Source organism: Paramisgurnus dabryanus, chromosome 24 (genome assembly GCF_030506205.2).
Source record: "Paramisgurnus dabryanus chromosome 24, PD_genome_1.1, whole genome shotgun sequence".
Taxonomy (NCBI): Eukaryota; Metazoa; Chordata; class Actinopteri; order Cypriniformes; family Cobitidae; genus Paramisgurnus; species Paramisgurnus dabryanus.
The window spans coordinates 13,960,870-14,063,643 of NC_133360.1; the positions used below are offsets into that span (position 1 = coordinate 13,960,870).

General features: G+C 38.3%; 3 protein-coding genes and 1 long non-coding RNA gene across 4 annotated transcripts; 3 read left to right on the top strand and 1 right to left on the bottom strand.

Annotated features, from left to right (window-relative positions):
- Positions 1–32,677: 32,677 nt before the first annotated feature.
- On the top strand, positions 32,678–52,660 carry LOC135721181 (duodenase-1-like). Its single transcript, XM_065243367.1, has 5 exons — positions 32,678–32,916; positions 49,598–49,805; positions 50,211–50,361; positions 50,486–50,734; positions 52,274–52,660. The coding sequence occupies exons 1-5, from the start codon at positions 32,856–32,858 to the stop codon at positions 52,433–52,435; spliced, it is 831 nt and encodes a 276-aa protein (XP_065099439.1). The 5' UTR covers positions 32,678–32,855; the 3' UTR covers positions 52,436–52,660.
- On the top strand, positions 33,675–34,683 carry LOC135728328 (thrombin-like enzyme asperase). The gene is made up of 3 exons (XM_065246503.2): positions 33,675–33,831; positions 33,957–34,208; positions 34,307–34,683. The coding sequence occupies exons 1-3, from the start codon at positions 33,808–33,810 to the stop codon at positions 34,466–34,468; spliced, it is 438 nt and encodes a 145-aa protein (XP_065102575.1). The 5' UTR covers positions 33,675–33,807; the 3' UTR covers positions 34,469–34,683.
- A 4,896-nt stretch (positions 52,661–57,556) lies between the features above and the next one.
- LOC135728281 (granzyme F-like) lies at positions 57,557–87,130 on the top strand. Its single transcript, XM_065246466.2, has 6 exons — positions 57,557–57,692; positions 82,953–83,031; positions 83,220–83,370; positions 86,179–86,329; positions 86,450–86,698; positions 86,793–87,130. Exons 2-6 carry the CDS (start codon positions 82,971–82,973, stop codon positions 86,946–86,948), a joined length of 768 nt encoding a protein of 255 aa, XP_065102538.1. The 5' UTR covers positions 57,557–57,692; positions 82,953–82,970; the 3' UTR covers positions 86,949–87,130.
- On the bottom strand, positions 83,245–99,616 carry LOC135728379 (uncharacterized). The gene is made up of 3 exons (XR_012335917.1): positions 99,468–99,616; positions 86,499–86,691; positions 83,245–83,358 (listed from the first exon to the last, which is right to left on the bottom strand). It is a non-coding gene; the product is annotated as an uncharacterized lncRNA (long non-coding RNA).
- Between the last annotated feature and the right edge of the window lie 3,158 nt (positions 99,617–102,774).

Consider the following 102,774-nt stretch of genomic DNA (forward strand, 5'->3'; position numbering starts at 1 on the left):
GCTCAGATAGGAAATCTGCTATCTCATTAAGGAAATCTGCATGGTGGCCCGGTGGTCTATAGATTGTCGCTAAAGCAAAAGAAAGCTGTTTGTGGTTACGATCAGTTATTTCCATATTTAACAACATTACTTCAAATGATTTAAATTTTAGCTCAGATTTTTGGTTTACTTTAAAAATTGTGTTGTATATTGTAGCTACACCACCCCCTCTCCCCTTTAATCGAGGTTCGTGTTTATAATAATAGTCTTGTGGGGTGGATTCATTTAAACTAATGTAGTCGTCTGCTTTAAGCCAGGTTTCTGTTAAACAGAGTACATCTAAGTTTTGGTCTGTAATTATTTCATTGACAATAGGTTCTTTATTGGTAAGCGATCTAATGTTAAGAAGGCCGAATTTTAACATTCGAGATTCATCTGTTAATGTATTGTTTTCTAATTTTATTTTAATCAGATTTGTACCAGATGTAACAAGCGGTGCCCTGTATTTATTTGTTCGGGGAACAGATACAGTTGAAATGTGCTGGTATTTCGATAAGATTGACTCGAAGTGCTGGGATATAAGTGGTCTTGATATATCACGGCAGCTAACAGACGGACGGTTAAGCCGATCCGTCTGTTTCCTGACCTGGGCCCTGGATAGTCAGACTATATCAGAATTAAGACTATTGATCAGATTTCTAGTAAGTATAGCACTTCCTTCCGATGACGGATGAAGGCCATCTCGGGTTAGGAGGAATGGTCTTCCCCAGAAATGCTTCCAATTGTCTATAAACCCTACGTTATGCTGAGGGCACCACTTTGACATCCATCCATTGAGAGACACTAATCTACTATGTGTTTCATCTCCCCGGTAGGCGGGGAGGGGACCAGAGCATATTACATTGTCTGACATTGTTTTTGCAATTTCACACATCTCCTTAATATTATCTTTGGTGATTTCCGACTGGCGGAGCCTGGTGTCATTCGTGCCTGTGAATAACAATCTTAGAAAACTTCCGCTTAGCATTAGCCAGCACTTTAAGTTTGGATCTAATGTCAGACGTTCTGGCTCCTGGTATACAGTCGACTATGGTGTTTGGTTCAATGTTAGTGTTCCTGAGTATAGAATCTCCAATGACCAGGGCACTTTTAAAAGGTGTTTCAGCTGGTATACTCCTTAGGGGATCGAATCTGTTAGAAATTACCGTAACGTTATGGGTCTTAGAAGGACGCCGTTTATGACTATGCCGCCTGACAGTCACCCAGTTAGACCGCCGACTTGACTCTGATGACGGAACCGAGCCATGTGTATTTTGATAAACACTATGCGCGCTCGATACAGTATTTGTAATATTTACATAAGCATCTGATGTCGGAACCGAGCCATTAGTCTTTTCGCTCGATAGATTATTTGCGACAGTAACATTAGCGGTTTTGCTATCCTCAACTAGCGTTCGGATGCGCGATTCTAGTTCAGCAACCTTCTCAGTTAACCTTAAAACTTCAATACACTTAGTGCATGTAAACCCCTCTATGCTAACAGCAGAAGCTAAACTATACATGTGGCAAGTAGTACATGTTACAATAACAAGCGGAGTCTTACCGCTTTCATGCTGGGCGATGGCGTCTTCGTTTACCCGAACGCGGTCCCCGGAGCTGCATCGCGTGGGGTGTTCGGTTGTGACACGCCTCGGTCGCCTGCGAACGTCTGGGGCCAGGGTGATGTTTGGCTTGCTGAATCTGCGAAGGCCGGGCAGCGGTTCCTCCACAGCTTCCCGATCGCTTTCATGTCGTTCACGGTCCGTGAAGCTGCATCGCGTGGAATGCTCGTTTGTTGCGCGCCTCGATCGCTTGTGGACGTCGGAAGGCAGGGTGAAGTGGGCGCTGTACCTCGCCTTGGATCTGCTAAAACCGGGAAACAACTCCTCCACAGCTTCCCACTCAGGTGAGGACAGGTCAGAAAAGCATATATCAGATGAATCCGCCATTAGATCGGAAAATGCTAGCTTCAGCCTCCACCGTGTGGATGCTAGCAGGCTATATGTTAACACTGGGTGTTTATTAGTGATAAATAGTTTCACGTGGTAGTACTGCTCAATAATCGTCACGGTAAAGTATTCCTATGTAAAACTAATAAGTTATATTATATAAATAGGAATAAGATGGTAAAAAAAAAAAGCTTTTAGATGATGAACTCGACGGAGCTACGATGCACGATCTGTTCAGCCTGACTGTTCAGCGTGACGTCACAATTATATGTTTGAGGCGGGTCTAAAAGAAGGTCAAGATTCTATTGGCGTGTTTGTTTAGGTGATTTCAAATGTCAACATTAGGTGTGTTTGGTTTACAGTGTGGTGAGATCAACATCCAGGTTTAATATTCAGTTTTACAAGTTTGTCTCACTGACAATAAAGTGGGACTGCTGATATGCGTGTTTGGCGTGCTGTCCCGGGGCGAGGTTTCTGAGCTTGGGAAATACCCCCTGAGTTCGTCCCTTGACCGAGGAAGGAGCCCTGGGCCTGGGGCATACCCTGACCCGGGTTATCCCCAAAGAGAGCAGGTGTTGCAGGACAGCTGCCTGAACAACAAATCTCCAAAGAAGGCTGGCTTGAGAAGGCAAGGTGCTGGCCCTGTCCAGGGAAAATGCTGAAGCAAATGGGTAGACATTTAAAAAGGCATCTCTGGAGAGTGTGCACTGGTTCAAAGTGCTGTGAAGAGACAGGTTGGAAAGGACAGTATGAGGTGGGGCAGAGGTCTGGAAACAAAGCTGTAGTTTGAAGAATCTCTGAGGGAGCAACTGCTGCTGCTGCCAATATGTATAGGAATAGGAGAAAATTGAGCTCTGAAGGAGAGTGGGGAATCTCTAAGGTAGTAGGTGAGGTAGTGCTGTAAGGAGCAAGGTAGGACTCCAGGGGAGCGAATGAAGCAGTTTGTGCCCTGTGACAGGGCTGTGCTCTAGATGAGCAAAATATGAGGTATTTGGGAAAGAAGAAACTCCAGCGGGAGCAGTACTGTTAAGGCAGCGATAGATGCATGAATTCTGCTGCACAGAAATGTAAGGGAAGCACTGGCCCCAGCGGGGGCGGTCGCTGCTGCCATACTGGCCTGAGTTGGGAAGAGAAGGTTTTATTGGCAGAGCATGTGTAAGAAGCACGAGCCCCTGCGGGGGCGGTCTCTGCTTCGATACTGGCTTCGGAAAGTCGACTGCTGCGGGCAGAGCGAGAAAGAAGCATGGCCCCTGCGAGGGCAGTCGCTGCTGCAATACTGGCTTTGATTAGTGATTGTGAAGGAGTCTGTTACGATAGGGCTCGATGAGATTTGGGGGTGTCGGCTTTGAAAAGTTGCTGGAGCTGGCTTCTGCGGAGACAGGAAAGTGGATTTTGGGTGATGATGGGTTTATGTGGTGCATTGTGATCTTGTGTATCTGTTTGTGTTTGGTGAGCTTCTTTGATGAAAGCAAGGTCCGCCCTGATGTAATTTTTAAAGCTTCCAAAGACCAGCGGCCCTAGGGTTTGAATTTTGGAATCTGAGAGTCCATTTTGGGCGGCTGTCGTGGCTGCTCCAATTTTGAAGGAATGACTTGAAAAATTATGGGGGAGAAGCCGCATATTAGCAAAACTTGTTTTAGGTGCTTCTGAAACCAAGAAACGGGTTACTGGACGGTTGAATTATCCTCCAAAAAGTAGGAAGAGGATTTGATCTGGGGGCAACGGTAGAAGGTGTAGGCTTTGAGAACTTTGTAAGGTTGGGTGGGAGTTTGAATGTTCAAAATATATACAGTATATGGTGTCCTTTCCTAATTTGATCTGTCTTGATGTGTTTGGTAAAAAATGATATGGTCTTGTTGTCTATTATAGCTAGATCGGAGACTATTGGGTGTCGGTTTGGGTCAAAGGTGGCTGAAGTGGTGAATTCTGAACAATGGAGGAAACCAAAGAAGGCTAACACGAACATGGCGTCTAGGGTTCGGGCAGTATGTGCTGAGGAGTAGCCTTTGCGGAGTGTAGCTAGACATTTTGACTGTTATGTGTTAGGTAACAAGCTAAATAATAATATAAATAATATAAGGTTGGATTTGGTTACTTACACACCCAAATCGAGAAAAACTTAATATGAAGAAATTTACTTCCATGCCTCCAAAACACGCTTTGTTCAATATCTTAACCAAAACACATCAAAACTTTCACAGGAGATCATCTGACAGTAAGAGAAAAAAAACAAAAGCACAGATTGCTTGGCCCTGTATGAATATGTAAAGTAACCATGTTACAATTAACCCAGCAATCGTTTGTGCCCGCTCACACCTAAAATGACATACAGTATCTTACCCAAGGTTCCAGGCAGTCTGTGTCCACAATGCAATGCCAGGTGTTCCTTCCTCTCTAAGGCTAAGGTCTACATCAGGGACACCCCAAGGGGTACACGAGCTGCCACCACGGGGTGCACGAATGTAATGGCGGTCTGGTTCTTTAAGTGGGATTTTTCCATACAATAAATGAATAAAAAACATGAACAGTAAACATTTCCTTTGTAATATATATATATATATATATATATATATATATATATATATATATATATATATATATATATATATATATATATATATATATATATATATATATATATGCAGTGCATATAATTTGCAAGTGCAAATAAAAAATTATTTGATTAATTAATTTGTGATCGCTTCAGTCCCCTATAAAAACTCTTTAGAAAAGGCGGCATGCTGCTTCAAGTTTCGGTTCCTCCCCTGATCTGAGTCAGCATGGATTTAGCGCGTTTTTCAAGCCGCAGGGGGGCCGAGCTGGTGGCTTTTCTGACCCGCCGTGCAGTCAGCTCAGGTTGACATGTGAAATAATATGATATGAATGACGGACCTCTTAAATCTACGAGTCAGTCAATCGCGGTGCGAAAATGCCACCACATGACCTAACGGCGGCAACCCACTGCAGGGTGGCCTGACTGCCAGGGGCGCTGCTAAGGATTTTGGGCCCCATGAAAAGAATCTTGACAGGGCCCCCAACACAGCTGAGACTTTTTTCATATTAATTTACATAAAATCATGCGCTTTTATGGTATTTTGACTACCAATGGGGTGATAAAAATTTTACTTGTTTTAAGTGTTTAAGAAAATAAGAAATATTATTTCACAAATTTTTTCACCCCATTGGCAGATCATTTTGCTTGTTTTGAGGACAATTTCACTTAAATTGTATATTAATTTGTCTTAAAACTAGACTCATTTACTTAGGTCATTTTGCTCATCAAGAAAAAGCATCTTAATTTAAGAATTTTTAGATATTTCTACTGAAAACAAGACAAAAATACTAAGTAAGAAAGTAAATTTTTGCAGTGTTGAACGTTTAACTAAAACTGTGTATTGTTATTTTTTCCAGCGTTTTCTTGACCTAACATGGGGAGAAAATTGAGTTCCCTTATCATGCACTTTTAACACTAGAACGGCCACCGGCAGTCATTTTAACCGTAACATTTAAACTTATTGCAAAAAAATTTTTTCCAAAAAATTATTAGTATTTTTTTCCTGTTTCAGTAAAATATGAAACAATTCTTAAATTAAGATGTTTTTTCTTGAGCAAAACGACCCAAGAAAATAAGTCTAGTTTTTAGACCAAAAATATTACATTTAAGGGATTTTGTGCATATGTAAGATGCCACCCATCGGCCCAACGAAGGTATCCAATGGCGTGGTGAAGGGATCACGTGTACTTTCCTTCCGTAGCGCTTCTAGAAGAATAATTCCATTTATTTAATTTGTTTCTTTGACCTCTTTGGTTAAATTATAATCTGACTCCAATTTATTAGTTACCAATATTATTCTGATGCTGATCATAATTTATATAATTATTATTAGTATATTTATTTAGAATTAATTATATTCACATAGGGAATAAGGTGTAATTCTGAAGGTGCTAAGGCAGTTTCATACAGCTGGGCATAGAGGCATTCTCCTTCTAACTCAAGTTAAAGTTAGAGGTTTCTCCAAAACACATTGAAAATAAGAGGATCCATCTATGTTTAGGTTGAGGCAATTCTCCATCCAACCTTAAACGGGGAGGTAATTACTCCAGTAATATTTCAATAGAGGCAATTCTCCTAATCTATGTCCCCTCCAGTATATTTATCTTAAACCCTGAAAATATAATAAAAGACTTGACAAGTTTTGAAATGAATAGATGTTAACAATTTATTTTGCCAGGCAGGTTACACTTAAATCAATAATTTGGTTATTCAAATCCAAAAATATATCAAAACTTTCACTAAAAGATCAGCATAGAAGAATGAACAGTAAACATAATACAAAGCATACCTGGCAATTAAAGACACACAAAGTGGTCTAGGAAGATTCTTGTTAAATATTTCTTCCATGATGTTTTAATACACACACAAAGTGTGTGAGCTCCTGGTTACAGGATGCCTCCATAAGGTTTGAATACACACAGAGTGTGGGAGCTTCTGGGTACAGAATGGCTCCCAGAATGTTTTACCAGGCCACCTTTTATACACAGCTTGAGAAAACTACCAAAATCTAGTTTGACCTGTGCCAAGTGATACTAAAGAACACCTGGTCAAACTAGCCAGGAGTATCTTGGCAACTGGTCAAACTAGCCAGAAATATCAAGGCAAAACCCCACCTCTACAAGAAATGCATCTTCTATCCAAAGTTCTAAAACCTTAATCTATCTTATCTTAGACTTATAGAAATGAGACCTTTTCACTCATCGCACCATGACCTTTAAAATAATACTAAACATTAATATAAAATTACAACCTTAGAACCACATAATATGTATACATTACATCATATATTTCAGCAGATACTCAATGATATGAGCCTAAAGGCTAACAGTGCCAAAGCCTTTGTGATGAAGAGATTAGGAGAACAGAGAGTTGCATATCTGTAAACAGTTTCACCTAAGAGTCAAATTTGGGTTAGCAACACCACCTTTTTTTGATTGTTTTATAGTGTCTCTTCATAAATAAACTTAAAGTTGATTATTTAACATCCAGTATTACACATAAAACAAGCAAAAAAAATCTGCTAATGGGGTAAGCAAATGTTCAAGATTTTTTTGCTTACCCCATTGGCAGATTTTCTTGCTTGTTTTATGCACAAAATCACTTAAATTTTATATTTTTGGTCTAAAAAATAGATTAATTTTCTTGGGTCGTTTTGCTTATCATGAAAAAGCATCTTTATTCAAAAAAAGTTAGATATTTTTACTGAAAACAAGACAAAACTACTAAGAATTTTTTTCTTGAAAATCATTTTTTGTAGTGTGGTAATTATCTTTAACACTAGAACAAACAAGGCGTCATTTTGACCGTTTTGAAATTTGCATAGTCAATAACTTTGTCTAAATAAATCATAAAGCCTTGCTGCTCCCTGACTTTTTGGCTTTATCTAACAAATATGCAGCGCAAAGGAGAAGCAGAGAGAGACAGACGCAGCGAGATGCTGCAAAATCACAGAAATATTCGCCAAGAAGGGAGCAGCAGGTCAGTCAAGTTACCATTAAAAGCACACATCTATATTCAATTCAATTCAATTTCATTTATATAGCGCTTTTCACAAAAGTCAATTGTTTCAAAGCAGCTTTACATAAATAGAAGCAGTGAAAAGCACAGAAAAACGACAGATAGCACAACAAAATACATGATAGCATAAGCAGTTAAATTTGCTGGGGCTATCACTCAATATTATAAACGAACGTATTACTAAAGTAACGTCTAGAAGAGGAAGCTAAGTAAAGCCCAAAAAGGCTGCCTCCCCGGGGTGAAAAACCCCCTAGGAGAAAAAAAACCCTGTGCTTTTATCCGAGGAAAAATAAGTCCTAGGAGGGAAAAACCCTTGGGAGAACGGATAAGGAGATTTAGCGGAGATTAAGCGGGTTCTGCCGGTGATCGTGTACAGTTGTTGTTCTGAACGCATTAGGCAGATAATTTCATGCAGCGAAACACCGGGTGATTGTGAAGGTTATTCTTTTATAAAACTTGGTTTTTGTGGAAAAACTGGATCAAAAGTGCAAATCAAGCTTTTTATGGCCATTTCACCTTATATTTGCAGTTCTTTATAATAACTTTTTTTTATCTAATAATATAAGTAAAGTATAGATTATTAAATATGTTTGTTTCATTTAAAATATTAATATTTCAACATTTGAACTCCTTCCTTTTAAAAAGTGTATGCCACCTGTGTATTTGTCTGTGTTATGGTAGTATACATTGTATATTCCTAGTAAGTTTTTGAGGGTTCACCTACAGTATAGACATAGGGGCTGTTTCCCAGACAGGGCTTAGGTCTAGTTCAAGACTAAAATGCCTGTTTGAGTTTTAGTTCTTAACTAAACGTAGCTTGCACTAACATAAAATCCATTAGTCACATTGTTTTGTCTCAAGATGCACACCTGTAATATTTTTGCAAGGTACACTTGTAAAAACTACATAAGAATCCTAATATAACTAAGGCCTAGTCCTGGATTAATCTGAACCCTGTCCTGAAAACCAAATCATACTGCAACTTGACAACTCAGTATTAAGGTAGATCACTTGTTGGTCAGTCCCCTTTTCTATATTTTAGATCTGTATAAATTTGTTCCCAGATTAACACAGTGGCTATATCAATTAATAATATTAACCTATAAGATAAATGACAATAAAACAGTAAAAACAGTAAAATAATGTGTTTGTACTGGAAACGTGTGTGGTGTATTTGCCATGTGAATAATGAATCAGGAAGTCTTCATTGTAAAAAAAATCTCCATTCCCAACTGAAAATTTTCTAGTCCCATACATGAAACAAAGGGAAAACATTGGAATAGTGGATTGCAATAAGGTTAGTAGCAGTGATGGGCAGTAACGCGTTAGAAGTAACGCATTACTGTAATCCGATTACTTTTTTCAAGTAACGAGTAAAGTAAGGGATTACAATTGCAAAAACAGTAATTAGATTACTGTTACTTCCCCGTAAGCAGGCTGCGTTACTGTGTTACATAACCTTGATTTTGTTTCGTGAGACTTGTGTCATGACGTGAGTCGAGTGACAATGACGTATGAGCGCCGCGCCGTCAGTCAGTGTAGTGATGATGAACGAGAAGAGACAACATGGAGCGCGGAAGAGATCAAGACCATGCAGCATTTAATGCTTGGAAATACCGACATTACTTTGAGTTTGACTCGTTAAAAGGCGACAAAAACATCAGCGTCCGCTGTACACTCTGCGTTGGAGTAAAACTTTTATCCACAGCGAAAATATCCACCTCAAATCTGAGCAAACACCTAGCAAGCCGGCACAGGAATGTGAAACTTACTGAAAACAACACTGAACCCCCCCGCTGAAATGACTGCTGCGGCTACATCCAGTTCCACCGGGCGACCCTCTGTCGGGGCATCTCCTGCTAAACAGGTGAAAATAGACTTAAAAGCGAGTTTGACAGCACTTAGTGCCAGTGAACTGAATAAGCTCGTCGCTGGCTATATTGTTGAGGACATGCTTCCAATTTCCACTGTTGACTCTGAATCGTTCCGACGCATTGTAGAAAAAATACCGACCAAACACGGTGTCAAGCTGCCACAGAGAAAGTCATTTGCAGGATACCTTGAGAGGGAATATGACATAATGGACGCTAATTTGAAGGCTGCACTTGGAGATGTAGACTTTGTTTCAACCACGGCAGACATCTGGATGGTAAATAACAAACGTTTTATGGGTCTAACAGTTCACTGGATTAATTCCACTTTACAGCGCAACAAGGCTGCCCTTGCATGTAAGAGAATTAGAGGCAGGCACACCTATGATGTAATTGGAGCAGAGATTGAAGAAATCCATTCATCATATGGACTGCATGGCAAAGTTGTTGCCACTGTAACTGATAATGCATCTAATTTTGACAAAGCATTCAAAGTGTGTCAGCTCTGTAATTTGGAGTCTGAATCTGAAAATGAAGAAGGTGATGATGAGGAACCAACTTTTACAGATGTCATAGAAGCTCTTTCAACCGCATCTGGTGATGGACAGTTTAGCATCCCTCCACACTACAGGTGTGCATCACACACAATTAACTTAATTTCAACAAGCGATGTTGACAAATATCTAAATTCCTGTACAGAAACCAACAGTCTGTTCAGCGTCTGAACAGGTGGAGGAAGTCAGCCGCAGGAAACTAATGGTACCCACATCCACAAGGTGGAATTCCCTGTATGAGGCCATTTCCAGAATCATCACAATTCCGATGAATGAGCTGAATCCCCTGTGTGTAAAACTGGGAATCAAGTGCCTTAATGAAAGGGAGTACCTATTCTTACAAGAGTACTGCACTGTAATGAAGCCCCTGACTGTAGCACATATCTTACAAGGGGATGAGTGCACCTATGGGGCTTTACTACCAACACTTACAAGCCTGATGTCAAAGACACTTGCCCTGAAAGATGACCTCTCTAGCCTTCCAGATGTTATTGTAAAGGTAAGATTATTATTTGATAATTGATTTGGGTGGATTTCTTACACTTTATTTTTTTAAGCAGTTATTAAAATGATAGAATATAATAAAAGATCAATTATAGATATATTTTCCCCTGTTCAATATCAGGGATATTGATCATCAATTATCATGAATATTAATCTTAACATCAATATAAGATTGAAATAAAGATGTAATAAATAACACAGTCTCACCCCATGGCGTCAATATTTGACGACACTTGACCATGCGTCAATATGTTGACGCGGAGGGTATACCTTTCGCGTCATTTTTTGACGAACTGGGGACTTCAATACTATTACGTCCGTTGCATTCTCTTTCCTATTTTCTTACCATTTTCGCGTCGGTTTAGGGTTAGATTATGCAAAATTAAACAGTGTACACGAAATTAAACAGTTGTCACCTGGCGTTGGGGTTAGAGTTAGGTACGCGAAATTAAACAGTTGTCACCTGGCGTTGGGGTTAGAGTTAGGTTTGGGTAGGGATGTCATTATGTAAATCTAACCCTAAACCGACGCGAAAATGGTAAGAAAATAGGAAAGAGAATGCAACGGACTTAATAGTATTGAAGTCTCCAGTTCGTCCAAAAATGATGCGAAAGGTATATATTGACGCCATGGGGTGAGACTGGGTTGTAATAAACCTGCCTTGACTAAAATGAAATCTCATACAGTATTGATAGCACATGAGATGGTTTAGGTCAGTAGAGCCCACAAAATAGGTAAAACAGGCAATTTATATAGTCAAATAAATATATTCTTTGTTATATCATATTGTATTTTACAGGCCAACAAGATTCGTTTTGATGCTGTACTGGATAGCCAGGAAGGACTTCTTGCAGCGGCCACGTGTCCCAAGTTCAAACTTCGATGGCTGAAAGATGAGTGTAGGAGAGAGCATTTGAAGGTGCTTCTGACAACAGAGTGTCGTAAAACTGCTCCTGCAGCTGACAATGCTAATGTATCAAAAATGGCAGCCTGCCCAGCTGAAATTGACTTTTTTGATTTTGAGAATCAGCCTAAAGAAAGCGTTTTGGCAGAAAATGTAACTGACTATTTAAGGTCAGGGTATGAGCTTGAAATTCTTAATCAGTTCCCAAACATCAAAAAGATGTACATGAAATACAACGCTCCAACTCCATCCAGTGCAACGGCTGTTCAGTTTAGGTGGATTGGTGCTTTCCCCGAAAAGGAACCGACTGTGTGATAGGAGGTTTGAGAAGGTTCTGCTGATGCGTTATAACCACTGTTTCACTCCGAAAGAAAACAAAAAAACATAGGGCCTTGTCAGGGTAGCCATGAAATGATACTGGACTAACAGCCTAAATGTGGCATGCAATAGCATTTTCTGTTTTGGTAAACTTATTACTCCTCTCTGCAGTGCAGAGTCTGCACTTTATTGTTGACGTAGATGTAAATAATTTGAGTTTGAAATACAGTCACTTTAAATACGTTTAAATGTTTAACATTTTTCTGAATATTTGCTGTAGCATTTGCACTGTTGCATGTAATTTAAATTTTGCTTGATGCAATGTTCATAAAGATAAAAACTTGAAACTAATAAAGCAAGTTTTAAGAAAAGCACCCCCTAGTCCAAATCATGAAAAGACCTACTTTCACAAAGTGTTGTTTTTACTAAATCATTTATAGTATACACATAATGGTATCATTAGAAAGAAGACACTTTGAGGTTAAATTTTACAGGTTTATTTTAATTATTTAATTAAGATAAAAATTTAAAACGTTCATTGGAATACAACATTTTTGCATAACATATTTTTGAAACATACTTAATGATAAATATGTGTGTGAAACCTTATTATTTATCCTTATGTTAGCATATAAAATGCAGTTTCCAAACCAGGAAATAAAACGTCACACAAAGATCGTTGTTTTTCGTTATCTAATTGGCTACACGTTCTGTCTATCAGTATTTTTCATAAAGTCATTGGAGGAACGAGTGAGTCAAATGACGTCACTATTTTTGACAGCGCTGTTTGGATATCATGTATTATAATGCCGCCTGCTTTAAGAAACAAAGTTTGACTCCGGGTTTATGTGTTTAGCGGAACCTGTGTAATCTCAAAGTGTTACGATGTAAATAGTCCTCAGATTGTATATTATATTCTATTACCAGACGTTCATGCGAAATCTGATGTAAACAACAGACTACATATATCTATATTTCATGGATTATACGCATTTGTGGACAAAAATTGTCATGACAAATTTAATTAGACTGTTTTCATGGGTTATTCACACATCTGAAACAGACTGGATTCGACTCGCGCTCGTTATATCTTACCAAGGTAAGAAGTCCCGTTTATATTTTGCATGTTGTCATCTGGACTACTGTAACAACAAAATACTACATTTATGATGCTAGAGCTTATGTATCTCAAAACAGAGATCATAAAGTGATGCTAAACCCGTAGACCTTTTAAACGATGTATATTAATGTTGATATTAATATTTTTTATGTTTGTAGACAGTTGGCTATATAGATATTGTTAGCAGCGTTAAAAAAAACGACGTAATCACGCCCACGAATTAGTGCGCGTCGAGAGGTCAAAACAGAGAGTGTTTCATTTTATTCAATTTTAGATGATGGAATATGCAGAAAGAATAGAATTAGGCTGAAAAGTCTTGCTTTATATTGCTATATTCAGGTCGTGCATCATGTTTTTGAAAAGTAACTTAGTAAAGTAACTAGTAAAGTAACTAATTACTTTCGAAAATAAGTAATCAGTAAATTAACGGGATTACTTTCTTGGAGAAGTAATCAGTAATCAGTAACTAATTACTTTTTCAAAGTAACTTGACCAACACTGGTTAGTAGTATAAAACCCTACCCTAATAGTCAAATAATATTTTTTTAATCATACCCTTACGGGGGGCTGAGCCCCTCTAAAATGAAAATCCTAGAATTGCCCCTGTATATATATATATATATATATATATATATATATATATATATATATATATATATATATATATATATATATATATATAATATGCTTAACTGACTGAAATCAGGGAAACTGTCAAGTGGGACGTCTTATGATAAAGTTGTTAATCACGATGGAGGTGAGGGACCAAGAGAGAGTGAGGATTTGGAGGCAACAGAGACGGAGATAATAGAGAAAGAAAATGAGCGGGAGTCAGAAGATGCGCCGGAGAACACGAAAAAAAGGGAAGGAGATGACAAAAAAGAGGTGATGAGAGTGAACACCAGACGTCAGTGGCGGTTCTACATGGAGGCCAAATGTGGCCTGTGCCTCTGTAGACATGTCCCAGGCCAACCCTGTGGCCACCCCATGCTGACCATATAAAAAAGTATAAATTTATTTTGATTTTACACGCGAGCGCCAAAAGCGGAACTAATGCGACGCAACGTTCTACACGAGCAAATTAGAGCAGCGCACCCCACCACTCAATATTTCTATATTTCTATATTTCTCAATATGCGTTCTTCAGTGATCTTGCTTTCTCGTGTCCTTGCTCTATGTCATCATTAACAGTCGAAGTTCATTCCAATTCTCAAGAACGCAAGTACAGAGGATGCATGAAAATACCTGGATGTGTTCTTGATATCGAGGATGCATCGAATGCAGACTTGCGCGCTGAAATCGCTTCACGCCCCAGAAGTCAATGCGGCAAAACAATAGGTGTGTTCGACTTCATGCGGCGCTGCGCAGACCGATCGGCGGCTGACTTGAAGCAGTGCATTCCGGTTAGTAATTTTGTCCGACTTAAGCTGGCGCTGCAGGCACGTGACTGTGTCATATGGTTTTTAAGTACCGCGAGAGCGATTCGAGAGTAGCCGGCTAGCTCAGCCGGTGCAGCTTCTCCAGAGCGGCTGCACGGAGTTGTGATGACGACATAGCTTTACGTGATTGGTCGCCTCACTGATGACAACGATCACGTGTGTTTCAAGTTTAATCCAACCTTTAGTTCCACTAATAAACATAAATATATGTTTTAAAACAGGAAAAACACTTAAATATGCTTAAATATGTTATATTGTGTTGTGTAATAAAATAAAAATGAAAATAAGAAACTCTATTGGTATTTTAATAATATAGGCTTGTTTCCAGTTATTTTCGGGTATACGGTATAAGCAGCAATTCAAATATTCGATATAAAATGTTTCTGGTTGCAACTTTTTATTAAAAGGTTTGTTTTTATCAAATTCAGCATCTAATTCACTTCATTTGCGTTTAAAAGCAAGGAAACACGGCGCACACGTCACTACGGCAAGCAACAGGTGTCCGGCTTGACGGCTCCGTCTTCAGTTCCTCCCTCGATTGCAAGAGGCAAACCTCGCCGATCGGTCTGCGCAGCGCCGGATGATCTCGAACACACCTAATGGCGGAGGTCAGGTGACCAACAGGAAGATTGCACACATCTCAATTCTCATAAGTGTGTTCTTTGTTCTCGCGACCTTCTGAGTTCGTTCTTCCGAGGTCGCCTGGCAAGTTCGATCTCCACGAGGACGCAAGTCCGTTCTTTGCGTTCTTGGAATTAAGAAACAGCCGGTGTCATGAGCAATTCGGTCCCCCCGGGCAATTCGGTCTCCCCTAGGACCCCGATTGGTACCTACCACTAATGCCTGCTCAAAAATAGTGAAAGTGTAGTAATCATGGCTTATAAATTATTAATAATTTAAATGTGTGATTCAACTATGTAGTAATTATGTTTTGTATAAGTAATTAATGAGTAAGTAATTGTATAAGTAGACAGTAAAAAGTGGAAATGGTACAGAATATAATATTTAAATAATATGACACAAGCAATGTGTAGATCTCCCACCTATAGCCTCATTTATATACGAAACATCATTTAAAAGACATCAATTGTAATTTTAACTCTTTCACCGCCAGCATTTTTTTAAAAAGTTGCCAGCCAGCGCCAGCGTTTTTCATGATTTTCACAAAAGTTTAATGTCTTCCAGAAAATGTTCTTCAAATATATAAACATACAATATACCAAATGAAAGAACAGACCCTCTGCTTTCAAACAAAAAATAAACCGTTTCATCCTACCTTCCACTGAAGGTTCTTTTGTAATCAGCTTTTGAATATGGGTAGGTTTCTGCAAACACACATTTTGAGCAAAAAGCAGAGATAATTAAATTTTTGTGACGGACTTTTCATAGAGTTCCCATTCAGAGCGATCTTTAAAACAGACACGTACATGCAGCAGCTTGTCATAGGGCAATACTTCCGGGTTTAAAAAGTTGCGGAAGGGCACCACCTAGTGCATAATAGCGGTATTGCGGAAAGACGGAAAAACTAGTCATTGGCGGGGAAGTGTTTTCTCTTGATTGACGAGATATCTTGTCAATGGCGGGGAAAGAGTTAACAACGTTCTAACTCGCCAAATCAGATTTTGTAGGAATTGTAATAAGGCGCTAAGAAAACTACCCATGAGGAGTTTTTCCAGCCAATGGAATCACGCGGGGGTCCTAGGGGAGACCGAATTGCTCGGGGGGACCGAATTGCTCATGACACCGGCTAACTTAGGTGCCAAGGCTACATAAAACAACAAACTCCTTAGACCTGTTTAAGTTGCAATGGAATATAAATAAGAACAGTAAAAATTGATCTACTTATTTTAATATAATCAACAAATAATTGAGTAACACTACAATAAGGTTAATTTGTTAACATAAGTTTACTACATTAGTTAACATGAACTAATGAATTGTACTTCTAAAGCATTTTTTTTACTGTTCATTTAAATATTTACTAATACATTCAAATATTGTTAACATTAGTTAATGCACTGCGAACTAACATGAACAAACTATGATCAGCTGTATTTTTAACTGATGTTAACAAAAATTAACAAATACAGTAACAAATGTCCTGGGCTGCGTTCTCCGATAACGTCGTCTCTTAGCGCGCTACGAAGACTCTTAAGGTAAACCTTAACTACAGGTATACCTTTCCTACGTGTGTTCTCCGAACTATACCTTAGGATGTTGCTTAAGGTAAACCTTCTTAAGTTCGACCTTAGCGGGTGCTGTCCATGGTGGAGGTGCTGAATAGGTTGATATCAATTGCTCGACAATCAATTGTTCACTTTATGTAATAGGTTTCGCTGCGTTATGAGATAGCGGTTTTCTTTATTTATTTAAGAAACATTTTAGAAATAGTTCAAGTTAAATTTATTAGGAATATCTGGTAAAAAATATTTCAAATTGCAAACAACTAAATTCAGCCTTCTATATTTTATATCAAACCCGTGCAAAACCCGCAACTTTATTTCCAAACGTATCATGTTTAAACTGCTCCAATTCATCCGCGATGCCTTGAAAGAATCATTTATATTAGGGGTTCCCAATAAGTGCGTTGCACAGGGAAATAAGGTGGGTCGTGCAAGTACTTGGCTGTGCATTACACTTAAAATATATAAAAACAAACTGCTGTTGTTCATTAGTTCACGCGTTTATTGTGCTTGGACACTGGATGCGCAAGCAACGTGGTTACAATGCGGATAAAGCTTAACGGACGCATTTCTGGAGCCTGTCTGTCTAAATATAACATATAAAATATTATATAATAGCCTATATAAATATATAGTATGATTGCTGTAGATTTTAGCTTTGATTAGTTTTAATGTGGGAATTTTGTTGACCTTAGGAGACTATACAAGCAGTAATCAAGTGCGCAGTTTATTTTGAATGTTTATAAATAATATGGCATGCAGTTGCCTCAAAGTTATAAAACATTAAAAAACTTTGATGCAAAGTCGAATTAACATTAATAATCATAATTAGTTTTTTTTTGTAATTTTTCCCAATTTATTTATGCAGCTAAAATACTAGCCGGTAGACTAAGATTTAACGGATATGAAATGCACAAATGAAATAGTAGGATTTGCTGTATAGCTGCCAGTATCACCAACTCCATCACCCAAAATATATATTTTAAATAGTTTCTTAATCCTGCAGCATTTAATAGTTCGCAGCTGATGACGTCCCTTTGGAAAACATCTAACAACCATCAATGTAATGATGTCTAATTATGTAAATGTTTTATTCTTTAAATATAAAAATATTTGCCTAATTAAACACGGAGTGTATTGCAACTTTTTTTTTTTTTTTACAAATATTTAGTTATATAGATCGCAATGTAAGCTTTTATGAAAGTAATGGCCCCTAGTGGATTCATGTGGGATAAGGTATAGCTAAGAGTGCTCCAGACCAACCTTACGAACGTATGACTTACAGAAGGTATACGTAACTAAGAACGTTTCGGCAAACACGTATTAGCGATAAGGTACAGCTTAAGGTACAACTTAAGAACGACGTAGCATTAAGGTAGTTTCGGAGAACGCAGCCCTGATCATGGTTAGTTCATGTTATTTAATACCATATTGGTATACAAGTAAAGTCATGTTCTTTGGCTAAATGTTATATTCGTCACAGGTCGGAGTGGACCACAGATGTTGTAAGCCACGCCCCTTCCTAGTTTCCACCTCGAGGAGGTCCCAAAGCCACCCCAATGACCAGACACACAGAGCGTAAGTATAATTAAAAATGAAACTTTATTTAAATTAATTTAAATACAAATCACTGTTGGGAAGGGGAAGGGGAAAGTTAAAATGATGCTTCTTCTGTCCTCCAGCTGGCTTTTACAGAGGGGAAGAGAGCGGGCCAGGGGCCCAGGCACTACTGAGAGGGGGGAAGACAGGGGGACGAGGCTCCTTTTCTTGTCTCTTGAACCCGTGGCGCCCTCCTCTTCTCCTGGAGGCAGAGTTAAAAGAGAGAGATACGATCACTGTTGGATTCGGTGAGAGTGGCTACCTGTCACTTTATTTGGTAGAACTGTCTGATCATAGACTTGATCCTCTGATGTCTTCCTGCAGGGCGCCTTAGACTCTTCCTGGACGTCGTATGCTTCGGTCTAACAACCCGTAACCGTGCACAAGGGTAAGTAATTCACATGTAACGGGATCTTCTCTTTTCTCCTACTGAAGGTTCGTAGCTGTGAACACAGAATAATACTTTACAGGTAACTGGGTCTTTACTGGGCACTCTGTTGGCTCATAGCAGTGGACAAGGTAAGTACTTCACAGGTAACTGAGCTCGTACTTTCTCCTTCTGAAGGCTCGTAGCTGTGAACACAGAATGATACTTTACAGGTAACTGGGTCTTTACTGGGCACTCTGGTGGCTCGTAGCAATGGACAGAGGTAAGTATTTCACAGGTAACTGGGGCTCTATGGTCGCTCTTGTAGCTCGTAGCAATTTTAACCATCAACAAACACTTCAACATCAAATACTGCTTGTGGGCGGTGGACTTACGGTCACTGCACTGCAACCAATAGGTAGATGTACTCACAGACCTTGTGTAGTAAGACGTCTTGGCACGGGCCTTCCCAGAGGCCTCCTGTACGTCGGGGGAGATTAATACTGTAACGCCGAGCCGAACGCTGCCCTCTCCTCTCTTCCAACTCACAGTTCCACAGATCTAGACAGGGGCACACCTTTGAAGAGGCTCCGCAACAGGCAAGATTAATCCACACAACTCTTTTGCAGCAGTGCAACTTCCTCCTTGCATATAGAAACACTTTTGATTTCTACTCACAAGAGTCTGGTTCACCTGTATAGTTCACCACCGCCTCCAAGGAGCCAAGGCAAATCCAAAGGTCTATAAAGGACGTTATACCTGGGTCTTCATGCAAGCGTTGCGAAACAGCATATATTAGAAAAGGACTTCACCAGCCTCAACAGTCTCCTGTTCCCCATGACTAGTTCAGTCTAGAGCAGGGGTGTCAAACTCAATTTCATCCCGGGCCACATCAGTATTACGGTTAATCTCAAAGGGCCGGTTGTATTTGAACGACTGTATGAATGTATCAACTCTTTTATTACTATACATTGCATAATTTTCCCTGCATTTGCTTACTATTGGTTTTGTTAATAACTCAATTAATACCTAGCTTTGAAAGTAGAAGCCCAGGCAAATAATGACAAAGTGTATAGAGTACAACTATTCTACAGATTATTTAAAAAATAATTGTGGTGACAAAAACACATGTTGTATGTGAGTACAGTACACACAAAATATTCTGTTATCCTTCATTGTGCAGGTCAGAAAATGAGAGGCATTTTAGATACTAATAAAGAGTTTTACAATCTCCACCACAAAATTATGCATTTATTAAACACATCTACCCTCGCTTGTCATTTCTTGCCCTCTTTACAAAAAAGCTATGATTTTTTTACCTGGCTTTGAGTGTCTGACTGATTGACTGACGTCTCATGAGTTCAGTGTTGTAGGCTACAGATCAATAGTTTCAATCGTTTATTAAAAGTAATCAGTTCAGGTGAGTCATTAGTTCGCGTATTTAGCGGGAATAGACGCGTAAAAAACTAATCCCAGCTGGACATCGCGAAACATTTCTGTACACGAGACGGAAAACATTTTCTCGCTGGATCCGCGTGAGCGGGCGCGAGAGAGGGAGAGAAAGAACGAGCAGATACTGTCCGTTTCCATATGCGGAGGTCGCATAAGCAGCGTCATCAAGCCTGGTTTATTTAAGTTAACTGACCATTACATTCGCAAGTCATACGCATATTACAACTATTTACTATAAACAAAGAATAATATTTAACTTTATAATTGTTAATATTCTGAGTCTTGATGACGAATGCAGCCTGGAAATGCGATCTCCGAAGGCTGCAGCGTTCGCATTCAGACACGCCCACTCTAGTAGTGCGCGCGTGCGGGGCACTGCTCGTTCTTTCTCATGCAATCATCAACATTACCACTATAATTACATTACAAAAAGACTTTGGCGGGACAAAAATTAGTTTTGGTGGCTGCTAAAAAAATCTATATAGGAAAAAACCTGCAAAAATAAAATGTATAATAACAATAAAATAATCTGTAAACTCTCGCGGGCCACATAATTAACATAATTTGTAAACTCTCGCGGGCCAGATGAAATGAGGGGGCGGGCCGGATTTGGCCCGCGAGCCTTGAGTTTGACACCCCTGGTCTAGAGTGGCTAATGACGACAAACACACACTGTTAGATGTCGCTGTAGATTTAGCAGTACTTTACTGTAAAAATCCACAGTACTATACTGTATGTGTACATTACAGTACAGTACTGCAGTTCATAATGCATTCTGGGTAAATTTGTTTGAGCGGGAAAATTTTACAGTATATTTTGGTCTTGATGTAACCTTGCTGTAGCCATTGCTGTAATGTGCCAGGTGTACTTGCAATAATCATAGAAAGTGCGCCAGAGTCAAATCACACAGACAGCACAACTCCTGGCTGCAGCTGAAGGAGGACGATTGATTTCTGGCAGTTCGGTAAGTTTGAAATATTTCTGTTTCATGAAAACTTAATTTTTAGTTTAAGAATGTTGTCAATAGTTTGTCACAATATTGTTTTAAACGTGCAATGAGAGAGAAAAACGGTCGCCAACAAAGTTTCAATCTCCCCCAGAAAGTAAGCTTACACACAGATGTCTACCGCTGCTTTAACTCGCTTTACACCTTTTTTTTAATGAATATAGGGTTGTTTTAACTAAATTATGAGGGTTTTGGTGAGTTTATATTGTGTTGAAAGTGTGGTGACAATGAAACTATTTTTAACGAAATGGACAAAGACAACCCGCCAGCGCGGTCTTGCGGTCCCAGCATAACGGTCGTTTATCTCTGCATTTCATCCGTTCAGTTAGCGTCAGAGAAAAGTATTAAGTTTGACTGTTTGGCAAGGCTGACTCGTGGTTGTAAACAGACAGGACTTGACACGCCGTACACAGCATACTGTAGTACCGAACTCCTCCACAGAAGTGAAAACAAGAAACCTCATATTTAACTGGATACATGCATCGATTTCATCGCAGCTTTAACTTCGACCAAATATCATTCAGACCTGGGCTCATCTTATTATCAGATGAACGAAAGGGATTGCCGCGCTTATTGTTGTTGTTATTATATTACGGTATATCAGCAAAAGCAGAGAATATCTTCTCTTAAGCGTTTTACACTCCCAGTAAGTTGTCCAATACATTTTTATGGCATGTTGTTTCCACCACTTCAGATGCATTACATGCAGTATATATAAGTTTCCAAAACACATCAAATCAATGCACGAAAAGAGAATGGGCTCCGCATTTACGTACCTTTGTCTTCTCGTCTCTGTCATCTGATCCTTCATCTCTGGATGTAAAATAGTCCATAATAACATCGTTTAGGAAACTGGCATCACCAGGATTGCTCAGATTTAGGCGATCATGTTTATCTTTAAAGTGAGCAGCTAGCTACTAACGTTAACTTGTTAAAAAACTTTGCGTGAAATAGTGTTACACCGCAGCCGGTCCGGGTTAAACATTAAAGGGACAGTCTTTTTACCTTGTCACTATAAATCGCTATTTTCTGCACTAAACGAGACATTTTCAGAGATTTTCTGTAGACAAGATGTTATAATTAAAAAAAGACTTATTTAGATATTTATATATAATATATAATATAACAACTAATATATAATATATATATATATATATATATATATATATATATATATATATATATATATATATATATATATATATATATATATATATTTGTTTTACAACTGACTTAACACTTACAGTAATGTTTTATTTGTTAGCATAGCATGATATTAGATTTAAACACTTAATACATTTTTAAATCAATCACTTTGTCTCTGTTTACATTAGTTAATGCACAATGAACATTATCAAATATTATTAATGTTGTAAAATATATTGTTCATTGTTAGTTCATATTAGCTAAGGCATTACCAAATTTTAAGGAATAAACTCTTATAGTAAAGTGTTACTAAATTTTCTTTTACCATTTCCTTCACAATGTCTATTTATTTCTATGGCTAACAGATTTTGTAACATTTGTCTTTTTTACAGTCTTACCATTGCTTGTAAGCTGGATTGGGTAAGATGGATCATCTTTAAAGGCACCAGGCAAGTACATGATGTACAGTTACAAGTCATGTATTTTTTCGACTGCAATATTAAATGCTTTCACGTCACATGCAAAATTACACAGGAATGTGGCTGACTTTTTATTTGTAGTTTACCTGAGTGTCATTGCACTTTTCAGGAGTTAAGGCAGATGTGGAGGCACAAGGGGTGATACCAGACACACACCAAGCACATTATGTTCGGTAAGTTTGCACTTTACCACTACAGTTTCTTTAAATACCCATGTATACACTCATTCACAATTCCCACACACAACACTGTAACACAACCATACACAACATGTACACAATTGTCTTAGTTTGCCATGTAGAAATATACAAACAGAAATATTCAGACTTTGGTTATAAGAAATTTAATTTAATAATTGTATTTATTTAGCAGAGGTGTCCCTGGACTTTATTGACAAACGATTTTGTTTTCAGAATAAAAAGTTGTGTCCAAATCAGTAACAATTGTACTTTCTGTTCAGGACATTCAATCATGACAGGATCCAGGTGGATGCTGTCCATTGATGAAAGAGTTTGTTCAGAGGTAAGTGAATCTTCTGTATTTTAGTGGAATTAGGTGTGGAACAGTAGAATAAGAGTAAAAGGTTTCAGAATAGGAGTAAATTCAAGGCTGAGTTTAATTTTTTAAGAATCTTTTTCTATCTTATATTTGTTGACTTAATGTTTATGATATTTCTAACAGGTTTCTGGATAGAATTAATTCCAAAGATGGGAAAAAGTGCACATCCAGACAAGGAGCAAGCAAAAAGACAAGGAACTTGGTGCAGAGAAAAGCTGTGGCCATTAACCCCCATGTGAACAGCTTCATGCAGTCCCTGATTGAGTTCGAATGGACGACTTCAAAGTAAAGGCCACTGTGGTCTGTCTGCCACAGTTTAATGCATTTATTTTTAGTGTTAACTGAAATTCAAGTAGAATATTTAAAACTATGGGCCAGTGTTGTTTTTACCACAGTGAAATGTTACCTTTTAGTCGATGATGGACTTTAAACTGAAAACTTCAAACTATGGACCAGTGTTCTATTTGCCAGAGTTAAATATGTTACAGCAGGGGTCTCCAAACTTGTTTATACTTGTTGATTTTATTTTATGTTACTTGATTATATGTTTATTATTGTTTAAAATCTTGTTTTAAATATGTTTGTTTCAATTAAATGTTTTTTTAAATAAAATTTTGATACAAACATTGCTTGGATTGCCTTTTAATTCATTATGTTTTAATTTAGCATTTTTACCATATTAATAACTATAGATTTAAACCTAAATCTCTAGCTATTTTATATAATATTATTGTATTAATTGTAATAAGTAATAAATAGTATTTATGGGTCAATATAGACATTACAGTAAATTACTGTAAAAATAGACTACTGTAATAAAATATTGTAAAATTACAGTACAGTACTGCTTTGTAACTATACAGTACTAGTTTGTGTACTGTAAATGGTATTACAGTACAGTACTGTAAACCAAAATACAGTAACTTACTGGCAACCGTGCTGCCAGTACCGTACTGTAAAAATACAGGGAAATCGTTAACAGTGCAGCATCTTACTGCAATATTTCAAGTGTACACACTCACAGCAAAGACAGGGACTCACCCACTGCATTCCACAGACTCTACGTGAAATTAAGGTCAAAGCCACGGTTTCCTAGAACTTGTCCTGGGATTTGTTGGGCGTTGTAAGAAGTGAAGGACCAAAAGACTCTGCTCCGTGATAGGGCCGCTGAGCTGTTTACTAAGCGCTCACAACACACGTTGAATAGTGCACTTTCCACAATAACATTCAGTACGATGTCCCATGTACTCACAATCAATGATGACACTCTTTCATTGTTTCTTCTCCTTATAGTTGACTAAATCCTCTTCACATCGTACGTGATCCACTGCTGGAGGTCGCCCCAGACAATACTTCCGGTGAGTAGTTCCTCAAACTGCCACTCAAACACATCAATGATGCATGTATGTCATCTCATTCAGAATCATCAAGGAAAATGAATATACTCAGCCCAGTGATTTATTTCCTTTTCTCCTTCACCCAGCGAATATCAACCTCGGCCGCTACCAGATGTGACTTCACCCAGACCTCCACTCTGCACACTGAATCGGTTTTTAGCACTCAACTGTTTCCGTGGTGCTCCTTTAATAAAACAGCAACAACGTCTTTCTTTCACCTCCTTCGGCCCTGCACTCTTTCCGCTCGCTTCCCAGCGATCGCCGGATCAACGGAGCCTTCAGGTCTTTTCAAAAGGTGTTGGTGTTGGTGTTTTGGTCCGCCCTTGGCGGAAAGGAGCTCGCCCCGAAATCAACCGCCTCCTCTTGTGTTTCTACAAATCTATTTATATGTCTCATCTTCGACACATCCTCCAATCACAAGGATGCCACATTAACTCTTCACACCTGTTGCTCGTAAAGCCCCGATTGTGTTGCCCCAGAAAACCAGGAAGTAAAAGGTGTTTATAAAATTTGGTCCGGGCGGAAACCATCTTCGGGCGGAACCAATCTTCGCCGCTTTTAGTTCCGCCCTATAAAGTCACCCTGTGACATATTCTTTTCCTTATTTCTTTTATTCTCCTGGGGGGAGTGGCTGGGTGTGTGAAAGGGGTTTTCAAGATACCTCCCTGAAATGACTTTTTGCAGGTTGGGATGTCTGCATCATACACAGCTCACCACCACAAACAGCATCAATGTATAAAAGCATGTCAGCACGGTGAAGAGGTTCAGTTTCACAAGACTAAGGGGTGGTTTCCCGAACAGGGATTAGACTAGTCCTAGTTTAAAATAAATGTTAGAGCTGTCCAAACTGAAAACAACTTGCAGTGACATATCTTAAAATACATCAGTGCCCTTTGTTTTGCCTCAAAATGCACACAAGTAATGTTTTCAGTAAGACATGTTTGATAAAACTAGTTATATTTCCTTATTAAACTAGGGCCTAGTCCTGGCTTAAGCTAATCCCTGTCCGTGAAACCACCCCTAAAAGTTCACTGTGAACATCAACACCTGATCTCAATTAAACAGAGCTCTATTAGGATACACTCTTAGAAAGGATTTACCCATCTTTGTGCATTAACTTCTTCCACCCTGAAGCTATTTTGGGGATTTTCGCCTGGATTTGGCCTACCCAATTTCAAAAGCTTCCCATACCCACATGCAGAGGTTTACATACAAAAGTTTGGTATCATTTTACAAGAAACCCTTTGAAATTACATAAAACACTGTTGAAAGTGCTAAACATGGTTGTAGGTGATATCAGTCCTCTAATAAACACAAAAATAAATAGGCGCTTTTTGATGTTTTTTTTCTAAAGTTTTTATTTGAAAGTGTATAACTCTGGCCAAGGGCGTAGGTTTGATTCTGGCATTGGTGGGGACATAAATAAAATGGTTGCATTGCAAAAACTGTTTATCACCGTTAACTTGACACAAACAACAGACAACTCAGTATGCACTTTACTCAGTAACATCTGACTCGCCACCCCCGGCCATCCCAAATTTATAATAAACAATTCGTTATGTCCTAGAGCCTAATAAACAGTAGCTGTTTAAGTCTTTGTCAAAAAAAAAAAAGAAAATCACATTGTAAGATATAACCATATTTACTTTATAACATTGAAGAATATGCAATTAATATTTAATTCTTAAATTTGCCAAAAAAGTCCCAGTGTTGAAGATGGTATGTATATCATGCTGTTTCCTGAACAACGTTTATTAACGTTTCTGTAGTTCACATTAAATCTTCTTTTCATTAACAGACAGTTAATCAGTGTGAAAAAAAATAATTTTAAGTTAAAAATGCAACCTTACATTATGTCTACATCTGTGCAAGTAATGACCACAGTGCAGTAATGTAAAGTATTCAGCAATCATGACATGAATTCATGTTTTTACCATGTTGGGGATGTTTCAGGGATTATGGACCCCCTAAATAACCTTGCTACCCCATTTATAAAAGGTTGACAAAAGTTTGCAACTCCTCAGGTTAACATGGGATTGTCGTGTATTGGTGAAAATACTTTCCTTGAATCATTATGTGACACAACTTGTTCCGTATTTTGTGAATGAAACAGTAACAGTGGGTATAATAATACTTTCTTCCTCACTTACCTGTAGCCCGAATAATCACGCGCGTCTTGAGTGAACTTTGGCGCGTTGTACAAAGTGAAACCATCCTATCAAACGTAGCGAGTAAAGACAAGCCCATAAAGTGATGTGAATTAGAGAGGCGGGACTCAAGAAATGCTAATCCAATCATATTAGCAATAAGATTAGAGAGGCGGGACTCAAGAAATGCAAAGCCAATCATATTAGCGATGTGAGTTACGGAGGCGGGCATTGCAGAGAACGAAAGTTGTTAACTGTTTGTGTACCACATAGAGCGTTATTTTTACAGAACGGGATTGCAAAAGATTTCTAGTCTCATTTAAATGATTCCTGAAAAAAAATATAATAAGTAAAAAATAGAAAACACAAGAATAAGAAGGACATTAGTGGTTATATATAAATACAGATTAATTGTTTGGTCGAAATTATTGCTAGGGACAATTCAGTCTTCCCTGAATATTGCTAGGGACATGTCCCTAGCGTCCCACCCTAAATCTACGCCCATGACTCTGGCCCTGGGTATCTCAGGTCCCTGCAGACAGTTTTGTTTGATTCCAGCAATTGTCAGCTTACAGAGGAAAAAGGAATTTTTTCTCTATCATAATCTATGCAAAAGTTATTTTACTCCAACTGAAGGGAGGAATAATACCCTTTTTGTATACAATTTCTGCCTAAAAACATTTGAAGTGTCTCCATAACCACATACAGTGGAATAAATGCAATATCTTTATATCATTTTGCAGAAAACCCTTTGAAGTTTCATAAAAAGCTGCTGTTTGTGACCAATTTTGTTATTTATGTTGTTTTTCATATGATGAAACACCAAATTTTATTTTTTATGTTGTAAACACTGTCTTTGATAGTGTATAACTCTGGTTCTGGATGCTCTAGCAGACTGCAGACAGTTCTGGTTGTTAGCAGCAGCAGACAGTAAACACCCAAAAAAAGAATGAACTCTTTAGCATGTCGCATTCAAAAGATATTCTTATTTTACTGAAGGGTGCGAAAATACATTTTTCATATAAATATAAATTTTTTGTTTTGCACATATAATAAATAGCAAGGGACTAATAATGCACACAACCAAAGAAAATGCTGTGAATGGACTCATTGTTTAGAGTAGGACCTAAAATAAAAGATGGTGTATCATTTGTGGCTATATGTGCTATCTGAGGCAGTCCACACTCAAGTTTCCCATATGTTTACAAAATAAAATTTTTTACCTCATTTTTCATTCGAGGGTTGTTGGATATGTGTTGATAATAGATCAAAAATAACACTGCAGCATTATTCCTGAGAGCTTTCATTTGATATAAGACTTGCCCATGTTTGTCATACTTGAAAAATATGAAATATGTGAATATTAAATCATATAATAAATTGTCGGGGGGGTGATAGTGTAAATTAAGTGTAAATAACTTTCTTACAGTAAAACATATCTCAAAGTGATGCATATCTGCAGAAAGTAGAGAGTCTAAGCTTTCAAACAGTATCTCATATGTGTTACTGGGGTCCATGACGGAGCATTAAAGATTAAAAGAATATTTTATATTAAGTCAAAATACGAAATTCTGGACCCGGGACAGGGTCCTCAGGGTTGAAGAGGTTTTAAGCTTTTAACACATTGGGCTCTATCTTAGACCCGGCGCAATGCAGCGCAATGCGCGACGCAAGTGTCTTTCGCTAGTTTCCACCCTAATTTTCACGTTTAGCGCCGCGTTGTTTAAATAGCAAATGCTTTTGCGCCCCCTTTTGCGCCCATGGGCGTTCTGGTCAGAAAACGAGGTGTGTTCAGGCGCATTGTTGGCGCGTTGCTATTTTGAGGAAACTAAAATAGACTACGCCATTGACCAACAAAAACCTGGTCTAAAGTCTAAAGTCAATGGCGCAATATGTTTTATGTTATTTAAAGAGCGCATTAGTAAAATGCGCCTATAAACGGGAGGACAACGCGGGTTTGCTTATCACAAAGTACATGAATGCGCAGCAGCACAAAAATGCTTTTAAATATGAAAGATTAAAGGATTGAATGTAAAAGATTATTATTGAGTCTCTTGGACATAAATGAGGACTAATTATGAGACGTTAGAAGGCGCAAAGAGCTGCGTCACCTGCAGCCTGGTAAGTAAATAAATGCTTTGCTTTAAACAAATGCATCTGTTTTTAAATGTTTTTTTAAATGCTACCTCACGGATTTATTATATGATGACTCTGTACCTACGGATATGGTGATATGAGAAACATTTCTAAGTAATGCTTAAAAAAAACTCTTTGCTAAAAAAAACGCTGTCCAGTGCTGAAACGCGCAGAGAGCCGTTTGTAAATCTTTATCTCCTGTTTGTTACAAATAAAGTATTTTTAGAGTACAAACCTTATCTTTCATACTTGTAAATTATGTTTTGATGATATTGGATAGCCATACATTTAAAGCAATTACAAGCCTGCTTTTTACTTCCATGACTAAAAGAAAAAGGTTTTAAAGGTTTAAATAAAAAAAATAACAATTTCAATACAAGTGAAAAACAACACAATTATTTAACATTAATCTTAAACTGGGGATTTTCTTCCTCCGCTTAGTTTTTCAGTTTACAAAGTTCGTCATCTAAATAGGGATTAGACATAGCGCCAGCGCAACTTGCTTTTAAAGGGGATGAGAGCTGAGTCTCTCATTGGTTTACTGCACGTTACGCCCAAAATACTCTCATTACAATAGGACCAACCCTTTTCGACCATGCGCTCGGCGCACAAACCATTTTTCCCGTCGTTAAATTAGCAAAAGTGGATTCGGACACGCCCATTTAGAGGTTGCGCTGTGCGCTTTAGACAATGCGCTTAGATCGTTAAAATACGGCCCATTATGTGTCGCTTTGTGTTGATTTTGTGTTAAAATATAACACAAGTTGTGTTAAAAGTAACACAAAATGTGTTGTTTCAATAATAACACAGAGATGGGTGGATTCCGGTAAAACACATTTAATGTGTTGTCCCAGAATAAACTTTAATGTGTTTTTTAACACATTCGTTCTAAGAGTGTAGATCAGTAAAAGCTGATGATCAACACTTCCTTTTAAATGCAGTTAAATAAACTGATCTGAAATCAGGAAGTTTGCCTGTTGAACAAACCAACAAGGAAAGGTGGCGCTGAAAAGCTCCATGATAAAAACCTTTAGGTTTGGACTGGCAAATACCGATTGCAATAGGATTTCCTTCACTCCCACACAAAACTCCACAAGAAGTTTATAAACATACAGTACAGTGTTGTCATTTGAATTGGTTTTGCACTTGCTCAAATATTACGCCCTAGTTATTTGAGTTAAGTGCTTATTGTAAATATGTATTCATTCAATTATTTTATTTAGTATATTTGTATTTTTTATTGTCGGCTGATTTTTTGTCTTAATCCATCCCTGTTTATAGACAACACACACACAAACAGAACTTCAAGATCTTTTTTCCCAGCATGTATTCTGGTCTTTATACCAAAGTAGTGTTCGGTGTCTTGTTAATGTCAATTTAGTTTTAACCTAAAAAAATATTGATTTAATGCTACCAGCAAATACACATTTTACCATCACTACCATGAAACAGAGCTGTTTACATCACAAAAGTTTTGCTTCCACCTCCAAACTAGCAGCATGTTCAACATTATAGACTGAAAAATAAAAAGGTTTTTTTATTATACAGAAGATGCAAAAAAGTAATATATTACTTTCTTAATAAATAAAGAAATTAAGTTAAAAAAAATCAACATGTTATGGATCTCTTTTATAAATGACACATACAGGCACATCTCATCAGATCTTGACTTATCTTATTTCAGTATCATTTTACTCCACTGCAGTTACATAAGAACAGAAAAAAAAACACTTAAATTCGATCAGTTAATAAAGATCTGTGAGATTAAACATTACTGGCAGATATGTCTGGATCAGATTAGGGTTGGTCAGTGGTCTTTCAGGAGACAGATTGGATATCGCTGACATAAGCATGTATGTTTGGTCTTATCACCATAAGTGTGGTTACTTCATGATAAATCAGCAAACGCTGAAGATCAGCACTTTTCAATGTTAAATGAAATAAACTGATCTGAATTTGGTGCATGGATTAATTTCCAGCTTTATCTTTCTGGTCTGAGACCCTTGACTCTGTATTTAAAGCAGAAGACGACTTCACTGCGCTTCACACATCACTGGACTGAACAGTGACTACAATGAGCATCTTTTGGTTCATAACTACACTGCTACTGCTGCACTCCTGCACCCCAGGTAATCAGACTACACTAATAACAGTTTCTCATAACCGTTTAAATAGTTTAAAAAGTCTTAAAATAGGAGGAAATAAGTGTAAGGAGTCCATTCCACACAGCCGCCCATACATGGTCTACATTCGTGCCAAACAAACACATACAGCATGTGGTGGATTTTTGATAAGGAAGATTTTGGGTTTGACGGATGCATTGGTTATAGAGTTAATTTGATCAATACCACATTTTCAATGACCTTGTTCTTCTAATAGAAAAATTTAGTTTTCAATTTTTAACTAAGCTTTAATAATTCGTTATAGTGAAGTATAAGAAGCAAAGTTTGTGTTTTGATGTCACTGATAGTATATTATTTTACTCACTCTTTTTTTCAGTGCATCTTTGCAAAACCACGACCCAACATTAGGTCCTTTTTAACCTAGCATGTGTTCTGTCCAATATTTACCCATTATGGGTCAAAAATAACCCAGACATTTTTAGAGTCAAGTCATTCCAGCTTTATTTTGTAAGTTGTAGCAACTCATTTTTTGTCAAGATAAATAATAATAAGTTAAATGACTTGTAAATCTGACTTGATTCAACAAAAAATTTAAGACAGAAAATATATATTTTTACTGTGTAATATGGTGGTTCAGCAGTGACTTATGTTGTTGTTTGGGAAACACATCCCTGACCAGCAGGGCTGAAAGCAGCATACATAACTTTACATTTCACAGTTGTTTTATGCTGATGTAAACTAATCGGACCAGGAGAGCTGAAAGCAGAACCACTAAACACAGAAATCATTAATTTAATAAACCACAGTTGCTGACACAAATGCTTAAAAGTGTGAACACAAGCCAAGGTGACAAACTCCTTTTAAAAAGTGAAAGCTTCTCTAATTAAAAAAATACTTAATTTGGTAACTTAAAGTGAAAAGTTTAAGGTGAAAAAAACTTTAAAAATAACTTCAATAGGTAGCACCTAATATTTTTACTGATGTAAACATTAGTACCAATTGAAGTAATTTTTTAAGTAATCCATTAACCCCATTACTAAAACATCTTCAAAGGAATTTAAAGTACAATCAAAATACACAGATAAACATTATTTAATGCAAAAACATTACTGTATTGAATAAGGTTTGGTGTGTAAATATGCCATCAAATAAAACAGATAAAACTCAGCAGCTTCTCTTAAGTTCTTCTCACCTAAATTGAATTATGAAAAACATCTCTATGAAAACCTCATGAGCTGAATAAAAGAAACCTCAGAATGCAGACCTTTAATCCAGGTCTTGTGTGTGTTTAACACATTTCACATTTTTTATATTAATAACCATCAAGTCTCTCTTAGTAAATTAGGAAAAAATTTTTACTAAAATGAATAAACTTTTTTTTATTTGCTAACACACTGTTTCTGAAACTATAGCTCATTTTGTCTAAACTACACACACATGAACAACCACAAACCTCCACAAAACATCACACATCTCTTGCAAAAGAAATCAAGTTATTCAAAATGATTTAAATTCCTCTAAAAATTTTATTTTTTACTTGCACACAGCTATCAAATGATTGGGCACTGCCAAAATAACCATTTAGTAAAAAGGATGTACAAATCTAAAGAGGATTTTCATAACACTTGAACATCTATGTGTATATACTGTGCATATTGTATGGATAAATATTTTAAAGAGGGAAAATATTTAATTCTCAAAACATTACTGTGATAAAAACGAAGGTGAACATTTTACAATTTAGTGTAAAGCAGATAATGTGCAAGTGAGTCAGAAAATCTGCATGAGTAAATTGCTCAAGTAGCCTGACACTTTTTAATGTGTAGTTTTAAACTGTACGTACATTTATGCATTTTAAACAATAGCACTACATCTCGTGAGGTCATTCATACATGTAAAGATATTACTTTTAATGCCATAGGTTTAGAAAAAAGGGAAGCGTCAACTTGATGCCTCCACCCCACCCTTACAGTATATATTACACTGTTTCATCAGTCAGATCTCATCTTCATCATGATCATCATCATCTCTCTGCTCCTGTTGGGCTCTCTGCTGCCAAACCTGAGCTTCACTTGTAAGATTCATGTTTTACTCTGTAAATGTCCATCTTATTCAGATTTATCATAACTAACAAATGAGCGTTGCATCAGAAAATGCACCTGTATATAAAGTGTAACACATTTCCATTAACAAGACTCAATATTGGATTCGTCTTTGGTGATGCATTATTCAGATGTTTTTCATACTGATTAAGTTGACTGATATTTCTCTCTCAGCCAGTGTCAAGGTGTGTATAGTGAATGGCACTAAAGCAACACCTCACTCCAGACCTTACATGGTTTCTGTTCAGAAGAATATGAGACATGAATGTGGAGGATTCCTCATTTCTGATCAGTTTGTCTTGACTGCTGCAATCTGCAGAGATGAGTAAGGTTTAGGTTTCATTTAGTCTGAGCTGCAATCATAACAATCATAATCTCAGATATATTCAAATGTTCTCATAAAAAAACTACTCTACAACACAGAAACATCATGAAATTATGAAATATACATTTTTCTGAAGTTATTTTTACTGATTTGCTGTTTCTATAAAATAAATGTAAAGAAGATTGTGAAAATAAACTGATGTCAAAGATTGAAATCAAATTTTGATGCTCCTAATCTTATCATTCGATTTTGAGACTTTAGCCTGGTTAAAAATAAAAAATAAATGACACCATGACTTCTATTCCAGACTTAACACACTCCCTAAACACTCTTTATGAAAAAACCTTTCTAAAGAAAACCGATACAGGTAAAATAAATATATTGTTTAATAAGATTTCATTGTTTCCACAGCACTGAGAGTCTGACAGTTGTGGCAGGTGCACGTGACTTAAGAAGCAGACAGGAAAACCATGTCCGCATTAATGTGAGAAACTATATCAAGCATCCACAATACAAGACCAATAGTAACACACCTTACATGGCTGACCTGATGATTCTGGAGGTAAAAAAAAACTACACTCAATATTGCTATCCAAGCATCACAATACATAACTACAATATTATCACATGTAGTTCTATCTTATCTAACTTCTGTCTACTAAAGATGAATGTGTTGTTGGATTACAGCTGGATAAAAAAGTCCAACTAAACGACAACATCCAGACAATTCCCATACCAATGACACCTGTGAATATCAGTGTGGGCACTGCTTGCAGTGTTGCAGGCTGGGGAAGAATAACTACTAGCGGCCCTTTAAGTCCAACCCTCAGAGAGGCAAACGTGCAGATTGAGAATAACACAGTCTGTGCTGCTCAATGGGGATGGGAATATGTAGCTCCACAGATGATGTGTGTATATGGCAGTGGAGGATCGTGTTTCGTACGTAAAACATTGACATCTGATTTACAGATTATTTGATGCTTTATTGAAGCCATAAATAGTGATAAGTGGCAATTATGTGTCTACATTCTTAACAGGGGGATTCAGGAGGTCCTTTGGTTTGTAACAACACTGCGGTGGGCGTTACATCCTTTGTACGCAAGGTCAACTGCAACGATCCTTATCGGCATAATGTTTATATGAAAATTTCTGCATTTCTTCCATGGATCACGGAAATAGTACCACTACCACCTAAATGAATTCTGCATAATAAAGTGATATAAATGCATGCTATTATTTCTTTTATCTTTCCAAACTGTCATCTTTTAACACCTCATTAAACAACAATTTACAACTGCACTGTACTCATCACAAACTATGCTCTATGCATTATGTTTTTGTGGTTGTGTGTGTGTTTAATGGTTGAATTTCTGATTTTCTCACAAACTGATTTTAAATAAAGCTTTGAGCATCAAGCATCAATAAGTCAACGTGTCTCACGGTCATGAAATTGCAACATTTCCTTAAATAAGGATAATATACTTATAACAAGCTAATAATAACAACATTCATGCCAAACATGTCACAAATTTGATTATTTTAAGTTTATCTATCTTAATTTTATTGGGGTATCCATATACTTGTTGGGGATTTTGCCCAGTCTTATGTGTATTTTGGATATGAATCTTCAAACCCAACCATTTATATTTGCAAATGTCACATAGATTTCACAAAGCAGTTCTGTGCTGATGTTTAAAATAACCCAGTATAATTTTGTCTATTGGGATAGTTTGGGACTTCCAAAACACACTTACCAATCAGGTATCAGCATCAGTTGTTATGCATTTTATTCAAAGCATATTACAGTGCATTACAAAGTATACATATTTTTTCATTATGTGTTCCCCGAGTTCAAACCCATGACCTTTTATGCTGCCAATGCAATGCTCTACCATTGAATACAGGAACAATAAGTCTGTCATAATTTCTCTAACATTTTGATAGTGCTGTTAGTATTACTCTGAATAAAAGAACAACAACAAACCATAAATAAAATAATTAATTAATTAATTAATCAGATGACATTAACAAGTATTTTTCATTTAAAAGTTACCTATTTTAATTAAGTCTGTGTATAATATGCTGATATTTTGACATACGTTGTACTTAATTTATTAGCTTTTTCTTAAAATGCTACTTAATATTTTTGCATTCATTGAAATCCATATTTATCCATATTATTAAGTTGTCCTTATTTAAAATATCAGTTCAATAAACTTACAAAAATTAGTTGGAAAATGTTGCCTTAATTTTATTGAGTTAGATCTAATCAGTCTAGGGGGGCCAGTGCTGGACTGGTAATCTGGCATACCGGGCAAATGCCCGGTGGGCCGACATCCTTGGGGGCCGGTGAATATAATATTATATTTTTTTATTGGCCAACGACCGGCCCATAAAGCAGGGACAGCGGCCCATTGGTTAATTTTCCATACTGACACGGGGCTGGTCCAATCATCTCTTAACAAGCTACACCCCTCTGTTTCTTGTGTCAGATGGACAGAGCGATGATCTGACACAAGATACAGAGGGCGAGTATCATACAGACGTATCATACATCTAACACTATTTTTGTCTGAACAGCCCATAACACTCGTACAACGCGCAATGCAGCCCGTTGCTTTCTTTCTTTGTTTTAATGTAATTCATTAATCAACCCATTCTCACCCCATGGCGTCAATATTTGACGCCACTTGACCATGCGTCAATATGTTACGTGGAGGGTATACCTTTCGCGTCATTTTTTGACGAACTGGGGACTTCAATACTATTACGTCCGTTGCATTCTCTTTCCTATTTTCTTACCATTTTCGCGTCGGTTTAGGGTTAGATTTACATAATGACATCCCTACCCAAACCTAACTCTAACCCCAACGCCAGGTGACAACTGTCGTACCTAACTCTAACCCCAACGCCAGGTGACAACTGTTTAATTTCGCGTACACTGTTTAATTTTGCGTAATCTAACCCTAAACCGACGCGAAAATGGTAAGAAAATAGGAAAGAGAATGCAACGGACGTAATAGTATTGAAGTCCCCAGTTCGTCAAAAAATGACGCGAAAGGTATACCCTCCGCGTAACATATTGACGCATGGTCAAGTGGCGTCAAATATTGACGCCATGGGGTGAGAATGTGTTGCATTAATGGCGCTAAAAGGCGCGGTGGCAATGTACTGCATTTTTTTTAAAGTTAGCGTAAGATGTTTTTTTTTGGAGAGACCGGCCCAGGAGACACCTAATCAGCAGCCCATTGGTTCAGTTTTATTTGACATTTGGCTAGCACAATCACAACTTTTATGGCATTTTATGAAGCATGCAGAGTTAGTGTGCGTCTGTCAAAATAAGAACCGACTCGAGTGGACGTGTGGTAAGCAGAACTGCATCTAAAACACTGTTGTTAGATATCCTCTTCATAAAACGCAGTCAAAAACACAAGTGATGGACCAATGGCTGTTTGCAAAATGACAGTGATTACACTGCAATCAAATACAGTGTGGGCAAAATTATTAGGTAGCTACATCAAACTTTTGATCACAGTTTTTATCAAACATATTTACTAATTCCAAACCAAATTAATCTTAATAACTACCATTCATTTTGTAAATAAGGCATTTATAAGTAATACATTATTGCTAATGATGTCTGGCTGGAGAAAAAAACACCTTATATTCAAGTGTGCAGAATTATTTGGCACATTTTCTTTTACATTTAAAATGAGCTAAAAAAAAAAAATGTTTATTACGCAAACTGGAAATTTATTATTTAAAGTCCATAAGAAAGATGCCATGCATGGAAGTTGCAAAATTGAGGTTTGACCAATATACAAGAAATCCTGATTCGGGCAGCAAGGGCATAAAATAGGATGAAAGGAAAAGATATACAAAATTAATGTTGGATATTAAAATTACTGCGTTTTGGAATTGGTAAAAGGTGTTCAGAAAAAAGTGATCAAAATATTCTGCACACACTGTAATGGGACTCGTGGCTCAGAGAAGACTGCGACTTCATTGTAACATTTATCAGGTCCTGGTGTTATCATAAGGTGTTCAGAATGGTTAGTTTAAACATTGTGAACTACCTGGCTAACACTATTATTTTTAAAATCTGCAAAGCCTTTTACAGCGCTTACATTTTTGTAATGTCACGTGTCCGCTCTTATACTTTTCTACTTAATCATTATATGGAGTTGGTAGTCAAGGTTGCACAAAGATTTGTGATCCTATGTAGTAGGCCGGTCTGGACCAAAATGCCAGGGCCAATTTTTTGTCCCAGTCCAGCCCTGAGGGGGGCCAAGGAGGGGCCAGTGTTTCACCAGAGGAGCACATAAAAAAATGGCAAGAAATGATATTTAAAGATTATAGGGGTGGTTACAGGAATTAGTTCAAGACAGGACTAGGCCTTAGTTTAATTAGGAAATATAACTAGTTTTAACAAACATTTCTTACTAAGGGCACTGATGTATTTTAAGATATGGCATTGCAAGTTGTTTTCAGTTTGGACAGCTCTAACATTTATTTATCTAAAAATTCCATGCAATGCAAAAAACAGTGAGCATATGGTCCCTATGTTCCCTTACCGGAAATCACTTGACCTTTTCTAAAGCCCTCCAACCGAAAAACATGCGAGCCTACTCCATAAACTTGATGATATGCAAAGTTTTATAAAGAAAAACGTTTGTTTTAGTTTACATATAAACACACATTGCTAGACAGTGCAAACATTGCATTTCAAATATGTTTGTGATATATTTGATTAACTGTAATTAAATCAAGGTTGTATTGAGCAGCTGCACTCTGATTGATTGATTGATTCGTTGTTATGGAGTTATTAAATTATAATTTTTAATTTTGTTGTCATCAATTAAATGTTTCATAATAGTGACTTTACTAGGATTTCTTTAGTCCATGCAACATTTAAATTGTCAATTTTACACAAACTTTATTAGTAAATACAACTTACATTTTATTTGTTGACATTTCTTAACAAAGCTATGTGGAATCCACTTGATGAAGTTTTTTTTAAAGTAAATCCAACTTTTTATTTGCATTGGTTATAGAGTTAATTTGATCAATACCACATTTTCAATGACCTTGTTCTTCTAATAGAAAGATTTAGTTGTCAATTTTTAACTAAGCTTTTATAATTCGTTATAGTGAAGTATAAGAAGCAAAGTTTGTGTTTTGATGTCACTGATAGTATATTATTTTACTCACTCTTTTTTTCAGTGGGTAGCCGTCAAACCCAAAATCTTCCTTATCAAAAATCCACCACATGCTGTATGTGTTTGTTTGTCACGAATGTAGACCATGTATGGGCGGCTGTGTGGAATGGACTCCTTACCGTTATTTCCTCCTATTTTAAGACTTTTTAAACTATTTAAACGGTTATGAGAAACTGTTATTACAGTAGTGTAGTCTGATTACCTGGGGTGCAGGAGTGCAGCAGTAGCAGTGTAGTTATGATCCAAAAGATGCTCATTGTAGTCACTGTTCAGTCCAGCGATGTGAGAAGCACAGTGAAGTCGTCTTCTGCTTTAATACAGAGTCAAGGGACTCAGACCAGGAAGATAAAGCTGGAAATTAATCCATGCACCAAATTCAGATCAGTTTATTTCATTTAACATTGAAAAGTGCTGATCATCAGCGTTTGCTGATTTATCATGAAGTAGCCACACTTATGGTGATAAGACCAAACATGCATGCTTATGTCAGCGATATCCAATCTGTCTCCTGAAAGACCACTGACCAACCCTAATCTGATCCAGACATATCTGCCAGTAATGTTTAATCTCACAGATCTTTATTAACTGATCGAATTTAAGAGTTTTTTCTGTTCTTATGTAACTGCAGTGGAGTAAAATGATACTGAAATAAGATAAGTCAAGATCTGATGAGATGTGCCTGTATGTGTCATTTTTTATAAATGACACATACAGGCACATCTCATCAGATCTTGACTTATCTTATTTAAGTATTCAGAGATCCATAAAATGTTGATTTTTTTAACTTAATTTCTTTCTTTATTAAGAAAGTAATATATTACTTTTTTGCATCTTCTGTATAATAAAAAAACTTTTTTATTTTTCAGTCTATAATGTTGAACATGCTGCTAGTTTGGAGGTGGAAGCAAAACTTTTGTGATGTAAACAGCTCTGTTTCATGATGGTAAAATGTGTATTTGCTGGTAGCATTAAATCAATAATTTTTTTAGGTTAAAACTAAATTGACATTAACAAGACACCAAACACCACTTTCGTATATAGACCAGAATACACGCTTGGAAAAAAAATCTGGAAGTTCTGTTTGTGTGTGTGTTGTCTATAAACAGGGATGGATTAAGACAAAAAATCAGCCGACAATAAAAAATACAAATATACTAAATAAAATAATTGAATGAATACATATTTACAATAAGCACTTAACTCAAATAACTAGGGCGTAATATTTGAGCAAGTGCAGAACCAATTCAAATGACAACACTGTACTGTATGTTTATAAACTTCTTGTGGAGTTTTGTGTGGGAGTGAAGGAAATCCTATTGCACTCGATATTTGCCAGTCCAAACCTAAAGGTTTTTATCATGGAGCTTTTCAGCGCCACCTTTCCTTGTTGGTTTGTTCAACATGCAATCTTCCTGATTTCAGATCAGTTTATTTAATATCTAACTGCATTTAAAAGGAAGTGTTGATCATCAGCTTTTACTGATCTACACTCTTAGAATGAATGTGTTATAAAACACATTAAAGTGGATTCTTCGACAACACATTAAATGTATTTTCCCGGAATCCACCCATCTCTGTGTTATTATTGAAACAACACATTTTGTGTTACTTTTAACACAACTTGTGTTATATTTTAACACAAAATCAACACAAAGCGACACATAATGTGTTAAAAGCTTAATGCACAAAGATGTGTAAATCCTTTCTAAGAGTGTATCCTAATAGAGCTCTGTGTGATTGAGATCAGGTGTTGATGTTCACAGTGAACTTTAAGGGGTGGTTTCACGGACAGGGATTAGCTTAAACCAGGACTTGGCCTTAGTTTAATTAGGAAATATAACTAGTTTTAACAAACATGCCTTACTGAAAACATTATTTGTGTGCATTTTGAGGCAAAACAAAGGGCACTGATGTATTTTAAGATATGTCACTGCAAGTTGTTTTCAGTTTGGACAGCTCTAACATTTATTTTAATCTAGGACTAGTCTAATTCCTGTTCGGGAAACCACCACTTAGTCTTGTGAAACTGAACCTCTTCACCGTGCTGACATGCTTTTATACATTGATGCTGTTTGTGGTGGTGAGCTGTGTATGATGCAGACATCCCAACCTGCAAAAAGTCATTTCAGAGAGGTATCTTGAAAACCCCTTCCACACACCCAGCCACTTCCCCTATAAGGACAAGAATATAACATTTAGCCAAAGAAAATGACTTTACTTGTTAACTGATATTGTATTAAATAACATGAACTAACCATGCAGTAATGTTAGCTTAGCGTAGCGTAGCGCAAGTTCTACCAGGAAACTCGAATGTTACGTCATTCATTTCACAAGGCGCAATCAATCATCCCTGATACAGAGTATATAAGCCTCGCACTCACCTGTCTTTGCGTTCGCAGATACTGATGCCAGCATTTACACGCTCGATGTTCAGTGCATATGTACACTAAAGCGTTAGTTACATTACACGCCATTTCAAATGTTGAGTGATTTATCGGGCATTCAAACTGTTTTCCTGGGATTTCCTCATCTCGTTTTGTTTCACCTGCACCATCGCGAGGAGCTCTCACAGAAGGTTAAAGACTTAAAAAGGAAGTCTGCAAGCTTCCTTTAAAGTGTGTAACCCTGCAGTACACAGGGAAGGATACCACAGGGCGTTATCCCTCTTATGAACAGTGCAAGAACATTTGGATGATCTGTAAAGTGTAACCATAATATTGACTGTCGTACACTCTGAACGCCCGCAGCAGATGTCACTAATCATCATTGATTGGCGAAGCACTGCACCTGCACGGGTTTGGAAGAATGCCGAAGTTTGTTTTCTTCCTCATCACATGATCTTTGTCTTTCATCTACAATACCAAATGCTCCGCTTATTATTGGTTTTAACCGTACGTGAATGTTTTGTGAAGCAAAGACATTGAATCGACTTGAATGAACAGCTATTGCTCGCGAAAATTTCGCACATTAAATACGGCGTGTATGCAATGCATGACATGCTGCAAACTATTGTGTGACAATATGTACAGCTAACAAGCCAAAGAACCCAGAAATAAGTTTTTATAAGCTGTCGACCTCAAAAAACGAGCGTTTAAAGACACAAAAGTGGAAAAAAGGCAACTTTTCATAGTACTCCTATTAGTAGAACTGCGTCCACTAGGGGGAAATGTAGTCGGCGATCCACTTTTTTCTCCTTAAAGGTTGGGTTTTACTGCTCGACAGCTTATAAAAACTTATTTCTGGGTTCTTTGGCTTGTTAGCTGTACATATTGTCACACAGCAGCTTTTAGGCATTATTCGGTTTTTTGTTATAAGCCAGAAATGACAAGGAGGCAGCCTCTCGCAATACAAAGTCAATGGAGACGGTTGGATTGTTTTCCCCCCGGTGGGCGTGTTTTTCAAATTTGCATAACTGCGCTCTGTCTCTATGGGTGTGGAAACGAACGTAAACAGGGCGGTGGTAAACGTGTCATCTGTTTAAAAACGTTCTGATTGGCCCGATCTGTCAGCGCGGTCTGACGTCGTCCATTCTAAATGCCGGTAATCCTATATTTTTCGTTCACACATAGCGCTTACCGGTAAATTACTGGTAATCTTACAACCTGTCTTACTGGTAAATTGGGAGCACTGATTTACCGGAAAGGTTCTGTTCACACATGACATGTTAACTGCAATTTACCAGTAAATTACCAGTAAAGACTGTATGTGTGAAAGGGACTAATGACCATGTCTTACAGTGCAATATGGAGACGGAGCTGAGGTTGTGTGGTGTATTTAATACAATTAAAACGTGCATTGGTGTTATTCCTGAGGGCTTGCCGTTGTTTTGGTCGGTGCGCATTCTGCGGATGTTTCAACAAAAGTTGAGCCTGTAAACTCTCATTTTGAGTTTGTTTGTTATGCAGTAGACCTCACTTACAGTTGAAAAACGCGCGCCTTGCCTCTTCAAGAACACAACAGGCTGCATCAGTTTAAACCATTAAGCACATTGTGCTTTGTTTGCGACGCAGGCACACAGAATATGCGCATGGGTAGGCATCAGTGGATTTCTGAATAATGGTTTGAAGATGTAATGTGACTGCTAGCTTTTAAATCACAGCACGTAATTCCTATTTAAAGTGCTGTTGAACGTTGGCATCGTATGTTTCGCCCGAAATGGTGGTGCCACCAGCTATACAGAATACAAACACAATTCCTTCTTGTTTTAACATGGAACCCAATGGAAATAATGTCAAAATATTTCATTGAGTGGTGTTATGTTCAAATATAGTGTTGTTCGATTATCTTATGTGTTTCAACTATTTAATTCTAATCGTCATATGCTGTTTTAATGAATTCCAACATGACTGGAGAATTGGAATCTGAAATAACTTGTTTCTAATTTAATTCAATGTTTTGTTTAAAGCCTGGAATATACCACAGGATTTTTGCACTCTGACAAGATTGTAGCAGCAAACGCATTGTGCGGTGATCATGCTGAATTTCTGACACTGTCAGAAAACTATTGTAGGCTATCTTGGACGCAAGACCAGGAAAACGTCTGTCTTTAAACTTCTCCCACTGTACGACACTGTACCACCGACGAAGAGCCACGATCATAGAATTCGTGATGATGTTTCACGATGGGAATCTTTCATCTGGGAAAGCCAAAAATCATGCAGTTATGATTCTAAATGATAACTTTACAAGGAACTTTGTCTGGAATTAGATTCGTACAATCCACTTACTCTGCATCCTCAAGAAAATAGCAAAACATGCATCAACTTTCCATATAACCACATTACACCGGCTGCTAGGATTTAAACCATTATAACAGCACGGCTGCATACATGAGGCAAGCTGTTTTAAAACTATATACATGTTTTTACACAGACTACGGACATGCAGTTCTATAAGTGCTTTATTTTCAGTGCCTGCATTAACATCAGGGCTCTTTATCAACGTCCAGGAACTCTAATTGTAAATGGCTGCAAGGATTTGAACATTCATAATTGCTACATGTACAAGAAATAAGCTTTCGTTAGTATTGGGCCGTGCGCACTTGCCGCGTGCACGCAGGTGGTCACGTTTCACGTCCTCGATCGTTTCTGGAATGCCAGCGTGGCGGAGGATCTTCATTAAACAAATAATTCAGAACTTTAGTGCATATGTAAGACTGTTAGCACAAAACTGTCACGTTTAATCATGCTATTATGGTTAGTCAAAGTTTAAGCTGTAAACTTTCATCTAGAAGGCTATTACTTTCGGAGTACGTCCATCTATCAACTACACAACCCTACTGATACCGCTCCTCAGTTTTTGGGGGGTCTTAATTTACATCGTAAACTGAGAATTTTATAATCCTCTGTGTGTCATGGCGAAGCAGGCAAGACAAGGCAACGGATCCAAATGCAATGGTTTATTTCTTAAAAACCCAAAAGTGCACAAAGCAGAACCAGAATGAAGACCAGAATACAGGACCAAAAAGTGATGACAGCAAACTATACTCAACAAAGGACAACTGAAACACAAGGACTGTATATATTCATGTGGGTAAACAAGATATCAAGACACACCTGGGAAATAATCTAGAACAAGGACCAACGAACTACAAGAACTACAGACATGGATGACATTACAGAACTTCAAATAAAGAGTACAAGACTGGGGAAACACAAGACACAACAGTGACACCGTGCAATCTTTAGCATCAGTCAGATTTGTTTGTAACCATCTAATCTTCTCCCTACTTTTATAATGACAATATAAAAGCATGCATACATCAATTGTCTCTCTTCATCAGAAGCCGAGCTCCTAATTTCACCGTGTGCAGGAAAACACTATGACATTCAATTCAATAATGGCAAGTAATAATCAAGGTATGTTTTAAGCAAATTACTGGTGGTGGTGGCGTATTCAACCATGCTATATCATGGCCTTTGCACCATTTATATCATTTCTCACCCTGCATAACGTTGCCTTCTGCGGCCTATCTGATATCAAGCCTAACAAGGCTTTATTTTCCGGCCTACGCGGCCATCTGCTCTCAAGCCTAACGTGGCAGCCTTCTACGGATATCCTCTACTGCTGACGTTACGGTCAACATTTACGGACATGTTAATGGTATGTATCTTTTGTCAATACTGGTGGTGGTGAATCTTATTGCAAGCTAACCTGTTGGCTTTTCCTACTGGGCATATCATTGCCTTCTACGGCCTACGCAGCCTATCTAACCCTGGCATATCTTTGCCCTTCATAGCAGCCTCTCATACGCGGCCTTTTCTCACTAAGCATATCGTTGCTTTATATGGCCTACGCGGCCTATCTCTGTCTGGCATATCATTGCCTTCTAAAGCCTACGCGGCTTTTTCCCACTAGGCATATCGTTGCCTTCTACGGCCTACGTGGCCTATCTCTCAGCCTTTCTCTCCAGCCTATCTCTATCTGGCATATCGTTGCCTTCTATGGCCTACGCGGCCTATTTCTCTGGCATATCGTTGCCTTCCAGAGGCCTACTTGGCCTTTTCCCACTAGGCATATTGTTGCCTTCTGTGGCCTACGCAGCCTATCTCTATCTGGCATATCGTTGCCTTCTAAAGCCTACGTGGCCTTTTCCCACTAGGCATATCGTTGCCTTCTACGGCCTACGCGGCCTATCTTTCAGCCTATCTCTCCAGCCTATCTCTCTCTGGTATATTGTTGCCTTCTGTGGCCTACGCAGCCTATCTCTATCTGGCATATCGTTGCCTTCTAAAGCCTACGTGGCCTTTTCCCACTAGGCATATCGTTGCCTTCTACGGCCTACGCGGCCTATCTTTCAGCCTATCTCTCCAGCCTATCTCTCTCTGGTATATTGCTGCCTTCAACGGCCTAAGCAGCAATCCCATGGCCTCTTACGGCATCCGTCAATGTCAGTGGATAACAATTTCTCTTATCTCTGTTTCAGAAACCTCTAAGAAACACTGGTGGGTACCGATCATCGTTACCAATTTTTGGGGATTAGATTCTGGCCTGTCTTCATCTCCAGACAGGAACCACAAGAATCCGTGACCCCCGGATTTGAACTATGGCCGGGGCCTACACCAAAGAACTATACTGTGTTACATTCCAGCCTTGGTTGCTACCTACTGTTAAATAAACTTATATCAATACTTAACCTATTTTCGAGTCTTTCTGGTAGAAATGTTAGCTTAGCGTAGCGTAGCGCAAGTTCTACCAGGAAACTCGAATGTTACGTCATTCATTTCACAAGGCGCAATCAATCATCCCTGATACAGAGTATATAAGCCTCGCACTCACCTGTCTTTGCGTTCGCAGATACTGATGCCAGCATTTACAACCCACCCTCCCTGCCACCATCACCAGGTCGGTTCCGTCCATACTCGAGGGGGATTCGATTCTGGCCTGTCTTCATCTCCAGACAGGAACCACAAGAATCCGTGACCCCCGGATTTGAACTATGGTCGGGGCCTACGCCAAAGAACTATACTGTGTTACATTCCAGCCTTGGTTGCTACCTACTGTAAAATAAACTCATATCAATTCTTAACCTATCTTCTAGTCTTTCTGGTAGAACATTTGTTACTGTATTTGTTAATTTTTGTTAACATCAGTTTAAAAAAATACAGCTGTCCATAGTTTGTTCATGAACCCAATATTACAGAGGTACGTTTCATCCATGTTATACTTCCTGAATTTGCCATAGCCCTGTGGTGTGTGTGGTCTGCCTTCTCTTCTGCTGTTCCCAATGTTCTTCAAGAGCCTGCCCCATGACCCAGGTCCTAGCCTGCCCCATGACCCAGGTCCTAGCCTGCCCCATGACCCAGGTCCACATCTGCCCCATGTTCTAGGACCATGCTTGCCCCACGACCCTGGACCATCCTGGCCATACGACCCAGGACCTCCTCTGAACTGCCCTGCCGTTGCCAAGAGATCCTGACCCACACCACCCACCCGCCATTGGACTCTTTTATGATTAGTTTGTAATGTGTTGTCCCAGAATCCACTTTAATGTGTTTTATAACACATTCGTTCTAAGAGTGTAGATCAGTAAAAGCTGATGATCAACACTTCCTTTTGCCTGTTGAACAAACCAACAAGGAAAGGTGGCGCTGAAAAGCTCCATGATAAAAACCTTTAGGTTTGGACTGGCAAATACCGATTGCAATAGCATTTCCTTCACTCCCACACAAAACTCCACAAGAAGTTTATAAACATTCAGTACAGTGTTGTCATTTTAATTGGTTCTGCACTTGCTCAAATATTACACCCTAGTTATTTGAGTTAAGTGCTCATTGTAAATATGTATTCACTCAATTATTTTATTTAGTATATTTGTATTTTTTATTGTCGGCTGATTTTTTGTCTTAATCCATCCCTGTTTTTAGACAACACACACACAAACAGAACTTCCAGATTTTTTCCAAGCATGTATTCTGGTCTTTATACCTAAGCGGTGTTCGGTGTCTTGATAATGTCAATTTAGTTTTAACCTAAAAAAAATGATTGATTTAATGCTACCAGCAAATACACATTTTACCATCACTGCCATGAAACAGAGCTGTTTACATCACAAAAGTTTTGCTTCCACCTCCAAGCAGCATGTTCAACATTATAGACTGAAAAATAAAAATGTTTTTTTTATTATACAGAAGATGCAAAAAAGTAATATATTACTTTCTTAATAAATAAAGAAATTAAGTTAAAAAAATCAACATGTTATGGATCTCTTTTATAAATGACACATACAGGCACATCTCATCAGATCTTGACTTATCTTATTTCTGTATCATTTTACTCCACTGCAGTTACATAAGAACAGAAAAAACTCTTAAATTCGATCAGTAAATAAAGATCTGTGAGATTAAACATTACTGGCACATATGTCTGCATCAGATTAGGGTTTGTCAGTGGTCTTCCAGGAGACAGATTGGATATCGCTGACATAAGCATGCATGTTTGGTCTTATCACCAAAAGTGTGGTTAATTCATGATAAATTAGCAAACGCTGAAGATCAGCACTTTTCAATGTTAAATTAAATAAACTGATCTGAATTTGGTGCATGGATTAATTTCCAGCTTTATCTTCCTGGTTTGAGTCCCTTTACTCAATAATAAATCAGAAGACGACTTCACTGTGCTTCACACATCGCTGGACTGAACAGTGACTACAATGAGCATCTTTTGGTTCATAACTACACTGCTACTGCTGCACTCCTGCACCCCAGGTAATCAGACTACACTAATAACAGTTTCTCATAATCGTTTAAATAGTTTAAAAAGTCTTAAAATAGGAGGAAATAACGGTAAGGAGTCCATTCCACACAGCCGCCCATACATGGTCTACATTCGTGACAAACAAACACATACAGCATGTGGTGGTTTTTGATAAGGAAGATTTTGGGTTTGACGGATGCACTGGTTATAGAGTTAATTTGATCAATACCACATTTTCAATGACCTTGTTCTTCTAATACAAAAATGTAGTTGTCAATTTTTAACTAAGCTTTTATAATTCATTATAGTGAAGTATAAAAAGCAAAGTTTGTGTTTTGATGTTACTGATAGTATATTATTTTACTCATTCTTAGAGTCAAGTCATTCCAGCTTTATTTTGTAAGTTGTAGCAACTCATTGTTTGTCAAGATAAATAATAATAAGTTAAATGACTTGTAAATCTGACTTGATTCAACAAAAAATTAAGACAGAAAATATATATGAAAGCAGCATACATAACTTTACATTTCACAGTTGTTTTATGCTGATCTAAACTAATCGGACCAGGAGAGCTGAAAGCAGCACCACTAAACACAGAAATCATTAATTTAATAAACCACAGTTGCTGACAAAAATGATTAAAAGTGTGAACACAAGCCAAGGTGACAAACTCATTTGTTCAAACCTTAAATGTTAAAGCTTACCTTGTAAAAAGTGAAAGCTTCTCTAATTAAAAAATACTTAAATTGGTAACTTAAAGTGAAAAGTTTAAGGTGAAAAAAAAACTTTAAAAATAACTTCAGTAGCACCTAATATTTTTACTGATGTAAACATTAGTACCAATTGAAGTAATTTTTAAGTAATCCATTAACCCCATTACTAAAACATCTTCAAAGGAATTTAAAGTACAATCAAAATACACAGATAAACATTATTTAATGCAAAACCATTACTGTATTGAATAAGGTTTGGTGTGTAAATATGCCATCAAATAAAACAGATAAAACTCAGCAGCTTCTCTTAAGTTCTTCTCACCTAAATTGAATTATGAAAAACATCTCTATGAAAACCCCATGAGCTAAATAAAAGAAACCTCAGAATGCAGACCTTTAATCCATGTGTTGTGTGTGTTTAACACATTTCACATTTTTTTATATTAATAACCATCAAGTCTCTCTTAGTAAATTAGGAAAAAAATGTACTAAAATGAATAAACTTTTTTTATTTGCTAACACACTGTTTCTGAAACTATAGCTCATTTTGTCTAAACTACACACACATGAACAACCACAAACCTCCACAAACATCACACATCTCTTGCAAAAGAAATCAAGTTATTCAGAATTATTTAAATTCCTCTAAAAATTTTATTTTTACTTGCACACAGCTATCAAATGATTGGGCACTGCCAAAATAACCATTTAGTAAAAAGGATGTACAAATCTAAAGAGGATTTTCATAACACTTCAACATCTATGTGTACATATACTGTGCATATTCTGTGTATGCATAAATATTTTAAAGGGGGAAAATATTTAATTCTCAAAACATTACTGTGATAAAAACGAAGGTGAACATTTTACAATTTAGTGTAAAGCAGATAATGTGCAAGTGAGTCAGAAAATTTGCATGAGTAAATTGCTCAAGTAGCCTGACACATCATCTCTCTGCTCCTGTTGGTCTCTCTGCTGCCAAACCTGAGCTTCACTTGTAAGATTCATGTTTTACTCTGTAAATGTCCATCTTATTCAGATTTATCATAACTAACAAATGAGCGTTGCATCAAAAAAAAAGGAAGCTGTATATAAAGTGTAACACATTTCCATTAACAAGACTCAATATGGGACTGTCTTTGGTGATGCATTATTCAGATGTTTCTCATACTGATTAAGTTGACTGATATTTCTCTCTCAGCCAGTGTCAAGGTGTGTATAGTGAATGGCACTAAACCCAGACAGCAGATGACTCGGAGCGGATCCGGCCCAGAGTCGTCTGCCGTCTGGGAAGCAACACCTCACTCCAGACCTTACATGGTTTCTGTTCAGAAGAATAGGAGACACATTTGTGGAGGATTCCTTATTTCTGATCAGTTTGTCTTGACTGCTGCACATTGCAGAGACAGGTAAGGTTTCATTTAGTCTGAGCTGCAATCATAACAATCATAATCTCAGATATATTCAAATGTTCTCATAAAAAAACTACTCTACAACACAGAAACATCATGAAATTATGAAATATAAATTTTTCTGAAGTTATTTTTACTGATTTGCTGTTTCTATAAAATAAATGTAAAGAAGATTGTGAAAATAAACTGATGTCAAAGATTGAAATCAAATTTTGATGCTCCTAATCTTATCATTCGATTTTGAGATATTAGCCTGGTTAAACATAAAAAATAAATGACACCATGACTTCTATTCCAGACTTAACACACTCCCTAAACACTCTTTATGAAAAGACCTTTCTAAAGAAAACCGATACAGGTTAAATAAATATATTGTTTAATAAGATTTCTTTCTTTCCACAGCAGCGAGATTCTGACAGTTGTGGCAGGTGTACGTGACTTAGAAAGCAAACAGGAAAACCATGTCCGCATTAATGTGAGAAACTATACCAAGCATCCACAATACAAGACCGATAATAGAACACCTTACATGGCCAACCTGATGATTCTGGAGGTAAAAAAAACTACACTCAATATTGCTATCCAAGCATCACAATACATAATTACAATATTATCACATGTAGTTCTCTCTCATCTAACTTCTGTCTACTAAAGATGAATGTGTTATTGGATTACAGCTTGAAACACAAGTCCAAATAAACAACAAGATCAACACGATTCCCATACCAAAAACACCTGGGGAGATCAGTGTGGGCACTGATTGCAGTGTTGCAGGCTGGGGAAGAATAACTACTAGCGGACCTTTAAGTCAAACCCTCAAAGAGGCAAACGTGCAGATTATGAGTGACACAGTTTGTGCTCGATGGGGACTGCAATATAAAGCTGAAGAGATGATGTGTGTATATGGCAGTGAAGGATCGTGTTACGTACGTAAAACATTGACATCTGATTTACAGATTATGTTATGCTTTATTGAAGCCATAAATAGCAGGCACGTGCAGAGGGGGGGTGGCGGGTGCCCAAGCACCTGCCCCTTTACCCCTGGATGACCAAAGTGCCCTTTTTGTCAAGGCATTTTTTTGTAATTAAATGCCCTTTTGTGAAGGCCTGCCCAATCTAACTATTAGTAAAATTAATAAAAAATAATTTAGCCGCAAATAAAATTAGTCACATGATGACGTATTGACCTTTTATTGGACAATCTCTTTAGGGAAAGCTCACAGCGCTAGCAGCGCCCACACGTGCACGACACGGTGCGCAGTACAGGGAGGATCCCCCTCGAGCCGGCATTGAACCGAAGCGGTATGCTTGTTATATTATTATTATTTTACAAGAACAACGTGAGGAGAGCATGCACAGCTTTTGTTTATTGCTGCCTGTGTGTATTTACATCTCTAGAACGTTAGATGCAAACAGGGCTCTCAAGTCTCACGCATTTCAGCCTTCACACGCCACACCTTGTATTTCTCACGCTGAAAATAAAACATTATTCCCATATAAAAACAATGGATGAGGCAAAGGCAGGGACGTTCTCTGCCGGAAGTTCATACAGGTAGCTGTCTCGAGTTTTTAGGTGTGCTCAACTTCACGCAGCAATGCAAGACCCGAAACGCACATGACATCAAAGTACCGCGAGAAATATTCGGGAAATCATACGGAGGAGTTTGATTTCAAATCGCTCTCGCGCTGTTCTAATGTCATCCACTTGTCACGCGGAGTTTGTTGGAAGAGCAAGATCCGATGAATATGGTAAAAAAAAAAAAAAAAAAAATCTTAATTTTTGTATCACATTGAATTTACGATTCCTGGACTCGCCTTTGATAAAAGACAATGTGAGCTGATGTTGGGTAATATAGCCATACTCGTGCTAAATTATTAACTCAGTCAAAAACTCTCAAGCTTTGCAACCAGTTTTAGTTTACCTGAAAATAAAGAAAGTACTAGAGGCTTCATGAAATGAATGAAAGGAGAGATGAATGTCATTATTTTATTGCCCTGTCATCAAGGCATCAAAGTGTGCAAAAACACAACACAAACACGATTCAAAACTATAGGCTACTCTCTTTGTATACAAATTTCGAACAGGATTAGAATAGAATAGAATTATATTTTAAATATGACAACAAAAACACAAGCCTGTAAACGTAATAATATCTTAATGTCACAATGCAATATATAATATCATATAATTTCAAAACTGCATATACTGTGTTGACACACACAAACACTAAATGAAATGCACTGTAAGTCATTCTGTCTCACTCTATTTGCAAGGAAAATAAAGAAAAACGTTAGACTTATCATCTTTCTATTCTGTATTACTTTATTATTTGTTTCAGTTGTGTGCTTGCGTGTCGGCGAGCAAAGTGCCCTTTTTATTCTTTGAGCACCTGCCCCTCCAATGGTCTCTGCACGGCCCTGATAAATAGTGATAAGTGGCAATTATGTGTCTACATTCTTAACAGGGGGATTCAGGAGGTCCTTTGGTTTGTAACAACATTGCGGTGGGCGTTACATCCTTTGTAAACAGGAACAACTGCAACGATCCTTATCTGCATAATGTTTATATGAAAATTTCTGCATTTCTTCCATGGATCAAGGAAATAGTACCACTACCACCTAAATGAATTCTGCATAATAAAGTGATATAAATGCTTGCTATTATTTCTTTTATCTTTCCAAACTGTCATCTTTTAACAACTCATTAAACAACAATTTACAACTGCACTGTACTCATCACAAACTATGCTCTATGCATTATGTTTTGTGGTTGTGTGTGTGTTTAATGGTTGAATTTCTGATTTTCTCACAAACTGATTTTAAATAAAGCATTGAGCATCAAGCATCAATAAGTCAACGTGTCTCACTGCCATGAAATTGCAGCAAAACAGTTTTTCAATTTTGCGTTGTAAACAACTGAGATAATCAGGGAAAACTAGATTGCAGTTTTATTATTATTTACTTAACACAAGCTAATAATAACAACTTTCATGCCAAACATGTCACAAATTAGAATTTTTTATAAAAAAAAGAGATTTGAAAGAAGCAATTCCACAATCTTTGCATTGGCTTATATAAAATATTATTTGAAATAAAGATGTATCATTTTAATATCTGCAATTCCTTAAGCTCACCACACGGGGTCGTCTTTACCCCGGGACATTATTACACCTGAATGTTGATCTCATCACACTGTAAAAAGTATCAAGCAGTGGTCTTGCCGGTATTTTAAACAGTCCTAAATATCTTTATATCTGGATAATTTTATGCTTGCCTGTTTATTTTTTATCTATCTTTATTTTATTGGAATACCCATATACTTTTTGGGGAGTAGTCTTATTTTGGATACGCTTCAAACACACAGATTGTTCAAACACAAGATGTGTGATCATACAGATAGATACACTCAAATAATTGACAAACTACTTCCATTATTTTAGTTGAGTGCCAAAATATTTAAACTAATGCTAGTTGTAAGGTTTAAAAACCGAGTGAACAATTGGCACCACGTGTCATTTGTTTTGTTCAGTACATTCATAGAGACCACAAATATATCACCTATGATATTTGCAAAGCATGATGCACATCAAGTAGGTGTGAAAGAGGAAGTACAGGCTGGTGGGCTGAACCTGCCCATTAGACATGAATTATTATCAACACATTTACACATAGGGGTCCTTCAGTCTTACCAACAGCGTTACCGGAGAAACATCATCATGATCATCTTAATGCTTCTGCTGGGTGCTTTGCTACCCCATTTGACCCTAACAGGTAACAGCTCTTATGTAATATTATTGACTTAGCTTGCAGTATGACTTCTACGTGTATTATAAATATATTTTTTGTTTGTTAAACTACATCTAAACTTTTTTGCATCTACAGATAACACGTTTTGCATTTGAAAAAGCTGCAGTACCATTCAGTGCCGTATGTCCAGAGTGAAGACCCAGTTACCCTTCCTGTACATGTACCTGTATACGTACCTGTATGCCCAGATTAAGAGTTACTTACCTTTGAACACGCACCTGTATGCCCGAGCTACAAGCTACTTACCTGTGAATACGCCCCTCTGTGTCCAAAGTGAAGCTCCAGTTACCCCGTCTGTACACTAAGAGTACTTACCTTGAACCCCCACCTGTAAGTTCCAGCTACAAGCTACCTACCTCGGATACGTCCTGGTACGCCCAAAGAGAAGGTTCAGCTACCCCTGTGCATCCACCTCTGTACACCCAAGCTACTTACCTTTCTGTGCATACATGGAGAGCTGAATACTAACCATCTTTGCGTCCTAAGGAAGTCCAGTTGGCCTTGGAAACTCCATCTGCCCATCGCCTAGGTGTCTCCCGAGCGGGGGCCCCGGAAGCGGACGCCGCGGCACAAGGTACTCACATCAGTCCAACGTGTTACTCACCGTGTCTCTCTCTTTGCCTCAGGAAGGAGGAAAGGCGCCACGGGAAGTCAACCTGAAACACAGAAACCAGTATCAGCTGGAAACAGTGGATAAAGTCACGTGGGAGAAAGGCGCACCCTCTCGGAAGACTTAACCGATATTTTAATTAAATTAAATAAAGTTAAAGTTTACTTACGCTCTTGTGTGTCTGGTCATTGGGGTGCTTTTGGGACCTCCTCAAGGTGGAAACTAGGGAGGGGCGAGACTCATGACACCTGTGGTCCGCTTCGACCTGTGACACTTACATGGTTTCTGTTTAGAAGAATAGGAGACATGTTTGTGGAGGATTCCTCATTTCTGATCAGTTTGTCTTGACTGCTGCACACTGCAGAATACATTATGAAATATAATCCCAGCGAAAGTTCTTTTGTTGTGATTTACTGTTTTCTATAAAATATTGTAAAGAACACAGTAAAATATAACCATGATATCTTTAATACTTTCTGAGTAAGATCCTGTCAAAGATTGAAATCAAACCATGATGTTTCAAATCTCATTATTAGATTTTGAAACTTTAGCCAGGATTTCACAGACAGGGTTAATGTCAAGACGGGGAACAGAAGTAAAGACACAAGTGCAGAGTTCACAAAACATAAGGACATTTAATAATAAAACATGAAATAAAACACGGGAATCAAACAACGGGCAGGTAATGAACACAGGAACATCCAACGTGAACAGACATGGAAGAAATGACAATGAACCGGCAGTCAGTATTGCACAAACACAGGTATAAATACACAGACTAATGACAAACAGGTGGAATGAATCAGGTGATTAATCAATGAATGTCCAGGTGCTAATGATCAGAACAGAAACAAAACATGACACAGATTTAACCGTGACAGTTAAAGGTCAAAAACAACAATATAGTTCATCATGGCATCTGTTACAAAATTAACACGCTCCCTAAACAATCTTTATAAAGACCTGAAAAATCTTTAAAAAAAACTGATAAAGGTTAAATATATTGTTTAATAATATTTATTTATTTCCACAGCAACGAGATTCTGACAGTTGTGGCCGATGTACATGATTTAGAAAGCAGAGGGGGCAAACCATGTCCGCATTAGTGTGAGTACTTATAACAGGCATTCATTCAACCCCAATTCGTGGACACCTGAAATAGCCGACCTGATAATTCTGAAGGTAAACAACTTCACTCAATATTGCTATCCAAGCATCACAAAACATATAATGCAATATAATCACATGTAGTTCTATCTCATCTAATTTCTGTAAAGATGAATGTGTTGTTGGATCACTGCTGAATAAAAAAAGTCAAACTAAACAAAAACATCAAGATGATCTCTATACCAACAACACCTGTGGAGATCAATGTGGGCATTGTCTGCAGTGTTGCAGGCTGGGGTGATGTGGCAAATGGCTGTCCTGCAAGTCAAAGGCAAATGTAGATATTATGAATAACGCAGTCTGTGCTCGATGGGGACAGGGATATGTAGCTCCACAGATGCGGTGTGTATATGGGCATAGAGGATTATGTGTGGTATGTAAAACAATGACATCTGATTTACAGATTTTTTTATGCTTTATTGAAGCCAAAAATTGGTATAAGTAACAATTATGTGTGATTACATTCTTTGGTTTGTAACAGCATTGCAACATTGTGGTGGTTGTTACATCCTTTGAATGCAACAACAGTTGCAATGATCCTGATAAACCTAATGTTTACGAAATTTCTGCATTTCTTCCATGGATCCAAAGCATATTAAGAGCTAAATGAATTTTGCATATAAAAGTATATAAATGCTTGCTTTTATTTCTTTTATCTTCCCAAACCTATTAAACTATAATTTACAAATGTACTCGTCAAAAACTCTGGCATAATAATCAAGGACTTTGCTGCCGTAACATGGCTGCAGCAGGTGCAATGATATTACGCAGTGCCTGAAATAGTCCCCTTGGTAGCTTTCAATAGCAGGGGACTATTTTCGGCACTGCATAATATCAACATGAATCTTCAAACACACAGATTGTTCACATTTGCAAATGTCAATTAGATTACACAAAGCAGTTCTGTGCTGATGTATGTGTGATCACACAGTTAGAGATCATTAACATGCATTAAAATAATTAGCAAACTAATTCTGACCAATGGACTTGGTTCGTCCCATTTTGACCCAATGCTTGGTTTAAAAAAGTTTCAATTGTTACATTGCATTTGGCAGATGCTTATATCCAAAGCATTATCACATATTACAGTGCATTACTATGTATACACAGCAATGCTGTGTACATACAGTAAGGGCTTTTAACACTTGAAATAGTTAGCCCGGGTTATTCTAAACCGTTTCACATTGTTCATACTTAACCAGGGGTTAAGAGATAACCCTGAGTATTTATAATCAGACGTTTCACACTGTACATTCCTAAACCCTGGGTCAGGAGTCTCCAATCCTTCTCCTACACACCTGTCTGTAATTATCAAGCTACCCTGAACACCTTGATAAGCTGCTTCTGCTGTGTTAAAATAAGGTCATAACATACGAACCCTGCTTCCTTTCACACTGCGTGCGTTTGGCACCACAATGCGGGGTTAACCCCACAAAAGCAGTGCCACAAAAGCAGTGAAACGATCCTTAACCCCGGGGTAAAAGTGGGTTTTGGAACGAAGAAAACTCAAGGGTTGAGCGCAGTGTGAAAAGCCCTATATTTTTTCAGTACGTGTTTCTTGAGTTCAAACCCATGACCTTTTGCTCTGTTAACACAATGCATCTGATTCAGTGTTAGAAACTAAGTGATAGGAAGCGTATGAGAAAAAAAATGTACCCGTCAGTGAAGTCCAGGCTCAAGTTATAATCTAATATTGAGATTAAGAGCATTAAAGTTTGATTTCACTCATTGATTTTATTTTTGACACAATCTCACTCAGTCAATAATTATCAAGGTTATATATTCACAGAAAGTTCTTGATAGATGATAAACTATAAGCTGACATATCCTGTGTGCTCACACGTATTACATATAATGCTTATGAACTCCATATTTTGTGCTCTAGGTGAACGGACTTGTATTGCTTTATGTAAACTCTCATCTAGAATACATGTGCCATTTACAAATAAGCAGAGCGAAAGTAATGACAAATAGTAAGAGTTAGGAGAATAATAGCTCAAAAAATGTACAAACAAGAAAAAAAAATGTGCGTGGCTAACTGGGCAGGGGTGCAACTTAAACAGGAAATGACATTGATGCAAATGAAAATAACACCATCACCTATAGCAGGACAAGGTGCAATGCAACACTTATACTCACCAAAAAGTACTAAGAAAGCCACAAAAGTAGTTGTACTCATATCTTGGTCATCTTTCTTGTAGAGCAGCGGTGAGTGAAGGAAGAGATGGTCCTGTAGACCGAAGCCTTAGAGAGGAAGGAACACCTGACACTGCATTTTGGACACAGGCTGCTTGGATTGGGTAAGATACTGCAGTGTTTCCGCTATATACATTCAACCGTGGCGGCCCGCCACTCCTAAAACATCCCCGCCACGCCTGCGGTTGTGGATAGAAGGGATACAGCAAACGAAATCTCGTTGGATGAGCACTGTTTTATCCTAATCCTTTAACCAAACCCAACTCTAAACACAAAATTTCACACGATTGTAGGATGTATTTGTATCTAATTTAGCCAGAACCGCTGTTTTCATCCTAATAATCCTACCTCCAAATCTAATCCTTAACTTTTCGGCATTTGCTGTATCCCTTCTAGACAAAACCCACAGCGTCAGCTCGCAAAAAAGCAACCGAAATGTCCGCTCTGCGAGACTGGCTGTCTAGAAATAAATTCCTTTCCGGATTTGCGTTGTTCACTCATTTATAAATAAATGTCCTAAAATATCATAATTTCCTCCATGGGCTTAGTTTCATGCACGAATAGATTTAAATCAACAGAGGATTATTAAGCTACGTTTCTGTTTGAGAAATAATAATTAAATAAATAAGCCTATACGAAATATGTTGCACTTAAATAATTATTAAATTGACAAAACGAATAAAAAAATATTTGAGTTTCTGTTCTTTTTTTGTGACGCGCTCTAAAACCAAACCAGCAGAAAGCACGTCATGTTTTTAATGATTATAAATAAGCACAAGGTTTTCTCCTTATTGTGAGTTTACACAAATAAAAATACATCATTTGAAGTTTCGAATGTTGTTTTACTTTTATCTTTATGACTATAAATTTAGGGTATTTTAAGCTGCAAGGTCATCACGCATATGATGTTCACTGGCGCATATCTACACCAACACAGCGCAGGGCTGCGAGAAAAGACATTATTAAACTTTTGATTTGACATATTACGAGTTTTTTGGACATTCATTTGGAATCACTGTACTCATATTATCAACTTATCTGGCCATTAGTTATTCAGTATAGATAACCGCAGCGCGCTGCTGACCGCTCAGCTGTCAGTCAATCGTCTGTGCTTTAGATCAACACTCACAAAGTTTCACATTAAATGATAAGATATTTGTCCAAAAACAAAAGGCTAAATAATGAATACTACTTATATGCGACTGCAAGACATTAATAGTCGAATCTGTTTGTAAGGAAACTTACATTATTCCCGTGGAAGAGAAGAACGTTGGTAATAGAAACTTGAGGCAGACTGTGAGACTGCTTTATCTGTTTTCAGACGAAACAGCAGGGTCGGGGTACCCGCGGGTGAACCGCATAATATTTGATCTAACGGGTGTAATAGGCTATTTGCGTGTCATTTGTGTTGTAGATGCAGGTCGGGACTCAATAGACAAGAGTAAAATGCGGGTCTAACATCCAAGACCAAAATTCGACTCGTTTTTAAATGTCCCGTGCTTATTTGTGTTTAAGATCTGTCTGAAGACCGATAAAGGTTTATATTTAACTGCACGATTTGCGGTGTGACCGGCTCGGGGTCACAGTCTTTATGTCAAATGGTACGGGTGTGAAATAAAATTGCTGCTGATGTCAGATAACTGGTCGGTTGTTCTGTCAATCACAGCGGTGCGGATTATCAAACAGGACTGCATGACTTTGTAACAGCTCTGTACGCTAAACACGAGGACGAACTTGCAATGCACACTACATTAAAACTACAATGAAATATCCGAACTACGTACGTAGCTGTGTAAAGTTTTTTTAAGAAAATACGGTTTAGATCAAACATAGAAAAGCAATATGCTATAAATATAAGGAAAAGTAAATGACAGCGTGAAAATTATAAAAAAATACATGTTAGTTTACTATAGCCTATATTCTACATTAATTTTTTTTTTTTACATTTATAATCATCATGGGCGCCCCCTGCCGCCACAGCTGAAAAAAATCCTAGAGGAAACACTGTACTGTATGTAATAGACCTTTTACGCACTTCCGCATTTTTCGACTGGAAATACGTCAACAAAGTGTATGGCAACTTCCTGTTATCGTAGCGGCAGATACGAAAAATAGCAGAGTCAACGAGTCGCCGTTTCTGTAGTGTTCAAGGCTGTTCGTCTTCCAACCAGAAACAGCCGTACCTTTATAATAGTTTATAATAGTATATAATAGTAACAGTAAGTGAAAAAAGTGCCGCAGCAAGAAGAGTGAACACGCAAGAACGGGAAACTTTTGCCAACCGGCATTCTGTCTATATTAAAACCTCCAGTTTGTGAGGCTCCTCACTCTCTCTCATTGACCTGAAGCATCTACCTCTCACTACTACCTGTCCCTGTAGTATATTTGTTACTTAAACCGCATGTAGCAAGGAAACATTGCATGTTATCTCATATAGAAATACACAACTTTGCAGCAGACTGCTAGTAACATTTACCTAGTACAGCAGCTACACCAAATTACTGGTTGTTATGTTAACCTCATGTCATCTCACTTAAACATAACTTACACACGACATATTCACTGCGATGTGTTAAATCTTATATTACAAATTCACAACCCCTAGATTTACAATTAACGTAAACGGAGTTATAGCCGGTTTTGTAGCTAAAGCTTACCTTGATAATTGTGGATAAACTCCGCGCGGAAGAATTTATATCCCTTATCCAGTTTGTTCCCTTTAGTGGACGAATGTATACCCACACTCTTCACCACATCGGCGCTGGTGAACTTCGGTAGACAAGTTAGGAAAGTCGGAAACACTCTAGCTGCCATTTCTCCACCAACAACAAAGCTTATACCGGAATTGCGTTTACCCGTTGTTTACGTATTTCCGTTTTTTGCGTAAATGGTCTATTGTAGGGGTGAGCGGGGCAAAAACTAACGCAGGGTTAATTGTAACATGATTACTTTACATATTTATACAGGGTCGAGCAATATGTGCTTTCAGTTTTTTCGATTTCTGAGTTGGGTGTGTAAGTCATCAAATCCAACCATATATTATTTTAATCAATGTCTTGTTGCCTAACACACATAACAGCATTTTTAAACATGTCAGCAACCAGACCCGGCGCCAGACACAAATTCACAGACGGGCATTTCATTTTTTCAGGGGGGGCACAAATGAGATCAACCTCAATGCAATGCATAATATCATTAATTATGAATTAAAAAAGCGAGGAAGAACTAACATACCTCTCCATTAACGCAATACGGAGGAGTCGTAAAGATTAGACCTAGCTGAAGCAGTCTAAACACAAATAAAAACACGTCGCAGGGCTCGACATCAACGCTTGTCTGCTTAATTTCAGAGACAAGTGGATTTTTTTAAAAGGCCAAGTGAAAGAGAATTTTACTTGCTCGACCGAACAAGTTGCCTAGTCTGATTAAAAACGCCAATAACAAGCACCAAAACACGATAATGATTCTGCATCATTTAGTCTCAATGGCGACCGAAAGTGCATAATGTAATAACGCTAAGTTAAACAAATAAGCACAGCAAACACAAAGTGAGTTAACAGTGTGTTAACAAAGTGGGTTAAACATACTGCGGTAAAAATGTGGAGTTTTTAATAACATGATACAGTTAAGCAGGATCACATCACGGTTGAAAATGTGACAGATTTCATGACAGTTCACTAAACAAGTAATTCATATTAAGCCACTTACATTTTAGACGCAATGTTGACTGTTTTTGTTATTTCAGCAGTGAAAATAGTGAAAGATAACAGCAGAACCATAACATGTCAGTCTCACTGCAGCGACCAAACACATTTTTATTTTTATTCAGGAGTAATATATATACAAAACAATAACTTTTAATTAATGACAGTAGCCTATTGAAAAAAAAGGTGTAAACAAGCAAGGACTGGTTGGTGGGACATGGAGCTGGTAAACAGGTGAAGGGAGACGCCAGGCTCTTCTTCTTCTTCTTCTATTGACTTTTTATGGCGGATGGCAAACCAACTTATGGTGCATTTACCGCCACCGACTGGAGTGTGAAGCACTGGTAGGCAGACGGCAGGCTCGTCCAGGGCGGGCACTAGTGACTCACAGGGGGGGGGCACGGCCCCCTAAAGCCCGCCCATGGCGCCGGGACTGTCAGCAACTCCTAGTAACTGATAGCTGGGATTGAAAACATTTTACACAATGGGGTTAGTTGTCACACAGTGTGAATCCATATCAATTGAATGTTTATGTGTAAACATGGTTTTATCCCCACGCATGATGTTTAAAGGGATAGTTCGGCCAAAAATTATATTAAACCCATGATTTACTCACCCCCAAGCTGTCCGAGTTGCATATGTCCATAGTTTTTCAGACAAACACATTTTCGGATATTTTAGAAAATGTTTTAGATCTTTCAGTTAATTAAATGTGAAGTTACAGGGTCCACGACCTTCAAAAAAAAGTGCGTCCATCCTTCACAAAATAAATCCAAACGGTTCCAGGATGATAAACAAAGGTCTTCTGAGGGTAATCCGCGCGGTGTTGTTGTAGAAATATTCATATTTAAAACTTTATTAACGAAAATAACTACCTTCCGATAGCACCGCCATCTTAGACTCCTCTGTATTCAGGAGAGAGTATTAGCGTAGTGTACGCACTTTTCTTAGTGACATATGACAAATTCGGAGGGCGGGGGCACAGAGCAGCAGCAGAAAAACCTCCGTAAGCTGCGTAAGCTCTCATCCTGAATGCAGACGTGACTAAGATGGAGGGGCTAACGGAAGGTAGTTATTTTAGTTAATAAAGTTTTAAATATGGATATTTCTACAACAACACTGCGCAGATTACCATCAGAAGACCTTTTTTTATCATCCTGGAGCCGTTTGGATTTATTTTGTGAAGGATGGACGCACTTTTTTTGGACTTGATGGTCGTAGACCCTGTAACTTCACATTTAATTAACTGAAAGATCTAAAACATTTTCTAAAATATCCGAAAATGTGTTTGTCTGAAAAACTATGGACATATGCAACTCAGACAGCTTGGGGGTGAGTAAATCATGGGTTCTATATCATTTCTGGCCGAACTATTCCTTTAATATCCTTGTCGTGTATAATCCACCATCTAGTTGCACACAAACTTTTTATCAAAATTTTGAAACAGTTCTTAAATCTTTTTAATTGAACAGTGAGGCGCTTATTTATTAATGTTAACTGGTTAAATAAATCCAGTCCAAACACCTCAAAGAACTAACATCAAATTATGACTTTCATCAATTTGTAAATGGACCCACTCGTCTGACAAAAACATCACAGACAGCAATAGATTAAGCTGGAAAAAGTTTTAAAAACATACAATCTGGTGTGTGGCTTATCAGATCACAACATGATACTTATTTCCAGAAAACTATCAACAAAAAAAAAAAACTTTTAAATGAATATAAATATTACCAAAAGGCTAATAAGTTAATAATAATAATAATATAAAGGATCTTGTTAAATTTGAGAATGAGTTAGCAAATATTTATTGGGATGAAGTCTTACAACATAGTCAAGTGAATATGTGTTGTGATAAATTTACTTCTACAATGGGTAACATTTTAAAAAAGTTCTTAAAACAATGTAGAAGGCCACAAAGAAAGATACAGCTTCCATGGGTAAGTGCGACAGTACGACAGTTACTTAAAAAACAAGACTTTGCCCTAAAAACCTATCTTAAAACTAGATATGATACAGATCTTTTTTTCTAAAAAGGTTTACGAAATCAAGTAGTAAAAGAATTGCGCAATTTAAAAGTTTTAAAACTATATGACGACAATATGCACAAATTATTATTCAGCCATTGACCCAGATTATAAATGTCCCTATAAAACTGGAATATTTCCAGAGGCCTGGAAAAAGGCACTGGTTAAACCCAGCTTTAAGTGCGGGAATACCACAGACGTTAGTAACTATCGACCAATAAGTCTAGTTCCGGTAATGTCAAAAATACTAGAAAAAAATGTTTCAGAACAGCTAACTCAATGGGCCCTATCTCGCACCCAGCGCAATTGACTTTTTCCCTCCACAGACGCACGTCGGCAAACTAGGGAATGAACTTGCGCTCCCTGGGCGGTTCAGCGCAAAAAAGGAGGCGTGTTCCGGCGCAAACCATCCCTGATGCTATTTTCCAGTTTCAAAAAACAATTGCGCCACTGACCAAAAAAAAAAACTAGTCTTAAGTCAGTGGCGCGTTGCACGTTGTTCATTATGCTATTTTAAGGGCGCATGCTTGACCATAATGTATAGCGTGCACAACGCGCATACACTTTGCTTTTCTAATCTACACAGACGCAACAGTTATTTTTGAAAATCATAAATTGTTACAATAAAAAATATTAACACATGAGATAAGTGAAATCATTGTGGTGAGCATTGTGGTGATAGTTTTTATTTATTGTGTGGCTGCGTTAAAAAATTCTCATGCAAATAACGATTAAAATATTTTCATAAGTTTGTTGTGTGGCTGTATTACGTTCATTTTATGTAAATAATAATTAAAATGTTTTCATAAGAAACCTTAATGTATGTGAACTGGATTTGTAAGTGCACTTTGGGGTTGGACTGCTTGCGTTTCTTGGGTCCGATTTCAAAGCCCCCAAACCGCCTTCAACACTTTCAGCGGTGAGGGTGGACGCAGCGATGTCCTCTGCTGGCGTCAGGTCATATGTGGAGGCAGATCCACCTCCCGTTACACGGCGTGCCCGATTAATGCTGGCAAGCTTGGGATTCCCCCGTCTCCTGACATCATTGTAGCGCTTGGCGCAACGTCCTGGGGATGCCAGCTGATGAGACAATTGTGGTTATTTCCTCCCACACCTGTTTAACCAACACTGATTTGGGCGGGTTTCTCCTATCCCCACACAAAACAACTTCTCTGTCTCCTCGGCTGTGAACCGCTCCTGGCGTGCGCCTGGTAAATCCGTCATAATAATAGCAACCCGCCATGGAACTTGCGCCCTTGCGTTTAAAGGGAATGTTGGATAGCGTTCTGATTGGTTTATTTGACGTTACGCCCAAACCACACCTATGAATAATGAACCTACTTCAGACAAACCCCTTATTGATTTGCGCCTGGCGCAAGAGTTATTTCTCCCGCCGGGGAAATAGCAACAGCGCCCAAGATCCGCCCACAAAGTCACTTGCGTTTTGCGCTTCACACTCGCGTTTCAGATCGTTAAAATAGGGCCCATAATCTAGAAATGCATCAGTATATACACCCCCAAAAGTATGGTTTCAGGCAGAACCATTCTACTGAATTAGCCATCTGTGCATTACTGGAAAATATTGTGCTGCCACTAGATAAAGGAAACATCGTGGGTGTGGTATTCCTGGACTTAAAGAGGGCATTCGATACAGTAAATTATAGTCATCTTATTTCAAAACTGTCATCTTATAACATGTCACATCAGGCACTATCATGGTTCGAGTCTTACTTACAGGGGCGAGAACAATATGTAGATATTGATCATGTAAAATCTGCCCCATGTAAAATTTAGACCGGAGTGCCTCAGGGAACCATACTGGGGCCTGTTCTCTTTAGCCTGTACGTGAACAAGCTGCCTGAAGTGTGTCCTGAAATTGGCCTTCAAATGTATGCCGATGACACTGTGGTTTATGCGTCAGGCAAAAACCCTGTTGTTATTGGTAGTACACTAACTAAAAGTCTTGAGAAAGTGTCTACTTGGCTAAATAAATCCATATTCTGAGGAAAACGAAATGTATGTGTTTCTCTATAACAAGACCTCGTACAATAAATGAGCTTAACATTAAAATGAATGGGGAACTCATCGATCAGGTAGAACAAGAAAAATACGCAGAGCCGGCGCCAGACCATAACTGACAGGGGGGCACTTGGCTTCCAACGGGGGGGCACGCAATAGCAACAATAACTTGCAAAAACAAGACATTAAAACAACAAATACAGTGCAAGCACACACTCATACAACTGGTACAGACTGTCAGCTCATTTCCCGTATAAAGTGCAAAAGACCACAAACTATGCCCAAAACTATTGAACTTCGACCGCGGCGTGAGCGCAAGCTGAGCTCCGCTGCGCTCCTGCTTTGCTCGACGCAACAACGAACCGCCCTCGTGCGGCGCAAGCCATTGAAATGAATGGGTTTCATAGCGCAGCGCACACCGTGTCCTAGCTTTAAAAAAGCCGCTTTACCATAATCACGTCGTAATGCTGTTAACGGTCTAAAGCCACACTTCACATTTAAGCTTATGTAATTTAAAACAACGCTAACTTACCTTTAAAATAGCTGAAGACGGCGTGTACGAACATTAAACTTCCTTAAAACAGTGTCCTGTAGATTTATAAATTCCACCTCAACCTCTAATCTCTGAGTTTGAGCCAGTCTGTGTTTGCATGAAGTCAGATGAAGCAGGCAGTGCTGTTTCGTTCTAAATGTTCTAATATCCATATTTTACACGATCCATAAAATGCCGCGATAAAACACGTTGCTAGTATCAAGTCACAAATATGCTAAAGACGTAAGACGGGTGAGACGCGGCAATACATCCAATCAGAGAAACTGGTCTATTTTAATGAAAGAAAACATATATCAACTATATTTTCCTCATTTGATTACATTACAAGTCATGAAACAGTCAATGTTTAATTTTTTTTTATTATTCTTGATATATATTAAATTAATAAAAAACTATCCCGCGAATGCCCCCCCTTGACGCCGGCCCTGAAAAGTACTAAAGTGTTTTACTCACACACACGCGTGTCTTTTATCATAAACCCTTTCAACGCGTGTGCAGCATGAATTCGCGTCTCTCGGAAGGATACAGTTTCTACCGGAGCAGCAGGAGTCTCTCACAACTGTTACACTTGTAATTTATTCTGAGTTGTGATTTTAGAAAATGTAATACTACGGTACAAGTTCACGGACTGCACAGCGATGAATCAAAGCAAACGTGCAAGGACATTTAATGAGTTTTGCTGTGGATGCTTTGGAAGTTCTTCATAAAATGTTTGAGCAAAGATAAATTGATGATCAGAATTAAGAGCATCTCCATAACAGTGAGCAATATTTGTGTTGTTTTTGAGTCTCAAATATTTTAAGAGTTTGACTTCTTTCAATGCTTATTTTAAGTGTTATGTTAATTGTTAGACATTACCTGCATTAGCAGTTTTGAAATGTTGATGATTATTTTAGCATTGAAAGTGTTATAAATTGACAATAAAGTATTTTGATATATTGAACCTTTACAGTTTTTTTATTTGATTTCTCATATTGCACCTCCTTCATGTTTTGTGATGTTACAGATGAATTAACTGTTGAATATTTATGCTGAAATCTGATATTTACCGAACTGAAATTATTTTGCTTTTATCGGTTTTCAATTTAAAACAAATATATTATTTAAGTAAATTACAATTAAGCATTAAAAGTATAATTATTACATAATAAGGGACCAGTCCAGTACCCATTAAAAACCCATACTGGGCCCTGGTAAATAATGTGGGCTTCATTAGGTGGGGCCAATATGGGCAAACCCATATAGGGCCCACATAGGAAGCCCATGTGTGCCCCACCTTGCAATATTGGCTGGGAACTTGGCCCTGTGTAAAAAAAAAGTAGGTGGTCACTGTAAAAATGCTTTGCTGCCTATAAGTTTTAGTGTTTAATCAACTCAAATGTACAAGTCCTTTTAACTTATTATTTATCTTGACTAGAGAGGAGTTGTCATAACTTACAAAATGAAGTTGACTTATTTCAAATATATTTTATAGTTGTAGCAACTCATTTCAAGTCAAGATAAATAAAAAGTTAAATGACTTGTAAATCTGACATGATTCATAAAAAAAATTTAAGACAGAAAATATATGTTTTTTACACTGTAATATGGTGGTTTAGCAGTGACTTATGTTGTTGTTTGGGAAACGCACGGGCTACATGATAAATCGCATGTGTTTGTCACGCGCATCTCGTCAGTAATGCCGATTCCTTGATTAGTAATAAATCGCCATCAGCTGTTTTCGTTTTCAGATGGAGCAGCTTTAACTACACAGAGCCGTAGTTCACTGACAATCGAGACAATTTTGCATTGATTATCGGGGACGTATCGCCCGCGATATGTACAGTATGCGATATGGCCCAGCTTGTCAGGGAACTACGGCACTGTGCAGTTAATGTCGCGCCATCTGAAAACAGCTGTTGGCGATTTAATACTAATCAAGGAACCGGCATTACTGACAAGATGCGCGTGGTATCGCATGTGATTTATCGTGCAGCCCTACACACCCCTGACCAGCAGGGCTGCCCAGGTGAAAAAGTAGTACACTTCCATAGTGTATTTAAAGTGCTTTATTTTCGCACACTAATTTTGTACTTAATATACAAAAAATTCATCTTTAGCACTATTAAGATGTTCTTAAGATTATCTAAGTGTACTTTACTGTGCTATTTTGAGACACCATAAATATGAACTAAAATGTGCTAAAAATGTATTTTAAAAATGTATTTAGGTACCACTTGTACACAGCAAAATCTGGAACATCAGAATAACTCTATAAGAGTTAATTTCAACACTTTAAAAGTGTCTCATGGGGTCCACTCCCTAAAGAGTTATTTCAACACTTTTGAAAGTGTTAGCACATTGACTCTTTAAAAGTGTTAGCATTGACTCTATGAAGAGTTAAAAATCTAACTATAAATTTACACTAATCGGTGTTAAATATTTTTTATTTGTTAAAAATTAACTCCCTCAGTGTAATTTGTTAACTCCCGTGGTATAATTTGTTAACTCCAATGTAGTGTTATATTTTTTAATACTATGGTGTTAATATGGTAAATATAAAGACAGCAACATATTGGTACTTTTGGGACAAAAAACTTTATTTTTAAACAGTTTTTAAAATGTAACAATACAGCAGTGTAATCTATCATTATCATTATAAAACTGTTAAGGATTTTTTTTATGTTATCTGATCAACATTTATGACAGAAAATGTGTCTCAATGTATCATGGATTTAAGTTTTAATTAGATATATATTAACATCCGAGACAACTAAAAAGCACATTCCCAATGTATAACAAAAGTACTGATATTTATAAACACAGGTTATGGGATGCGTCAGTTCATACAAACAAGTTTGACTTCATTTCAATCCAAAAGCCATGTTGGTTTTCAAATAATAACAGCAGAAAATGATGAACCAGTAGCTGTAAGGAGGTGATATGATCCTCGGTCAGACCTACAGACTGGATATTGAACTTTTCTGTCAATAAAACAAAAATAAAATGAAAAAAATGCATTATTAAAAAACAAGTAATAACTAAGTATAACACTGCAGAAACTAATATTTACAGAATAACATACAGAACACATTACAAAATACTTTGAAATCAGTTATACATCTTTGCACAAAATACTCACTTTGTTGTAAAATTGCTCTTCGTCTGAAGAAATTTTCATGTAGGCCTATTTCTGTGCTCCTCCAAAGTCCCCAAAGCAAATCTCCTGCACACATTAACGGATTTAAAAATATATTTTTTAAATGCAGTTCTAAACGTAGGTTCGGGAGGAGCCTAAACATTCAGGCCTGTCAATCATCATCATCATGGGTGTATATAAGGCAGCCTTCAGGCCTTCCTGTCCAGCTGCTTTCTTTTCCGGATTTTGGCCCCGCCCGTTTCCGGAATCACGTCTACACAAGGAGCTCCAGGCTCCTACTAACTTGGGAAATATATTTTTAAATAACAATGCAGCAGCTATACTTTAGTACCCGCTCTCACTACCGCTGTAGTTGATGTCAGGGGCTGTGCTCAATATTTTTGCATTTCGGATGTTCTTTTACACGACAACCGCATGCTCGATTGCAAACGCTGTTTGACAACGGCGACGTGACATCATGCGCTTCTGTTAATTCTGTCTACGCATGCGCAATCGACCAAAACAACAATGGTGGCCTACAGGACTGTGTTGCTTGTTTTCGTGTTTATTTGTTTTCCACCAAAGCTAACAATTATCGGAGCTTTATAATCCAGAGTTATTGTAGTGAAACCTACCTTATCAATTCAATCAAACTGCTCGTTTTTTCGTTCTTCTCGATAGTTTATTTTTATTTTTTCACAGCTCTGTAGAAGAATTCGCTACACGCTCCCGCGTTCTTCCATCCAACGCAACACCGCATTCCATTGGCCCTGCATGCATACATGATATGACAGTCTCCGCGGACGGGCGAGGATGCCCACGCAATGGTCTACAACGAGCCTCCGCTTTTTGCGGACTCGTCTCAAACGAAAGGCATGACGCGCTAACTGTTGCACCTTTCTTTGAACCGACAGCATTGAGCAATTGAGTTCAAAAAACCCAACACAAAGCTAAGGATAGAAAAGTCGTTTGTCGGAACAACCCTATTGTTGTAACACAAAAACTTGACACATAAGAACATGAACAAAATAACAATCTCATAAATGTCTTTATTAAACTTTCATTTCATTTACGTTTTTACTTTTCAAGCAATGCAGAAATCGTATTGTAGTTATTTCCTCATCCAGGGTGCATTCTATAAATATAAGATAGCCTATCTCGTGGTTTAAATGGCAAGTTTCTATACTTCATAGTAAAGACGCATATACATTGATCCATGCAATACAATGCTATTTAATCAAAGAGATTTGTTGCAGGCTTGCCCACACAGGCTCGCCACGAGTCCGGTTAAGTATTATTTAAAGCTGATCTTTCTGTCGCTTTATCTCTACTGCAGTAGGGATCTCAGTTCACATTTATCCTATTATTATAAATTTTCTCTCCGTTACAGAACGTCTCGGTTACGTATGTAACCCTCGTTCCCTGAAGGAAGGGAACGGAGGCGTCACGTCGTGACCGACGAATTGGGAACCGCTCCGCGGGTGACCTATCTACTTCGAGAAACTATAAAAACGCCAATGAACTTGGCATGCAGGTATTTGCATAATGCCGGCGCCGCCCCGCCAGGTGCGTATATAAGCCGCAGGTGCACAATACCAAATTAGCTATATTATTGCTGAGAAGCCGAGCAACAGTGCCCGGCCTGAAAACAGCAATGGAACAGCAAACTGTGGCGACGGGACGTGACGTCTCCGTTCCCTTCCTTCAGGGAACGAGGGTTACATACGTAACCGAGACGTTCCCTTTCAGTCGGTCACTACGACGTCACGTCGTGACCGACGAATTGGGAATCCCTACCAAAACGCCACTGCAGCTGAACCCTTCCAGTGCCTGCAAAGCCCTCCGCCCTCCACGTAAGGGGCGGAACCTAAGGCAAAATGCAGAAGGCCGGTCACTACCTGTTCCTTAACCCACGATAGTGAAGCAGCGAACTGGGGAAGCGTCTAAACTGAGCGGAGCTAGAACACTGCAGAAGCCATCCCCTAAGAAGGTTGAATGGATGACATAAATATATGAAACAACCGAAGGTTGCTCATAAAAAGTCTCTGAACAAAACATAGTATGCAGAGAGATGCAGAGCAGGCTCTGCTAAGGAAAACGTGGAGGATTAGAACCCCACGGAGTATACACACAAATGAACCCCACGTAGGGGACAAATGTGGACGCCTAGCCTACACAGGTTTACAGAGAATACAACAGTGATAGGTTGACAGCGAATGCTCCGCAACATCGGCTATCATGGCGGTGGAGGAGAGACAAAAACAGTTTTTTAACATTTTTGTCCCGACGGCCTTCCATAATGGTGCAAATGTACAGCACCAAAATAGAGGCTCCAAGCCGACACACGAGCCGACCCTCGGCATTCTTAACTAGTTAGTAGAAAGAACCCGAGTGGAAACCGCCTCGACACGAACACTATAGAATCTAGTGAACGTATTAGGTGTCGCCCAGCCTGCAGCTCTACAAATATCTGTTAGCGAGGAACCGCGAGCCAGTGCCCAAGATGATGCCACACTGCGTGTAGAGTGAGCACGTAAATTAAATGGACAAGGCACATTCTGCTTTTGATATGCAAGGGCTATAGTATCCACAATCCAATGGGACATCCTCTGCTTGGTGACAGCTTTTCCTTTCTGCTGACCACCGTAACAAACAAAGAGCTGATCTGAGGTCCTAAAGCTTTGCGTCCGGTATATATACACACGTAGTGCACGAACAGGGCATAACAAAGCCATGGCTGGGTCTGCCTCCTCCAAAGGCAGCGCTTGCAGGTTCACCACTTGATCTCTGAAAGGAGTGGTGGGAACTTTGGGCACAAAGCCGGGCCGGGGTCTCAGTGTTACGCTGGATGCAGCCGGCCCGAACTGAAGGCACGAATCGTCGACCGAAAATGCATGAATATCCCCTATCCTCTTAACAGAAGCCAAAGCAAGGAGAGTTAATGTCTTCATAGTAAGGAATTTAACACTCACACTACGCAGAGGCTCAAATGGGGCTTCCTGGAGTGATTTCAGCACCAAGGACAGGTCCCAAGGAGGAATAGAGGGAGGACGCGAAGGATTCAGTCTTCGAGCGCCTCTAAGAAATCTAATGACCAGGTCGTGCTGACCCACTGTCCTACCGTTTACGGGTGAATGGTGAGCTGATATCGCAGCGATATCGACTTTAATAGTGGATGGTGACAGCCTATTCTCCAAACGGCGCTGGAGATATAAAAGCACAACACTAATCGGGCATTCTCGGGGGTTTTCACTTTGGGAAGAACACCAGTCGACAAACAGGTTCCATTTAAGCGTGTAAGCCTGTCTCGTAGACGGCGCTCGCGCTGCAGCAATAATGTTAGATACCTCTTGCGGTAAATCACTCAAATCCTCCGTGCCCCGTCCAGAGACCACACATGGAGGTTCCACAGGTCGGGGCGCGGGTGCCATAATGTGCCCTCTTGTTGAGAAAGAAGGTCCTTCCTCAGGGGAATCTTCCAAGGAGGGGCTGTCGCGAGGAGAGAGAGTTCTGGAAACCAACTCCTGGTTGTCCAATACGGTGCCACCAACAGCACGCTCTCCTCGTCCTCCCGCATTTTGCATAGGGTTTGCGCAATGAGGCTCACCGGAGGGAACGCGTATTTGCGCGTGTTTCGCGGCCAGCTGTGTGCCAATGCATCCACGCCGAGCGAGTCGTCGGCTAGTGAATAGAACAGGCGACAATGGGTTGTCTCTGGGGAAGCAAACAGATCTATCTGCGCTTTGCCGAAACGTCTCCAAATCTGCTGAAACGCAATGGGGTGGAGTCGCCATTCGCCGGGACGCGCAGCCCGAGAGAGCGCATCCGCCTCTACATTGAGCGTGCCCGGGATGTAAATGGCACGAAGAGACCTCAAATTCTTCTGACTCCAAGTGAGGAGATGACGGGCGAGATGCGACAGGTGACGCGAGCGTAAACCGCCTTGACGATTGATGTACGCCACGGTCGCAGTGTTGTCTGTGCGAACTAATACATCTTTGCCCCGTAACTCGTTGCTGAAACGGACGAGCGCAAGATATACAGCCCACATTTCCCGGCAGTTTATGTGCCAATGCAGCTGGGGTGTCGTCCAGACCCCTGAAGCCGCAAGCCCATTGTACGTGGCCCCCCACCCCGTGTCTGAAGCATCTGTGCATACTATTGCATGCCTGGAGACCTGTCTCAGAGGCACACCGGCTCGGAGAAACGCACGGTCTGACCACAGAGTGAAAGTGCGACGACACGCAGGTGTAATGATAACACGGTGAATGCCGCGCAGCCACGCTCTCCTCGGGACTCGATCGTGAAGCCAATGCTGAAGCGGTCGCATATGAAGCAGTCCGAGCGGAGTTACAGCTGCGGCTGCTGCCATATGCCCCAGGAGCTTCTGAAAATGTTTCAGCGGGACCGCGCTCTTGCTCTTGAATGTATTCAGGCAAGTCAGAATCGACTGTACACGCGCTTCTGTTAGACGAGCTGTCAAATCGACCGAGTCCAGTTCCATCCCGAGAAAAGAGATTCTCTGCACGGGGCAAAGCTTGCTCTTTTCCCAGTTGACCCGAAGACCCAAACGAGCGAGGTGTTTTAGAGTTAAATCTCTGTGATCGCACAGCGTCTGACGTGTTTGAGCTATTATGAGCCAATCGTCTAAATACGCGAGAATGCGCACACCTTTCTCTCTCAGGGGTTTTAAAGCCCCCTCCACTACTTTGGTGAATACACGGGGGGACAGAGAGAGCTCGAATGGGAGGACTTTGTACTGGTATGCTCGCCCCTCGAACGCAAAGCGGAGAAACGGCCTGTGCCGGGGGAGAATCGATACGTGGAAGTACGCGTCCTTCAGGTCAATAGATGCGAACCAATCGTTTGGACGAATGCATGGAAATATGCGCTTGGGCGTCAGCATCTTGAACGGCATTCTGTGAAGTGCACGGTTCAGCGAATGCAGGTCCAGGATCGCGTAGCCGAGACGAATCGTGCGTAAAAGCCAACGCGACGGGCTGGGAAGCTGTTCCCACGCCCCCAGACACTGTACGAGAGGGACTAAAGGCACGATCGGTGTACCCGCGGCGGGCGCAACGGAGGTGATCGCCGGTGTGTGCATATTGGCCGCACCGACAGCAGTGTTGTGCATGATAACACTCACCTGAGTCCGCTGCTGGGTGGGTGAGTAAGGGAGGCTCTGCTGGAGACACCTCACGCCACTCGATGCACCCTCTGGCGAAGGGGGAGGAAGACGATGGGTTATGAGCCCGTGATTGTCTTCTCTCCCCTGAGAAGACAGAGAGCGCGGAGGGGTTATGAGCCCGTGCGTTGCTCTCGTACTCCTCTGATGAGTCGGAGAACGAGGGGGGGTAATGAGCCGCTCGTGTCTCCGGCGCTCATCTGAAGACCTAGAGATGGAAGTGGAATTCGCTCTTTTTGTGGAATTGTGGGTGCCGACTGAAAAGTCGGCGGAACAGAAAATAGAAACAAAGGATTCCCCAACCGGCCCTCCTCCGGTGGGGGGAGTGGTGCCTTCACCATCTCCCGAAGAGCGATCCCCTCCATCTGGAGGTCGCCCGTCTCAGGGCCGCTTCGATTTTCTTTTTCCACCTTTTGAAGCGGGCTGAGCGGGCGAGGCGGGCTGCTGACGACCGGTTCCTCGCTTCTTAGAAGAGCCCCGGGGAGGAACGGAGGCGGCCGCCGCAGGATGCCCTCGGCGAGGAGCAGGCTGAGGTGCCGACGTGGACGGGGCAGGCGCAGGACGCTTCCGACGTGGCATGATCTGAGCGATGGCCTCAGTCTGCTTCTTGGCCGCGGAGAATTGCTGGGCAAACTCCTCGAACGTCTCGCCGAACAGGCCGGTCTGGGAAACCGGAGCATTCAGGAGCCGGGTCTTATCAGCATCCTTCATGTCCGCCAGACACAGCCAGAGATGGCGTTCCTGGACTGAGATGGCCCGACGGCGCCAGATCCGTAGCCGCACGCAGTTCAGAGAACTCCGCCGAGTCGTGACCTCCCGCGTGCAGGTCCCTCAGAGCCTTAGCCTGGTGGACCTGCAGCAATGCCATGGCATGCAGGGCAGAGGCTGCCTCCCCACAAGCCTTGTAAGCAGCACCGGTCAGCGCTGAAGACTGCTTACAGGCCCGTGAGGGGAGAGTAGGCTGGTCCCGCCAGGAGGAAGCGACACCGGCCGGACACAACTGCATCGCGACCGGCCGCTCCACTGACGGGATACCAGTGTACCCCTTGGCATCTCCACCCTCGAGAGAGGTGAGGGGTGAAGGCTGAAACGGTCGGTTCCGGGCGGAAAGCAGGGTTTTCCACGACCGTGTCAGCTCTTCATGCACCTCGGGGAAGAAAGGCACCGGGGGCGAGGACTGAGAAGCCCTGGCACCCCCGAAGAACCAATCATCGAGGCGGGACAGTTCAGGTGGGGGAGGTTTAGTCCACTCCAAGCCGACCGCCTCCGCCGCCCGAGCGAGCATGGCTGCCATCTCGGGGTCGAACACAGAAGCCGCAACCTGGCCCGAAGGCGGGAGCGGATCCAGATCGACGTCCGAGGCTGACAACCCCCCTTCCGATGTTACGGTGGACATCGCGTCGGGTGGAGGCTCGACAGAGCGCGAGGACATCGTAGAACACGGGCCGCTCGTCTCCATCGGGACCTCCGCTGGCAATGGATCAGGGCGCTGGGAGCTGCTGGACGAACCAGCAGACCGACCCAGCACCGTTATACGGAGGTCATCCTTCGCAAGTTTGGTAGCTGCGCTCTTAGCAGCACCAGACTTGGAAGGCGGGCGCCGTTCCCGGAGAAACGACACCCGTCTCCGCAAATCCGCCATAGTCATGCCCTCACAGATGGAGCATGAACTATCACGCAACGCTGCCTCTGCGTGCTGGAGCCCCAGACACGAAAGACAACGCTGGTGGCCATCCCGGGGGGCGATGAACACACCGCATCCAGAAATCGAACACGGACGGAAATCCATCTTTAAAAAGACGACCCCCACCGTGACACGAATGAGTGGCTGTCTTTAAAAAGACACAAAGCTCAAACGTGCTGCTCTTTTAGGGAAATCACTCTTTTGTGCGAGCTGGTGAAACACACAGGGAGAGGCAACGCACTCACTCGAACTCAAGTCCTAAATTAAAGAGACAGAGAGAGAGAGAGAAAGGGTGGAGAAAAAACACTGCGAGCCTCCGCTGAGGTGTCTTTGCCCAACCAACTTCAGCAAGCTGAGATCTTATTTTCTTCCCTTCCAGAACAGGATCTACGAAGATCAGATAGAAAGCTTCTCGAGAGCAGATGTCTGCCGGCTTCGAAGCAATAAAGCTAATTTGGTATTGTGCACCTGCGGCTTATATACGCACCTGGCGGGGCGGCGCCGGCATTATGCAAATACCTGCATGCCAAGTTCATTGGCGTTTTTATAGTTTCTCGAAGTAGATAGGTCACCCGTGGAGCGGTTCCCAATTCGTCGGTCACGACGTGACGTCGTAGTGACCGACTGAAAGGGAACCGCCGCTCGTACTATCACGGTAAGCTAGTCCACTTTCATCAACCTAATAAGCATATAATGTTTATTCGTTAAATATATTGCCTCTTCATTGCTTTCAATATTATTCACAATTGATAGACCATCTAAAAAAAACGCGGTTCGGTTGATGCTTAGTGCTTAATTAACAGGCGACCTAACCCTCATCTCATTGCTATTCACAATGCTTGTCCAACAGCCAAACCACAGTGTTCATTTAAACATTTAAACACGCTTCGCAATTTGAAATCGTTCTTCGGTATTGTCTCTCATTGCCGCACCATTAAATTGATATCAGGTCATTAAATATCACGCCGCGGAGTTATGCCGATAAACTTTATAGACTTTATGGACTAAAGAAGATTTGTCTGTATTAACTCACCTTGTAACCAACGGCAGGACTTCATCCCTAAACGCCGGTTTCTACTAGAAGCGCACATAATTAGCCTTTACCATCGAATAAACTCCACCTGGCTCTCCTAAAGTTAATTCCCTCAGCCGCAGCAGCAACCACAAACACCGCTCCCGCAATTGATTTCATTTTCAATCTATAGGCCACAGCAGTTATCTGACCAACCGCAATAGCCCAGTTAAAATCCATTTCTCGCTGCCGCAGCAGTGTTCTCGGACTCCGATTATTCACCAGCCCCAGTTAAACTTGATATTTCTCCACCTCAGTAATTTCGTCCTCTCACGATACTTTGTCAGAGAAAATTGTCATTTTTTTCTATTTGCAGTTGTGATCCTGGTTTCGTCCTATCACCCAGCTTTTAAATTCATTTTACTTCATTGCTTCAGCAATGAATTCGGCCACTTCTTTCACAATAATTCGTCAGAGTAAATATACAGTTTTTCTTCCACAGTAGTGATCCGGCCTCCATCCTAACACCCAGCTTTAAATTTATTTAACTTCATTACCGCTGCAATTATTTCGGCTGCTTCTCCCTCGATAATTGTCAGAGAAAATAACTTTTTTTTCCTACCACAGCAGTGATTCAGGTTTTCTTCATCACACCCAGCTTATTAAATTATTTTTACTTCATTGCCGCAGCAATGATTTTGGCTGCTTCTTTTACGATCATTTTTTCAAAGATCATTTTTATATTTCTCTACCACAGCAGTGACTCCTGTTTTCGTCCTCACACTTAGTTTCTAAATTAATTTTACTTCATGGCCGCAGCATTTATTTATTTATTTTTTCGGCTGGTTTTTCACGATAATCTGTCAGAAACTGTTCTATTTTTCTCTCCCGGAGAAGTGATTCCTGTTGGCGTCCTCAGACCCAGCTTTTAAATGTATTTTACTTCATTGCCGCAGCAATGATTTCGGCGGCTGCTTTCACGATAATTTGTCAGAGAAAATTTTTATATTGCTCTACCGCAGCAATGATTCCTTTTGTCTTCGCACCCAGCTTTTAAATAAATTTTACTTCATTGCCGCAGCAATGATTTCGTCTGCTTTTCCACAATAATTTTTTAGAAAATGTTTAAATTTCTCTACCACAGCAGCGATTTCTGTTTTCGTCCTGCACCCAACTTTTAAATGAATTTTATTTAATTACCGCAGCAATGTTTCGGCTGCTTTTTCACGATAATCTGTAAAAAATATATATATATTTCTCTACCCAGCCGTGATTCCTGTTTATGTCCTCGCACCCAGCTTTTAAATGAATTTTACTTCATTGTCACAGCAATGATTCGGCTGCTTTTTATAATTCTCGGAAACAAAAATGTATTTCTCTACTACAGCCTTGATTCCTGTTTTCGTCCTTGCACAATAAATTTTACTTCATTGCCGCAGCAATGATTTCAAGCCGCTTCCCACAATAATTGTCAAAAAATTATTTTCTCTACTAAATCAGTGGTCCAGATTTTCGTCACCACACCCAACTTTTAAATTCATTTTACTTCATTGCCGTAGCAGTGATTTCGGCTGCTTACTTCTCTATAATTTGTCAGAATTTTTATTTCTCTTTACCGAAGCAGATCCTGGCCTTCGTCCTCACGGCCAGTTTTCAATAAGATTTCATTTAAAAAATGTTAGGGGCGAGAGGGAACTTTCCACTGTCATCGACAGTCTTAAATATAATTTATGAACTTCTAGCTCCGTTCTTGGATTTTTTGTGTTGTTTAGCTAAACTTTACTTTTGAGAATTGATCACAGATTAAAGATCAATTTTTCACAAAACGAGAGCACCTTACGTTTGCAATCCAGGGCACAGTCAAACTTATAACAATGGATGAGCCGCACTATTCATGTATGTGGGTGCGTCTCCGTGTACCGGGCCATAGCGTTTGTAATAATTTTTTCATACGAGAGTGCTTCTACACTGCTGATAGCACACATACACGTCTATTTGATGTCTACGCTACATTTTCACCTGCAAGACGTAATTCTCACTATACGCGCTGCAGAGATATGGTGCGTGCGCGACGCGAATGCTCTGCTCGTGAAACTGATCGACGATTTTTCTATTGAATGCCAAATTCGGAAAGTTTGACTTTGGTTCATAAAAGCAAGCGGCTGGCTGGCAGCAGGCCAATTGGGCGGCAGGCTGCCGGGAAATTTTATTCCAGGTTTTTATGAGATGTTTACTCACCCAGATTTTTTTTCCCCCAGAGCTCCAGATCCTTATAATGCTTTTTCAGTCGTACCCGTGCTGTCTAGGTGTCCAGAGGTGTTATTTCAAACGCATCCCTGATAGCACACATACATCTCGAAGATGTCTATTTGATGTCTGTGTTTACATCTGCAAGACACATTATTTAGACATCTTACAGTCGTACCTGTGCTATCTGGGATTAAACAGTGCCGTGCTAGCTGCAAAGCTAAGTGGATCACGTCTTTGGACTTTGATCTCACAGCGCAGCCTACATATTATAACAATCGAGAAACACTGCTTTTTTCCCATAAACTGACTGGCCGCAGATGCATATTCTATAACATCCATATATTTTCTATACATATTCTCACGCTTTTTCAATTCATGCAGATGGCTCTGCGAGGCGATGTAACAAAAAATGTAACAAATAATGTCAGTCTTCCGTTCCAGTTTTAATTTTATTATTTGTTGACACTTATATCAACAAGAAACCCCGGGACCACTAGTTTTCTTTATCTGCCCAGTCCCACCCGCAGCAAAGGTAAGCTGCATGCTCCCACAAGGTTCGAGTTGGGTCCCGCTGGTCCCACCGGATACCAACCTCTTAACGCAGTTCTCTAAAGTAAGCGGACGAGCCCACAAAATAGTCACAAGATGTTCTTATTTTGCGTTTTTCCTCCTATAGAAATTTATCCTAAATAAATATAGTCCGTTGCTCCAAAAAACGTGTTCACGATTGTTTCCAATGTTCGTGTGTTTTTTGCGCAGTTTTTTGTCAACAAAAAATCTAATGAACATGTTGGCTAATTATCAACCACAATCAGCCTCTAACAACCTTTCGCTCGATACGCATTGATTTCAGCAGTGATTTTGTCCCGCTCATACTACCACAGTATTGATCCCAGCCGATCGCTCTCTTATTTAACAGTTGCCGCAACCTTTTTTCTCACTGCCTTAGTAGTGATCTTATCCCGCTCACTCTGAAGCCCCAGACAGCGCATTTCCTACTCCCGCAGGAGTTATTTATTTATTTGTTTATTTGACAGGGACCATACAAGCAAACATAGTTACAATACATAGCCTGTAACTGATGCGTAGCATATAGAGTTTATAGCTAGAGCTAAAATAATCCCAAATTTCGCACACCTTTTTCTGAATAACTTTGCTCACTGCCGCAGCAGTGATTTCATAACGCTCGCACTCCCGCAGTAGTGATTCAGCCTTGCTCCCGCAGGAGCCCCAGTCCGTTCGCTTCCCAGTAACTCCCGCAGGAGTCTGAAGCCAAAAAAATTTCGCACAGCTTTTTCTGTACTTTGCTCACTGCCACAGCAGTGATTTCATAACGCTCGCACTACCACAGTAGTGATTCAGCCTTGCTCCCGCAGGAGCCCCAGTCCGTTCGCTTCCCAGTAACTTCCGCAGGAGTCTTAAGCCAAAAAATTTCGCACCGCCTTTCTGTATAACTTTGCTCACTGCTGCAGCAGTGATTTCATAACGCTCGCACTACCACAGTAGTGATTCAGCCTTGCTCCCGCAGGAGCCCCAGGCCGCACGCTTCCCATTGACTCCCGCAGGAGTCTTAAGCTGAAACTTTGCACATCTTTTTCTGTACAATTCTTTCACTGCCGCAGCAGTGATTTCATCTTCGCTCTTACTACCGCAGTAGTAATTCAGTAAGAGGAAGAAGAAATGGTTTGATGATATTCTACCCATTTTTGGGGGGAGAGAGAGGATGAATCTTACAGACCTTAATTACTCACAGGCTCCCGCTCAACTTGCTGTCCATCAAACACTCTTTTGGGGGTTGAACTTGTGGCTCGAGCCCCAGCCTCAGGTTCGCTCTCTCTGAAGGTTCAGAGCTCAGGTACAGAGCTCCCTTCGAGGACAGCAAGCCAAGTTTGTTTACCATTAATCATTAAGACCTGAATTTGCAGGCGAACTAGTGAAACTAAAATAGCATTTAAGGCAAAAAACAAAAAAAAAAAACTCCCAAAACATTATGAGTATGAATTGCTCCATCTGAGGCTAAGATCTAAACTCAACTGCCGCATTCATATAATGACAACAACACATGACTCTTAATGTTAAACTTGATATTAACAGCAATATAAAACATAACACCTCACAACTCTCAAATGTTATTGATCAAAATTGTATTTATTGAACTTTTACTTACCATTTAAAATGAAAAAGATGATCTTCTGCTTGAACTGCATCATCCCAAAAATACGGTTCAGTGTGTGCTGTAAAAAGGGGGAGGTCTTCTCTATTTAACACCCTAGGAGTTAACAAACACCACTAACAAAACACTGTAGGAGTTGATTTTAACTCAATCCAGTGTTAAATTAACTCCAAACTCTTTATATTACCATTAACACTGTGATTTTAACTCTGCTAAATTTGCTGTGTAGTGAACTTGAACCCATCTTTGTATGAAAGTTGAGTTCAAGTTTAATACAAGTGTTAACTAAATACATTTTATAATACAGAGATAGTATGTTAAAAGTGCATTTTAGTTCATTCATGGTGTCTCAAAATAGCACAGTGAAGTACACTTAGATAATCTTAAGAACATCTTAAGAAGTAGTAAAGATACATTTTCAGTATATTATTACAAAATTAGTGTGAGAAAATAAAGCACTTTAAGTATACTATGGAAGTGTACTACTTTTTCACCTAGGTTAAAGCAGCACCACTAAAAACAGAAGTCATTCATTTAATAAGCCACAGTTGCTGACACAATTGCTTAAAAGTGTGAACACAAGCCAAGGTGACAAACTCATCTTAAATGTTAAAGCTTACCTTGTAAAAAGTGAAAGCTGCTCTACTTAAAAAAAAATACTTAAATTGGTAACTTAAAGTGAAAAGTTTAAGGTAAAAAAAAAAAACTTAGCACCTAAAATTTTTACTTAAGTAAACATTAGTACCAATTGAAGTCATTTTTTTAAAGTAACCTAACTACTATTAACTCCATAACTAAACATATCTTCAAAGGAATTTAAAGTACAATCAAAATACAGATAAATTTTATTTAATGCAAAAACATTACTGTATTGAATAAGGTTTCGTGTGTATATATGGCATCAAATAAAACAGATAAAACTCAGCAGCTTCTCTTCTTCTCACCTAAATTGAATTATGAAAAAACATATCAATGAAAACTTAATGAGGGGAATAAAAAAACCTCAGAGAAAGCAAACCTTTAATCCAGGTGTTGTGTGTGTTTAACACATTTCACATTTTTAATATAAATAATCATCAAGTCTCTCTTAGGAAAAATGTGAACATCACACATCTCTTGCAAAAACAAGCAAGTTATTCAAAATTATTTAAATTCCTCTAAAAATTGTGTTTTTTACTTACACACAGCTATCAAATGATTGGGCACTGCCAAAATAACCATTTAGTAAAAAGGATGTACAAATCTAAAGAGGATTTTCACACACAAACATGTATATACTGTGCATATTCTGTGTATGCATAAATATTTTCAAGGGGGAAATATTTAATTCTCAAAACATTACTGTGATAAAAATGAAGGGGAAGTTTTTACAATTTCAAACTGAGTGTAAAGCAGATGTGCAAGTGAGTCAGAAAACCTGCATGAGTGAATGGTTGAACCTCAAGAAGCCTGCCACTTTTTAATGTGTAGTTTTAAACTGTACATACATTTATGCATTTTAAACAATAGCACTACATCTGGTAAGGTCATTCATACATGTAATGATATTACTTTTAATGCCACAGGTTTAGAAAAAAGGGAAGCTTCAACTTGATGCCTCCACCCCACCCTTACAGTATATATTACACTGTTTCCTCAGTCAGATCTCATCTTCATCATGATCATCATCATCTCTCTGCTCCTGTTGGGCTCTCTGCTGCCAAACCTGAGCTTCACTTGTAAGATTCATGTTTTACTCTGTAAATGTTCATCTTATTCAGATTTATCATAACTAACAAATGAGCATGGCATCAAAAAATGCACCTGTAAGTGTAACACATTTCCATTAGCAAGACTTAATATCTTTGGTGATGCATTATTCAGATGTTTCTCATACTGATTAAATTGACTGATATTTCTCTCTCAGCCAGTGTCAAGGTGCGTATAGTGAATGGCAATGTAGCACAACCTCACTCCAGACCTTACATGGTTTCTGTTCAGAAGAATGGGTTACATGTTTGTGGAGGATTCCTCATTTCTGATCAGTTTGTTATGACTGCTGCACACTGCAGAAAGGAGTAAGGTTTTTATTTAGTAACAATCATAACAATCTCAGATATATTCAAATGTTCTCATAAAAAAACTACTCTACAACACAGAAACATCATGAAATTATGAAATACAAATTTTTCTGAAGTTATTTTTAGTGATTTGCTGTTTCTGTAAAATAAATGTAAAGAAGATTGTGAAAATAAACTGATGTCAAAGATTGAAATAAAATTTTGATGCTCCTAATCTTATTATTCGATTTTGAGACTTTAGCCTGGTTAAAAATAAAAAATAAATGACACCATGACTTCTATTCCCGAATTAAAGATACAATTTGTAAGATATTTGCAGTAAAATATCCAAAAACCACTAGTCCGGTGTTATATATTTTGTCCAGCTGATTACTAACAATATCTATAATGTTTTCAACTACTTGTAAATTATGAGAAAATTGCTGCCCTAAACAGTGACACGGGCGGTGCAGTCGCCTGTAAATGACGTTAATATCTTTGTCACCGCCTTTAGTGACGTAAAAACCACATGACAACAGTGTCGTGGACAAATGCGGAAGTAATAGTCAAGAGTCAAATTTATTTCATCCATAAAAATGGAAATTACAGTGCTTACAAACACCGTCATGCTCATACCAACAAATATAAATACAAAAACAAAATAAATATAACACTAGAATACAATAAGTTAAAACATTAAATACACACGCATACATCTACGAAAACTCTACAAATGTACGTTTAAAATGCTCATTATGCTGCCTAACTACTTGTGGTATAAAAGAGCAGGCATACCGCTTAGTGCGTGCCACTGGTGGTCTTAACCGCCCACTACGCTCCATGACCTTGTTTTCCAAACAAGCATAAAGAGGGTGACAGGAGTCCTGCATAATCTTAGCTGCCATTTTTTTCCAGGCGGTCATAGTATACTGTATCAATTGTAATTGTCAACCCAACCATTTTTCCAACCCTTTTGTTCAATTTATCAATCCTCTTCTTCTCAGTGACCCCTACATTCCCACCCCATCCTACAACACAGTAGCTCCACACACTACATATGACAGACATAGCAAACATTTTCATTACATCAGAATTAACATTAAAAGACTGCAACTTCCTCAAACAATACAAACGTGGACTCAATTTGTCCAACAGTGATGAAATATGATCAGTCCATGTCAGCTTATCATTAAAAACCACACCCAGGTATCTATATGTGTTCACTCTTTCTACAGTTGCCCCTTTAATTTCCACAGCCTCAGTCTTATTTCTTCTAAAATCAATCACTAACTCTTTTATTTTCTTAACATTAAGCTCCAGAAAGTGACTGTCACAATACTCAACAAAGGCTTTTAAATCTTTCCTGTAGTGGCTATCATTATCCTGTTCAATTAGACCAATTAGAGCGGTATCGTCTGCAAATTTCACTACTTGACAATTTGAATGCTGTGGTCGATAATCTGCTGTATAAATGGTGTTACAACCCAAACCTAACTCTAACCCCAACGCCAGGTGACAACTGTTTCTAACCCCAACGCCAGGTGACAACTGTTTAATTTCGCGTTCACTGTTTAATTTCGCGTACACTGTTTAATTTTGCGTAATCTAACCCTAAACCGACGCGCAAATGGTAATAAAATAGGAAAGAGAATGCAACGGACGTAATAGTATTGAAGTCCCCAGTTCGTCAAAAAATGACGCGAAAGGTATACCCTTCACGTCAACATATGACGAATGGTCAAGTGTCGTCAAATATTGACGAAATGGGGTGAGACTGTGTTAATAAAACTGTACCTTGTGGAGAACCTGTATTTGTAATAATTTTTCCTGACCTTATGCTCGAGTTCAGTTTGACAGATTGAGTTCTATTCTCTAAAAAATGTAAAATGAACAGACTAAAAACCCCTGGTACCTTCATATTTATCAGCTTTTCAACCATAATATGTGGTTGAATAGTATTGAAAGCCGAACTAAAATCATAGTATAACATTTTTACAGAGCATCCACTAGTGTCCAGGTGTGAATAAATAGAGTCAAGTTTAAAAACAATAGCATCTTCTGCCCCCCTACCTTTCTGGTATGCAAACTGACAGGGATCAAGATATTTCTCCACATATGGCATTAAATTATTTAAAACTATCTTTTCACATACTTTCATAGCGACTGAGGTGAGGGCTACCGGTCTCAAATCATTCATACCCTCCACCACTTTCTTTTTAGGTACCGGTATGATACAAGATTCCTTCCATACATCAGGCAAAACATTAACAGAAAAGCAATAATTAAACATTAAATAAGTAGAGAAAATGCTGGCTAACTGAAAAGCACAGCCTTGTAGTACCTTAGGTGCTCATTAGTTTGAAGTGTATCTTCTCTAATAGCGTCTGTCGGGCCACTCGCTTTTTTATGGTAAGTTTGTTCATCTGAACACTTAATTCTGTGCTGTGTTAACAAACCATTGTATTGGTCTAATACTGTAACATCTATGACTAACAATTGCGTTTTGAACATTAGATGAAACCTTACATAATGAAGAAAAACAATGTCATCAAACACAACATTTATAAAACTTGATTACTTTACCTCATGTGTAACATGATTTCTCGTTCCCGTCTGATTGATGGCCATCAGCGTTTGAGTTAAAGACAACAAATCCCATCAGTCAACACTGCTTCAGAGCATCATTAATCTACGTCATTGTTATTGATTTGATACAAATTGCATCTTTAACATGCTCCCTAAACACTCTTTATAAAGATCTTTCTAAAGAAAACCGATACAGGTAAAATAAATATATTGTTTAATAAGATTTCTTTCTTTCCACAGCAGCGAGATTCTAACAGTTGTGGCCGGTGCACATGACTTAGAAAGCAGACAGGAAAACCATGTCCGCATTGGTGTGAGTACCTATAACAAGCCTCCAGAATACAAACCTGGTCCGAAAAAACCTAAAATAGCCGACCTGATGATTCTGAAGGTAAACAACTTCACTCAATATTGCTATCCAAGCATCACAATACATAATTACAATATAATCACATGTAGTTCTCTCATCTAACTTCTGTCTACTAAAGATGAATGTGTTGTTGGATTACAGCTGGAAAAAAAAATTAAACTAAACAACAAGATCAACACGATTCCCATACCAAAAACACCTGTGGAGATCAGTGTGGGCACTGCTTGCAGTGTTGCAGGCTGGGGTGATGTGACGAATAGCGGTGCTCCAAGTCCGACCCTCAGAGAGGCAAACGTGAAGATTAAAAATAAGAAAGTCTGTGCTCAATGGGGATGGGAATATGTAGCTTCACAGATGATGTGTGTGTCTGGCCATGGAGGATCCTGTAAGGTAAAACATTGACATCTGATTTACAGATTATTTTATACTTTATTGAAGCCATAAATAGTGATAAGTGGCAATTATGTGTCTACATTCTTAACAGGGGGATTCAGGAGGTCCTTTGGTTTGTAACAACATTGTGGTTGGCGTTACATCCTTCACACGTAATAAAAGCTGCAACGATCCTTATCTGCATAATGTTTATACAAAAATTTCTGCATTTCTTCCATGGATCCAAGGAATATTACCACCTAAATGAATTCTGCATATTGCTTTTATTTCTTTTATCTTTCCAAACTGTCTTCTTTTAACAACTCATTAAACAATAATTTACAACTGCACTGGACTCATCACAAACTATGCTCTATGCATTATGTTTTGTGGTTGTGTGTGTGTTTAATGGTTGAATTTCTGATTTTCTCACAAACAGATTTTAAATAAAGCATTGCGCATCAAGCATCAATAAGTCAACGTGTCTCACTGCCATGAAATTGCAGCAAACACAGTTCAATTTTACTGAGATAATCAGTAAAAACTAGATTGCAGTTTTGCCTCATTTCCTTAAATAAGGATAATATACTTATCACAAGCTAATAATAACAACATTCATGCCAAACATGTCACAAATTTGAATTAAGTTAAAAAATAAATATCAGCAGTGGTCTTGCCACTATTCTAAAGTATAAACAGTCCAATCTTGATTATTTTACGTTTATCTATCTTAATTTTATTGGGGTATCCATATACTTGTTGGGGAGTTTGCCCAGTCTTATGTGTATTTTGGATATGAATCTTCAAACCCAACCATTTATATTTGCAAATGTCACATAGATTTCACAAAGCAGTTCTGTGCTGATGTTTAAAATAACCCAGTATAATTTTGTCTATTGGGATAGTTTGGGACTTACAAGACACACTAAACAATCAGGTATCAGCTTCAGTTGTTATGCATTTTATGCAAAGCATATTACAGTGCATTACAAAGTATACATATTTTTTCATTATGTGTTGCCCGAGTTCAAACCCATGACCTTTTATGCTGCCAATGCAATGCTCTACCATTGAATACAGGAACAATAAGTCTGTCATAATTTCTCTAACATTTTGATAGCGCTGTTAGTATTACTCTGAATAAAAGAACAACAACAAACCATAAATAAAATAATTAATTAATTAATGAATCAGATGACATTAACTAGTATTTTAATTTAAAAGTTACCTATTTTAATTAAGTCTGTGTATAATATGCTGATATTTTTTACATTAGTTGTACTTAATTTATTAGCTTTTTCTTAAAATGCTACTTAATATTTTTGCATTCATTGAAATCCATATTTATCCATATTATTAAGTTGTCCTTATTTAAAATATCAGTTCAATAAACTTACAAAAATTAGTTGGAAAATGTTGCCTTAATTTTATTGAGTTAGATCCAGTGGCGGAACTAGAATTTTTTTAATGGGGTGGCCAGGGGGTGGCCACAGCTACTTTAGGGGGTCCATAGTCTATAAAAGAAAATGACGTGTAACCATGTATCAAGAAAGCATAAATTAATATTTTGATTGCATTAGATGTAAACATAATAAGGGTGAATTTTTAAACTTTCTACTGTATTTCTTACATCTGATTTACTGTCTGTTAAAGGGATTCACCCAAAAATGAAAATTCTGTCATCATTTACTCACCCTTATGTTGTTCTAAACCTGTATTTTATTTTAATAAACACAAAAGAAGATATTTTGATAAATGATGGTAAGCACACAATTAATGGTATATCCATTGAATTCAATCATGTTGTTTTTATTCCTACTATGGAAGTCAATGGTTACAGCTGTGTGCATACCATCATTTATCAAAATATCTTCTTTTGTGTTCATCAGAAAAAAGACATTCGTACAGGTTTAGAACAACATAAGGATGAAAAAATTATGACAGAATTTTCATTTCACGTCAAGAATGAAAACATGGTTCTGGGTTTTGTTGTAAAAAGAATTGGCAAACTTAGACTTTATTCAGTCCACAAGAAAATTACCGCACTTCCAGCATATACGGTGAAATCATGTAGTATTAGCAAAATGTACGACTTCACTTACATCATTTTAAAGAGATTCCAAGCATTATGTAGACATTACATTTATCTTCTGATGATGGTACGCATTTTTAAAAAGACGTCACTGATGGAGAGATAACAGAAACTGCATAATATATCATGTATATTTTCTTAATTTTGTGAAAAGCACAACATTCAGTTTTTATAGACAAACAAAAAATGACACTTTAACGTTTTAAATGATGTATAAATTATATCTGCATGTCCAAAATCAGTAATCCAAGTCTCTTTGCGCAGTGATTGAAAAATAAAGAGTTTGCGCCAAGACCGCATGGAGGGTTCATAATCATATTCATAATGTTTGTTTTAAACAATGTGCTGCGCTACCGCACGTCGAAAATAAACATAGCGATTAAGTGAAAGTAGCGCATTAAATTTGGGGTGGCACACGGGGTGGCCAGTGACATGTCAAGGGTGTCCAGTGCCACCCTGGACCCCCCTCTGGCTCCGCCACTGGTTAGATCTAATCAGTGGCAGTTCTAGACAAATTTCAGTAAGGGGGCCAAGGAGGGGCCAGTGTTTCACCAGAGGGGCACATTAAAAAATGGCAAGAAATGATATTTAAAGGTTATAGGGGTGGTGTCACGGGTGAGAACCAGGTAAGACAGGATGAGGCAAGATGCGGATCCAAATGCAGTTTATTCCAATATATACAAGTAAATAAGCAAAAACAAGAGCTAGAGAACACACAAGGGACTGGCGACATCTAACAACGAACGACAAAACCAGAATGAACAAGCAGGGTATAAATGCAAGACAATGACCAATGGCAGAGCAGAAACAATGAGTAACTAGGACAACACACAAGGGGAGAAGCATGATCACAATGAATATCCATGGTAACAAACAAGGGGGCGGAGACACTAATTAACACAGAGAGATACAAATGGGAACAAGGGTATACATGCACACAAGTAAACACAGGTACACAGAGACATAAGTATAAATCACAACACAAGTATTACAAAACACAGGGACACAGGGACCACTACGTTACAGGTGGTTACAGGAATTAGTTCAAGACAGGACTAGGCCTTAGTTTAATTAGGAAATATAACTAGTTTTAACAAACATGCCTTACTAAAAACATTACTTGTGTGCATTTTGAAGCAAAATTAAGGGCACTGATGTATTTTAGGATATGGCATTGCAAGTTGTTTTCAGTTTGGACAGCTCTTACATTTATTTTAGTCTAGGACTAGTCTAATCCCTTTCTGGGAAACCACCCCTTAAACTTTATTTTACTTTACAATCATATAAATAAGAGTGAGTGCAGGTGCAATCAGCACCCTTGTTCAGTCAGGGCACTGTGATTAGGGAGTCTGCCATTACGCCAAACGTTAGTTACCTAAAAATTCCATGCAACGCAAAAAAACAGTGAGCATAGATGGTCCCTATGTTCCCTTACCGGAAATCACTTGACCTTTTCTGAAGCCCTCCAACCGAAAAACATGCAAGTCTACTCAATAAACTTTATGATATGCAAACTTTTATAAAGAAAAACGTTTGTTTTACAACCCCAAATCAGAAAAAGTTGGGACACTGTAGAAATTGTGAGTAAAAAAAGGAATGGAATAATTTACAAATCTCAAAAACTTACATTTTATTCACAATAGAATATAAATAACATATCAAATGTAGAAAGTGAGATATTTTGAAATGTCATGCCAAATATTGGCTCATTTTGGATTTCATCAGAGCTACACATTCCAAAAAAAGTTGGGACAGGTAGCAATAAGAGGCCGGAAAATTTAAATGTACATATAAGGAACAGCTGGAGGAGGACCAATGTTTAGGAATGGGAATGTTGTCCCATTCTTGTCTAAAACAGGCTTCTAGTTGCTCAACTGTCTGAGGTCTTCTTTGTCGTATCTTCCTCTTTATGATGCGCCAAATATTTTCTGTGGGTGAAAGATCTGGACTGCAGGTTGGCCATTTCAGTACTCAGATCCTTCTTCTACGCAGTCTTGACGTTGTAATTGATGCAGTATGTGGTCTGGCATTGTCATGTTGGACAACGTCTGAATGGGATCATATGTATCTAGAACTTGGATAAACCTTTCAGCATTGATGGTGCCTTTCCAGATGTGTAAGCTGCCCATGCCACACGCACTCATGCAACCCCAAACCATCAGAGATGCAGGCTTCTGAACTGAGCGCTAAAAACAACTTGGGTTGTCATTGGAATAGTATTATCGCTGAGACGGATTTAAATGTGAGTGCATCCAAATTTGTCACTAAACTAAATGATGTAATAAATAAGTACACAAAAACCTGGACAAAAAAAACAAGGAAGTATTCTCTACCATGGTTTAACCACGACATTTGGCTAATGGCTAAAAAACGTGACCTTGCACTTAAAAAGTCCTTAAAATCTAGGAATAATATTGACCATCAAATCTTCACTGGTCTCAGGAACAAAGTCATAAGTGAGCTGCGTAAAGCAAAAACTAAATATTTTATAAAAATGATAGAAGATGCAAATGGAAGCAGCTCTAAACTATGGCAACATATAAATAAGTTGACAAATTCTAATAGGAAAAACCTTCAAATTATAGATTGCCTTAAAATTGATGATAATTATGTTACTGATAACCAGTTAATTGCAAATGAGCTAAACAAATACTTTGTCGAATCAGTTTACGATCTAGCTAAACCTTTCAAGGGCAAATTACCTCATGAGAATAAAGTTCAGCCTAGTAGTACAGATCTCTTACAAATCAGAGAAGTTTCGTGTGACAAAGTAAGGAAAATTATTGTCAAAATGAAAAATTCTACATCAAGAGACATACATAATCTCAATGTTTCTCTAATTAAAAAACATCTAAGCAGTTTGCTCGATCCCATTACTTATCTTATAAACCAGTCAATACAGACAAATACTTTTCCTCAGAGCTGGAAGACTGCTGTTATAACTCCAATTTATAAGTCAGGCGATAAAGATCAAGCCTGTAATTATAGGCCTATTTCCATCCTCCCTGTTGTTTCTAAAGTGCTGGAAAAAATTGTGGCGGAACAATTAATAGAACATCTTGAAAATAACAAATTGTTGCATGCCCAGCAGTTTGGGTTCAGACAAAAACACAGTACAGAAACAGCGAATTGCTTCTTGCTAGAACAGATTAAAGGCTCACTGGATAAAGGGAATGTCGTAGGTGCTGTGTTTTTAGATCTAAAGAAGGCCTTCGACACAGTGGACCACTGTATTTTATTACAGAAATTACAACATTTCCAACTTTCACCTGCAGCTCTCTCATGGTTTAAGTCATACCTGGAGGGTAGAGAACAATGTGTGAAAGTAGGAACCGTTAAATCCAACTTGAGTCTAAATGACTTAGGAGTGCCTCAAGGGTCAGTCTTAGGACCACTGTTGTTTTCAATGTATATAAATGATCTTCCAGATTGCTGTCAGGGTGTAAATTGCCAGCTTTATGCTGACGACACAGTTATCCATGTGTCAGCAAAAACAACTGCACTGGCTGGGCAGCAGTTAACACAGGCACTACATAACATCTCAAGATGGCTTCAGCTGTCTCATTTAACTTTAAACGTACAGAAAACTTTTTCAATGTGTTTTTCGATCAACCGGAGGTCCCCTGACAGCATCTTTGAGGTTCATTTAGACCAAGAACCCATTCAAGAGGTTCATGAAACTAAATATTTGGGAATTATTTTGGACAAACACTTGAAGTTTCAAAGTCAAGTAAACCATGTTTGCAAGAAAGTGAAATCAAACTTGAATTGTTTTCGTTTTATTAGAGGGCATTTGTCACATCACGCGGCTTTATTGTTTATGCATGCTATGGTTTTTTCGCATTTGTCATACTGTATTACGGCATGGTCACAAACATCAGCGTCCACTCTAAAACCAGTCACCTCTCTTTATAAACAGGCAATTAAGATATTTGATAAAAAACCTATGAGATGGCATCAGTGTGATATCATACAAAAACACAAGCTTTTTACTTTTGAAAATTTTATAAATTTTAGTGTTTTGAAATTGACTTTTAAATGTTTGAACAATTGTGTGTCACCACTGTTTTCGGGCCTCATGGAGAGGCGTCAGGGTTCTCTTAGACCCTCCACCAGAGCCTCAGCTAGTGGGGATTGTGTGCTCCCGAAGCTAAGAACATCTTTTGGACAATCTAGCTTCTCCTTTAGAGGGGCTACACTATGGAACTCTCTCCCCACTGGATTTAAACTGCAGACCAATATTAACATCTTTATCAGAGAGCTAAAACAGTGGCTTAAAACGGGCCAAAGTTGTTCTCATGTGTAACTGTGTTTGTTTAGTATACTGTGGTTTTAGTTTGTTTTTTAGTTGTAAAAGCCTCCTATGGACAGGTGTTGAAAATTAGCACACGTGCTATAACACTTAATACAATGCATCTGGTTCGTCCAATGTCTATTGCTATGTCCATATTAAATTAACTAAATAAATAAATAAAAAAAATTGTCCTCTTTAGTCCGGATGAAATGGCGTCCCAGTTTTCCAAAAAGACCTTCAAATTTTGATTCGTCTGACCGCAGAACAGTTTTCCACTTTGCCAAAGTCCATTTTAAATGAGCCTTGGCCCAGAGAAAACGCCTGCGCTTCTGGGTCATGTTTAGATATGGCTTCTTTTTTGACCTATAGAGTTTTAGCTGGCAACGGCGAATAGCACGGTGGATTGTATTCACCGACAATGTTTTCAGGAAGTATTTTAGAGCCCATGTTGTGATTTCCATTACAGTAGCATTCCTGTATGTGATGCAGTGCCGTCTAAGGGCCCGAAGATCACGGGCATCAAGTATGGTTTTCCAGCCTTGACCCTTACGCACAGAGATTGTTCCAGATTCTCTGAATCTTTGGATGATATTATGCACTGTAGATGATGATAACTTCAATCTCTTTGCATTTTCTCTCTGAGAAACTCAGAAAACTATTTTTCGCAGCAGCATTGGGGGAATTGCACTGTAAGCAATTGCCGTAAATTTACAGCCAATTTTCAACACTAAAATACTGTTTTCATGTTAAACAGTTTAGTACTGTAGTTAGCAATGCATTGTGGGCTGCTTAAATTGGAGCAACAAGACAGAGGCCCTCAACAGTAAGTTGATGTTTTAAATTACAGGACAATACAGTATTTTCTTGAAAATGCATGTTGACTGGGGAATTTGGAGCACGGTCAGAAGCAATATTAGTTTTATAAATTGAGGCTAGCCTTTTGCTTTTGGTCAATTTTCTTTAAAAAAATACAGAAGTAATTTGTCATTAACCCCTGGATGGAATTTCGGGAACCATTATTTGGATTGGAGATTTTCCAGAAGAGGACGTACAATTTAGATGACGTGCTGCACATTCTCAAGTGTTCTTCATCAAATTCATCGGGTCTTGCATCTACAAATAAAACGGTAATTCAAATCTTATTCATATTGCCAAAAATGCTTGATATCAACTGATAGAAGCTTCTCTTGCTAGGGATTTAAACATGTCATTGAACAGTGAGGCTTAGATTTGAATAGCCAAAACAATATAACTTTTGAGTGGTATTTTGTTTAATTTTGGTAAAGTTAGACGTAGGCTACTTCTGAATTTGAGAAACAACACTTATTAAAAAATTTACTTTAACCAAACCATAGGATTATTTGAACATCGACTATCCAAGATGGTTTTGGTGAGTTTTATTTTGTTTGTGTCGACTTTTAATGAAAAGTGTTTTACAAACAGTTAACAAGAAAATAAAGCTAATTGTAGTTTGGTTAAAGTTGAACAGTCAAGGCTTTGCATTTTTCTTTTTAAACGCCAAATTGGTGTGAAAATATTATCTTTCTGGACTCTTTGTGAATGCAATGTGTGTACTAGTTTGTGGGAGTACTACTACATATGTAAAAAGAGAGGTGTAAATATTTTTTTGGCTCAAAGAAGGCTGCATGTAAGCTACGTGTGACAACATGGAGTTAAAAAGATAAATTGTTACCCTTTAAATTTTGAATGTCAAATCTATTTAGAAGTTTGATTGTAGGTACCTCGTTCACGTCTTGGTTACATTCCACCTAGTGTTTACTAATTATTGTCCTTTTTATAAATTTTCTTCTTAAAAATCTTATTATGGTAAGGATAATGTATTTGTTCCCTTCAGGTATCTGCCACTGCAGCTGACGTTGAGACAACTCTCAGTCTTCCTGCAAGTCCTCGCCTGATACCTGGTAATATACATTTAATTTAGAATCATTGATAGACACATTGTATATCTTATCGGCCATTCATCTTGAGTTTACAAATGTTTAAACAAAGTAACAAGTATTTCCATGTTGTTAAGTTTCAAGTGCAACAAGGCAAGTCACAATTAAGGGTTGGATGATCACCTTTAAGGGCTCTGAGGGCATCACACCAACATTTGCAATTGGACTTGCTGCTATGTTTGCAACCTACTACATTTTCAGCCTTCAGTATCAAGATGAGACAGCCTGCCCTGTGGAATTCATTCAGAGGTAAACCCCTTCATTCCCTGCCATCATTATATAGATATATACAATTAAATTAATGTGTCTGTATTTTATGCATAAAATGGAATTAGTACTGTACATTTCAAGCCTCAACACCTACACACACACACACACACACACACACACACACACACACACAAACACACACACACACACATTCTGGTTTCCATGTTTTGTGGGGACATTCCATAGACGTAATGCATTTTATACCATACAAACTGTATATTATATTCCCCTTACCTGCCCCATTCCCTAACCCCAACCATCACAGAAACCATTCTGCTACTTCACATTTTCAATAAACATCATTCTGTTTGATTTATAAGCTTGTTTCCTCATGGGGACATCAAAATGTCCACAAGGTCACAAAAACACTGGTATTCCTATCTTTGTGGGGACAATTGGTCCCCACAACGTGATAATTACCAGGTACACGCGCACACACACACACACACACACACACACACACACACACACACACACACACACACACACACACACACACACACACACACACACACACACACACAGGGTATAGACTTTATTATAATTCTATTTGATGTCATTAAAGGAATAGTCTACCCTTTTGCCATATTAAACTATGTTATTACCTCAACCTAGACGAATTAATGCATACCTATCTTTTTTCAATGCGTGCTCTGTACAGCGTGTTGTGAATGTGTTAGCATTTAGCCTAGCCCCATTCATTCCTATGGTACCAAAAAAAAAGTTTTATTTTGTGGCACCATACTTACTGGTATAACTCCTCATGTAACAGTCTTTCCTAAAAAGGAAAACACGGAAGTGTTTGGTACCATAGAAATGAATGGGGCTAGGCTAAATGCTAACACATTCACAACATGTTGTACAGTGCACGCATTGAAAAAAGATAGGTATGTATTAATTTGTCTAGGTTGAGGTAATAACATAGTTTAATATGGCAAAAGGGTAATTTGTGCAATGACGAAAGACAAAAAAACAATTAATTGCTTTTCATTTAGGCACTTCATTGATATAAATCAAGAGAGAGGAACAAATGCCAAAATCATCAGACAAGATTGTCTCTAAGAAGAAAGGTGTGATCGTCCAGAAGTCGTCTTCTGCAGTTAAATACACACGTGGCCATGCTACTGACGAATCTCCTTGACTTTTTAATGGAACTTCATATAGATCGGTGAGTATATAATCTTTCTCTCATTTTTTTTGACAGTCTGGCATTGCCACAATTATACTGGTATTTTTAACTTTATAAGCATTCGCTTGGAGTTTATACTTTACATTCGTGATTGTTTAGTTTATTTATGAGTATGGTTGTTTTTTGTTCTTTGACAGTGACAGCACTGGAATAATGCTGCAGAGAGGAACAGCGGCTACTAAAGTGATGATCGTCTCTTCTGGATCCACAAGAACTAAGATGTAAAAACACAAACCTTCCTCACAGGACAATTTTAAGAGGTAACCTGCAAGTCTAGCTTGCAGTGGCACATGTGCCTATACGGTTTCATCCTAAATGTTTTTTATGCTTATTATTGATACATCCTGACAAAATGTTCTACTGTACTATAATAGTTTCAAAATGGCCTTAGGTATGTTTTAAAAAAGTAAACTATTTGTTATGCCCTTCACATTTGGTTAGGATTGGGGCAGTCTCTGACGAGCAATTTAAGAACGTACGTTTATTGCCATAGTCTAAAGCAAGAAACTACTCTTTCTGTTTACTACTAGAAAGCTTTTTCAGCATTGTCCAACAGGATTTATTTTCTTTCCTTTTTTGTATTCATGTTGACATTGACATTTCTCTTTGAAATAAAGGTGTTTGATTTGGAAGTTTTTGTTGCTTATTTTGCATAATATTCACAAAATGCATATCTTAAGCAGTTGTCTTTAGCCCTGAGAATTCATTGGGCAAGTTCATGGGAGACTGATATTTTAAATATCAATGAAGAATTTTTAGAGACTAAATTTATGTTATTTAAAAAATGCTGCATATTTCTGTGATTATTTGGAAATTACAATAATATTGTTTAGGTTGTTACTTTAAACCTAAACAATATTATTTTAGTTTCTAAATAAATCACAGAAAAATGCATTTATTTTTTACTGTATTAGACTGTGAAATCATTTAACAGTGTGACTACAGAAGTATTCTGTATTTCTGGTTTACAGACTACTACCGTAAATTAATTTTACATATGAATACTGTAAAAATAACGGTATACTGCTGGCGTCTCTGCTGCCAGCTCTTTACTGTAAATTATATAAATACAGAACAATACAGTTTTTCTGGTTTACAGACTACTACCGTAAAGTCATTTTACGTATAAATACCGTAAAAATAACAGTATACTGCTGGCGTCTCTGCTGCCAGCTCTTTACTGTTATTTTACAGGGAAATTTTTTACAGTGTGGTGATTCTATGCCCATCTTGACTTCTGAGAGACACTGCCACTCTGATAGGCTTTTTAATACCCAATCATGTTGCCAATTGACCTAATAAGTTGCAAATTAGTCCTTAAGCTTTTCCTTATTTGAACATTTAAATTTTCTGGCCTCTTATTGCTACCTGTCCCAACTTTTTTATGGAATGTGTAGCTCTCATGAAATCCAAAATGAGCCAATATTTGGCATGACATTTCAAAATATCTCACTTTCAACATTTAATATGCTATTTATATTCTATTGTAAATAAAATATAAGTTTATGAGATTAGTAAATTATTCCATTCCTTTTTTACTCACAATTTCTACAGTGTCCCAACTTTTTCTGATTTGGGGTTGTAGTTTACATATAAACACACATTGCTAAACAGTGCAAACATTGCATTTCAAATATTTTTGTGATATGTTTGATAAACTGTAATTAAATAAAGGTTGTATTTAGAAGCTGCACTCTGATTGTTTGATTCGTTGTTATGGAGTTATTAAATCATATTTTTTTTTAATTTTGTTGTCATCAATTAAATGTTTCATAATAGTGACTTTACTAGGATTTCTTCCATGCAACATTTAAATTGTCAATTTTACACAAACTTTATTAGTAAATACAGCTTACATTTTATTTGTTGAAATTACTTAACAAAGCTATGTGGAACCCACTTGACAAAGTTTTTTTTAAGTAAATCCAACTTTTTATTTTTTTGAGTGAGTTAATTTGATCAATACCACATTTTCAATGACCTTGTTCTTTTAATAGAAAAAAATTAGTTTTCAATTTTTAACTAAGCTTTTATAAATCGTTATAGTGAAGTATAAGAAGCAAAGTTTGTGTTTTGATGTCACTGATAGTATATCATTTTACTCACTCTTTTTTTCAGTGGGTAGCCGTCAAACCTAAAATCTTCCTTATCAAACATCCACCACATGCTGTATGTGTTTGTTTGTCACGAATGTAGACCATGTATGGGCGGCAGTGTTGGGTAAGTTACTCAAAAAAAGTAATTAATTACTAGTTACTAATTACATCTTCAATCATGTAATTAGATTACTTTACAAATTACTCTCTCCAAAAAGTATTTAATTACTTATTACTAATTACTTTCTAAATCCTATTTAGTATACAGGTATGATACAAGGATAGGCTTGAAACGGCTCGAAGAAATAATATATAAAAGTACATAAATTATTCTGGTCCCGCTTTAGGGTCCAATTCTCTCTAACTAATTATTAACTACTTTCGCCTCAATATCCAACTACTGCTTATTAATACTAAAGAAGTTGTTAATTTAAGTATTGGTAGAAATGGGGAGGGTTAAAGATGTAGAATAAGGTTTTGCAGAATCAGGCATTAATATGTGCTATTAAGTATTAATATACAGCCATCATCTCATTAATATTAATGCTAATAATAATCAACCAGTTAATAGTGAGAATTGTAAACTAAAACCATGTTAAATCCACTATTGTGTTTAAGTATACATAATTGTTTTACAGTCCATACACAGTTAGTTACATCAGAAGTAACTGTAATTAGATTACAAGAAAAATAAGAGTAATCCCTTACTTTACTTTTTCATAGGAAAAGTAATTAAATTACAGTAACTAATTACTTAGTAACTAGTTACACCCAACACTGATGGGCGGCTGTGTGGAATGGACTCCTTACCGTTATTTCCTCCTATTTTAAGACTTTTTAAACTATTTAAACGGTTATGAGAAACTGTTATTAGTGTAGTCTGATTACCTGGGGTGCAGGAGTGCAGCAGTAGCAGTGTAGTTATGAACCAAAAGATGCTCATTGTAGTCACTGTTCAGTCCAGCGATGTGTGAAGCACAGTGAAGTCGTCTTCTGCTTTAAATACAGAGTCAATGGTCTCAGACCAGGAAGATGAAGCTGGAAATTAAACCATGCACTGAATTCAGATCAGTTTATTTCATTTAACATTGAAAAGTGCTGATCTTCAGAGTTTGCTGATTTATCATGAAGTAACCACACTTATAGTGATAAGACCAAACATGCATGCTTATGTCAGCGATATCCAATCTGTCTCCTGGAAGACCACTGACCAACCCTAATCTGATCCAGACATATCTGCCAGTAATGTTTAATCTCACAGATCTTTATTAACTGATCGAATTTAAGAGTTTTTTTCTGTTCTTATGTAACTGCAGTGGAGTAAAATGATCCTAAAATAAGATAAGTCAAGATCTGATGAGATGTGCCTGTATGTGTCATTTATAAAAGAGATCCATAAAATGGTGATTTTTTTAAACTTAATTTCTTTATTTATTAAGAAAGTAATATATTACTTTTTGCATCTTCTGCATCTTATTTTTCAGTCTATAATGTTGAACATGCTGCTAGTTTGGAGGTGGAAGCAAAACTTTTGTGATGTAAACAGCTCTGTTTCATGGCAGTGATGGTAAAATGTGTATTTGCTGGTAGCATTAAATCAATAATTTTTTTAGGTTAAAACTAAATTGACATTAACAAGACATCGAACACCGCTTTGGTATAAAGACCAGAATACATGCTTGGAAAAAAGATCTGGAAGTTCTGTTTGTGTGTGTGTTGTCTATAAACAGGGATGGATTAAGACAAAAAATCAGCCGACAATAAAAAATACAAATACACTAAATAAAATAATTAAATGAATACATATTTACAATAAGCACTTAACTCAAATAACTAGGGCGTAATATTTGAGCAAGTGCAGAACCAATTCAAATGACAACACTGTACTGTATGTTTATAAACTTCTTGTGGAGTTTTGTGTGGGAGTGAAGGAAATCCTATTGCAATCGATATTTGCCAGTCCAAACCTAAAGGTTTTTATCATAGAGCTTTTCAGCGCCACCTTTCCTTGTTGGTTTGTTCAACAGGCAAACTTCCTGATTTCAGATCAGTTTATTTAATATCTAACTGCATTTAAAAGGAAGTGTTGATCATCAGCTTTTACTGATCTACACTCTTAGAACGAACGTGTTAAAAACACATTAAAGTTGATTCTGGGACAACACATTAAATGTGTTTTACCGGAATCCACCCATCTCTGTGTTTTTATTGAAACAACACATTTTGTGTGATTTTAACACAAAATCAACACAAAGCGACACATAATGTTTTAAAAGCTTAATGCACAAAGATGGGTAAATCCTTTCTAAGAGTGTATCCTAATAGAGCTCTGTTTGATTGAGATCAGTGTTGATGTTCACAGTGAACTTTTAGGGGTGGTTTCACGGACAGGGATTACTTTAAACCAGGACTAGGCCTTAGTTTAATTAGGAAATATAACTAGTTTTAACAAACATGCCTTACTGAAAACGTTACTTGTGTGCATTTTGAGGCAAAACAAAGGGCACTGATGTATTTTAAGATATGTCACTGCAAGTTGTTTTCAGTTTGGACAGCTCTAACATTTATTTTAATCTAGGACTAGTCTAATCCCTGTTCGGGAAACCACACCTTAGTCTTGCCACATAAGAAAAAAAAACTGGACATGAATATGAATTTGAAACATTTTATTGGCATATTTGTTTTAAATAAAACATTTTATCCTTCCACGAAACTTTGCACAGATGCATAAAATGATCGTAATATTTTCTTAAGATCCTCTGCTTCATACTTGTCTGTCTCCATTTTTTTTCTCTTTCAGCCAGTCTTTGAGAAGTTTTAATGCCCATTCTGTATTTTTTTGAGTGTTGGCTTCGTAGCTGTCATGCTCTATTTTGTCAAGTTCAGTCTCAGTAAGCTCTCTGTGTCTTGCACTGATCTATATAAATGACTGGATTGCGCATAGAACGCTTGACGTAACTGCATGAGGTGAAGCCAGCGCAGAGTTCGAGCCGCCATCTTGGTATACCCAACCAGCAGAGTGCGTCATTGACTTCCATTCAAAATCATGATCAAAATGTACCCCCTTTACAGCGTATCAGTTACACAAGGACAATTTTTAGGATATGTGTACGTTAATTATTTGTTAATTCTGGTGTTATTTGCAATGTTTATGTTTTAATCGGGCAGGATAATGGATTTATAAAAAACCGTTAAGGTGAGTGTGTCTGTTGCATTTGTTAATGACACGGGTATAAATAACGTTTTTTTGACATTCAGCTACACGGTGACGGTCAGCGTTATTTCTCTAAATAAGTTTAGGTAACTTGTAAGTTTAGATAACATAATTACAAAACTAGCAAATTATTGCATGCACATATGGTACAAAGCATGATTATTTATTTCGATTTCAGAATGAGCACGTTTATTGTCATTAATACGAAATATGCTGCGGTCTGTCTGCTGATCTGATACTGTAATAAAGATGAATGTATAATAACTGTTTAAAACGCAAAATGTACAACTTTCAGTAAATAACTACTTACATGCTTTGGACGTTTGTGTTGTAATAATGTACAGGGTAATTTCACATATAAAAACGAAGACGAGTAAAGTGATGTTTTATCATTAAAATCTGATAACGTCCATTGATTTAATAGAACGTTTGGGTATACCAACATGGCGGCGCGGTGGCTTCACAAGTGTGACGTCATGCGCAATCCAGTCATTTATATAGATCAGTGGTCTTGTCGTTGTTCGTTCTTCTATCAACTGTTTAAATGTTTTGTTCTTTCCGTACATGTTAAAATTAATGTAAAACTTTTTCCATTCTTAATTGTGGTTGTCGAGTGTTTGTCACAAGATGGCGCCAAACAGTAATCTTTGTTGGCACGGAGGGATTTAAAACATACAAGTAGTGCCGGCTATGCGTTATTACTTTGGAGCAGTTATTATTTGAAAAGAACGAACCTGCAAATGTCTCAACTGACCAATCAGAATCAAGCATTCCAGAGAGCCGTGTAATAAGTAGTTAGAACTTTGTTAAAATTACAATTGACTTCTTTTAAATGATGTTTTATATAGTAGTATATAAATGAGGCTATAGACGGTTTCATCGGACGCACGTGATACACGTCTGGATCCGAACCTTACTTCCGGTTTCGTTTTTTTAATGGTCTGACTAGTTACTAAACTGATCTCTTGAATGAATGCCTCG

Bases quoted from the DNA above. Each gene is read 5' to 3' on its own strand.
- LOC135721181 (XM_065243367.1), top strand. From the start codon at position 32,856: ATGATCATCATCATCTCTCTGCTCCTGTTGGGCTCTCTGCTGCCAAAC. The intron at 32,917-49,597 runs GTAAGATTCATG...TTTCTCTCTCAG, and splicing joins GCCAAACCTGAGCTTCACTT to CCAGTGTCAAGGTGTGTATA. The intron at 50,362-50,485 runs GTAAAAAAAACT...ATTGGATTACAG, and splicing joins CCAACCTGATGATTCTGGAG to CTTGAAACACAAGTCCAAAT.
- LOC135728328 (XM_065246503.2), top strand. From the start codon at position 33,808: ATGGCTGACCTGATGATTCTGGAG. The intron at 33,832-33,956 runs GTAAAAAAAAAC...GTTGGATTACAG, and splicing joins CTGACCTGATGATTCTGGAG to CTGGATAAAAAAGTCCAACT. The intron at 34,209-34,306 runs GTACGTAAAACA...CATTCTTAACAG, and splicing joins GCAGTGGAGGATCGTGTTTC to GGGGATTCAGGAGGTCCTTT.
- LOC135728281 (XM_065246466.2), top strand. From the start codon at position 82,971: ATGATCATCATCATCTCTCTGCTCCTGTTGGGCTCTCTGCTGCCAAAC. The intron at 83,371-86,178 runs GTAAGGTTTTTA...TTCTTTCCACAG, and splicing joins GCTGCACACTGCAGAAAGGA to CAGCGAGATTCTAACAGTTG. The intron at 86,699-86,792 runs GTAAAACATTGA...CATTCTTAACAG, and splicing joins GCCATGGAGGATCCTGTAAG to GGGGATTCAGGAGGTCCTTT.